General features: G+C 50.1%; 3 protein-coding genes across 5 annotated transcripts in view; 2 read left to right on the top strand and 1 right to left on the bottom strand.

Annotated features, from left to right (window-relative positions):
- Positions 1–12489, top strand: part of LOC140427150 (DAP3-binding cell death enhancer 1-like) — a 48868-nt gene extending 36379 nt beyond the window's left edge. Inside the window, exons 5-13 of the mRNA XM_072512699.1 lie at positions 152–310; positions 2097–2176; positions 2402–2498; positions 3600–3742; positions 6536–6694; positions 7826–7918; positions 8145–8304; positions 9765–9878; positions 11984–12489. Coding sequence (XP_072368800.1) covers positions 152–310; positions 2097–2176; positions 2402–2498; positions 3600–3742; positions 6536–6694; positions 7826–7918; positions 8145–8304; positions 9765–9878; positions 11984–12318 — 1340 coding nt within the window. The 3' untranslated portion in view covers positions 12319–12489. The remainder of the gene's footprint in view (positions 1–151; positions 311–2096; positions 2177–2401; positions 2499–3599; positions 3743–6535; positions 6695–7825; positions 7919–8144; positions 8305–9764; positions 9879–11983) is intronic.
- Positions 12490–22855: 10366 nt separating this feature from the next.
- LOC140427149 (transmembrane O-methyltransferase homolog) lies at positions 22856–45675 on the top strand. Of its 3 annotated transcripts, XM_072512696.1 has the most exons (5): positions 22873–22935; positions 31316–31473; positions 35069–35336; positions 42527–42723; positions 43750–45675. In XM_072512696.1, the coding sequence occupies exons 2-5, from the start codon at positions 31330–31332 to the stop codon at positions 44062–44064; spliced, it is 924 nt and encodes a 307-aa protein (XP_072368797.1). In that variant the 5' UTR covers positions 22873–22935; positions 31316–31329; the 3' UTR covers positions 44065–45675. The 3 variants fall into 3 exon arrangements, with proteins under 3 accessions (XP_072368799.1, XP_072368797.1, XP_072368798.1); XM_072512698.1 differs by lacking the exon at positions 31316–31473 and having other exon boundaries at positions 22856–22935; XM_072512697.1 differs by lacking the exon at positions 22873–22935 and having other exon boundaries at positions 31317–31511.
- A 582-nt stretch (positions 45676–46257) lies between these two features.
- On the bottom strand, positions 46258–89787 carry LOC140427148 (protocadherin-18-like). Its single transcript, XM_072512695.1, has 6 exons — positions 89513–89787; positions 78641–80184; positions 64818–64906; positions 61153–61319; positions 55677–56163; positions 46258–46832 (listed from the first exon to the last, which is right to left on the bottom strand). Exons 1-5 carry the CDS (start codon positions 89721–89723, stop codon positions 55679–55681), a joined length of 2496 nt encoding a protein of 831 aa, XP_072368796.1. The 5' UTR covers positions 89724–89787; the 3' UTR covers positions 46258–46832; positions 55677–55678.
- Positions 89788–144179: the final 54392 nt, after the last annotated feature.

Here is a 144179-nt window from a genome sequence, read left to right as displayed (position 1 = left end):
ATTCATCATTTGTTGTTCATTTAAATTCAGGTTTTGTAGCTCAATTATCAACAATACTGCCACATCAATGTTTCTTCTGCAGTTTAAGAGGCCTTGTTCTTTCCCGAGTTAATCTCTCTCTAACCGTTGTTTTATTTGCTTTGCGTGCTAGAGTTCAGCCGGTGCATTTTGCCTCAGTGTGAGACTCCGCACTTGAGCAGTAACTCAACAGACCAGCCTTCCGTGTCAACCAGATCATCCAGTCTTGCAAATGTCAACATTGTATATTCAAGGACTGAACAGCAGGAACTAGATGAAAGCATTGAGCAAGGTACGAGTCACAAACAATTCTCTTCAGGATGCTGCAAGATTTTTTTTCATTTTAATCCATTCACAGGATGTGGACGTTGCTGACAAAGCCGGCATTTATTACTTGGATTATCCATGCCTTCCTTTTTAAACAATGGTATGACATTCGCAGTCCTCCAGCATCATTCCTGTAGCGACTCATATGGAACCATAGAATTTACAGTGCAGAAGGAGGCCATTCAGCCCATCGAGTCTGCACCGGCTCTTGGAAAGAGCACCCTATCCAAGCCCACACCTCCACCCTATCCCCATAACCCAGTAACCCCACCCAACACTAAGGGCAATTTTGGACACGAAGGGCAATTTATCATGGCCAATCCACCTAACCTGAACATCTTTGGACTGTGGGAGGAAACCAGAGCACCCGGAGGAAACCCACGCACACACGGGGAGAACGTGCAGACTCCGCACAGACAGTGACTCAAGCCGGGAATCGAACCTGGTACCCTGGAGCTGTGAAGCAATTGTGCTAACCACTGTGCTGCCGTGCTGCCCCGATTGGGAAATGATGGCCAGCACCTCCGCGGAATCTTCCCTTGCTTCTCTTAGCAGCCCAAGATACATTTCATCCGGATCTGTGCTTAAAAAAAAATTAAATTTCCCCACTATGTTTCTCATCTGATATTTCACACTCATTCTTAACTACAAAGTCTGATTTAGCCCTCTCTATGAAAACAGGCGCAAAAGATGAAGACCGATGCTCATGTCTTTTACCTCCACATATATATACAATATAGAATATAGAACATTACAGCACAGTACAGGCCCTTCGGCCCTCGATGTTGCGGCGACATTGCTCACTGGTCTGTGAAACCAATCTAAAGCCCATCTACACGATTCCCTTATCATCCATATGTTTATCCAATGACCATTTAAATGCCCTTAATGTTGGCGAGTCCACTACTGTTGCAGGCAGGGCACTCCACGCCCTTATTACTCTGAGTAAAGAACCTACCTCTGACATCTGTCCTATATCTATCTCCCCTCAATTTAAAGCTATGTCCCCACGTGCTTGCCATCACCATCAAGGAAAACGGCTCTCACTGTCCACCCTATCCAATCCTCTGATCATCTTGTATGCCTCAATTAAGTCACCTCTTAACCTTCTTCTCTCTAATGAAAACAGCCTCAAGTCCCTCAGCCTTTCCTTATAAGATCTTCCCTCCATACCAGGCAACATTCTGGTAAATCTCCTCTGCACCCTTTCCAATGCTTCCACATCCTTCCTATAATGCGGCGACCAGAATTGCACGCAATACTCCAAATGCGGCCGATATGATACTATTTGCAAAGAACATCAAGGGCCAGCACGGTGGTGAAGTGGTTAGCACTGCTGCCTACAGCGCTGAGGTCCCGGGTTCGATCCCTGGTCACTGTCCGCGTGCAGTTTGCACATTCACCCCATGTTTGCGTGGGTCTCACTCCCCACAACCCAAAGATCGGCAGGGTATGTGGATTGGCCACACTAAATTGCCCCTTAATTGGAAAAAAAATGATTGGGTACTCTAAATTTTAAAGAAAAGAAAAACATAGAAAATCGAAGCAAGAGTAGGCCATTCGGCCCTTCGAGCCTGCTCTGCCATTTGGTCTCTAATTGGTCTTACCCTTTCCTTAATTATCCTCCTCTTTTAAGTATTTACGAAACCTTTTAGGAAGCTGATTGTAGCTGTGGCAACATTTTCTATTTAATTCCACAGTACCTTGTATGGCAGTACATTTCTAGTGTGTGTGTTCATTGTGTCTTGCAGATGAGCTACTGTTTGTAAAAGGAATACACTGCTCAGAATGTGGTCTGCCAGATGGAAATGGCCGGCAAGGAGCCCTCCAGGTAACCAGGCTCTCCCCCCCACCCCACCCCCCCCACCACCACCACCACCACCACCCCCCCCCCACTACCAGAACTTAAGCGGGGAAATCCAGTGGTTTCACGAGCAATTTTGTTCCATATGTATGCCATGTGTTCCTGGGAGTGCATTGAGCCGTACTTTAAGAAGAATCGCTGCGATTGTTCTGTGTTGATTATTAAATACTGTTATCCTGTCTGTTGATATAGAGAGAAGAAATCAGTCCAGAAGAAATTTTAAACCGAGCCACCTCCAATTTGAGGGGAGCTGCAGAGTCCAGCATTTCTTCCATTTTAAATGTTATTGGTAAGAGATGTTACTGATGAGAATCCTCTCTTTCTCCGAATTTGCTCATCGGGCATATATTGAACTGGATTGCTCATCCAAAGGACCATACGTAATAATAATGATCTTTATTAGTGTCACAAGTAGGCTTACAGTAACACTGCAGTGAACTTACTGTGAAAATCCCCTTGTCGCCACACTCTGACGTCTGTTCGGGTGGGTCCAACAACACTGTGGGTGTACCTTCGTCTCACAGCCTGTGGAGGTTCAAGAAAGCGGCCCACCACCACCTCGAGGCAGCTGGAGGGTGAGCGACACCCTCATCCCACTGAGAGTGTCCAAACCTCTGTCTAAGTAATGAGGGTTGACTGGCCACCCAGCCAATGGAGGTAATTACAGGCAAACCAGATCCTCTTCTCACCTAATGACCACATCACTGTGTCTCCTGTAAGTGCAGGATGGCCACCGATACCTATCTGCACATGTCTGTGCAATGAGCTTCCTCATGGCGGTTCCACCAGCGATAAAAACATAAAGTTGGGGCATTTCACACTAAGCATTTTTGCAGGTTTTTTTTTATTAGTCTGTGTCAGCGCTCTGGTTGATATCCAAAAATTAGTGTGGCATTTGAGTCTCCAGTTGATTTCTCAGGTCTACGTTACTTGAAATTAGCAGAACACTAATAAAAATTAAAACTGAGCACAATGCAAATGAAACAAGCAAAAGGAAAAAGCATAAAATACAGAAAGAATAACCTACATGATCGCGAATGAACCCTGTTGCACTTTGCACCCATAACAATGGTGGTATGTATGTAACCGGCTGCATGCTGCTCCCTACAAAGATGGCGGTACATATGCAGCTGTCTGCATATTGCCCCCTATAAAGATGGCAGCTGCTAAGCTGGGCCTACCATCAGGATGTAAATATGTTTGCACAGATTTGGCAGTAAATGCAGCCGAACCATATATAGACCAAGTCAAAATCACTAATTACTGTTAGAATGGGGACTTTAATTAAAATGTTCACCTTGATATACTTACTTTGCCTTTCCAAAGCTTCTATATCTCTTGCAATCTGTGCTCCATTGATCTTCCTGTCTGTTAAATCTCTCCTGTGCAGGGCTGGAAAACATAAAAGCCAAAGACTATGACATGGCCTTCTCCTGTTTAATGATAGCAGCCAGCCAAGGCTACAGCAAGGCTCAGTACAATGTTGGTGTTTGCTATGAACTGGGGAGAGGTACTATCAAAGACATAGAGAAGGTAGGAATCTGAGAAAAAGAAAAGAAAGACTTGCATTTATATACTTGCCGTGTGTTCACTTCCTTCCCTGCCAGGACAGCATGCCCTAGGCCAGGAGGTTAGAGATTTGAGTCTCACTGCGAGACCCGAGCACATGATCGAGATGGAGATTCCTGCTCCGTACTGAGGGAGTAATGCATGCTAGTAGGCGTTTATCTTTCAGATAGACACTGTCTAAATCAGGACGTCAGTAGTTGAGGTGGATGTTAAAGATCCCATGGCATTGCTTGAAGAATACACAGGGAGTTTCCCCCACTGTCCTGGCCAACATTCCTCACTCAAACGGCTACAGTTTAGCGGTTATTTTGGACTGAGGTCCAATCTCACCACATCAACAGAGAAGAAACCCTGCTCCCACCCAGTTTGGTCTACGTGTTTTATTTACATATTTGTTCATGGGATGTGGGTGTCACTGACCTTAGCAGCATTTATTGCCCAACCACATTGCAGTCGGTCTGGGGTCACATAGGGGCAGACTGGTTCAGAGCAGTTTCCTTTCCTAAAGGATATTAGTGAATTAAATGAGTTTCTAACGACCATTGGTAGTTTAATTTACAGATACAGGTCGAGCCGCTGAGGGCCGGTTTAGCTCACTTGGCTGGAAGGCTGGTTTGTGGTGCAGAGCGAGGCCAGCAGCGAGGGTTCAATTCCCATACCGGCTGAGGTTATTCACGAAGGCCCCGCCTTCTCCACCTTGCCCCTCTCCGTCATTCAGCTCTCCTCCTCAAAGGGAAAAGCTGCCAATGGCCATCTGGGACTGTGGCCACTTTACCTTTACAGGTAGAGTACCTCAGATCCTGAAAACCTGCGGTATCTGAATTCCCGTGCTCCAGCAACCGCACCCAGCCCAGCTCGGAAAGTTCAGGGAGTGCTATCAGCTTCGCGTGCCTGACATTTCCTGTGCTCAAGTGAACCTTTACCCCACCTGACCCAAGTGCCGATGTGGCAGGGACGGTTGAACTCATCCAGGCGAACAAAGGACTCTTACAGAATTATTTTTTTATTCAGTCGTGGGACGTGGGTGTCGCTGGCTGGGCCAGCATTTATTGCCCATCCCTAATTGCCCTCAACGAGCCAACCACATTGCTGTGGGTCACATGTAGGCCAGACCAGGTAAGGATGGCAGATTTCCTTCCCTAAAGGACATTAGTGAACCAGATGGGTTTTTATGCCAATTGGCAATGGCTTCATGGTCACCATGAAGACTTTTCATCCCAGATTTTTATTGAATTCAAATTTTGCCATCTGCAGTGGTTGGATTTGAACCCGGGTTCCCAGAGTATTACCCTGGGTTTCTGGTTTACTAGTCCAGTGACAATACCACGATGCCACCGCCTCCCCAATCCAATGAGGCAGAATATTTAGCTATTTTTTAAAAATAAATTGAGAGTACCAATTATTTTTTTCAATTAAGGGCCAATTTAGCGTGGCAAATCCACCTAAACTGCACATCTTTGGGTTTTGGGGGCGAAACCCACACAGATACGGGGAGAATGTGCAAACTCCACATGGACAGTGACCCGGGGCCGGGATCGAACCTGGGTCCTCAGCACCATAGGCACCAGTGCTAACCACTGCGCCACCGTGCTGCACCTAAAATATTTAGCAATGTATTATCCTTGGGATCAGGATATTTGTCGATTCTTGCTACAGTACCAAGTACCTGTATTGAGTTTTGATGCCACTAAGGCTTCCCAAATACAAGTTTCAATTCACCAACATTTCCCAGAAGTCTGAAGATCCATGGGCACTGGTTGCTTTCTTGACCCAAGCCAGTTCAAAGAGAGTTATTAAACAGCACCGTACAATCTCGCATGAATAAAATCCAAATTGTGTTCTGTCAGAGCTGCGGGATATTTCTAACATCATTTCAGTTTGATTGATCTTTCCTTGTTTTAAACTCCCCACTGACGTGGGAGAGGAACACAAGTGTTATTGAACCCATGTGTGAGAAGCGAATTAACACCAGAATTGACATGACCGTTAACCCAAAGTGCTTTGCAATCACATCAGTTGGTTTTCCTGCAATCCCTACTGACCCAATTAAGACATTCCAATTTGAATTGAGGCGTTTAGATTTTTTTCCGAAATCCAACAGAGACTCAAGGCCAGAGGTTTCCAGATTGGAGATGCGCTACTTGTACTATTTCAGATTTATGTAATTACCTGATTTTAAATTGTCCGGCTGCCCGAGTGGGGGGTGGGTGGGGGGGGCTCCTACTCGCGTCTTTAGATTATTAGTCCAGCAACTTGGGCACAGTGCCAATGTTCCTATAACGACAGCAATATAATTGACTCTTGAACAACTTCCTGAAATGGTCCAGCAGCCACTCCATTATTGCCACCAGTTTCTCAAGGGTAATTAAGGATGAGCAATATGTGCTTACGCCCATATCTCATGAATGAATAATTTTTTTTTAAATCTTCAATCTCGTCACTGTGGAATATGCAGGTACTTAAAGTGCCGCACGTTTGCCTACACAAGTGAGTGTAACAGCACCACCTTTTCAAAGGATGTTGGGGATGAGCAACAAATGCTGGCCTTGCCGGCGACACTCGCATCCCATGAAATAATTTAAATTAATACAAGCAGTAACCCCATTCCCACAAACCATGTTCACGTAGGGTACAAAATGCTGAAGTCACCCGTGTATTGTTTTCGTGTCTTTTGTGTTTTAAGAGTAAGGCAATGTCTCAGATGTTGTTACGATATTGTAACCCAGTCCAATCCCATTCACTTTCCTCCCCTCCCAGGCTGCTTTGTATTACAGTCGCGCTGCTGCCCAAGGACACAACATGGCCCAGTTCCATTGGGCCAAGTACCTCTTGCACGTAAAGCCAGGAAGGACGATCGGAGATACCCAGGAAGCCATACAGCAGTTGGAAAAGGCAGCCAAATCCGGAATTAAAGAGGCAAGAGATCGTATTTCTTTTTTTTTAACGTTGCACGTGTACAAAATAGTTCCGGTAAGATGCTAACTCCCTTCAAGAGAGCTGCATAAATTTTTTTTAAAAAAATAAATTTAGAGTACCCAATTATTTTTCTTGTTTTTCCAATTATGGGGCAATTTAGCGTGGCCAACCCACCTAACCTACACATCTTTGGGTTGTGGGGGTGAAACCCACACAGACACGGGGAGAATGTGCAGACTCCACACGGACAGTGACCCAGGGCCGGGATTCGAACCCGGGTCCTCCGTGCCGTAGGCTGCAGTGCTAGCCACTACGCCACCGTGCTGCCCCGAGCTGCATGAATTTGAAAAGTCATGTCTTCTGTTTTCTGAGGAAGCTCTTGTGGAGCATAAACACTGGCATAGACCTATAGGGCCAAATAGTCTATGGCTGCGCTGTTAAACGCCCATGTAATTGTATTCTCTTGTCCCTATTCTCCTTTCGCAAAGGGACTGAGGCTGTATTGAACTGCAAAGCAGTTTCACTCATTCTTCCCTCTGGATTACTGCCGGCAAGATATCTGACTACTACAGTCCAGCCTAATCTATCCTCATGTGACATTCCTAGTTCGAGACACTGGTAAACAATCGTTCAACCTCCTTGCCTGTTGCCTTCCTCAGAGAGATCCCTCACCCACAGCACCCCAGACACAAAACAATGTCTAGGCTGGCACTCCTAGGACAGCATTGAGAGAGAAGCTACCTTCCCATCCGAAAGATGTGAAACCAGGGCCTTCTCTGCCCCCACACATGTACATAAACGACCCCATTTTAAAATGAACATGAGAGATATCCCAGTGTTCAGACCTAATGCAACATCGCCTGTAACAGATGACCTGGTCATTATCGCATTGCTGTTTGTGTGCTTGCTCTGAACACCTGCCAGCTTCCTACAACAGTGACTGCATTTCAAAAGTACTTCCTCGGCTATAACATGCTTTGGAATGTCCTGAGGTTGTGAAAGGTGCTATAGAAATGCAAGTTCCCTCTCCTGACGTGCCAGAGAAAACAAAGCACAAAGTGGAAGGAGGGAGGTGGGGAAGGAATGATCTCTGTGAAAGCACTGTTCCAATATGTCCTCTCGCTGTTCCAGGCCCAAGCGTACCTCGGTGTGTTCTTTACAAAAGAACCTCACCAAGATCTGGAGCGAGCTGCCAGGTACCTGACAATGGCATCGGCAAGTGGGGTAAGTTGTTCTGTGCTTCTAATGACTTTTAAAAGCCCGTAACCCTGGACATTCTTCATTTTCTGACACGGTGCAAAGAACTTTGTTTGATTGAAATGTTTACGTAGATTAACAAAATGTCTGCTAAGTTTTCCATGCTAACTAAGCTCCATGGCAAACGTGGTGTTTGATGGGATGGGCTGCAGCTGAGATGTGCAGTGTGAAAGTTGTTAATTGTCTGTTGCAGGATCCTGCGAGTCAGTACTACCTGGGGATTTGTTACCAGAAGGGTTGGGGAGTGCAGAAGGACTTTCAGAGAGCCGTCGAGCTGTACCAGAAGGCTGCAAGCTGTGAACACGCTGATGCACAGTGTGCTCTGGGAGTGTTCCACCAGCAAGGACTGGGAGGTACTGGACTATCAGAGGCGGGTGTTCAAATCTTCATTGAGGTAGGGAGACATTGTGGGTAGCACAGTGGTTAGCACTGTTGCTTCACAGCTCCAGGGTCCCGAGTTTGATTCCCGCTTGGGTCACTGTCTGTGCGGAGTCTGCACCTTCTCCCCGTGTCTGAGTGAGTTTCCTCCGGGTGCTCCGGTTTCCTCCCACAAGTCCCGAAAGACGTGCTGTTAGGTAATTTGGACACTCTGAATTCTCCCTCTGTGTACCCAAACACGTGCCGGAATGTGGCAACTAGGGGATTTTCACAGTAACTTCATTGCAGTCTTAATGTAAGCCTACTTGCGACAATAATAAAGATTATTATTAAATTAGGGGAGCCAGGATCCCAGCAAATCAGAAATCCTGAGAGAAAACGAGACTTGAGTCTACATATTTCAAATCCTCCACCACAAACATCCTTGACTTGAGCACAGTAATATTTTAACATTATTTACTATAAATTGTCAACCTGTTATTTCTGCTTTCACCCATCTTGAGTTATAATACTGCGAATATGTCACTGAGTGAATCTCCTGCTAAAACTGCCAATCACCGTAACTCGATATTCTCTGGTTACTGATCCTGCTGCCACTGCAAACAGCTACTCGTCATTTAATCTGTTGAAACCCTCATTGTTTTCAACATCTCCATTAAATGTCCCCTTAACCTTGTCTGCTTGGAGGTTAGTGCCGGATTTGCCTACATACCGGCAGCTCCGGTGGGATATCAAGGAATAAATCAACTTCCCTGTCCTTTTGACCCAGCCTTTCTCCCTCAGCATCAGCCATTGGAGACAGTGGGCTGATTTAGCACAGGGCTAAATCGCTGGCTTTGAAAGCAGACCAAGGCAGGCCAGCAGTCCGGTTTAATTCCCGTACCAGCCTCCCCGAACAGGCACCGGAATGTGGCGACTAGGGGCTTTTCACAGTAACTTAATTTGAAGCCTACTTGTGACAATAAGTGATTTTCATTTTCATTTCATTTCAGTGGTGTAGTAGTAATGTGACAGGACTAGTAATCCAGAGGCCCAGGCTAATGCTCGGGGTACCGGGCTCAAATCCCACCACAGCAGCTAGTGGAATTTAAATTCAATCAATTTGTTTAAAGTCTGGAATTGGCCATGGTGGCCATGAAGCTATCATCGATTGTGGTTAAAAACCCATCTAGTTTTGTTCCCTAATGCCCTTTAGGGCAGAAAATCTGCCATCCTTACCCGGTCTAGCCACAGCAATGTGGTTGACTGCCCTCCGAAATAGCCTCGCAAATCTTGGGCAATTAGGGATGGGCAACAAATGCTGCCTTTGCCAGCGACACCCACAAACCAGCAAAGGATTTTTTTAAAACGCGTGGCTTTAGTGTAGGATTTCTGTAGCAGTTCCCCTTACACCAGAACAAGCTAATGCAGCAATCTCTTGTCACCCTCTCCTCAGGCCTCCCAGTGAGCTTTTCGAAAGCTATCGAGTTGTATCGGAGTGCAGCCCTCGCGGGTAGTGCCCAGGCTGTGCATAACATGCAGCTCTTGATGAAAGGTCTCCAAATCAAAGGTAAATGATGGCCATTAGATTCCAGCCCAAGATCTGGAGGTGGTGTAGATGCGAGCCGTGGCTTCTGCCGAGCCAGGCTATTTAACTCTGGGAAGCTTAAAGTGGAGGAAGAATGGGGAAAAGCAGCAGTAAATTAAGTAGGAAGTAAAAGGATCGGTGTGCTGGGTGGTAATACCTTCAGGATTTCTGTAATGATTGCAGCCCACCCGTTTTCCACACCATTGGGATTGTTTCCGGGAATGTTGGAGCAGTAGCGGTTACTGGTGAGAGTGTCAGGGCAAGGGAACCGAGCCTTGGTGCTCCTATGGTTGAATTTAGAGGGTAAATGATCCAGTGTCAATTCACAGATTGAGGGAGTGGTTATTTTAGCTGTGATGTTTATGCTTCTCAGCGCACCGTCTTCCTGTAAACGCAGCAGAGACTGCCCTGCAAGAGTGGGGCTCCCGAGTCTCACCGAGCGATGCTTCACACCGAGTTGTCCACCGTGGCGCAAACTGTCATCTTAAAGACGAACGGTGCCAATGCCAGTGAATGATTTATGCAGTGCAACTGGCCTTCAACGTTACTCGTGAGCGCAAACCAGAATTGCACAGCATCGAAAAGGGTGAAATCTTTAATCAGGGCCCAGATTATTAGACTGGTACTTCCCATACCAGATGCAGACTGGTTTTCTGGTTCAGATTTCCAGCTATTCACCATTTTTTCCTTTTCGTTTCCCCTCTCTTTGCTCTCCATCCTAGAATCCTTCGGGATCTCTGTGTTCCTCCAATTCTCGCCTTTTGCATTATTCTCCGTTTTAATCACTGCACCATTGGCGACCATCCCTTCAGCTGCTTAGGCCCGAAGCTCTGGAATTCCCTTCCTAGGTGCCTCCATCTTTCTGCCACTCTCCTTCCTCAGTCAAGACACTCCGTGAAATCCACCTCTTTCACCAGGCTTTTGGTCATCTGGCTGAATACCCCCTGATGTAGCTCTGTCAGATTGCTTGGTTACACTCCTGTGGCAGTCCCTTCAGACATTTTGCTACATTAAAAGGTGCTTTATAAATACAAGTTGCTGTTGTATTAAACTTTAATTTTTTTTTAAAAGCACAAATGTGAAACACTGCAGACCAGAAATTGCTAGAAATAGTCCATAGAAGCCATAGAATTCATACATTGCAAAGGAGGCCGTTCGGCCAGTCGAGTCTACGAAGATCACCCTACCGAGACCCACACTCCCGCCCTATCCCCATAACCCCACCTAACCTGCACAACTTTAGGACTCTTAAGGGGCAGTTTAGCAGGTCAGACAGCATCTGTAGAGAGAGAAACAGTGTTAACATTTCAGTCTGATAAAGGGTCATCATTAACTCTGTTTCTCTCCACAGCTGCTGCCTGACCTGAATATTTCCAGAATTTTCTGTTTTTATGATATAAAGAAACATAGTCTTCATTTGCACTTTTTACGTAAAGTTTACTGTTAATGCTCAGTGGCGCAGTAGTTAGCACTTCTGCTTCGCGGTGCCAAGGACCAAGGTTCGACCTCGGCCCAGGGTCACTGTCCGTGTGGCATTTGCACATTCTCCCCGTGTCTGTGTGGGTCTCACCCTCACAACCCAAAAGATGTGCAGAGTAGGTAGAGTGACCATGCTAAATTGCCCCTTAATTGGAAAAAATATATAATTGGGTACTCTAAATCTTAAAAAGAAAGTTTGGTCCGTGCTCCACAGGAGCCTCCTGCACCCCTCTTTATCTAACTGTATCAGCACAACCTTCTATCCCTCTCTCTCATGTGTTTATCTACCTACTTTTAAATGCATCTTTGCTGTTCCCTCAACTGCTCCCTGTGGGACCAAGTTCCACATTCTAACTGGTGTCCCATTAAGGAAATCTGTCTAGAAACACGCAGAGACATCCCCAAGCACGTTACAGTGGAATTTCAGGGGTGTCAGGGGTGGGAGCAGATCATGTGAGGGAGGTTAGCTGAGGTAACAAGATGTGGTGATAAACGGGAGGATTTTGAAGTAGGACGGACAAGTCGAGGGGCCGGGGATTTTGAGAGTTCCAGCAAGTGCGGCTGAGGTTACTGAATTGGTTGTTAACTGTAATTGTTTTTTTACTCAGGACATTTCAGCTTCTCCGGTGAACATACCTTCCTGAGGTCTGTGATGTCCTCCCCTTGTCTCCACTCCCTGGGCAGACCCAGGCTGCCAATCCCTCACCAGGACCCGAGTGAAGTCGACAAAGACTGGGGAGGTCGCCACCTGCCAATGGGACTGGCTTCATCTTTACCGCACTCACGGAGCACGGGCAACCTCTGGGCCTCACCCCTTAGCAATGAGAACCTCGTGGCCAGGGCCGAGCTACTGGGATCGGTGAGCGTCACCTGTCTGGATCACCGCTCAGAACCCACGCCCAAGCGTCTCACCTTCCGCAGCAGCATCCCGGGAGTCGGCTGATTTGCGTGGAGAGAGGCCTCAAACCGAAGCCGAGACATCCCCCTGCTCAATACTCTGTGACTGGATGGCTGCCATGCCGTGAGGATTCTAACGTACCTCGCTCACGCCGAATGGATACTCCGCTTGCCACCAGAGACTGCACTGACTATCATTAAAGTAAATCATAGCCAACTGAGTTGGAGGGATTTCTGGAACAAACCTTGTTCATTCTGCCGCGCACTGTGCCAATGACTGCTGCTATAAAACACTGGCCCACCGCAGACTGGCACACACTGACAGACAAAGTGGCTCTCTCCACAGACATTTACAGCACATACGGAGATCGTTTAGTCCATTGTACGGCTGCCTGCTCTTTGAGAGTGCAATCAAAAATCTAACTCCACCTTGAATAAATTCAGAGTTCCGGCCCCTTCTGCTATCCGGGGAAGAGAATTCCGCACACTAATGGCCCAGTGAGTGAAAAGATTCCCCCTCCTCTCCATCTCGAATGGGAGCTCCCTTATTTTGAAACGTGGCCCCCGGTTCTAGATTGCACCCCCCCCCCCCCCCCCCCCCAGGGGAAAACAGCATCTCGGTGTCAGCCCTGTCAGATCCCCTTCGAATCTTAGCTTAAGATGACGAAGGGTGGAAGCACAAACTCCAGCATTGGCCTGTTGGGCTGAATGACCTGTTCCTTGTACACACAATGTAATCTTTAATGACTTTAGGTTGCAGGTTGAATGGGTGATGGCAATAATGAACCTTTCTCCCTGCTCGCTGGGAGCACCATTAATTTTGGAAGATGTCGTAGAATCTCCAGTGCAGATGGAGGCCATTCAGCCCATCGAGTCTTCACCAACCCTCTGAAAGAGCACCCCTTCTCCTTCCCCATTCTTGTAATCCCATCTGGACTTTGGACACTAAGGGTAATTTAACATGGCCAAGCCACCTAACCTGCACACCTTTGGACTGTGGGAGGAAACCATAGCACTCGGTGGAAACCCACGCAGACACGGGGAGAACGTACAAACTCCACACAGACAGTGACCGATGGCTAAATGCGAACCCGGGTCCCTGGCTCTGTGAGGCAGCAGTGCTAATCACTGTGCCACCCACCGTCATCTGAACTTACTTTATATCTCCTGCCCCATCCCACACACTCGCGCAGTTTAACATGCCGTCCAGTTTAATTTTTATCCTGGTCATTGTGTTGGGTCCATGCTGTACACTCCCAACTTTCTGTCAGGCAAAAGACACTGGTATACATTCAATCAATGATCTGTACAGCACGTTTATTTATTTTTAACTCCTACTTTTTTGACTGGTTAGAAACCCACAATGAACCACCGGACCCTGTCTGTGTGCAATTAAACACCGACTGACAAAATAGCTGCTGTGGCTCCCTGTGCATTGCAACACTCCCAACCAGACTTCAAACCACATTAAATGCATCACAACACCATCGTCCCCTCCCCCAGTCTTACAGCTTTTAATATGTTCCTCTTGCCCATCAAATTGACAGGGGTGGCTCAGTGGCTAGCACTGGTGCCTCACCACACCAGAGACCCAGGTTCAATTCCAGCCTTGGGTGACAGAGTTGAGTTTGCATTTTCTCCCTGTGTCTGCGTGGGTTTCCTCTGGGTGCTCCGGTTTCCTCCCACAGTCCAAAGATGTGCGGGTGAGGTGGATTGGCCACGATAAATTGTCCCTTGGTGTCCAAAAATGTGTAGGTCAGGTGGGATTACAGAGATAGGGGAGTGGGCCTAGGTAGAGTGCTTTTTCAGAGGGTCGGTGCAGACCCGATGGGCCGAATGGCCTCCTGCACAGTAGGGATATAGAACATTACAGCGCAGTACCGGCCCTTTGGCCCATGATGTTGCGCCGACCTGTGAAACCACTCAAGCTCATCTACACTATTCCCTTATCATTCATATGTTTATCCAATGACCATTTAAATGCCCTTCATGTTGGCAAGTCCACTACTGTTGCAGGCAGGGCATTCCACGCCCTTCTCTGAGTAAACAACCTACCTCTGACATCTGTCCTATATCTAGCTCCCCTCAATTTAAAGCTATGTCTCCTCGTGCTAGACATCACCATCCGAGGAAAAAGGCTCTCACTGTCCGCCCTATCTAATCCTCTGATCACCTTGTATGCCTCTATTAAGTCACCTCTTAACTTCTCTAACGAAAACAGCCCCAAGTCCCTCAGCCTTTCCTCATAAGATCTTCCCTCCATACCAGGCAACATTCTGGTAAATCTCCTCTGCACCCTTTCCAATGCTTCCACGTCCTTCCTATAATGCGGCGACCAGAACTGCACGCAATACTCCAAATGCGGCCGCACCAGAGTTTTGTACAGCTGCAACATGACCTCATGGCTCCAAAACTCAATTCATCTACCAATAAAAGCTAACACCGTACGCCTTCTTAACAACCCTATCAACCTGGGTGGCAACTTTCCAGGGATCTATGTACATGGACACCGAGATCTCTCTGCTCATCCACACTGCCAAGAGTCTTACCATTAGCCCAGTACTCTGTATTCCTGTTACTCCTTCCAAAATTAATCACCTCACACTTTTCTGCATTAAACTCCATTTGCCACTTCTCAGCCCAGCTCTGCAGCTTATCTATGTCCCTCTGTAACCTGCAACATCCTTCCGCACTGTCCACAACTCCACCGACTTTGGTGTCATCCGCAAATTTACTCACCCATCCTTCTACGCCCTCCAGGTCATTTATAAAAATAACAAACAGCAGTGGCCCCAAAACAGATCCTTGTGGTACACCACTAGTAACTGAACTCCAGGCTGAACATTTCCCATCAACCACCACCCTCTGTCTTCTTACAGCTAGCCAATTTCTGATCCAAACCGTTAAATCACCCTCAATCCCATACCTCCGTATTTTCTGCAATATCCTACCGTGGGGAACCTTATCAAACGCTTTACTGAAATCCATATACACCACATCAACTGCTTTACCCTCATCCACCTGTTTGGTCACCTTCTCAAAGAACTCAATAAAGTTTGTGAGGCACGACCTACCCTTCACAAAACCGTGTTGACTATCCCTAATCAGATTATTCCTTTCTAGATGATTATAAATCCTATCTCTTATAATCCTTTCCAAGACTGCCCACAACAGAAGTAAGGCTCACTGGCCTATAGTTATTGGGGTTGTCTCTACTCCCCTTCTTGAACAAGGGGACAACATTTGCTGTCCTCCATTCTTCTGGCACTATTCCTGTAGACAATAACGACATAAAGATCAAAGCCAAAGGCACTGCAATCTCCTCCCTAGCTTTCCTGAGAATCCTAGGATAAATCCCATCCGGCCCAGGGGACTTATCTATTTTCACACTTTCCAGAATTGCAGGGGGAATGGGATATAAAAGTAGATATAAAAGTTTTACTGCCGCTGTTCCGGGCCTTGGTGAAACCATATGTGGAATACTTAGCACAGTTATGGTCTCCTTATTTGGAAAGGGTATAATTGCATTAGATGCTGTTCAGAGAAGGTTCACTCAACTCATTCCTGGGATGAAGAGCTTATTAAGAATGCTCCAGCTGGCTGGGCCTGTACCAATTGGAGTTCAGAAGAATGAGAGGTGAAACATAGATGATCCGGAGGGGACTTGGCAGGGTGGATACCAGGAGGATATTTCCACTGGTTGTGGAGACTAGATTCGGGGACACAGTTTGAGAATAAGAGGTCTCCTTTTTAAGATGGAGATGAGAAATAAGAGTATTTGTCTGTGGAATTCTCTTCCCCAGAGAGCAATGGAGGCTGGGTCACAGAGTTAGAAGGATTTTTGATGGATGAGGGAGTCTAGGGTTATGGGGAGCCGCTGGAAGGTGGAATTGACACCACAACCAGATCAGCCTATCCTATCAAATAGCAGAGCAGGCTCAAAGAACACTCCTGTGTTCTTCTGTTAACACTGAAGAGATAATGTTCTGTGAAGGCCTCCCATTGTGTCCCTCTATTCCCCAGCAGCAGATGGATTGGGTGTGGCAGTGCACTCATTGGGGATCCCATGCTGCCAGTAAGAAGCCCGGGCAGTTCTGGTGTCCCGGCCAGAACTCCTACTGGAACCGGACGAAAGGCTCCTCTGCCCCAACCACATCGGTGGGCTCTTGCCGTGCCACATTTGTCTGCATAACTTCTTGCGGTGATAGTAATTGTGGGTGAAACATTTTGCACCTTAAATGCAGCTCATTCAAGAGACGTTATTGAAAATCCATCTGCTAATTGCCACTCTTGGGCATTTTGTTTGTATGGGGCTAGTTTAAGATAGGCTGAGCTGGCTCATTCTCCCTGGAATGGAATAGCTCAGGGACACCTAAACACTTTCAAGATTACAAAGGGCACTGACGAGGTTGGAGCTGAATTATTTACTGTGGTTTCCTCTGGTGTCGTGAACTATTGCCACCCATCTTTCACCTAGATTTGCCCTGGTCCTGATTGACTGATGGAAGCCAAAGATTGTGCACTTTAATATAAACCTTAAACCTCAGCCTCCCATGTGTGTGTCACCGCTGATCCAACAAGAGCTGAAACTAGGTGAAGAGGGTTTATTTTTTTCTGCTCAACCCAGAATATCCTTATTTTAAGCTGTTGGAAATCGGTTGGAAAAACAGCAGACTGGAATTAAACACAAACGCTTAAGTTAGTGGGTTAAAACTAGAGGAAGGGAAATTTGGGTGTTGTGCAGACTAACATCATACCATTCATCGTAACAGAGAATGTTCTTATAATTAAGGTTCCATTTAATCTTGTCACTTTTCTGCTAAAGTCGTACAAAGTACTTCCTATTAAAATTACAGTCAGCTACAAGCTTCTCCGAAATGCGCACAAAACACAGTCACAAAATAGACTGTTGTAGAGGAGTTAAACTAGCTGCACTTTGCTCAATGTGCAAAGTTCTAGACTTTGCAGGGTTTTAGACACCTGCGGATTACTTTAAACTGATTACCTCCGTGCACCCATTAGGATTGGTCTGTAACTTTATATTCCAATCCGTTTTAATCAACAGTTTCAAAAAGGCCTGTTCTGGATATTGCAATGATTAAAGAGTACATAGGGTGAGTCAGATTTGGAAAGTGTGAATAAATGCATTAGTAAAGAGGTAACCTCCAGTGAGAAAGATGTGGCTGCAATGGGCTGCCATTATTTCTCCAGCTCAGGAAATATGTCTTTATCTTCGTGGTGACCCAATTTTTCAGTTCCAATATTCCTCCTAAGCTGCCCTATAAATCCCCATTAAGATCACAGCATTTCTCTCTCTCTCTCTCTCCCCTCCCTAATGACACATAGCCTTTCCTTCTGGGACAATGCAGAGCATATCCCCTACCAATTGCACCAGTGCAGGGCACAGCCCTTACCAGCTGCAGTGATGCAGGGCACGGTCCTTACCAGCTGCAGTGATGCAGGGCACTGTCCTTACCAGCTGCAGTGATGCAGGGCACGGTCCTTACCAGCTGCAGTGATGCAGGGCATGGTCCTTACCAGCTGCAGTGATGCAGGGCACAGCCCTTACCAGCTGCAGTGATGCAGGGCACAGCCCTTACCAGCTGCAGTGATGCAGGGCACGGTCCTTACCAGCTGCAGTGATGCAGGGCACAGCCCTTACCAGCGGCAGTGATGCAGGGCACGGTCCTTACCAGCTGCAGTGATGCAGGGCACGGTCCTTACCAGCTGCAGTGATGCAGGGCACGGTCCTTACCAGCTGTAGTGATGCAGGGCACGGTCCTTACCAGCTGTTCAGGAACAAATTTTCACTTTATTAGTTGGTTATGAGGCAAATTGTAATGGTGTGAATTTCATACAAGGTTAAAATAAAAGGCACGCACCAAGAGAGTGCACCAGTGCTGTAATAATAATCTTTATTGTCACAAGTAGGCTTACATTAAGACTGCAATGAAGTTACTGTGAAAATCCCCTCGTCGCCACATTCCGGCGCCTGTTCGGATACACAAAGGGAGAATTCAGAATGTCCAAATTACTTAACAGCATGTCTTTCAGGACTTGAGAGGAAACCGGAGCACCCGTTGGAAACCCACGCAGACACAGGGAGAACGTGCAGACTCCGCACAGACAGTGACCCAAGCCGGAAATCGAACCTGGGACCCTGCTGCTGTGAAGCAACGGTGCTAACCACTGTGCTACCGTACCTGCAGGAGGTGCTGCAATGCCAGAACCACAGGACTTCAGCTAAGACAAACCAAGGTTTCCACTCCCTGGCTGGCTGGCATGAGGCAAAAGGTGAATTACCTATTCCGAAATAAAGCAATCAATGATTGCACCATTTGGACCGACATAACATCTTTATAGTCAGGAAATACAGATTTTCAGATTTCTTCCTTTTCCCCACAAACAAGCATCGGAATTGGAAGTTGCAGTGTGGCATAATGAAGTCCTTTTTAAAAAGTCTGTGCAATGTTGGTAACTTCCATTGGAATTATGTGTTGGAATATAAATAATGTTTCTATTTTGTTTATTGTTAAACTATTAAGCACAACATTGAATCATGGAATTAAATGCTAATAGTGCGGCTACTCAATTTTGTAAATTCTGATTGTAACTAAAAGCTGCCTGTGAATTTCTGTTGCACACTATTGTGACTTTGCACTGGGCTGAGGGAGATCCAAAATGAATTTATTGCCCATCTTCCATTGCCTGGTCCTAGTTTCATAAAATCTTCATCTTTTCACCACTTAGCCTAATACCTCTTTAGGTGGCTCTCGATCAAGGTTTGTTTGCAATAGCTCCTGTGAAACTTTACATTAAAGGCTATAAAAAATGCAAGTTGTATTGCAATATTTATTGAGGTGAGTTACTCGACGCAGAGCTCCCAGCCTCTGACCATCGTGTAATAATAGTATCTGTATGGCTGGTCCAGTCATGTTTCTGGTCAATGGTTCCCCCTCAACACGAGGATATTGATGGTGAGGAATTCAATGAAAATAGTGGCGTTGAATGTTATGGGAGATGATCATGGCCTGGCACATGTGTGACGTGAATGTTACTTGTCCAGGTCTTGCTGCATATGGGCAGTATATGAGGACTTTCAAAAGGTACTAAACTATTCATCAAAGGATCAGCAAACATCCTCACTTCTCACCTTATTTTGGTAGGAAGGTCATTGCTGAAGCAGTTGCAGATAATTGGCACATGGGCCTGAGAAACGCTTAACACAGTATCCTGGAGCTCAGGTACTTGGCCTAAAAAGCCATAACCATCTTTTTTGTTCTTGGTATGATTCTAACCAGTGGAGAGTTTCCTTCCAAATCCCATTGACTCCAGGTTTGCCAGGGCTCCTTGATGCCGTACTGGATCAAGTGCTGCCTTGATGTCAGGGTTGTAGCTGTATTGGAACGGCTTGGATCGGGATATGGCAAGTTCTGGAGCACAAATCCTCAGCTGATGTCAGGGGGCCATAGCCTTTGCATTATCCAATGCTTTCAGCTGTTAACCCCATGTGGAGTGAATCAAATTATCTGAAGATTGGTATCTGTGATGATGGGGTGTCATGGATCACCCACTCAGCACTTCTGTTGAAGATGGTTGCAAATGCTTCAGCTTGTGTCTTTTGCACTGGCACGCTGAGCTGTCCCCATCATTGAGGATGTTTTTGCCGCACCTCCCTCTTAATTATGGCAGAGCTTAGATCTGATCAATTAGTTGTGTGATCACTTGGCTCTTGTCTATGGGGGCTGGTTTAGCACAGTGGGCTAAACAGCTGGCCTGTAATGCAGAACAAGGCAGCAGCGCGGGTTCAATTCCCGTACCGGCCTCCCCGAATAGGCACTGGAATGTGGCGACTAGGAGCTTTTCACAGTAACTTCATTGAAGCCTACTTGTGACAATAAGCGACGATTATTATTGCCTGCTGTTTATGCTGTTTGGCATCACTGTAGTTCTGTGTTGTAGCTTCATCAAGTTGGCATCTCACTTTTAGATCTGCCTGATGCTGTTCCTGACATGTTCTCCAACACTCTGCATTGAACCAGGGTTTGTCCCCTCGCTTGATGGTAGAGTGAGGGATATGCCGGGCCATAAGATTACGACATGGCTTGTTATGATTCTAGGCCAGACCCAACCCCCATCCCTCCCCTCCAAGGTTTTTTGTAAGATTTGGTTAGAGAGGCAGCAGTGCTAACCAGTGTGCCACTCCTATCTTTACTCTACATGGGAATATAGACAAATTGTGGTCAAACATACCCTGCACACTAAATAACAAATGCGACCCAGTCTACAATTTCTCAACAACCCACCCAGACTGAGTAAACACTGAGTCAACCATCCACATAGAACATACAGTGCAGAAGGCCATTCGGCCCATCGAGTCTGCATCGACCCACTGTAATCCTCGCTTCCATCCTATCTCACTGAAACTCTGTCCCTCCAACGAGGGATTCTCTCCAAAATTCACTGCAACTCATGCGGCCTCAACAGCAGCCCACCTGGCAGGGTTTCAATCTTGTCTTCTGAGACTCCTTTCCCCTGGATTTCCGAATCTGCACTCAACACAAACACACAAGCACAACTTCAGTTTGCTGGCCACGCCAAGCAGAGCACTACTGCAAACGGGTACCTTTGCCCCTAACAGCCCTCAGCAGGTAGAACAAACCTTCTCTGATTGTCTGAGCTCCTCCTGACCCCTCTGTGATTGTCAAGACTTCTCCTGACCCCTCTGTACTTAAAATCTGCTAACTGCAGCCCCTTTCCTACTTTTAACTTAGTGAGGAATTGTGTTCCTATCCCATGTCTGGGACTCTTCTTTCTTTTGGGACCGCTCCCTGTCCCCTGCCTGGAACACTTGTCTTGAATGGTGCTCCATTCCCATTTACCTGACCTAGGTTTTTGCACCATTTTTCCTTCATTCTTAAGCATGCCTGGCCCAAAGATTGCAAAAATTCTGAAATGCACCGGTGCAGCCTGCACCCAGTCTGCGTGTGCACAGAAACTTCAAGCTCTGTCAAAACGTGGCAGTAAATTGACTTTCATTACAGGTAAAGTAGGTTTCACTGCTCCTGATGGCCTACGGCACCGAATCTTCGCCCTGTTTTGCTGTACTGGATTTGAGCCTTTCCCACTGAGCATGGTGGTAGTGTCATACAACATGTTACAGCCTCAGGACAAAGACGGGGCTTCCAATTCTCCCCAAAATTGAAAAGATATCCTAATTTTTAAAACCTCTTATCAAGTGGGCTCATACTCTTTTCTCCGTCAGGAAAAACTCCCAACCTGTTCAATCTTTCCTGATGGTTGTCAATTCCGGCACTATTCATGTAAATGTTTTCTGCAGATGGGGCTGGAGAATGGGACTACCTGGGTAGCTCTTTTGGGAGCCGGTGCGGACAGTACGGGCTGAATGGCCTCCTTCTGTGCTGTAAATAACAAAACAAAACTTTCTCCAGTACTTGACAGCATGAACAATATCCATTTTATTAACATGGAGACCAGAGCTGGGCACACTACTCCTAATGAAATGAAATGAAAATCGCTTATTGTCATAAGTAGGCTTCAATGAAGTTACTGTGAAAAGCCCCTAGTTGCCACATTCCGGCGCCTGTTCGGGGAAGCTGGTACGGGAATTGAACCGTGCTGCTGGCCTGCTTGGTCTGCTTTAAAAGCCAGCGATTTAGTCCAGTGTGCTAAACCAGCCCCATGTCCTAAGTATGGTCCAGTAAAGATTTTAGATACATTTAACACTCCCCCATTTTTGTATTCTATTTGCCTAGAAATGAACCTCATGCCTGCATTATTTATGGCCTTATCGACTTGTTGCTACTTTCAGCGATTTATTTGTATTCCAAAATCTAGTTACTGATCAATTCCATTTATTTACTTTCCAATGAAGAATGGGAGGGACGGTTAGGAATCATAGAATTGCTACAGTGCAGGAGGCCATTCGGCCCATCGAGCATGTGCAAACTCTACACAGGCTTGAATTGAACCCGAGTCCCTTGCCCTGTGAGTCCGCAGTGCTAACCACTGCGCCACCCCAAGGAATGGTGTGAATGTGTGGAATTCCAGCAAGTGGAATCAAGGGGGCATGGTCGATAAGCATTATACCATGTTTCCTAACTGGCGCCAACTCGGATTTACTTATCATTCAATTTTAAAATGCTCATCCTGCTTTTCACATCCCTGCCCATCCCCATTATAACCAGTAACCGCTCATAAAATCATTACACTTGGCAACTTCATCCCAACACCTTCAACTCAGGGTGTTAGAACATACAGTGCAGAAGGAGGCCATTCAGCCCATCGAGTCTGCACCTCCCCCCCCCATCCCCATAACCCCTCCTAATCTTTTTGGACACTAAGGGCAATTTAGCATGGCTAAACCGAACCTGCATATCTTTGGACTGTGGGAGGAAACCGGAGCAAACTCACGCAGACACGGGGAGAATGTGCAGACTCCGCACAGTGACCCAACGCTGTGAAGCAACAGTGCTAACCACGTGTCCTACCGTGCTGCCCAGAGATGTTGCAGAAAGGTTTGAACATGACGATACTTCCGGATGGAATTCAGTCACGTGGCTCGGTCCTTCCGTCGGATGTTTGCACCAAGTGCCTTTTACCTCATTAGCCGGTCCGAATAGTTACTGGAGCCCATGGTTTGGTAAGAAGGGATTTTTTTTCCTCCACCTGCTTGCTCACAGTGTTACAGAAATGGGCAGCCTCTCCAAGCCGGGTCCAGCCGCACCGACATTTCCCCACCCAACAAAGGGTTCCGAAATATTGGAATTACCTTGGGGCCCAGGTGGCTTCGTTCCCGGAAGCAAAACGAACTTTATATCATTAGCGTAGGAAATATCAAACGTTTCAGTAGAGACTGCGGCTGTATCAGTGTTTATTGTAGGGGGAGGGCGGCGCTTGGTCCAGAAGCTGCGCCGGGCAGAAGCTGGGCCTGGAGTGAGCGGCGGAAAGCCGCAGAAAGGCTGCGTTAGGGCCTCACTGGCCGCGGGAATGGCGGACTCCACATCCCAGAGTGCACCGCGGGCGTGAATCCGGTCTATACACAGCGCTGCGGATTCGCCCGCCTCCCATTGACCAGCCGGTCCCACCCCGCCCCCTGTGGCAGCAGCAGGTAACAGCCAGAGCCACCCTGCTCCTGCCTCCAGCCTGCTCCAGCCTCACAGTCTGGGTGGCACAGTGGTCAGCACTGCTGCCTCACCGCGCCCCAGGAACCCCGGTTCGATTCCGACCACTGGTCACTGTGCGGAGTCTGCACGTTCTCCCCATGTCTGCCTGGGTTTCCTCTGGGTGCTCCGGTTTCCTCCCACAGTCTGAAGATGGACAGGTTAGGTGGCTTGGCCATGATCAATTGCTCCTCAGTGTTAGGTGGGGTTACGGGTATAGGGTGTGGGCCTAGGGTGCTCTTTCAGAGGGTCGGTGCAGACTCGATGGGCCGAATGGCCTCCTGCACTGTAGGATTCTGTGGTTCTTCTGAATCAATAGCATCCCAGTTGGATACTGGAAATCCCAGGGAGTACAATGACTCCTGACCCTCCATGTTCTCAGGCCTCCAAATCTTTATCACCCCCTCCTGTCCTACAGCCATCTGAGATCTCAACACTCTGCCACTTGTGGCCCCTCGTCCGTCCCCCGATTTTAATCGCTGCATCATTGGCGGCTGTACGTTTGTGATTAATGTAGGAAGTTCAGATTATTATATTTATCTGGTGCAGTAAGGGTTAAACACCTGGGTTTGTGTGTATGACCGCTGCATTCGTGTTTTTTTTTTAATAAACAATTTTAATGATATATTTTTTGTCGTTATAAACAGTCGAATTACAGAACGAGAAAACAAAAGGACTGTACAATAAACAAAGTACATACTGCAATTGCCGTCGCCCGTCCCACCCAGATCTGCCTAATTGACCCCCTATACTACATCCCCTAACCCCCCCCCCCCATCCCCCACCTGCTGACGAATAATTCTCCGCAAATAAGTCAATGGATGGTTGCCACCTCCGGGAGATCCCTAACCACGACTCTCTCAAGGCGAACTTGATTTTTTCCAAGCCCAGGAAACTCGCCATGTCTGACAGCCAGGCTTCCGACTTCGGGGGCTTTGAGTCCCTCCAAGCTAGAAGTATCCGTCTCCGGGCTACCAGGGAAGCAAAGGCCAAAACGTCGGCCTCTTTCTCCCCCCTGGACTTCCGGGGCCCCTGAAACCCCAAAAAGTGCCACCTCTGGACCCATTGCCACCCTTATGTTCAATACTCTAGACATGACGTTCCCAAACCCCTGCCAGTATCTCCCAAGTTTCGGACATGCCCAAAACATGTGGATATGGTCTGCCGGTCCTCTCAGACACTTTACACACCTGTCCTCCACTCCGAAGAATCTGCTCATCTGGGACACTGTCATGTGGGCCCGGTGGACGACCATAAATTGAATCAGGCTGAGCCTGGCACATGTTGCAGTCCCATTGACCCTGCTCAGCGCATCCGCCCACAGGCCTTCCTCAATCTCCCCTCCCAACTCCTCCTCCCATTTATGCCTCAGCTCCTCGATAAGCATCTCCTCCACCCCATGAGCTCCTTGTAAATATCCGAGACACTTCCCTCCCCCACTCATCCTCTGGACCCTATCTTGGATCCCCCTCAGTGGCAAGAGTGGAAAAGATGGCACCTGCCTGCGCAAAAAGTCCCGCACCTGAATATACCGGAATTCATTCCCCTCGTCAATCCAAACTTGGCCTCCAGTGCCCTCAAGCTAGGGAAGCTCCCTTCCAAAAACAAAATCTCCCATCCGCTCAATCCCCACCCTCCGCCATACCCGAAACCCCCCATCCAACCTCCCCGGGACAAACCGATGGTTGTCACATATCGGGGACCAGACCGATGCTCCCGTTGCTCCCACGTGCCTCCTCCACTGTCCCCAGATCCGAAGGACCACCACCACTACAGAACTGGTGGAGAGGTGGCGTCACCAACGCCTCCAGACCGGTACCCCTACATGAGGCTGCCTCAACCCGTTCCCAAGCCAACCCTCCCCCCTTCACCCACTTCTTTATCATGGCTATGTTGGCTGCCCAATAATAGTTGCTGAAATTTGGCAGTGCAAGCCCCCCTTCCCCCCAGGTTCTGCTCAAGCATCACCCTCTTCACTCGCGGGGACTTGCCCGCCCATACAAAGCCCAAAATGATCTTGCTCACCCTCCACCCTCTTAAAAAAGGAACGTGGAATGAAAATGGGGAGACACTGAAACACGAATAAGAATCTCTGGAGGACCGTCATTTTAACTGTCTGTACTCTCCCAGCTAACGACAGCGGGACGCATCCCACCTCCGGAACTCCCCTCGCATCTGATCCACCAGCCGGCAGTTTCAGCTTGTGTAGTCGACCTCAATCCCGTGCCACTTGTATTCCCAGGTACCTGAAACTGTCCCCCAGTAACCGGAGCAGCAGCTCCCTCAGCCGGTCCCCTTGGCCCCTCTCCTGAACTACAATCATTTCACTTTTCGTCATATTCAATTTGTACCCCGAAAACCGGCCGAATTCCCCCAGGGTCGCCATGATTTCGTCCATCCCCGCCATCGCTTCCGAAACGTACAAGAGCAGGTCATCTGCATACAATGAAACTCTTATGCTCCACCCCCCCGAACCAGCCCCTTCCAACCCTCTGAAGCCCTCAGAGCGATTGCCAGTGGCTCTATAGCTAGCGCAAACAGCAGTGGGGCGAGGGGGCACCCCTGTCTCGTCCCACGGTGCAGTCTAAAATAGTCGGAAGTCGTCCTGTTTGTCCTCACACTCGCCTCCGGGGCCTGATCTAGCAGCCTGACCCAGTCGACGAAACCCACCCCAAATCCAAACCGTCCCAGCATCTCCCATAAGTAGTCCCACTCTACCCGGTCAAACGCCTTCTCCGCGTCCATTGCCACCACTACCTCCACCTCCTTTCCCTCTGAGGGCATCATGATCACATTGAGCAATCTTCTTATATTCGCCACCAGTTGCCTACCTTTGACGAACCCTGTTTGATCCTCCCTAATAACACTCGGCACACAATCCTCAATCCTAGTGGCCAAAAGCTGTGGCAGCAGTTTGGCATCCACGTTAAGAAGGGAGATCGGCCTGTAAGACCCACACGACTCCGGGTTCTTGTCACGTTTTAAAATCAAGGCGATGGTGGCCTGCGACATCGTCTGGGGCAACGCCCCTCTGTCCCTTGCCTCATTAAAAATCTTGACCAACAGCGGCCCCAATATCCCGGAGAACTTTTTATAGAATTCTACCGGGCACCCATCCAGTCCCAGGGCTTTACCTGACTGCATGGCCTTTAAGCCCTCAAATATCTCCTCAGCTCTGATCGGGGCACCCGCCCTTCTACAAGCTCCCTACCCACTTTTTGGAATATCAGGCCGTCTAAGAATCGTCTCATCCCCTCCGGCCCCGCTGGGGGCTCCGAGCTATAGAATTTGCTGTAAAAGTCCTTGAAAGCTCTGTTCACACCCGCCGCATCCCCTACCAAGTTACCGCATCCATCCACCACTTTACCTATTGCCCTAGCCGCCTTCCTCTTTCTGAGCTGCTGAGCCAGCATCCTGCTGGCTTTCTCTCCATGTTCGTATACCGCACCCCTCGCCTTTCTGAGCTGCTCAACTGCCTTGCCCGTGGACACCACCCCAAACTCCGCCTGCAGCCTCCTCCGTTCCCTCAAGAGTTCCGCCCTCGGGGCCCCCGCATACCTCCTGTCAATCTGCAGGATCTCTGCTAACAGTCGGTCCGTTTCTGCCCTATCCGTCTTGTCCCTGTGAGCCCGGATTGAAATCAGCTTTCCTCTCACCACTGACTTGAGCGCCTCCCACACCACCGCTGCTGAGACTTCCCCCGTATCGTTGACCTGCAGGTAGTTTTGTATACACTTCCTCACCCTCTCGCACACCCCTTCATCCGCCAGCAGTCCCACATCCAGCCTCCACTGCAGGCGCTGGAAGCTCTCTTCACTGACCTGTAGCTCGACCCAATGCGGGGCATGGTCGGAAATGGTGATTGCCGAATACTGCGCGTCCACCACCCCCGTTAGTAGATCCCTACTCTCTCAGCTATTTTCCCATTGCTGACACTCTGCCCGTTTTTGAGCACGACCGGTCCAGGCATGGATCCATAACTGTATTGAACTCCTTTCCCATAACCAGCTTCTGGGAATCCAGGTCAGGTATCTTCCCCAGCACCCTCTTTAGGCAATCCGCATCATCCCAGTTTGGCGCATATATATTGACCAGGACCACCTTCCCCCCTTCCAGCTTACCACTAACCATAACGTAGCGACCTCCCCCGTCCAAAACAATACTCCCCACCTCAAACTGCACCCGCTTGTTCACCAGAATCGCGACCCCCCCTGGTCTAGCCCTGAGTGGAATACCTGACTAACCAAGCTCTTCCTCAACCTAATCTGGTCCACTAGCTTCAGGTAGTAATCGAATAATTCTTTAACTACTTTCCCCTTCTTAAACAAAACACAATTATCGAAGAGAAAAGCCAGGAACGAAAATGAACAAACGAGTAAATCAGTGCAAACAGCATTTAAAACGAACAGGAGAAACAGTTTCTCAAACTTAGAGCAGAATGTTCTCAAGTTGGCACCAGTCCTTCCCTCCTGGCGAACTCCATAGCGTCCTCGGGCGACTCAAAGTAATGATGTTGGTCCTTGTGCGTAACCCAAAGTCGCGCCAGATACAACAGTCCGAACTTAACCTGCTTCTTGAACAGGATCGACTTGACTTGATTAAAGCCTACCCTCCTCTTGGCCACCTCCACCCTTAGATCTTGGTCCACCCGCAAAATGCTGTTGTCCCACTTACAGCTCCGCGTGCCCGTGGCCCATTGGAGAATGCGCTCCTTTTCCAGGTACCTGTGGAACCTGACCACCATCACCGGAGGGGGTCTCCCTGCCGCGGCTTCCTCGCCAGCGCTCTGTACGTCCGATCCACCTCCAACGGTCGGGGGAAAGCCCCATCTCCCAGCAGCTTCTGGAACATGTTCGCCACAAACTCCCCGGAATCGACCGCCTCCGCCCCCGCCAGGAGGCCAACAATCCTTAGGTTCTGCCTACGGGACCTGTTCTCCAAATCCTCTACCTGTTCCAGCAGCCTTTTTTGCCGGTCCCCCAGCATCCCCACCTCCATCTCCACTGCCGTCTGGTGTTCCTCCTGTTCAGCTAGCACCTTCTCCAGTTTCTGGATCGTCCGGTCCTGGGCATCCAGCCTCCGCTCCATCCTCTCCAGCGTTTCCTTAATCGGGTCCAGACATTCCCGTTTCTGTCTGGCGAAGCCTTCCCGGCTGACCTGCATCAGCTCCTCCATTGATGGTTGGGCCGAAGCCCCAGGGGTCTGGACACCGGCCATCGTGTCCGCTGCTGCAGCCAACGCCCAGCTCGAGCCTGTCTTTTTGTTTCTTCCCTTTCGATCCCTTCGGGCTCTCTGTTCCATAAACCAACATATACACCAGACACTTGTTCACTGTTTCTTCAAGTCCAGCGCTTAAAAACGCAAAAAAAGTCGGGGGGAAAGGTCCGAATGTCTAGCCAGAGCGGGAGCCACCAAATGTGCGACCTACTCCCTCATAGTCGCCACCAGAAGTATTAGTGTTTTTTTTTAATCCTGGTTTGAAAGGCAGCTAGGCTTGAAATGGATGTGCAATTAAAGCATCATAAAAGTAAGATCATAGAATCTCTACAGTGCAGAAGGAAGCCATTTGGCCCATCAAATCTGCAGCGACCCTTCTTCAAAAGCGCATTGACCCCTCCCTATCCCCGTAACCCCATAATCTAACCTGCACATCCCTGGACACAAAGGGGCAATTTAGCATGGCCAATCCACCTAACCCACACAGCATTCCAGCCATGGACACAGTTTGCTGAAGTTGGGCTGATGGAATTTTGTTTATATCAAGAGGGCTCCCTGGAGAGTAGGCAGTTAGTGACTTTGTGTTCAGTTTAGTGAGCTGATGTCGTTAATGAGAGGAGCAAGAGTCTGAAGCGGTTTCTGGAATTTGAGTTCTGTTTAGATCTGTCCGTTGACAGACTAGCAGTTTCTGGGAAAAACAGTTGTTTAAGATTTGACTGCGGCCAGACCAGACAAGCAGCTGTTTCCAAGACAGTGAGTTAAAACCTTGCCTGTGAACAGGAGAGGAACAGTGTCTCAGGCTGGAGACAGGCAAGAATGTGCAGCTAGTTCTTAATGGATCTCTCATTCTCAAATTTGTTTATCCAAGACATCTGTTTACAGCAGGTATTACTGAGTCTGCTAACTGTATTTAAAAGTGGATTTCAACCTGAGATGGGTTTTGTTTGAGTGGAGATAAAGATAGCAGTTCAGTGTTCTCAGATCAAATTGTTAAGCATTGTTTAACTGGGATGGCATGCTAGCACAATGGTTAGCACTGTTGCTTCACAGCGCCAAGGACCCAGGTTCGATTCCCGGCTTGGGTCACTGTCTGTGCGGAGTCTGCATGTTCTCCCCGTGTCTGCGTGGGTTTCCACCGGGTGCTCCGGGTTCCTCCCACAGTCCAAAGACGTGCAGGTTAGGTGGATTGGCCGTGATAAATTGCCCTTGGTGTCCAAAAAAGGTTAGGTAGGGTTACTGATTGACGGGGAATGGGTGAAGGTCTGGGCTTAGGTAGGAGGCTCTTTCCAAGTGCAGCTGCAGACTCAATGGGCCGAATGGGGCTGGTTTAGCACTAGGGGCTGGTTTAGCACAGTGGGCTAAATAGCTGGCTTGGAAAGCAGACCAAGGCCAGCAGCGCGGGTTCAATTCCCGTACCAGCCTCCTCGAACAGGCACCGGAATGTGGCGACTAGGGGCTTTTCACAGTAACTTCATTTGAAGCCTACTTGTGACAATAAGCGATTTTCATTTCATTTTATTTTCATGGCCTCCTTCTGCACTGTAAATTCTATGATTAATCGAAAGCTATTTGCCTTTATCATAAAGTTAGTAATACTGTGTAAGTAATGAAGTTTGTTGTATATACCATACCTCCATTTGTGCATAAATTCATTCCCAGAGCGAATTATCCTTTCCTCATAGACTTCTGGGGCGGGATTCTCTGACCCCCCACCGGGTCGGGGAATCGCCGGGGGGGGGGGGGGGGGCGTGAATACCGCATCCGCTGGCTGCCGAATTCTCCGGCGCCGGGGATTTGGCAGGGGCGGGAATTGCGTGGCGCCGGTCGGCGGCCCCCCAGGCGATTCTCTGGCCCGCGATGGGCCAAGCGGCCGCCCGTTTTAGGCCAGTCCCACCGGCGTAAATTACAACAGGTATTTACCGGCGGGACCTGGCTGCGTAGGCGGCCTACGGGGTCCTCGGGGGGGATCTGGCCCGGTAGGTGCCTCCACGGTGGCGTGGACGGCGATCGGGCCCACCGATCCGCGGGCGGGCCTGTGCCGCGGGGGCACTCTATCCCTCCGCGTCGGCTGCTGTGGATCTCCGCGACGGCCGACGCGGAGATGAACCCCCCTGCGCATGCGCTGGGATGACGCCAGCACACGCTGGTGCTCCCACGCATGCGGCAACTCGCGCCGGCCAGCGGAGGCCCTTTGCCGCCGGTTGGCAGGTGTCAAGCCCCTTCCGCGTCGGCCAGCACGACGCAAACCACTCCTGCGCCGGCCTAGCCCCTGAAGGTGCGGCGGATTCCGCCACGCCACTCCTTTGCGCCGGACTTGCCCGCCCCGCCGATTCCCGCAGAATCCCGCCCCTGGTGTTAGAGTAGGGAACTAGTGGAAATAACCTCAATGAGAGCCAGACCAGTCAGCAGTAAAATCACACAAAAGCATTGTGGAAATCTGGAACTTTCTCACCCACAAAGGTTGGGAATGCTAAGAATCAGTTTGAACATTCAAGGCTGAAGTTAATTGATTTTAATTGGGTTAATATATCGAGAAATATGGGTCACAGGTGGGTAATGAATTTGACTTACAGATCTGTCAGAATCCAATTGTAAGACTGAATGTGCTGAAAGGGTCTTTTTCCATTCTCCGGCTCTTGTTAGTGACTGAGTGGGTTATGGGGGTGGATGGGAACGACACATTATCTGACTGTGACTGGCTGCCAGCTGCACCTGACACTGCTTTGAGGAGAATTCTCGGTGGTGACGAGCCCGAGCATCCCAGATCACAAACTGAGCTCCTGGCCAGTTTGAGAGCAAAGGTGAGAAGATTCCTGTTAACACGCAGTCATCATCCATGGTAAGGACCTGATGTAACTCTTTATTTTGTACCATTTGCATTTATCTAGGTTCTCCTGTATTTCAGGAATGTTTCTTGTGGCCTCTATACTACAGTGAATTCAGTGACAAAGTATTTATTTCTTTTTTAAATGTATTTTATTACGAACATGTATCAAAACAGGTTACTGCGAATAAAGACCCCGGGAAACATACTTCCCAACAATCAACTATACAGTTTGTACAGATTTCTCTCCCTCCCCCCCCCCCACCCCCCCGCCCGCCCCCCACCGTGACGAACAGCCCCTCAAACACGGTCACAAACATCCCCCACCTTTCCTTAAACCCCCCTGAAGAGCCCCTTAACTCATACTTTATCTTCTCTAACCGCAGGAAGTCATACAGGTCACCCAACCAAGCCGCTACCCCCAGTGGCGATGCCGACCGCCACTCCAGCAAAATTCACCGCCGTGCAATCAGAGAGGCGTAGGCCATGACATCGACCTTCCTCCTCCCCGTGAGCTCCGGCTTCTCTGAAACCCCAAATATCATAGAATCATAGAATTTACAGTGTAGAAGGAGGCCATTCAGCCCATCAAGTCTGCACCGGCTCTTGGAAAGAGCACCCCACTCAAGCACACACCTCCTCCACCCCATCCCCTTAACCCAGCAACGGCAATTAACCTTTTTGGACACTAAGAACAATTTAGCATGGCCAATCCACCTAACCCGCACATCTTTGGACTGTGGGAGGAAACCGGAGCACCCGGAGGAAACCCACGCACACACGGGGAGAACGTGCAGACTCCGCATAGACAGTGACCCAAGCTAGGAATCGAACCTGGGACCCTGGAGCTGTGAAGCAACTGTGCTAACCACTATGCTACCGTGCTATCACCACCAAAGGCTCCAGGTCCACCTCCTCCTCCACTACCCTGGCTAAGACCGCGAACATTCCCGCCAGAATCTTCCCAATTTTTCACAACCCCAAAACATGTGCACGTGATTCGCTGGCTCCCGCCCACACCTCTCACACATTCCCGCCCGAGTCATATGCGCCCTGTGCACCACCTTAAACTGTATCAGGCTCATCCTTGCACAAGAGGAGGTCCCATTTACCCTACGCAGTGTCTCACTCCATACTCCCCAATTGATCTCCTCTCCTAGCTCCGCTTCCCATTTCACCTTGATCTTCACCAACCGCTCATCTCCCTCCTGCCCCAACCACTTGTGTGTATATCCCCAATTTTTCCCTCCCCTTCCACATCCGGAAGCAGCAGTCGCTCCAGCAGGATGTATCCTAGGGAACCCCCTCCTGACCTTTCGGGCAAAGTTCCTAACCTGTAGATGACAAAGTATTTCTTTAACAGGTTGTCTGTGAGTCTGTTACAGAACGATTACATTGCATGCATCATGTTGGCATGAGTTGAGTTTTCATATTTCACCAATGCACAATGAACAGTATAACTGCTGAAGTTGGATCAGGTCAGTCTTTTAATGCTTTAGGAGCGACACACCACTCCAGGTTCGGATACACTGCAGTAGAATTGCAAATCGTATGACACCCCAGCTTCTGGTCAAGATAAGTCGCAGAGGAATCTTTCACAATCTTTTCAGAGATCTCACCCAAAAGACAGCAGCTCAAACTGCAGCTCCCTCGGTACTGTTCCTCTGACAGTGCAGCACTCCCTCAGTTTGACCCTCTGACAGTGCAGCTCTCCCTCGGTACTGTTCCTCTGACAGTGCAGCGTTCCCTCGGTACTGACCCTCTGACAGTGCAGCACTCCCTCAGCACTGACCCTCTGACAGTGCAGCACTCCTTCAGTATTGACCCTCTGACAGTGCAGCTCTCCCTCGGTACTGTCCCTCTGACAGTGCAGCTCTCCCTCGGTACTGTTCCTCTGACAGTGCAGCTCCCGCACTCAGTACTGTCCCTCTGACAGTGCAACGCTCCCTCGGTACTGTTCCACTGACAGTGCGGCACTCCCTCTGACAAATATATGAATAAGGTGAGAATGGAAGGATACGGACTCTGTAAATGCAGACGGTTTTAGTTTAGGCAGGTACCATGGTCGGCGCAGGCTTGGGGGGCGGAGGGGGGGGGGTGCGAAGGGCCTGTTCCTGTGCTGTATTGTTCTTTATTCTGTCATGTGAGAGTACCTTTAAGAAATGGGTGTTTGTCAAATGGCTGCAGTGATGTCAGAGAGTGGGTGGAGCTGGGCTGTCTGTCTTTTTACTTTTGTTTTTTGAGCAGACAGCTACAGGGTGTGTTTAGTTTAGTTTTGCAGATTGGAAGCTGCATCCAGAGAAACCAGGTGTAATTCTGGTCTGTCTCTGTATGAACGGAATGTCTTCAGGTCAGTTGCTAATTTAACAGTGATAACTGCTCTCAATAGAGAATTTAAACCTGATTTCTGTGTTTAAAAGGGCCTTTTGTCTTCTGGATGTTGCAAGAAAAGATTACGGGTTACTTATAGAATATTGTATCTGTGGGGATGATTGGTGTTGATAGTTGTTAAAATATTTACTGTGGGTTTACAAAGTGTTAACTGGTTTCATAAATAAACATTGTTTTTTATTTAAAAGTACCTTATCTCTCTGTTGCACCACACCTGTAAAGTAGGCCCGTATGTTCCCCATAATAATAATAATGACTTATTGTCACAAGTAGGCTTCAATGAAGTTACTGTGAAAAGCCCCTAGTCGCCACATTCCGGCGCCTGTTCGGGGAGGTCGGTACGAGAATTGAACCCGCGCTGCTGCCTTGTTCTGCATCACAAGCCAGCTGTTTAGCCTACTGTGCTAAACCAGCCCCTGTGATAACCACAATCTATTAAAAGTTGTGGGTCAGGTGAACTCCATGATACACTTTGGGGCTCTCTAAACCCAGGCCCAGAACAGTTCTTTGACTGTGCAGCTCTCTCAGCATCTACCCTCTGACAATGCAGCATTCCTCGGTATCATACAATCTGAGAATTTACAGGGCAGGAGGAGGCCATTCGGCCCATCGAGTCTGCACCGGATCTTGGAAAGAGCACCCTACTTAAGCCCACCTCCACCCTATCCCCAGAACCCAGTAACCCCACCAAACCTTTTTCGGCATTGAGGGTAATTTATCTTGGCCAATCCACCTCCACCCTATCCCTGTAACCCAGCAACCCCATCTAACCTAAGGGCAATTTAGCATGGCCAATCCACCTAACCTGCACATCTTTGGACTGTGGGAGGAAACCGGAGCACCCGGAGGGCACCCGGAGGATCCCACGCAGCCACGGGGAGAAGGTGCGGACTCCCCACAGGCAGTGACCCAGATCTGGAATCGAACCCGGGTCCCTGGTGTGTGAAGCAACAGTGCTAACCACTGCCACTGTGCGGTACATGCATCAGGAATGAATGTCAGGCAGGAGTTTGTGCTTAAATCCCTGGAGTTGGTCTTAAACTTTATGACCCAGGTGCTAGAGCGATCTACTCTCCGAGCAACAACTGTTCCTTTGGTAGAAAATTATTTGAGTAGCAATTACCGCAGGATGTTGAGTTTCCTCTGAGATCAATAACGCTTTTACATTGTGTTACTATCAGCTGAAGATGTGGCTTCCCTTTCTGGCTGCAGTCTTACTGCCGGTCTGCACAGCCCTGGTGAGTCGCTATCACCGCCGCCTTATCCGCTTCTACCATCAGCGTTTCCTGAGCTGGTTGAGGACTCGGCTGACCGGAATTTCACGGGAAGAACGAGCGTTCCGTTATGTTCTGATGAACTCGACACACGGGAAGGCCGAGAGTGTACTGAGCACGTTGGATGAGTGGTGCTGCAAATTCGAGTGTGTGACCAACACTGGTCCTGAGAAAGGTAGGCCGAGCCTCAACAAACTATCCTGGGAGGGGGCTTAATCCGGCACCTCCGAATCCCTCCAACTGAGAAATGTTCAGCCTGTTATCATGTCTGTGCTAGCTCTTTACCAGACCGTTCCAAAACAAACCCAACTGTCCCACTCTTTCCCCCATAACCCTGCATCAATCCCAAAACAAATCCCACTGTCCCACTCTCCCCCATAGCTTTCCATCAATCCCAAAATCAGCCCCACTCTCCCCCATGACCCTGTATCAATCCTCCAACTAATCCCACAGCCCCACTCTATCCCCATATCCCTGTATCAATCATTCAACTAATTCCATAGCCTTGATCCCAAATGAATCCCACAGGCTAGTTCTCGTCCGCACACCTTCAAAACTCTTGACATCTACCATCTTGAAGGCCAAAGGCAGCAGATACCTGGGAACACCACCACTTGAAGGTCCTCCTCCAAGTCATGCATAATCCAGCACTGGAAATATATCGCCGTTCCTTCACTGTCGCTGGGTCGAAATCTTGGTACTCCCTAACAGCACTGTGGGTGTACCCACACCTCCGGGACAGCAGCGGTTCAAGAAGGCTCTCCCCAAGGGCAATTAGGGCTGGGCAATGAACATCGTCCCAGCCAGCGAGAATCACATCCTGTGAATGAATTTTTTAAATCTTGCTCTGTCTCTCAGATTTAATATATTTTCACACACTGCCCTTGGAGGCCGGTTCAGCTCAGTTGGATAGAGAGCTGGTTTGTGACGCCGAGCGATACCAATAGCGTGGGTTCAAATCCCGTATCGGCTGAGGTTATTCATGAAGGTTCCGCCTTCGCCACCTTGCCCCTCACCTGAGGTGTGGTGACCCTCAGATTAAATCGCCACTGGTCAGCTCACCTCCCCTCAAATGCAAAAGCAGTTTATGGTCATCTGGGACTATGGGGACTTTATTTTAGTCGCAGTTATAAGGTCGGTAGCAGAGCAATCAATTTGTCCACAGCAATCTCTCACAAACAGCGATGTAATAATAATTGAGGGATAAATATTGACTCAGGACTTCTTCATGTAATAGTCATGTGATTTCTACAATCCATGCAGGAAGGCAGATGTGGTTTTAGATAATTGTCTCATATGAAGGTCAGCACCTCCTACAGTGCAGCACTCCCTCAGGACCGACCCTCTGACAGTGCAGCACTCCCTCAGCACTGACCCTCTGACAGTGCAGCACTGCCCCTCTGACAGTGCAGCACTCCCTCAGTACTGTCCCTGTGACAGTGCAGCACTGCCCCTGTGACAGTGCAGCACTCCCTCGGTACCGACCCTCTGACAGTGCAGCACTCCCTCGGCACTGCCCCTCTGACAGTGCAGCACTCCCTCAGTACTGACCCTCTGACAGTGCGGCACTCCCTCAGTACTGACCCTCTGACAGTGCGGCAATCCCTCAGTACTGACCCTGTGACAGTGCAGCACTCCCTCAGTACTGACCCTCTGACAGTGCAGCACTCCCTCAGTACTGACCCTGTGACAGTGCAGCACTCCCTCAGTACTGACCCTCTGACAGTGCAGCACTCCCTCAGTACTGACCCTCTGACAGTGCAGCACTCCCTCAGTACTGACCCTCTGACAGTGCAGCACTCCCTCAGTACTGCCCCTCTGACAGTGCGGCACTCCCTCAGTACTGACCCTCTGACAGTGCAGCACTCCCTCAGTACTGACCCTCTGACAGTGCAGCACTCCCTGAGTACTGACCCTCTGACAGTGCAGCACTCCCTCAGTACTGACCCTCTGACAGTGCAGCACTCCCTCAGTACTGACCCCCTGACAGTGCAGCGCTCCCTCAGTACTGCCCCTCTGACAGTGCAGCACTCCCTCAGTACTGCCCCTCTGACAGTGCAGCACTCCCTCAGTACTGTCCCTGTGACAGTGCAGCACTGCCCCTGTGACAGTGCAGCACTCCCTCGGTACCGACCCTCTGACAGTGCAGCACTCCCTCGGCACTGCCCCTCTGACAGTGCAGCACTCCCTCAGTACTGACCCCCTGACAGGGCAGCATTCCATCAGTACTGCCCCTCTGACAGTGCGGCTCGCACAGTGCAGCGCTCCCTCAGTACTGCCCCTCTGACAGTGCAGCACTCCCTCGTAACTGACCCTCTGACTGTGCAGCACTCCCTCAGTACTGACCCTCTGACAGTGCGGCACTCCCTCAGTACTGACCCTCTGACAGTGCAGCACTCCCTCAGTACTGACCCTCTGACAGCCCTCTGACAGTGCAGCACTCCCTCAGTACTGAGCCTCTGACAGTGCAGCACTCCCTCAGTACTGACCCTCTGACAGTGCAGCACTCCCTCACTACTGACCCTCTGACAGTGCAGCACTCCCTCAGTACTGACCCTCTGACAGTGCAGCACTTCCTCAGCACTGACCCCCTGACAGGGCAGCACTCCCTCAGTACTGACCCCCTGACAGGGCAGCACTCCCTCAGTACTGGCCCCCTGACAGTGCGGCTCGGACAGTGCAGCGCTCCCTCAGTACTGCCCGTCTGACAGTGCAGCACTCCCTCAGTCCTGACCCTCTGACAGTGCAGCGCTCCCTCAGTACTGCCCGTCTGACAGTGCAGCACTCCCTCAGTACTGACCCTCTGACAGTGCAGCACTCCCTCAGTACTGAGCCTCTGACAGTGTAGCACTCCCTCAGTACTGTCCCACTGACGGTGCAGCACTCCCTCAGTACTGACCCTCTGACAGTGCAGCACTCACTCAGTACTGACCCTCTGACAGTGCAGTACTCCCTCAGTACTGACCCTCGTACTATGCAGCACTCCCTCAGTACTGACCCTCTGACGACGGTGCAGTGCTCCCTCAGTACTGCCCCTCTGACAGTGCAGCACTCCCTCAGTACTGACACTCTGACAGGGCAGCACTCCCTCACTACTGACCCTCTGACAGTGCAGCACTTCCTCAGCACTGACCCTCTGACAGGGCAGCACTCCCTCAGCACTGACCCTCTGACAGTGCAGCACTCCCTCAGTACTGAGCCTCTGACAGGGCAGCACTCCCTCAGTACTGACCCTCTGACAGTGCGGCACTCTCTCAGTACTGACCCTCTGACTGTGCAGCACTCCCTCAGTACTGACCCTCGTACTATGCAGCACTCCCTCAGTACTGACCCTCTGACGACGGTGCAGCGCTCCCTCAGTACTGCCCCTCTGACAGTACAGCACTCCCTCAGTACTGCCCCCCTGACAGTGCAGCATTGCCTCAGTACTGACCCCTTGACAGTGCAGCGCTCCCTCAGTACTGACCCTCTGATTGGTGCAGCCCTCCCTCAGTACTGACCCTCTGACAGTGCAGCATTCCCTCAGTACTGACCCTCTGACGACGGTGCAGTGCTCCCTCAGTACTGACCCCCTGACAGTGCAGCATTCCCTCAGTACTGACACTCTGACAGGGCAGCACTCCCTCACTACTGACCCTCTGACAGTGCAGCACTTCCTCAGCACTGACCCTCTGACAGGGCAGCACTCCCTCAGCACTGACCCTCTGACAGTGCAGCACTCCCTCAGTACTGAGCCTCTGACAGTGCAGCACTCCCTCAGTACTGACCCTCTTTCAGTTCAGCACTCCCTCAGTACTGACCCTCTGACAGTGCGGCTTGGACAGTGCAGCGCTCCCTCAGTACTGCCCCTCTGACTGTGCAGCACTCCCTCAGTACTGACCCTCTGACAGGGCACCACTCCCTCAGTACTGACCCTCGTACTATGTAGCACTCCCTCAGTACTGACCCTCTGACGACGGTGCAGCGCTCCCTCAGTACTGCCCCCCTGACAGTGCAGCATTGCCTCAGTACTGACCCCTTGACAGTGCAGCACTCCCTCAGTACTGACCCTCTGACAGTGCAGCACTCACCCTCTGACAGTGCAGCACTCCCTCAGTACTGCCCCCCTGACAGTGCAGCATTGCCTCAGTACTGACCCCTTGACAGTGCAGCACTCCCTCAGTACTGACCCTCTGACAGTGCAGCACTCACCCTCTGACAGTGCAGCACTCCCTCAGTTCCGACCCGCGTACTGTGCAGCACCCCCTGAGTCCTGCCCCTCTGACAGTCCAGCACTCCCTCAGTACTGACCCTCTGACGACGGTGCAGCGCTCCCTCAGTACTGACCCCCTGACAGGGCAGCACTCCCTCAGTACTGACCCTCTGACAGTGCAGCACTCCCTCAGTACTGCCCCTCTGACAGTGCAGCACTCCCGCAGTACTGACCCTCTGACAGTGCGGCACTCCCTCAGTACTGCCCCTCTGACAGTGCAGCACTCCCGCAGTACTGACCCTCTGACTGTGCAGCAATCCCTCAGTACTGACCCTCTGACAGTGCAGCACTCCCTCAGTACTGACCCTCGTACTATGCAGCACTCCCTCAGTACTGACCCTCTGACAGCCCTCTTGACAGTGTAGCACTCCCTCAGTACTGACCCTCTGATTGGTGCAGCACTCCCTCAGTACTGACCCTCGTACTATGCAGCACTCCCTCAGTACTGACCCTCTGACGACGGTGCAGCGCTCCCTCAGCACTGACCCTCTGACAGTGCAGCACTCCCTCAGCACTGACCCTCTGACAGGGCAGCACTCCCTCAGTACTGACCCTCTGACAGTGCAGCGCTCCCTCAGCACTGACCCTCTGACAGGGCAGCACTCCCTCAGTACTGACCCTCTGACAGTGCAGCGCTCCCTCAGTACTGCCCCTCTGACAGTCCAGCACTCCCTCAGTACTGACCCTCTGACTGTGCAGCAATCCCTCAGTACTGCCCCTCTGACAGTGCAGCACTCCCTCAGTACTGACCCTCTGACTGTGCAGCAATCCCACAGTACTGACCCTCTGACAGTGCACGACTCCCTCAGTACTGACCCTCGTACTATGCAGCACTCCCTCAGTACTGACCCTCTGACGACGGTGCAGCGCTCCCTCAGTACTGCCCCTCTGACAGTGCAGCACTCCCTCAGTACTGACCCTCTGACGACGGTGCAGCGCTCCCTCAGTACTGCCCCTCTGACAGTGCAGCACTCCCTCAGTACTGCCCCCCTGACAGTGCAGCATTGCCTCAGTACTGACACCTTGACAGTGCAGCACTCCCTCAGTCTGACCCTCTGACAGTGTAGCACTCCCTCTGTACTGACCCTCTGACAGTGCAGCACTCCCTCAGTTCCTACCCGCGTACTGTGCAGCACCCCCTCAGTCATGCCCCCCTTACAGTGCAGCATTCCCTCAGTACTGACCCTCTGACAGTGCAGCACTCCCTCAGTCCTGACCCTCTGACAGTGCAGCACTCCCTCAGTACTGACCCTCTGACAGGGCAGCACTCCCTCAGTACTGACCCTCTGACGACGGTGCAGCGCTCCCTTAGTACTGACCCCCTGACAGGGCAGCACTCCCTCAGTACTGACCCTCTGACAGTGCGGCACTCTCTCAGTACTGCCCCTCTGACAGTGCAGCACTCCCTCAGTACTGACCCTCGTACTATGCAGCACTCCCTCAGTACTGACCCTCTGACGACGGTGCAGCACTCCCTCAGTACTGCCCCTCTGACAGTGCAGCACTCCCTCAGTACTGACCCTCTGACAGTGCAGCACTCCCTCAGTACTGCCCCTCTGACAGTGCACGACTCCCACAGTACTGCCCCTCTGACAGTCCAGCACTCCCCCAGTACTGACCCTCTGACGACGGTGCAGCACTCCCTTAGTACTGACCCCCTGACAGGGCAGCACTCCCTCAGTACTGACCCTCTGACAGTGCGGCACTCTCTCAGTACTGCCCCTCTGACAGTGCAGCACTCCCTCAGTACTGACCCTCGTACTATGCAGCACTCCCTCAGTATTGACCCTCGTACTATGCAGCACTCCCTCAGTACTGACCCTCTGACGACGGTGCAGCGCTCCCTCAGTACTGCCCCTCTGACAGTGCAGCGCTCCCTCAGTACTGCCCCTCTGACAGTGCAGCACTCCCACAGTCCTGCCCCCCTGACAGTGCAGCATTCCCCCAGTACTGCCCCTCTGACAGTGCAGCACTCCCTCAGTACTGACCCTCTGACATTGCAGCACTCCCTCAGTACTGACCCTCTGACAGTGCAGCGCTCCCTCAGTACTGACCCTCTGACAGTGCAGTGCTCCCTCAGTACTGACCCCCTGACAGTGCAGCATTCCCCCAGTACTGCCCCTCTGACAGTGCAGCACTCCCTCAGTACTGCCCCTCTGACTGTGCAGCACTCCCTCAGTACTGACCCTCTGACAGGGCACCACTCCCTCAGTACTGACCCTCGTACTATGCAGCACTCCCTCAGTACTGACCCTCTGACGACGGTACAGCGCTCCCTCAGTACTGACCCCCTGACAGGGCAGCACTCCCTCAGTACTGACCTTCTGACAGTGCGGCACTCCCTCAGTACTGCCCCTCTGACAGTGCAGCACTCCCGCAGTACTGACCCTCTGACTGTGCAGCAATCCCTCAGTACTGACCCTCTGACAGTGCAGCACTCCCGCAGTACTGACCCTCTGACTGTGCAGCAATCCCTCAGTACTGACCCTCGTACTATGCAGCACTCCCTCAGTACTGACCCTCTGACGACGGTGCAGCGCTCCCTCAGTACTGACCCTCTGACAGCCCTCTTGACAGTGCAGCACTCCCTCAGTCTGACCCTCTGACTGTGCAGCAATCCCTCAGTACTGACCCTCTGACAGTACACCACTCCCTCAGTACTGACCCTCGTACTATGCAGCACTCCCTCAGTACTGACCCTCTGACGACGGTGCAGCGCTCCCTCAGTACTGACCCTCTGACAGCCCTCTTGACAGTGCAGCACTCCCTCAGTACTGACCCTCTGATTGGTGCAGCACTCCCTCAGTTCTGACCCGCGTACTGTGCAGCACTCCCTCAGTACGGACTCTCTGACAGAGCAGCATTCCCTCAGTACTGACCCTCTGACAGGGCAGCACTCCCTCAGTACTGACGCCGAGAGTGTCAGACCGGATATTCTGCTTAAATTCTCCGGGTACGGACCGGACCGCACAACCGTTTGGCTCTGGAAAGACTGTCACTCACTGAAAAAACGAGGGGAGTAGGTTGGATGATGGGCCAAATGGCCTCCTTCTCGCTGTCTGTTTCTGTAAAAACCTATCACAGACTTGTGTGTATCTGTGGATATCTTCCAGGTCAGATCCTCAGCTCGGTGGTACAGCGCCTCACCCCTGTCAGCGTTCTCCAGCTCGGAACATGCTGTGGTTACTCAGCGATTTGCATCACTCGGCTGCTCATCCCCGGAGCAAAGCTGTACACCTTGGAACAAGATCCCCAAACTGCTGACGTGGCCGAGGAAATGATGCTGGTGGCTGGACTAAAACACACACAGGTAACCAGGGTCATCGCTGTGACCTCTGCTCCATCGCTGTGCGGGGAGCCCTGCCTAATCCCATTGTTTTCCTGAAGAGGCACATCACACAAGGCCATTCTGCCCCTTACTGCTGTTAAGACAGGAACAGGAGGAGGCCATTCAGCCCCCTTGGCTCATTACATATGGAATCTCATTTTAACTTGTCGTTGAAAGATGCCAGGCTATGTCCCCACGCCGCTGTAAAAACAACAACCCAATTCACTTACCTGCAGGGGACCAGAGTAATTCAGGCAGCTTTGCCACCGGATACGGGCCCTCGCATTTCCGGTTCCAATCCGCGGATACGCACGGCGAAGTGCCATGGCGGACCGCGGATCCACACAAACAAACTGGGGCTGGTTTAGCACACTGGGCTAAATCGCTGGCTGTTAAAGCAGACCAGGGCAGGCCAGCAGCACGGTTCAATTCCCGTACCAGCCGCCCCGAACAGGCGCCGGAATGTGGCGACTAGGGGCTTTTCACGGTAACTTCATTTGAAGCCTACTTGTGACAATAAGCGATTTTCATTTTCAAACAAGGCTCCCCGCCCGATCAGCCGCACACCCCTGCATCGGAGCCCACGGCCGCACAAAAGGCCGCGCGGCATAATTCGCGGACATGCGCTTATTCGGGGCCGGGAGAATCGCCGGAGCGGCAATTGGTGAGAACTTTGATTCTCCGCCCCCGCTCCAAACGCGATTTTGGTGCGGGGCTGTGAAGAACCCAGCATGTCTGGCATTGAAGCACTCTCTCAGCACTGCATTAGAACGTCAGATTGGATTTTGTGCTTTGGTCAGTGGAGTGGGCCTCGAAGCCCATGATCTTTTGACAGAGAGTGTTACCCGAGCCCAGGAAACCAACTACTTTGACCGTGTATGTGTTTCTCATCAACTGAAACATTATCCTACCTCCTGTCCACTGCGCCCCTCTGGTGAAGCCCCCTGTAATCTTAAACAAACGGGACACCTTGTGCATTCAGTTCTGACTTGTCTCTCATCTCCCCAGTTCCAGGTGATCACTGGCTCTGCTCCAGAGGCCATCCCTCGATTCAAGCCGCTGCTCGGAGTGGAGACGTTTGACTTTGTGTTCCTGAGCCGCGGGCAGGGTGCAGACCACCTGAGGGATCTCCGACTGCTGGAGAACGAAAGGCTGCTGTGCAAAGGCTCAGTGATCCTGGCCAACAGTGTCACCCACCCGGGGGCTGCTGCCTTCCTCCACTCGGTGCGCAGTGACCCCCGCTATCTCACCTCATTCTACCCCTGCTCAGCTCCTTATGAAAAGGACATCCCGGATGGAATGGAAGAGCTAGCGATACTATAGGAAGGCGGAGGGTGAAACTGGGCCATACCTCATGTCTCTTTCTGGTGTAGGGAGTACAGGTGTTTTTAAGTAGGTTTCTTCCCAGGAACAGCCATCATTGGTTAGACGGAAATCACAGAGACCCCCAGCCCATCACCGTTTGGGGAATTGCACAGGCCCGTGTCCCATCATCGGGTGCGCATTGCCGACAAACACGTCCCTGGGGGAGATGTTGTTAGGGATTCCCTACTTAACAGCCAATAACCAAATTGCGGTTTCCCTTGGACAAGACAAATTCTGTACTGATCAAGTTTATACCCACAGTGCCAGCTTGAAATGACCCAATCGCCTAAATCTCCAAATAATATTGCTCAAACAGTTTAAATTAGTGTTGTATCTGTTCAGATGGAGATCCACCTCAGTTGTAATGCATAATGGAGAACCAATATTGGGTCGGCGTGGTAGCACAGTGGTTAGCACTGTTGCTTCACAGCTCCAGGGTCCCAGGTTTGATTCCCAGTTTGGGTCACTGTTTGTACGGAGTCTGCACTTTCGCCCAGTGTCTGCATGGGTTTCCTCACAAAGAAGGTTAGGTGGATTGGCCACGCTAAATTGTCCCTTAAGTGTCCAAACGATTAGGCAGGGTTACAGGGATAGGGTGGAGGCGTTGTCTTTTTTTTTTAATTATAAATTTAGAGTACAATTAATTTTTTCCAATTAAGGGGCAATTTAGCGTGGCCAATCCACCTAACCTGCACATCTTTGGGTTGTGGGGGCAAAACCCACACAAACACGGGGAGAACGTGCAAACTCCACATGGACAGTGACCCAGAGCCGGGATCGAACCTGGGACTTCAGCGCCGTAAGGCAGCAATACTAACCACTGCGCCACCGTGCTGCCCTGGAGGGTGCTCTTTCCATGGGCCGGTGCAGACTCGATGGGCCGAATGGCCTCCTTCTGCACTGCAAATTTGATAATTAACACATTAGCCACTCTGAATCTAACCTACCTGGGAGAGAGCTCCTCCCATTCCTCCCTACCCCCCCTCACCCCCATTTCCTTGGCAACATGACCAAAAGATCCAAGGCCCATTCTCCCAAACACCCCCAAGTTTCCCCCAAATTCACTGTTGGATTTACTAGTGATAATATTATTGGTATGGCCCCTGGATTTGGATTTTCCACAGGGGTAAAACTTTACTCGTGTCTAAAATGATGGAAGTGTGTGATGGGGCAAAGAGCTCCATCAGGTCCCTCCTCCACAGCCACCTCTTCACTGGAGACACCAGGCCACACAGTCTGTTCAATGTTTGCCTGATACTTGTATCATCCTGGTGAATCTGTCATTTCTTTAGTGCCTTTATATCCTCTCTATTATAATAGAGATCAGACTTGTGCAGAGTATTCCAAATGTGGTCTAACCAAGGTTCTGTGTATCAACGTCGATACTTTTCAATGCCCTCCCATTGATTCATCTTTGGCCCTCTGAACCACATTGCTAGTTAATGATTTATGTACCTGTAGCTCTGGATCACTTTGTTCCTCTAACCCCACTTGGATTCTGATTTGCCAGCGAGTATTTGACCTTATTGTTCCCACCCATATTGAAATTAAATTTGCTAATTCAAAGTCCTTCTACAAGTTTACCAACGTCTTGTATTTTGTCAGTCCCCCTTTGTACTGATTTAATTTGGCATCATCTGCAAATGTATGATCGTCCTTTTAATTGACCTACAGCGGTGGTCCTAGCGTTGATTCCAGTGGGACACGACCGTTTTGCCAGTTTGTGTAGCTACTCTTAATCCTTACTCGGTTTTAACTTTTGTAGCCACTTTGCTGTCCATTCGGGCGCCTGTCCTGACTCCATATGCCTGACCTCAGTCACAAATCTAGCCTTAGCTTCAAAGGCCAAAGTTCATGTCTGACCCTATCTACCCTTTCTGATATTACTTCGAAGAGCTCAATAAACCTGGTCCAGCAGCATCCCTTTTGAAATCAGTGCCGACTATTATATTTCCCGTCTCCAGCTGGTTTTCTACTGGATCCCATTACCTTTCCTCCCAGTATTTCCCTACACTTGTCCCATCTCCCTTGACTGGAGTAGTCTGCCAATACTGACATGAAAAGATTGGTCACGTGGACAAAGGTACTGGCGGGGGGGGGGGAGCAAGTGACAGCTGCAGTTTAAATATCCCTCAAAAAACCACGTCACTGTTTTAACTACTCCAATTTTCCTCACATTTTATTGTAAAAGGCAAAATATACATTAGGCAGTTTGAGTAATAAAGGAAGATGACAGAAAATATACAAATATATAAATCCCGTGCACTGAGTCAGGAATAAATCATTAAATAGAATAGAAAAATATAACAGGTATAGGGCAAGGTCAAAACATTCACCACAGAACTTCCTTTCAGTAAGATATCTGTAAAAGATGGGGAAATATTTACAAAATAATCCTTTCAATGAACGCACATAAAAATATTGACCCCCCCCCCCCACAGGGTCCAGTCCTGGGCCGATGAGGCACACGGGGCAGGGCTTCTGCTGGAAGTCTTTGCTGTTGTGATCCATTGGTTCAGGGAGGACTGTAACACGCACACGCACATGCACACACACACACAGAGGCACTTCAAGCAGCAAGGTCATGAACTCAAATGTCTAGACCCATTGGGTCTCTTCAGCTTTGCATCCAACTTCCTTAAGAAACCAAGCAGGAATGGGCGTGACATTTGATACCAACCTCCTCCAGATTCACCCAACTCTTCACAATGGACAGCTGAAGAGACCTACAAGAAAAAGTAAATATGTCAATAATATACAAACTGGAGAGGCCAGGTTAATGAACTCTTCACCCCACAATCTACAAATCCAACAATAAGGATGGACTTAGGATTTACAGCACAACTCACATCAGTGAACCTCCTCCCTCCACACTTTATATCATCAACATATCCTTTTATTCTCCCTCGTGTAGTTGCCCAGCTTCCCTCTCAAAAGCATGAGGCCTTTCTAAAACCTCCTTCATGACCTCAGGATGTGCCAAAATACTTTACAGCCAATCGCATGCAGCCACTGTTGTAACATTTGAAATTCTGCAGCCAATAGGGACTCAGCAAGCTCCCACCAGCAGCAAGAGGGATAAGCATTTGTATTTATATCGCACCTTTCATGGCCGTGGTGTTTAAAAATGCTTTACAGCCAATGAGTATTTTAAAGTATTACTGCTGTAAAGTGAAAAGCACAGCCGTCAATTTACGCAGCAATGTGATAACGCCCAGTTTTAAGATGTTGAGTAGCAGGTCAGGTAGAACTAATTGACCAGGGAGAACACCCCCGGCCTTCGAAAAAGATGCCACAGTCACCATTATATTCACCCAAGAGAGCTGACCCAAATGAACTTGGCTGAATAATGGCACTTCCAAAAGTGCAGCACTCGCACTGCACTGGGAATATCGGCCCGGATCACAGGATCCAGGCCTCTGGAGTGGGAGCAGAAATGCTGTAGAGGCCATTGGACAGGAGGTAAAATGCAAAACAGAAGATAGTTGACAGTCTCTGGCCTTGTGCCACGTTTGAAAATGTTTTCAACAGGCCCGAGAGTAAATCTGATCATTTTTTGTGGAAAAGAATCTCTTTGGAAAGTTCCAGGAGGCTGAAAGTGTGTCACTCTAGTTTGTCCATGAGAATACCTCAGTCAAACACACATCCGTTCTGAGAACAGAGCGATAAAGCAGCCACACCCTGAATGAGCCAGAGGAAACACCTGGAATGGGTGCCAGTAACAAGCTATTCTGTACAAACAGACCGACTCAGCAATCATTAAAAAGTCTATGGCACGGGGGAGGGGCAGAGCTGGAGGGGCCACCGTTTAAAACGGCCCAGGACAGATTCCGTTACCTGGGGGTCCAGATAGCCAGAGACTGGCCACAGATCCACAAGTGGAACCTGACCAGCCTGGTGGAGGAAGTAAGAAAGGACCTTGGCAGGGAGAGTGCAGACGATCAAGATGAACGTACTGCCAAGGTTCCGCTTCCTGTTTAGATCAATACTGATCTTCATCACCAAGGCTTTCCCCCCCAAAATGTAGACAGTCTAATCATGGCGTTTGTGTGTGGGGGGGGGGGGGGGGGACAAGAACCCGAGAATTCCCAAACCGACACTGGAAAGGAGGAAAATCAGAGGGGGCTAGGCTTTACCAAACCTACAATACTACCACTGGGCAGCAACCGCAGAAAGAGTGAGGGGATGGGTACAAGAGCCTGACACAGACTGGGTACAAATGGACTGGGTACAAATGGAGGCCTCCTGCAAAGGAACGACCCTCCGGGCCCTGGCCACAGCAGCACTCTCATCCTCCTCAACAAGATACACAACGAGCCCAGTGGTAGCGGCCATGCTGAGAACATGGGCGCAGCTCAGACAACACTTCGGGATAACCAAAATGGCCCCCATCTCCAGCAATCACAGATTCCTCCCAGCCATGCTAGATACCACCTTCAAAAGATGGAGCCGGGACAGGAGCACACTGACGGGCGGGGACTTCTATGTAGGGCACAGACTGGCGACACTGGACGAACTGACCAGGAAGTGGAAACTAAGAAAAGGACAGGAAATGAGACACCTCCAAATAAAACACTTCCTCCGCAAAGAGACAGTAGTGGCGTGCCCTGGGCCCCAGAAAACACTAGTAGAGGACCTGATAGGCACAAGCAGCAAGAAGGGGGGGGGGGGCGCGATGTGGGAAAATATACGGACAGTTATTGGACAGAGCTTGAACACCACTGGACGAGACCAGACAAAACTGGGAGGACAAACTGGGGAATCTTCGGGGTATCGGAGCAGCCAGAGCTACACATGGGGGAAGGGGGCCGACGCCCTTGCTTTCGATTCCCTAATCGCACGCCGGAGAATCCTGCCCGGCTGGCGATCGGCAGCACCACCCACAGCTGCAGACTGGCTCGCTGACCTCTCGGAATTTCTCCACCTGGAGAAGATTAATACGCCATCCGAGGGTCAGAGGGAGGCTTCCTGGATACTTGGGGGCAGTTTGTTGGCCTGTTCCAAAACCTGTTCGAGGCCAGCAACGAGGAGAAAGTTAAGAAAAAACCAAGATAGAGGAGGAAGCAAAGGACTGCGCAATCCGGGGGGGGGGGGGGGGAGGAATGGGGAAACCCACAAAGGAGGGAGGGGAGAGTAACACCCCCTCTCCCGGATGATAAAAGCAAAACACAGCTGAAGCCAAAGGGGGGAAAAGGGAGGAGGGGGGAGGGAGGAGGGGGGAGGGGGAGGAGGGGGGGAGGGAAAGGGAGGAGGAGGAGGAGGAGAGGGAGGAGGAGGAGGAGGAGGAGAGGGAGAGGGAGGGGGAGGGGGAGGGGGAGGGGGAGGGGGAGGGGGAGGGGGAGGGAGGGGAGGGGGAGGGAAAGGGAAAGGTGGGAGGGAGGGGGAGGGAAAGGTGGGAGGGAGGGGGAGGGAAAGGTGGGAGGGAGGGGGAGGGAAAGGTGGGAGGGAGGGGGAGGGAAAGGTGGGAGGGAGGGGGAGGGAAAGGTGGGTGGGAGGGGGAGGGAAAGGTGGGTGGGAGGGAGGGGGAGGGAAAGGGAGGAGGGGGGGAGGGAAAGGGAGGAGGGGGGGAGGGAAAGGGAGGAGGGGGGGGAGGGAAAGGGAGGAGGGGGGGAGGGAAAGGGAGGGGGGGGAGGGAAAGGGAGGGGGGGGAGGGAAAGGGAGGGGGGGGAGGGAAAGGGAGGGGGGGGGAGGGAAAGGGAGGGGGGGGGAGGGAAAGGGGGGGAGGGAAAGGGGGGAGGGAGGAGGGGGGAAGGAGGAGGGGGGGAGGGAAAGGGGGGAGGGAAAGGGGGGAGGGAAAGGGGGGAGGGGAGGAGGGGGGGAGGGAAAGGGGGGAGGGGAGGAGGGAAAGGGGGGAGGGGAGGAGGGAAAGGGGGAGAGGGGGAAGAGGGAAGGGAAGGGGGGTGGGAGACTTTAGACCGATCCAGAGGACTGCGAATGTACATAGGGTCAATTAAATGAAAGACAAAAACCTCTCTGTACAATAAAATAAATTAACGCGGGTAAGAAAAATGCGATGTATATATTATACAATTGTTTATAAATATGAGAAATGCCAATAAAAAGGTGTGTTTTTAAAAGTCTACGGCAAGAGCAGGGTGGACGGAGAGGCAGTGGGTCTAATTCGAGAGCTCCAGTGGAGCTAAGCTGGGCCAAACAGCTGTAGTCTGTACTGTACCCATGTTTCAAAGGGTTATTTCCTATCAATTGTACTTCAAGGGGGAACTCAATGACACATTGTAATGGGACAGATCAACTGCCTTTTTCCCCTATCAGTGGGTAAGAGATTTTGGAACACAGTCCAAAGTCCCCGAATTTCAAGTGAACTTTTCTCGATATTTAACATATTTTTCTTGCCTTTCCAGGCTCCCATTTGTCTCCTAGCCCCCAATCTGCCAGGATTTGCTCAGAAATTGGAAGTGTCCAACAGTGAGTATAGTACTGTAGTGCTCATGCTACTAACCAAGAGAGGACACAAATTCAAATGTCACTGACGGGGTTTAAAGAAAATCTGGACATAAAAAAGATCGTCTCAGTAAAAACCACTATGAAAGGTTGCCGGATGGTCATCAAAAACCCAACCAGTTGACTAATGTTCCTTGGGAAAAGGAAATCTGCCATTAGCAGGCAACAAGGGATGGACAATAAATGTCAGCCTTGCCAGTGATGTGGAGATGCCGGTGTTGGACTGGGGTGAGCACAGTAAGAAGTCTTACAACACCAGGTTAAAGTCCAGCAGGTTTGTTTCAAATCACTAGCTTTCAGAGCACTGCTCCTTCCTCAGGTGAATGAAGAGGTAGGTTCCAGAAATATATATAAGACCATAAGACACAGGAGCGGAAGTAAGGCCATTCGGCCCATCGAGTCCACTCCACCATTCAATCATGGCTGATTTCAACTCCATTTATCCGCTCTCTCTCTATAGCCCTTAATTCCTCGAGAAATCAGGAATTTATCAACTTCTGTCTCAAAGACACTCAACGTCCCGGCCTCCACCGCCCTCTGTGGCAATGAATTCCACAGACCCACCACTCTGGCTGAAGAAATTTCTCCTCATCTCTGTTCTAAAGTGACTCCCTTTTATTCGAAGGCTGTGCCCCCGGGTCCTAGTCTCCCCTGCTAATGAAAACAACTTCCCTACGTCCACCTGATCTAAGCCATTCATTATCTTGTAAGTTTCTATTAGATCTCCCCTCAACCTCCTAAACTCCAATGAATATAATCCCAGGATCCTCAGACGTTCATCGTATGTTAGGCCTACCATTCCTGGGATCATCCGTGTGAATCTCCGCTGGACCCGCTCGTGTACCAGTATGTCCTTCCTGAGGTGTGGGGCCCAAAATTGCTCACAGTGTTCTAAATGGGGCCTAACTAATGCTTCATAAAACTTCAGAAGTACATCCCTGCTTTTATATTCCAAGCCTCTTGAGATAAATGACAACATTGCATTTGCTTTCTTAATTACGGACTCAACCTGCAAGTTTACCTTTAGAGAATCCTGGACTAGGACTCCCAAGTCCCTTTGCACTTCAGCATTATGAATTTTGTCATCGTTTAGAAAATAGACCATGCCTCTCTTCTTTTCTCCAAAGTGCAAGACCTCGCACTTGCCCACGTTGAATTTCATCAGCCATTTCTTGGACCACTCTCCTAAACTGTCTAAATCTTTCTGCAGCCTCCCCACCTCCTCCATACTACCTGCCCCTCCACCTATCTTTGTATCATCGGCAAACTTAGCCAGAATGCCCCCAGTCCCGTCATCTAGATCGTTAATATATAAAGAGAACAGCTGTGGCCCCAACACTGAACCCTGCGGGACACCACTCGTCACCGGTTGCCATTCCGAAAAAGAACCTTTTATCCCAACTCTCTGCCTTCTACCTGACAGCCAATCGTCAATCCATGTTAGTACCTTGCCTTGAATACCATGTTAGTACCTTGCCTCGAATACCATGGGCCCTTATTTTACTCAGCAGTCTCCCGTGAGGCACCTTATCAAAGGCCTTTTGGAAGTCAAGATAAATAACATCCATTGGCTCTCCTTGGTCTAACCTATTTGTTATCTCTTCAAAGAACTCTAACAGGTTTGTCAGGCACGACCTCCCCTTACTAAATCCATGCTGACTTGTCCTAATCCGACCCTGCACTTCCAAGAATTTAGAAATCTCATCCTTAACAATGGATTCTAGAATCTTGCCAACAACCGAGGTTAGGCTAATTGGCCTATAATTTTCCATCTTTTTCCTTGTTCCCTTCTTGAACAGGGGGGTTACAACAGCGATTTTCCAATCCTCTGGGACTTTCATTGACTCCAGTGACTTTTGAAAGATCATAATTAACGCCTCCACTATTTCTTCAGCTATCTCCTTTAGAACTCTAGGATGTAGCCCATCTGGGCCCGGAGATTTATCAATTTTTAGACCTCTTAGTTTCTCTAGCACTTTCTCCTTGGTGATGGCTACCATATTCAACTCTGCCCCCTGACTCTCCTGAATTGTTGGGATATTACTCATGTCTTCCACTGTGAAGACTGACGCAAAGTACTTATTTAGTTCCTCAGCTATTTCCTGGTCTCCCATCACTAGATTACCAGCGTCATTTTGGAGCGGCCCAATGTCTACTTTTGCCTCCAGTTTGTTTTTAATGTATTTAAAGAAACTTTTACTATCATTCCTAATGTTACTGGCTAGCCTACCTTCAGATTTGATCCTCTCTTTCCTTATTTCTCTCTTTGTTATCCTCGTTTTGTTTTTGTAGCCTTCCCAATCTTTTGACTTCCCCCTACTCTTTGCCACATTATAGGCTTTCTCTTTTGCTTTGATGCATTCCCTGACTTCCTTTGTTAGCCATGGCTGCCTAATCCCCCCTCTGATAACCTTTCTTTTCTTTGGGATGAACCTCTGTACTGAGTCCTCAATTACTCCCAGAAACTCCTGCCATTGCTGTTCTACTGTCTTTCCCACTAGGCTCTGCTCCCAGTCGATTTCCGTCAGTTCCTCCCTCATGCCCCTGTAGTTACCTTTATTTAACTGTAACACCTTTACATCTGATTCTATCTTCTTTATTTCAAATTGGAGATTGAATTCTACTATATTATGATCACTGCCTCCTAAGTGTTCCCTTACTTTAAGATCTTTAATCAAGTCTGGCTCATTACATAACACTAAGTCCAGAATGGCCTGTTCCATCACAAGCTGTTCCAAAAAGCCCTCCTGTAAACATTCAATGAATTCCCTTTCCTTGGGTCCACTGGCAGCATTATTTACCCAGTCCACCTGCATATTGAAGTCCCCCATGATCACTGTGACCTTGCCTTTCTGACATGCACTTTCTATTGTGTGGTGCATTCTGTGCCCCTGGTCCTGACCACTGTTGGGAGGCCTGTACATAACTCCCAGTATGTTTTTTTTGCCTTTGTGGTTCCTCAACTCTACCCACACAGACTCCACATCATCTGACCCTATGTCGTTTAGTGCTATTGATTTAATTTCATTCCTAATTAACAAGGCAACCCCACCCCCTCTGCCCACCTCTCTGTCTTTTCGATAGGTTGTGAATCCCTGGATGTTTAAATGCCAGTCCTGAACCCCCTGCAACCACGTCTCTGTGATGCCTACCACATCATACCTGCCAGTCACAATCTGGGCCACAAGCTCATCTACCTTGTTCCGTACACTGCGCACATTTAAATATAGCACCTTTAATTCTCTATTGACCGTCCCTTTTTGTTTTCTTAGTGTGGTGGACCTTGGTTTACTGAGCCTTTCCATACACTGTCATATTTTGTGGGATGGGGACTATCGTAACCTCTCCTGAGTTCTGTCTTTTCGTGCTTTTTTGTATTCCTAAGCAGCTACGCTTCCCACTGATTACTTCACCTCTTGGTTCCCTGACTTTCCCTTCCCCCCCAATCTCTAGTCTAAAGTCCTATTGACCACCCTATTTACTCTTTTCGCCAGAACACTGGTCCCAGCTCGGTTCAGGTGGAGACCATCCCAATGGTATAGGTCCCCCCTGTCCCAAAACTGATGCCTGTGTCCCATGAAAAGGAATCACTCTTTCTCATACCACTCTTTCAGCCACGTGTTAACTTCCCTTATTCTTGCCTCCCTATGCCAAATTGCACGTGGCTCGGGCAGTAATCCGGAGATTATGACCCTTGAGGACCTGTTTTTTTTTTTTTTTTTTTTTTTTTAATTTGAATCCTAGCTCTTTATAATCTCTAAACAGGTCCTCTTTTCTAGACTTGCCTATGTTATTGGTACCGACATGGACAACAACAACTGGATCCTCCCCCTCCCTCTCCAGTATCCTTTCAAGCCGGTCAGAGATGTCCCGCGCCCTAGCACCGAGCAGGCAACATACCATGCGGGACTCTTTATCCTGCTCACAAAGGATACTATCTATCCCCCTGATAATAGAATCCCCTACAACTACAACTTGCCTATTTACTCCCTCCCCTTGAATGGCCTGCTGAACCATGGTGCCTTGGTCAGCTGACTCATCCTTCCTGCAGCCCTGTTCGCCATCCACACAGGGAGCAAGTGCCTCATACCTGTTGGACAGGATCATGGGCTGAGGCTCCTGAGTTCCTGACTGCTGGTTCCCTTTACCTGCCTGCCAATATATAAACAAAGTATGCAAGACAATGCTTTGAATGTGAGCATTTGCAGGTAATTAAGTCTTTACAGAGCCAGAGATAGGGGTAACCCCAGGTTAAAGAGGTGTGAATTGTCTCAAGCCAGGACAGTTGGTAGGATTTTGCAAGCCCAGGCCAGATGGTGGGGGATGAATGTAATGTGACATGAATGCAAGGTCCTGGTTGAGGCCATACTCATGTGTGCGGAACTTGGCTACAAGTTTCTGCTCGGCACTTTTGCTGCGACAATGGATGAACGGACATCCCGTGGCAATCGCCAGGCAGGAATGTTCCCTTCCAGTCAGCCGTCAAGGGCATTCAGCCTCTGATCTCCGGGTAAGCGTTCTCCAAGGCGGCCTTCAGGACGCGCGACAACGCAAAATCGCCGAACAGAAACTTATAGCCAAGTTCCGCACACACGAGTGCGGCCTCAACCGGGACCTGGGATTCGTGTTGCATTACATTCATCCCCCACCATCTGGCCTGGGCTAGTAAAGTCCTACCAACTGTCCTGGCCTGAGACAATTCACACCTCTTTAACCTGGGGTTACCCCATCTCTGGACCTGTAAAGACTTAATTACCTGCAAATGCTCGCATTCTAAGCATTGTCTTGCATCTTTGACTTTGTCTATATACATGTTTCTGGAACCTACCTCTTCCTTCACCCGAGGAAGGAGCAGCGCTCCGAAAGCTAGTGATTTGGAACAAACCTGTTGGACTTTAACCTGGTGTTGTAAGACTTCTTACTGAGCTTTGCCAGTGACACCCATGTCTCAAGAATTGCTTTTTAATTTTAAAATGAAGGTAAGCAAATAATCAAGTGCATAATTAACCCGGGGGGGCCTGCATTGAAATGAAATGAAATGAAAATGTACATTGCCAGCGATTTTGGATACTGAAAGTGCTCATTTGTCTTAACAATCACTCACTCACCATTAGACCAGTTGATGGAAGTCCAGCTCTGTCTCCTCTCTCTGCTCCGTGGTTTCATGCACCACAGGGAGATGTCTGGCTCCATTGTTAGGACCACTGCACCCAGGAAATCTGCCTCCAGCAGACGCACCACCCACATCTTCCTCACCGTCGCTGGAGATGCTCCTCCGTCCCGAGAGTTTGAAGAGCAGCTCAGGGCTCGACTCTGCATAGGCATCAGCTTTCTGTGACAGCAGGAGCTGGAAAAGGGCGCTCATCTCCGTCAAGAGAGACCCTTTGACAGCCGGCTCCTCCGTCCTCTGATAAAACTCCAGCGAATCTTTGCCAAAGGTCGAGAACGTATTCTTCTCGCCGTCACAGACGGGTGGAGAATTCTCGGTCACCTCGGGCTTGAAGACGTTCTCCTGGTAATCAGACTGCAATGGCGATGGCAACATCCAACAGAGCTCCTCCAGGCTCAGCTCCTCGCCCGTGCTGGCCCTCAGTCCTATCATTAAAACACAGCAACATAAAACAAAAAAGAGTGAGGAACAATCCTGTTCCAACTGCATGATATATATCGGAATATACTCTACTCGAGATGAAAGAGGTGGAGAATGCAATGCTGCACATTGGTCAACTAACGAGAGGGTTGTTTACAGCACATGGTTAGATACAGAGAAAAGCTCCCTCTACACTGTCCCCATCAAACACTCCCAGGGCAGGTACAGCATGGGGTTAGATGCAGAGAAAAGCTCCCTCTACACTGTCCCAATCAAACACTCCCAGGATAGGTACAGCACGGGGTTAGATACAGAGTAAAGCTCCCTCGACACTGTCCCCATCAAACACTCCCAGGACATATGCAGCACGGGGTAGATACTGAGCAAAGCTCCCTCTACACTGTCCCCATCAAACACTCCCAGGACAGGTACAGCACGGGGTTAGATACAGAGTAAAGCTCCCTCTACACTGTCCCCATCAAACACTCCCAGGACAGGTACAGCACGGGGTTAGATACAGAGTAAAGCTCCCTCTACACTGTCCCCATCAAACACTCCCAGGATAGGTACAGCACGGGGTTAGATACAGAGTAAAGCTCCCTCTACACTGTCCCCATCAAACACTCCCAGGGCAGGTACAGCACGGGGTTAGATACAGAGTAAAGCTCCCTCTACACTGTCCCCATCAAACACTCCCAGGGCAGGTACAGCACGGGGTTAGATACAGAGTAAAACTCCCTCTACACTGTCCCCATCAAACACTCCCAGGACATATGCAGCACGGGGTAGATACTGAGCAAAGCTCCCTCTACACTGTCCCCATCAAACACTCCCAGGACAGGTACAGCATGGGGTTAGATACAGAGTAAAGCTCCCTCTACACTGTCCCCATCAAACACTCCCAGGACAGGTACAGCACGGGGTTAGATAGCGAGTAAAGCTCCCTCTACACGGTCCCCATCAAACACTCCCAGGACAGGTACAGCACGGGGTTAGATACCGAGTAAAGCTCGCTACAGAGTCTAAAACCAACGTCCCTCAGAGAATCGACTGCTACTACATCACTAATATTTTCCCCCATTTTCGACATGATCCATCCAGTTTCCCATTTGAGTGATATTGATCATTTCCTGGCAGTCAGTGACAATTGTTCACAATGAGCTTGGGACTCTGGTTGTGAATCATCAATCTGGATGTCCAGAGTTCAAATTCAACCTGGAGATGTGTGCAACTAAATTCAATGAGACTGCCGGGGCTAAATTTATCAATACAGATTTTCTGTTTCCATTGTTCTTTCATGGGTCTGGCTGTCGTTGGCAAGGTCAGCATTTGTTATCCATCCTAATTGTCCTTGAACTGGGAGACTGGTTCTGTCATTTCAGAGCACAGTTAAGAGTCAATCACATTACTGTGGGTCAGGAGTCACATGTAGGCCAGACTAAGACAAGATTCCATTCCCTAAAGTACATTAGTGATCCAGATTAGTCTTTATGATTAATCGACAATAGAAAATGGTCACTATTGCTACTGCCACACACCGTATAGGACAGGGTGCTCTCGGGGGGGGTGGGTGGGAGTGGGGAAGATCTCGGAAACTTACCAGGTGATGCAGGAGGAGGAGGAGGCCTCGGTGGTGGAGTTGAAAGGTAACTGGGAGGTGGAGTTGGGAGAGGAGATCGAAGATGGGACGTGGGCAGATGCCCTAGGGAGGGTGAATTCTTCCTCTTCATGCGCGAGGCTCAGCCTCATACAGTTTAAGGTGCTGCACAGGGCACACATGACCGGGACAAGGATGAGCCGGTTCTTTGGGGGTGAGGACAGGTGTGTTAGGTGCTCAGGGAGCCCAGCAAATCACACCCATATGTTCTGGGCATGCCCAGCGCTGGAGGAATTTTGGAAGGGCGTAGCAAGGACGATGTCGAGGGTGGTAGGATCCAGGGTCAGACCGGGCTGGGGGCTCGCAATATCTGGGGTGGCAGATGAGCCGGGAGTGCAGGAGGCGAAAGAGGCCGGAATTCTGGCCTTTGCGTCCCTGGTAGCCCGGCGAAGGATTCTCCTTCAGTGGAAAGATGCAAGGCCCCCAAGCGTGGAATCCTGGATCAGCGATATGGCAGGGTTCATTAAATTGGAGAGGGTGAAATTCGCCTTGAGGGTCGGTACAAGGGTTCTTTAGGCGGTGGCAACCGTTCTTAGACTTTCTGGCAGAACGATAGACATTGGTCAATGGCAGCAGCAGCTCGCGGGGGGGGGGGGTTACTTTATTTTTGTTTATGTTATTTAAATTGGAGGGTCTGAGGGGGGTGTATACACCTGTTGTGTTAAGTCAGGGTGTTAATGTTAATTTATTATTTATGTACAGGGGGGGGGGGGGGGGGGGGAGGGGGAGGGATTTGGGGGTTGCTTTTTTAGATTGTGTTTTGTACTTAACCCTGTTGGGTTCTTTTTTCTTTCTCATTTTGTTATTGATATTTTATGAAAACCTTTAATAAAAATTATTTTAAAAAATAAATTAAAATGGTCACTATTGTAGAGACCTGACTTTTTAAAATTCCAGATTTTTATTAATTGATTTAATGGCAGGTACCGTGGTGGGATTTCAACCACGTCTCTGGAGTCTTAGCTTGGATCTCTGGATTATTAGTCCAGTGACATTACCATTACACCACAGTCTCCCCTGAACAGACTCAGCTGGTCTTCTCTTAACTATAGAAGATGAAGGGGGTGATCTAATGGGGATGTTAAAGCAGATGACAGGAGTTAATCAGCTACATAGTGAGGAACTATTTTCGCTTGTGTGGGGGGGCGGGTAAGTGACTTGAATAAGGGGGATCAACCCTTAAAATTAAAGCCAGACCGTTCAGGGGTGGTGCCAGGTATCATTCCCCTCACATAAAAGGTAGTGGGAATCTGGAACCCCCTCCTCCAAAAAAAAAACAACATTCAGTCCGAGGAACAATAGAAAATTTCAATACAGTGCTTGATAGATTTTTGTCGGACAAGGGTACTAAAGATTACAGAAGCAAGGTGGGTAGATGGAATCAGTACACAGATCAGTCAGGATCTCATGGAATGGTGGAACTGTATCAAGGAACTGCATGGCCTCATCAGTTCTCAAGAACGTTGTCAAGTGCCATTAAGGGTGTCATAAAAATTCAACCGACTCCCAACTGTTTTGAGGACAATTCAACATCTACCAGCCCCAGGCAACGGGATTCCAAGGACATGGAGGCCGACTGGTCCCTCGTCCATCTCTGGATACCATTCAAGTCTCATGGCAGCTTAATGCATGATATGTTTTTTGGGAGACCTATTTGTGATAACCAGTGTGCCCCTTGGGTGGCATGTACATAGCTTGAAGGCTCTTCCCGTGTCAAATCCTAAACCAGATAATCCAAATGTGCACTAAAATAAGGAAAATACTGCGGATGATGGAATCTGAAACAAGAACAGAGGACGCTGGAAAAAAACTCAGCAGGTCTGGCAGCATCTGTGAGGAGAGGAAGGGCGTTAACGTTTCGAGTCCTTTTGGCTCTTCATCAGAACTGAAGGGGGAGAGAATGCGCAGATGCAAGAGATTGCAACAAAAAGCAGCAACTTTTGTCAGCAGAGTTCCAAAATGCTGAGCTTTTCTGTGCTTCCCAATTGCACCCCCAAAATGTCTGGTTCTAATTTTTAAGCCTTTTGTCGCCAAGTTCTAGATTTCCGAAAACAAAATAATAAAAACAAGAAATGTTGAAGATATTTCCCCCAAGTCCAAACAAAGTTGTAAAATCGATCAAATTCCAACAGCACGCCCACACGCAAGGCATCCCAATGCACTGTTTACAATGGTGATGGCTGAAGAATAATGAACAATATTCAGGATCCTGAAAATTGTTCGCTCTCGTAGAACACAAAATAAAAACTCAACCAATCTAAACCTCAACAATAAAAACAATAGACTGAAACCAGAAACATATTTTGCAAAGCATATGTTTGCTGTCGTGCACATCAGGCTTAATGAGCGAACACACGCACGCACGCACACACGCACACACGGGCAGAAAGGGAGAGCGCGCACCAGGACAGGAGAGAGAGTCGGAGAGGAAAGGGAGAGCGCGCACCAGGACAGGAGAGAGAGTCGGAGCAGAAAGTGAGAGCGCGCACTGGGACAGGAGAGAGAATCGGAGCAGAAAGGGAGAGCGCGCACCAGGACAGGAGAGAGAGCCGGGGCAGAAAGGGAGAGCGCGCACCAGGACAGGAGAGAGAGCTGCGGCAGAAAGGGGGAGCGCGCACCAGGACAAGAGGGGGAATCGGGGCAGAAAGAGAGAGCGCGCACCAGGACAGGAGAGAGAGTCGGAGAGGAAAGGGAGAGCGCGCACCAGGACAGGAGAGAGAGTCGGAGCAGAAAGTGAGAGCGCGCACTGGGACAGGAGAGAGAATCGGAGCAGAAAGGGAGAGCGCGCACCAGGACAGGAGAGAGAGCCGGGGCAGAAAGGGAGAGCGCGCACCAGGACAGGAGAGAGAGCTGCGGCAGAAAGGGGGAGCGCGCACCAGGACAAGAGGGGGAATCGGGGCAGAAAGAGAGAGCGCGCACCGGGACAGGAGAAAGAATCGGAGCAGAAAGGGAGAGCGCGCACCAGGACAGGAGAGAGAATCGGAGCAGAAAGTGAGAGCGCGCACCAGGACAGGAGAGCCGGGGCAGAAAGTGAGAGCGGCACCAGGACAGGAGAGGGAGCCGGGGCAGAAAGGGAGAGCGCGCACCAGGACAGGAGAGCCGGGGCAGAAAGGGAGAGCGCGCACCAGGACAGGAGAGCCGGGGCAGAAAGTGAGAGCGGCACCAGGACAGGAGAGGGAGCCAGGGCAGAAAGGGAGAGCACGCACCAGGACAGGAGAGCCGGGGCAGAAAGGGAGAGCGCGCACCAGGACAGGAGAGAGAGTCGGGGCAGAAAGAGAGAGCGCGCACCAGGACAGGAGAGAGAGCTGCAGCAGGCTAACACAAAGACTCCTCTCACCGGTTGGTGCTGTCCAGCCGCCCCTGAACAGCAGGTCACTCAGCCCCTCCTCGAGCAGGTGGTCGATGGGCGTGTTTGTGCCAGTGTCCGAGTCGCTGTCTCCCTCCTCACTCTCTCCCTGCCCACTGTCCTTCAGGCTCGTCCTGTCAGCCTCCTGCATTGCAGCTCTGTGACAACAGGGCAAAAATAAACTACCACCCTTCCATTTGATGGAGAGAAAAGCTAAATATGTGCATCACAAGAATGGGGGGGGGGGGCAGAAGAGAGAGAGAGAGCAGTGTAAAAAAAGACAACATGGGCAGAATAAATTATTACATTGTACATATAAAACTAATGAGAAACTATTCCCTGTGGTTAGAGGACACAGATTTAAGATAACTAACAGAAGCAGTGTGGTGACTAGTGAGGAGCAAGGCCTTAGCTTACAGAATGATAGAGGCGTGCTGGTTAAATGGAATTTAACCCTGAAACGTGTGAGGTAATGTAGTTTGGGAGGACTAACAAGGCAAGGGAATATACAATGAACAGTCGGACCCTCGGAAGTGCTACCCTCGGTAGGTCAGAGGGGCCTTTACTTTTAGGCGTGCAGGTTCACACATCTCTGAAGACTGCAGGACAGGTAGATAAGGTGGTTCAGAAGGCTGGTGGGATTCTTGCCTTTATTAACGGAGGCATTCATATCAGAGCGGAGGTTATGCTGGAGCTGTACAAAATGCTGGTTAGGCACCAGCTGGAGAACAGTGTAGAGTTCTGCTCACCACACTATCGGAAGGAAGTGATTGCACTGGAGAGGGTGCAGAGGAGATTCACCAGGCTGGAGCACCTCAGCTATCAAGAGAGACTGGATAGGCTGGGGTTGTTTTCGCTGGAGTGAAGGCTGAGGGGGTGTCAGGAAGGTACTTTTCCCCTTAGTGGAAGGGTCGATAATCATGGGACATAGATTTATGCTAATGGGCAGGAGATTTGCAGGAGCTGGGAGGAAAAGCATTTTGACCCAGAGGGTGGCAAACTGGAGCTCATTGCCTGAAAGGGCAGTAGAGGCAGGAACACTCAACTTTTAAGAAGTATTTCGATGAATACTTGAAATGTCATGGCATGCAAGGCTTCGGACCCAAGGCTGGAAAATGGAATTAAAATAGTTAGGTGCCTGGGGGTCAGCACAGACTCAATGGGCCGAAAGGCCTCTTTCGGTGCTGTAAAACTCTGACTGTATAAAATGCGTACAGGATCGGTTCCCTCTGCTAATTGTGTGCAGCCTCAGTGAAATGTCAAGCGGTACTGATGGAGTGCTGCACTATCGGAGGTGACTTTCAGATGTGACCCGATACCCACAGCCACTATTTCAAAGAGCTGGGAGCCCTCCCCAGTGTCCCCGAGCTTATCCGGTCACTCATCTCATTGCTGCCCTGTGGGGTCTGGCTATGCTCATCTTGGCAGTCATGCTTTCCGACACTGCAACAGCAACTACACTTCAAAACTACTCCATTGGCTATGAAGTGTTCGGGGGCATCCTGCGGTGCTATAGAAAAGCAAGTCCCTCGTTCCATTGGTGGACCAGTGATATCACTGCCCGGGAGCCAGGAATATGGGCCGGAACTCAGTTTGGATGTTTGCGGAGGGGCGATGGAGGGGGAACGATCTTCTGCTCCGTCCCTGCATCCATGGAAAGCGGCTATCTGGGGAGGATGGGAAAGTGGGGTGCCCAGGAATTCTGCTGAGTACCTCCACAGCAGGTACTGGAGGGAACTCTCCCTGTCTGAGCCCTACCTGGGCGCTACCGATCCCCCAGAAATATCCCCCAAAGCTTATTTTAAAGTTTAAGAACATTAAACCCGAGCAGCTTAGCATTATTTAAGAAAGAAAAGCTTGCATTCCTATAACGTCTGTCACATCACCACCTGGAGGTTCCCCTCCAAGCCAATCACCATCCTGACTTGGAAATATCTCATCATTCCTTCATTGTCGCTGGGTCAAAATCCTGGAACTCCCTCCCTAACAGCACTGTGGATGTACCTACGCCACATGGACTGCAGCGGCTCAAGAAGGCTGCTCACCACCACCTTCTCAAGGGGCAATTAGGGATGGGCAACTAATGCTGGCCTAGCCAGTGGCAACATCCCACAAATTGATTTTAAAAAATCAATTTCAGGACAGCTCGAGTGCTTCACAGTCAATGAGGTACTTTTTCGAGGGTCGTCACTGTTGTAATGTGGGGAATCATAGCAGCCAATTTGTATGCAACAAGATTCCACAGACACCAATATGATAATGGCAGGATTTGTTTTGGCAAGGTGGATTGAGGGATAATTATCAGGCCGGGAAACTGGGCAGAACACTCCACTAATGTGCTGCCCACTCCCCATGGGCAGCACGGTAGCATTGTGGATAGCACAATTGCTTCACAGCTCCAGGGACCCAGGTTCGATTCCCGCCTTGGGTCACTGTCTGTGTGGAATCTGCACGTTCTCCCAGTGTGCGCGTGGGTTTCCTCCGGGTGCTCCGGTTTTCTCTCACAGATGTGCAGGTTAGGTGGATTGGCCATGATAAATTGTCCTTAGTGTCCAAAATTGCCCTTAGGGTTGGGTGGGGTTACTGGGTTACGAGAATAGGGTGGAGGTTGGGCTTTGGTAGGGTGCTCTTTCCAAGAGCTGGTGCAGACTCGATGGGCCGAAAGGCCTCCTTCTGCACTGTAAATTCTATAATTCTATGAATGATATTCAAAGTAGGGGCTGTGGGATCAAACCCCTCCAAAGGGGCAAACAGGTCCTCCTCAGTCTAACGTCTCGCCCAAAAACACAGCAGCACTCCCTCAGCATTGCACTCAAAGTACGAGATTGGATCATGGGCAGCACAGTAGTTAACACTGCTGCCTCACAGCGCCAGGGACCCGGGTTCAATTCCGGCCTTGGGTGACTGTGTGGAGTTTGCACGCTCTCCCCGTGTCTGCGTGGGTTTCCTACGGTGCTCCGATTTCCTCCTACAGTCCAAAAGAAATGCAGGTTAGATGGGTTGGACATGCTAAATTGCCACTTAAGTGTTCAACGGTTAGGTGGAGTTATGATGATAGGGAGAGGGCCTAGGTAGTGTGCTCTTTCTTGGGGGGGGTGCTAGTGCAGACACGCTGGGCCAAAAGGCCTCCTTCTGCACGGATTCTAGAATTCTTCTATCATTCTATGGCCTTGAGAGTGTCAGGAGTGGGACCTGAACCCACAACCTTCTGACTTGGGAGGCGCGAGTGCGCCCCACTGACCAACGATTAACACAATCGCTTGCAAGTGCCTTTAGTTCTGACTGTAAAGGAATCTTCCAGCTCCGCACCACCGTTCATAGAATCACAGAAGGATGCAGCCATTAATCCCATTGAGTCTGCACTTTCAGAGGGCAAACCAGTTACTCCCACTACCTCACTCTTTCCCCATATCCCTGCAATCTTCCAACTCCTCTTTGAAGGCTACTTCTGAGTCAATAACCACCAGCCTGTAAGGAGCACATTGAACAGGAGTAGTCAAGGAGAGATTTGTTCACCTCCTCTGGTTCTCTTGTCAATCGCTTTAAATTATCGACTCTTTGTGCATTGGAAACTGTTTGTTTCATTTACTGTAGCTAAAGCTTTAAGTGTCTCTCATCAAATCTCCTCGGCCTTCTGTGCTGTGTGAAAAACGTACCTGTAGTTCCTCAAATATTTATTTCCTCGGAAGTTTGGCTTGGCTTGGAATTGTCCTTGGTGCAGCAAGGAGAGCAGCTGGGAGATTTGCTGTAAAACAGGAAAGGGAATTATCCATCAGAAGTCACTGCGCCTCTCCCTACACATGCCCTATTCACCCCTGGGAAGAAAACACCCTCCCTTGATTTTACCTTTTAAGAGCACAATCAAAACTTGGAGAGCTTTAGTGAGCAGGAGTTCGACCTTGTGCGATGTTATGTGGTCCTGTTACTGGACTAAAGGACACAAACTCAAATCCTACCATGTTAGCTTGACAATGACATTTTTTTTTTAAATCTGGAAAATAAAAATCCAGCAGTGAAAATTATCAGGAAGCTGCTGGATTGTGATAATGTACAAAATTGTCATATTTTATATATTTTTTTGCAGCAATGTTATCAAAACCTGGCTGAAGATGCAGTCAGACAGTGTGACTGCTAAAGTGGTGATTAAGGTGTTGTAAAAGTAAGGTATCATTGATTTGCAGGTGAAGTGTTCCGCTAAGAGATCTTCAGAACCAGTCACTTGTTTACAGATAGTTAGGGCTGTAGACAATTTGAGAGTGGTATTGTGTTTGGTCCTGGCTAAACAAGTCAAGGGGCATCTTGTAAAAAGAGGCAAAATAACGCTTTACGCTTTGGGTACAGATTATGTAGTTAATGGGACGAGCCAGGTCTGTCTGAAGACTCAGTTGGACCTCAAACTCTCATCCGAAAAGTGGAGTTTTGTTTGACCCTGAAAGGTTCTCTCTCCAAAGATTCTGCACAGAGAAAATCAAGTAAAACCCTGGGTGATAACTTTATTCATGAGTGGTATTTAATTTATATTGATTTGATTAATTGAAATATAGTGGCAGGTTTAGGAAGTAAGTTAAGGTATCTCCTGTTGTCACTGTTAACAGTAAAGCTATCCCACTAGAGGGGATGGAAGAAATTATGAGGATTCGGGGGAATTTGGACGGTTTTCGGGATAAAAACTAAATATGGGGAAAAGTGAGATGTTTGCGGTCCAGGCGAAGGGACAGGAGGGGCGATTGGGAGAGCTGCCGTTTAGGGTGGTCGGGGGAAGCTTTCATACCTAGGCATCCAGGTGGCACGGGAATGGGAACGGCTACACAAGTTAAATTTGGCCCGGTTAGTAGACCAAACGAAGGACGATTTTCGAAGGTGGGACGCGCTTTCGTTGTCACTGGCTGGGAGGGTGCAGACAGTGAAAATGACGGTTCTCCCGAGATTCCGGTTTGTGTTTCAGTGTCGCCCCATCTTTATTCCACGGTCCTTCTTTAAACGGGTCAATAAGGTGATCACTGGCTTTGTATGGGCGGGTAAGACCCCGAGAGTAAAAAAGGGGATGCTTGAGCGGAGCAGGGGAGAGGGCAGGCTGGCGCTGCCAAACTTCAGTAATTATTATTGGGCGGCGAATATAGCCATGATCAGGAAGTGGGTGGTGGGGGGAGAGTCGGTATGGGAACGTGTGGAGGCGGCTTCATGCAAGGGCACCAGTTTGGGGGAGTTGGTAACAGCGCCTCTGCCGTTCCCACCGGCATGGTACTCCACCAGCCCCGTGCTGTTGGCGGCCCTGAGGGTTAGGGGGCAATGGAGGAGGCATGTGGGAGCAGAGGGAGCTTCGGTGTGGTCTCCAATCTGTAATAATCACCGGTTTGACCCGGGAAGGCTGGATGGAGGGTTCCGGAGATGGCAGAAAGCAGGGATTGAGAGAATGGGGGATATGTTTATGGAGGGGAGCTTTTCTGGCCTGAGGGAGCTGGAGGAGAAATTTGGATTGGCGAGGGGAAATGAGTTTAGGTATCTGCAGGTGCGGGACTTCCTACGCTGGCAGGTCTCAACCTTCCCGCTCCTACCACCAAGGGGGATACAGGACAGGGTAGTTTCCAGAGTGTGGGTGGGAGAAGGGAGGGTTTCTGACATTTACAAGGAACTCATGGGGTTCGAGAATACGCAGACCGAGGAGTTGAAACGCAAGTGGGAAGAGGAGTTAGGAGGAGAGATAGAAGATGGTCTCTTGGCGGACACATTGAGTAGAGTCAATGCGTTCACAACATGTGCCAGGCTCAGCCTGATACAATTTAATATCGTTCACCGGGCCCACATGACAGTGGCCCAGATGAGCAGGTTCTTTGGGGTAGAAGATAGGTGCGCAAGGTGTGTGGGTGGGCCAGCGAACCATGTCCATCTGTTCTGGGCATGCCCAAAGCCTAGGGGATTCTGGCAGGGGTTTGCAGATGTCATGTCCTAGGTGTTAAAAACAAGGGTGGCCCCGAGTCCAGAGGTGGCGATTTTCAGGGTGTCGGAAGACCCAGGAATCCAGTAGGAGAAAGAGGCAGACGTTCTGGCCTTTGTCTCCCTGGTAGCCCGGAGACGGGTATTATTAGCTTGGAGGGACTCAAAGCCCCCGAAGTCGGAGACCTGGCTAACTGACATGGCTAGCTTTCTCTGTCTGGAGAAAATCAAGTTAGCCCTGAGAGGGTCAATGGTTGGGTTCGTCCGGAGATGGCAACCGTTCGTCGACTTCTAACCGTCAGCAGAAAGGGGGGGGGGGGGGGTTTGGGGGTTAGCTTAGTTTAGAGTAGGGGGTTAGCTTAGTTTAGAGTAGGGGGTTAGTAAAGGTGGGACCTGTAAGGGAGGAAGATGGCTTTTGCACCATGTATATAATTTCATGTACATTGTTCATTTTCTTGTTAATGTAAAACCATAAATACCTCAATAAAATGTTTATATTTAAAAAAAAACAGTAAAGCTATTTCTGCGATTAAATGAAGTTTGTTTTAACATAGAAGATGCCTAATGGTCAGTGGTATTACTCCTGTTGCGTAGTAACATTTCCTCACAGTTTTACAAATTGCTAATAGTTGGGTTCATGTCCGGGACCCTAACATCATGAAAAGCCCAACTGGTTCACTGATGCCTCTTAATGAAGGAAATCTGCTGTCCTTACCCAGTCTAAGCCTGCATGTGACTCCAGTCTAACCCCAACATGGTTGACTCTTAACTGACCTCTGAAGAGGCCCAGCAAGAGAGTTTGCATCAAACCGGTTGCCAATGGCTGAAAAAGATAGCCCACCATTGACCATGTTCTCGTCTCTGGGCAACTAGAGATGGGCAGTAAATAGAGGCTTTGCCAGCGACAGTGAGAATGAATTTAAAACAAAAGCACACAGGTTGGGTTTGAGTTAGTCTCATCCATTCGGGGGAGGCCAAGAGATAGGGTCAGCTCTGAAATCCCTCTCCGACCATCCCCAATTACCCTCGAGCCTGGTGACTTGCTAGGCCATTTCAGAGGGCAGTTAAGAATCAGCCAAGTTGACATGGGTCTGGAGTCACATGTGGGCCAGGTCAAGGTACGGCTGGCTTTCATGGTCACCATTACAGAGGCCGGTTTTATATCCCAGATTGGTTATGGGCGGAATTCAAATTCCACCACTGCCCACGGTGGGATTTGAACCCATGACCCCAGATAATTAGCCTGGGTTTTACCCAGGCTATGCCTGCGGCATGTGGCGCAGTGGTTAGCACTGGGACTGCGGCGCTGAGGACCCGGGTTCGAATCCCGGCCCTGGGTCACTGTCCGTATGGAGTTTGCACATTCTCCCCGTGTCTGTGTGGGTTTCACCCCCAAAGATGTGCAGGTTAGGTGGATTGGCCACGCTAAATTGCCCCTTAATTGGAAAAGAAAAATAATTGGCTACTCTAAATTTATTTTTTAAAAACCATCACCTCCTGCGCCACCGTCTCCACTCACAACCTCAGGGTGTCTCAAAGAACAATTTTCTTAATTCTAAAGAAACCAAAATGCCCTTATTTAACACCGCAATGTGCTCAACAGTACTTTACAGTGTAGCCACCATTATAATACTGGAAAGCCTTTACAGCTAACTTGTGCACAGCAGGATCCCACAAAAAGCAAAGTTATAATGACCAGATTCAACTGTTTATTCTGTCATTTTGACCATTATGCTTCCCAGGACACTGGAGAAACATACAAACATCTACAAGATGCATTGCAGGAACTCACCAGGTTCCTCGGGCAGCACCTTCCAAACCCACGGCCACTACCACCGAGAAGGACAAGAGCAAGTGGCACTTGGGAACACCACCACCTAGCAGCTCCCCTCCAAGTCATTCACCATCCTGACTTGGAAATATAATCGGCCGTTCCTTCACTGTCGCCGGGTCAAAATCCTCCCTAACAGCATGGAGGGTGGACTTACGCCACATGGGCTGCAGTGGTTCAAGAAGGCAAACTCCCCACTACCGTCAAAGGCAATTAGGGATGGGCAATAAATGCTGGGTAGCCGCCAACGACCACATCTCGTAAATGATTTTTTTAAAAACATACAAATTAGGGTAAGTGGGCCATTCAGCCCCTCGAGCCAGCACCACAATTCCCCCAAAGCCACCCCAATAGCCTTGGATTCCCTTGTTAGACAAGAATCTATCTACCTCTGTCTAAAAATATTCAGTGACCGTGCCTCCACCTCATTCATATCCTTTCTTAATTAACAGTAAGTAGTCTTGCAACACCAGGTTAAAGTCCAACAGGTTTGTTTCGAATCACTAGCTTTCAGAGCACTGCTCCTTCCTCAGGTGAAAGGAGGCAGGAGCAGTGCTCCGAAAGCTAGTGATTCGAAACAAACCTGTTGGGCTTTAACCTGGTGTTGTAAGACTTCTTACTGTGCCCACCCCAGTCCAACGCCGGCATCTCCACATCATTTCTTAAATAAGGTGATCAATACCGTACACAGATGTTGTCTCTTGTTCAACTGTAGTAAACATCCCTACTTTCATATTCCATTCGGCAGGGGGATGGGAACCAGAGCTATGGATCAGAGGATAGGGTAGCTGTTGAACAGGCAGCAAGTCTGTGAGGAAGGTTAAGACAGTTGATAGGGCAAAGTTGCACTCAGTGGAATGGGTTAAAGTGTGTCAATGCAAGGAGTGTCAGGAATAAGGGAGATGAACTTAGAGCATGGATCGGTACTTGGAACTACGATGTTGTGGCCATTACGGAGACATGGATTTCACAGGCGCAGGAATGGTTGTTAGATGTTCCGGGATTTACAAATTTTCAGAAGAATAGGGAGGGAGGTAAAAGAGGAGGGAGAGTGGCACTGTTAATTAGGGAGTGCACCACAGCTGCAGAAAAGGAGGTCGTTGAGGAGGGTTTGTCTACTGAGTCAGTATGGGTGGAAGTCAGAAACAAGAAAGGAGCAGTCACTTTATTGGGAGTTTTCTATAGACCCCCAATAGCAGGAGAGATAGAGGAACAGATTGGGCGGCAGATCTTGGAAAAGTGCAGAAGTAGCAGAGTTGTTGTCATGGGTGACTTCAACTTCCCTAATATTGACTGGAACCTCCTCAGTGCAAATGGTTTGGATGGAGCAGATTTTATCAGGTGTGTACAGGAAGGATTCCTACTCAATATGTAGATAGTCCGACTAGGAGGGAGGCCATATTGGACTTGGTGCTCGGCAACTAACCAGGCCAGGTGTCAGATGTCTCGGTGGGAGAGCATTTCGGTGACAGTGACCCCAACTCCTTGACCTCTACCATAGTCATGGAGAGGGATAGGAACAGACAGTACGGGAAGGTATTTAATTGGGTGAGGGGAAATTATACTGCTATTAGACAGGAGCTGAGGAGCATAAAGTGGGAACAATTGTTCTTGGGGAATTGTTTAAGGAGCACATGCTGCAAGTGCTGAATTGTTTTGTCCCACTGAGACGAGGAAGGAATGGTGAGGTGGAGGAGCCTTGGATGACAAGAGAAGTGGAGCTTCTAGTCAAGAGGAAGAAGGAAGCTTACGTAAGGTTGAGGAAGCAAGGATCTGACTCGGCTCTAGAGGGTTGCAAGGTAGCCAGGAAGGAACTCAAAAATGGACTGAGGAGAGCTAGAAGGGGGCATGAAAAAGCCCTGGCGGGAAGGATCAGGGAAAACCCCAAGGCATTCTACACTTGTGAGAAATAAGAGGATGATCAGAGTGAGAGTAGGGCCGATCAGGGATAGTGGAGGGAACTTGTGCCTAGAGTCTGAAGAGATGGGGAGGCCCTAAATGAATACTTTGCTTCAGTATTCACTAGAGAGGGACCTTGTTGCCCATGAGAACAGTGTGAACCAGGTTAATAGACTCGAACAGGTTGATATTAAGAAGGAGGATGTGCTGGACATTTTTTGAAAAGCATCAGGATAGATAAGTCCCCTGGGCCTGACGGGATATACCCGAGGTTACTGCAGGAAGCAAGGGAGGAGATTGCTGTGCTGTTGGCGATGATCTTTGTGTCCTCACTCTCCACTGGAGTAGTACCGGATGATTGGAGGGAGGCGAATGTTGTTCCCCTGTTCAAGAAAGGGAATAGGGAAATCCCTGGGAATTACAGACCCATCAGTCTTATGTCTGTGGTGAGCAAAATATTGGAAAGGATTCTGAGAGGTAGGATTTTTGATTATTTAGAAAAACATAGTTTGATTAAAGATAGTCAGCATGGCTTTGTGAGGGGCAGGTCATGCCTCACAAGCCTCATTGAATTCTTTGAGGATGTGACGAGGCACATTGATGAAGGTCGGGCAGTGGATGTGGTGTATATGGATTTCAGTAAGGCATTTGATAAGGTTCCCCATGGTAGGCTCATTCAGAAAGTTAGGGGCGTGGGATACATGGAAATCTGGCTGTCTGGATACAGAATTGGCTGGCCGAAAGAAGACAGCGAGTGGTAGTGGGAAGTATTCCGCCTCGAGGTCGGTGACCAGTGGTGTCCCGCAAGGATCTGTTCTGGACCTCTGCTCATTGTGGTTTTTATAAATGACTTGGATGAGGAAGTGGAAGGGTGGGTTAGTAAGTTTGCCGATGACACGAAGGTTGGGGGAGTTGTAGATAGTGTTGAGGGTTGTTGCAGGTTGCAACAGGACATTGACAGGATGCAGAGCTGGGCTGAGAAGTGGCAGATAGAGTTCAACCTTGATCAATGTGAAGTGATTCATTTTGGAAGGTCGAATTTGAATGCTGAATACAGGGTTAAAGACAGGATTCTTGGAAGTGTGGAGGAACAGAGGGATCATGGGGTCCACGTACATAGATCCCTCAAAGTTGCCACCCAGGTTGATAGGGTTGTTAAGAAGGCGTATGGTGTGTTGGCTTTCATTAACAGGGGGATTGAGTTTAAGAGCCATGAGGTTTTGCTGCAGCTTTATAAAATTCTAGTAGACCACACTTGGAATATTGTGTCCAGTTCTGGTCGCCTCATTTTCGGAAGGATGTGGATGCTTTGGAGAGGGTGCAGAGGAGATTTACCAGGATGCTGCCTGGACTGGAGGGCATGTCTTATGAAGAAAGGTTGAGGGAGCTCGGGCTTTTCTCACTGGAGCGAAGAAGGCAGAGAGGTGACTTGATAGAGGTGTACAAGGTGGTGAGAGGCATGGATAGAGTGGATAGCCAGAGACTATTCCCCAGGGTGGAAATGGCTGTCACGAGGGGACATACTTTTAAGGTGATTGGAGGAAGGTATAGGGGAGATGTCGGAGGTAGGTTCTTTACACAGAGAGTGGTGGGTGTGTGGAACGCACTGCCAGCAGAGGTGGTGGAGTCAGAGTCATTAGGGACATTTAAGCGACTCTTGGACAGGCACGCGGACAGCAGTAAATTGAAGGGAGGTAGGTTAGGTTGATCTTAGATTAAGATAAATGGTCTGCACAACATCGTGGGCTGAAGGGCCTGTACTATGCTGTACTGTTCTATGTTCCATTCCTCTTGCAATGATACCTGAATATTAACCTTTCCAGGATCATGTACAACGACAGCCAGATCCTTCTGTAACTCAGTTCTGCAATCTCGCTCTATTTAAATAAATAACTCCCCTGCTCTTCGAATAGCGCTGTGGGATCTTTTAAGCCCACCTGTGGCCTTCCACTTCCTATCCAGTGTCCCAGCTGAAAGACAGGGCCTCTAACAGCACTCCCTCAGTACTGGATTCTGATTTTTAAGTTTTTATTACAGTTCATAACTAATGTAAAGAGCATGAATTCATCTCTCCACCCCTCTCAACCTTTGGGTGGACCGAGTGGCAGAACACCCATCCAAATATTTAATACATTCATTCCAAGATACCCTCAGATGGAAGAGGAGGGAGTGTGGAAGATTGCATCACATGTTGTATGGGGAAAACACTCACCGAAAATGCATGGTTTACCCCCTCTTTATCTCCACCTATCAATCCGGGAGTAGCCATTGGCAAGGCGCAGGAGTTCGTCTTAAAAACTCATTACGATCTCACTTCAAATATCATAACCCAGGAAAAGCAGCGAGACCCACTGAGTATCACTACACGTGGTCACCGGGGAGATACCCTCCTCTGGCGAGGGGCTGGCCCTGTCTGTTTAGGTCTCTATCTGGTGGGTTTGGTGAGATTTCCCAGTTCAGAAACATTCTTGACCCGATAACCGTTAATGTGCTCACTTGCCAGTTCAAAGGAGGCATCATCCACTTTACATTAAGCAGAATCACCTGGTGATTTTTACGTCTCGGGGCCCCCGTGTATTGGAAGCATTAAGCACCAGCAGACATGGCAGCACAGTGGGTAGCACTGTTGCTTCACAGCGCCAGGGTTCGATTCCCGGCTTGCGTCACTGTCTGTGCGGAGTCTGCACGTTCTCCCTGTTTGGGTTTCCTCCGGTTTCCTCCCTCAAGTCCCGAAAAGACGTGCTGTTAGGTGAATTGAACATTCTGAATTCTCCCTCAGTGCACCCGAACAGGCGCCGGAGTGTGGCGACTAGGGGCTTTTCACAGTAACTTCCTTGCAGTGTTAATGTGAGCCTACTTGTGACACTAACAGGGATAATAATAACAAAAATTATTACAAAGGGAAAAAATAATTTAAAACGCGACTGGCACACTGTTTATCTTAAAGGGGGCTGGAATACAAAGGGTGAATGTTACGTCACAATTGTAGAGCACTCTGATCGCCCCCATCTTGAATACTGCATCCGGCTCTGGGCAATGCACCTCAGGAAGGATACCCTGGCCTGGAAAAAACACAGTACATCAGAACGATACCAGTGCTAAAAGGGTTAAATGACCGGCCAGGTTGCCAAGACTAGGCTTGTATTGCTTTGAGGGAGTTCCAGAGTCTCATTACTCTTTGTGTGAAGACGTGCTTTCTGACATCACCCCTGAAAGGCCCATCTCTAAAGGTTATAACCCTTGTTCTGCGCCACCTACACCAGAGGAAACAGTTTATCTTTATCGACCTACACTCCAGGGCAGCCAGTACGATGTCGTCATTGAAACATTTAATCCAGGAGCTGCAGGAAATTCAATTCGCCTCCCCAGCCCTTGGCAGAACTTTGTACACATCTGGAGCAGAAGTGCACAGCTGGGAGAACAACGCAGTGAGTCTTGTCCCACTTTGTATTTGCGCCGGGATGAATCCCTAACTAGGGCGGCACGGTAGCAGAGTGGTTAGCACTGTTGCTTCACAGCTCCAGGGTCCCAGGTTCGATTCCCGGCTTGGGTCACTGTCTGTGCGGAGTCTGCACGTTCTCCCCGTGTGCGCGTGGGTTTCCTCCGGGTGCTCCGGTTTCCTCCCACAGTCCAAAGATGTGCAGGTTAGGTGGATTGGCCATGCTAAATTTCCCTCAAGTGTCAAAAAAATGTTTGGGTGGGGTGGACATGTGGGCTTGAATAGGGTGCTCTTTCCAAGGGCCTGTGCAGACTCGATGGGCCGAATGGCTTCCTTCTGCACTGTAAATTCTATGATCTACATATTAATAAATCACATTTGAGCTGAACAGCTTTTAGGAGTTAACAGGTTGGGATTTTCCTAATTTTGACATCAGGTACAAATGGTCAATGAGTGATTGCAGCATTTTTTATCCGCCAGAGGAACAGGGAAGTCTCGTGGCACTGGGTTCAAATCCCAGCTCAAGACTAGATAGCCAACGAAGATACATTCATAACACAACCAAAAACGTTGATTATCAATCCCAACACACACCGACGACCAACGCTAAGATTTGGAGAGACTCCTGGTCAGTCATCTAATAGAAATAATGTTGGAGCATCTACCATCACCATCCATAGCTCCATGTTACAATATGCCTGTAGCCACAGCAATTCTTGACTGGAGTGATCTGTAACACACCACCACATAGGAACAGGAGGCCCTTTAGACCCTAAATTAATGGGATCATGGTTGATCTTTACCTTACCTCTAATTTATCCACCCGAGCTCCACATCCCTCAGTATCCGTGCCCAACAAAAATCTACGCATCTCAATCCAGAAAACTCCAAATTAACCCAAATACCAGATTTAGACGAGCATTTATGTGAAGGCGTGCTTCCTGACATCGAGACTCAAAGGGATAGCTCTAATTTTACAGTCTGCGCCTCATTGTTCTGGACTCTCCCCAAAGGAAATAGTTTCCCTTTAACACTAAATACTTCAAGTAGATCACCTCTTTCTGTACTCAAGCAAACAAAATCTTTGCCTACTACACAACCTGGTTTATAATCTAATCCTTTTAACCCCTGTACAATTCTGGTGAATGTGCGCTACGGTCTGTCTAAGGTCAGTATATCCTTCCTAAGGTGTGTTGCAGGTAAACAAGTGTAGAATGCCATATGGGGTCCAGTCAAGATTCTGTACAAATGAAGCATCATTTCTTTACATTCCATTTTATACCCATGCACCATCTTTCAGTACAATAACAGCGAATGCTGGAAATGTTCATCTGATGAGGCAGCACATAGAAGAATCATAGAACCTCTACAGTGCAAAAGTAGGCCATTCGGCCCATCGAGTCTGCATTGACCCTTGGAAAGAGCACCCTCCATAGGCTCATGCCTTGACCCTATCCCCGTAACCCCGCTTAACCTTTTGGACACCAAGGGGCAATTTAGCATGAACATTCCACCTAACCTGCATATCTTTGGACTATGGGAGGTAACCCACACAGACACGGGGAGAACGTGCAGACTCCACACAGAGATCGTAATTGAACCCGGGTCCCGGGCGCTGTGAGGCAGCCGTGCTAACCACTGTGCCACCCATGTGGAGCAAGAAACAGTCTCTCTTGACACTCAATGGCATTACCACTGCTCAATCCCCCACTAACACCCTGGGGGTTACCATTGGTCAGAAAGTGAACTGCGCCAGCCATATAAATACTGTGGCTGCAAGAGCAGGTCAGAGACTGGGAATTCGGAGGGGAATAATTCACCTCCTGACTCCTCAAGGTCTACATTGCACGACCTGCCTGGAGGAGTGTGGCTCCAACAACACAAGAAGGTCGACATCATCCAGGACAAAGCAGCCCCCTCTTGAACGACAGCCCATCCACTCCCTCCACCACCAGCGCACTGCACCAGCCGTGTGCACCATCTACAAAATGCAGTGCAGCAACTCACCAAGTCTCCTCCAACATCACCTGCCAAACCCGCAACCTCTACCACCTAGACAAACAAGAGCAGCGGGCATGTACAAACACCGCCACCTTCAAGTTCCCCTCGAAGCCACTCACCATCCTGGCTTGGAAGTATATCGGCCGTTCCTTCGCTGTCACTGCGTAGAAATCCTGGAACTCCCTCCCTAACAGCACTGTGGGTGCACCTACACCACACGGACTGCAGCGGTTCAAGAAGGCAGCTCACCACCGCCTTCGCAAGGGCAATTGGGGATGGGAAATAAATGCTGCCCTATCCAACAACACCCACATCTATGAAAGTATAATAATAAGTTCATGTTTCTGGTCAATGCCCATCAGAACAGCCAACCATCCGAATCTCTAACTCGGGTTTTCTTCCCCTCTCCGAGATGCTGCCAGACCTGCTGAGTATTTTCTGCATTTTTTTTTATTTCAAATTTCCTGCAAACACGGTAATTGGCTTTGGCACAAATTAAGACCAGCGATCTGTGCGGATACACAAACTCCTTTGCACTGCCACATAGCGGCACGGTGACAGTGGTTGGCACTGCTGCCTCGCAGCCCCAGGTTCAATCCCTGCCTCGGGTGACTGTCTATATAGAGTTTGCACATCCTCCCCGTGTGTGCGCGGGTTTCCTCCCACAGTCCAAAGATATGCAATCTTGTAATTCCGGGAGGTTAAATCAGGTTGATCTTTATCTAGAATTCATTCATTTTTAAAAATGTGTTCTGGTGCATGGGCATCGCTGACAGGGCCAATATGTGTCGCCCAGACCTAATTGCCCCATGAACGGAGTGTCTCACTTGAACAGTCAACCACATTGCTGAGGGGTTAGGACCAAGAATAGGCCAGACCAGGTAAGGGCGGCAGATTTCCTTCTCTAAAAGGGTATTCCTGAGCCAGGTGGGTGTTTACAACAACAAATAGACAACATTAAAACCTTCAATTCGAGATTTTTGTTAAATTCAAATTCAAAAGTGGCAGGATTCGAACTTGGGTCCCCGAAGTATTACTCTGGGTCTCTGCGGATTACTAGTCCAGTGACAATGCCACAGGTCACCATGGTAACAGAGTAATAAATAACAGAGGTGAAGCCCGTAATGACCCAGCCCAGAGACTGCATGGACTGAAGGCATTGGGCGCGATTCTCCATTCCCGCGCCGGTTGGGAGAATCGCCTGGGCCGCCAAATTTTCCCCCGACGCCGGTCCGACGCCCTCCCGCGATTCTCCCAAGCGGCGGGAACGGCCCTGTCGAGTTCCGCGTGGCACAGGCCGGAGAATCGCCCGAGACACCCAAAATGGCGATTGTCCGGCACCCCTGCTATTCTCAGGCTCGGATGGGCCGAGCGGCCAGGCCAAAACGGCGGGTTCCCCCCCCCCCCCCCGGCGCCATCCACACCTGGTCGCTGCTGTCGGGAACAGCGCGGGAACCCTTGGGGGGGGGGGGGGGGGGGGGAGATCCTGTACCGGGGGGGTACCTCAAATGGGGTCTGGCCCGCGATCGGTGCCCACCGATCGTCGGGCCATCCTCTCTGAAGGAGGACCTCCTTTCTTCCGCAGCCCCGCAAGATCCGTCTGCCATCTTCTTGCGGGGCGGACTCGGAGAGGACGGCAACCACGCATGCGCGGGTGACGCCAGTTATGCGGCGCCGGCTGCGTCATGTATGCGGCGGCGCCTTTACCCGGCGCCAAGGCCTGGCGCGTGTAAATGACACGGCGCCGCTCCTAGCCCATTGTCGGGGCCTGAATCGGTCGGGATAGGGGCCGTTTCGCGCCGTCGTGAACCTCGACGGCGTGGGCACTTCGGCGCGGGAGTGGAGAATCCCGCCCATTGTTCTTGAATTTCAAAACCGGTTTCTATTGCGAGAAGCACAGCCTCGGGATTCATAAAATTCACAACCGCGGAAAAAAATCTTCTTTATTCTTTCATGAGGTGTGGGCTTCGCTAGCAAGGCCAACATTTGATGCCCATCTCTATCTGATTGCTCTTGAACGGAGTGTCTTGCTCGGCCATTTCAGAGCGGCTGTTAGGAGTGAACCACATTGCTGTGGGTCTGAAGTCACATGTAGGCCAGACCGGGTAAGGGTGGCAGAATTCTTTCCCTGAAGGACATTACTGAACCAGTTGTTTTTTTTTTTACAACAATTGATGATAATTATCAAGGTCGCTATTACACACACTAGCTTTATAGTCCAGATTTTACCACCGGGATTTAAAGCCATGTCCCCAGAACATGGGCCTGGGCCTCTGGATTATTAAACTAGGGGCATTATCGCCACAAAAGTGCTTCCCCCAAGATCAGCAGGTCACCGCTCAGTTTGCGATTGGTTTGGGAGGAGCCCCTCTTACCTGGACGTGTGGCGAGATGGACGTCAGCTCCAGGGTGCAGTCGGAGAAGCCAGCCATGGACAATCTAACCAGCTCCCTCAGCAGCTGGTGGTGATGGGAGTCTCGGTCCCTCCGGAGGGTAGGGTAGGGTTTCTCCACCTCCCCGCACTCCTGCTGAATCTGCTGGGGTCCCTCGGGAGTCCCAGGGTGGTCCGGGGGGACAGGGGGCACCACAGCCTTCGGCCCTGGCCTACTCCGGCCGCCCGGGTGGAGGAGGGTGATGTCAGTCTTCTGGATCTGCTTCAGGGGCCTTTTTGGGTGGAGCTGGTAGGCGGTCTCCGCTTGGCGGCAGTTGTATGCGCGGGCATCCCGCTTCTCGGCTTTGCATCGGCCCCGGAGTGCAATGAGGATCGGAAGCAGGGCGAGGCACAGCGCTCCGAGAGAGATCACCGTGACAACCGAAGTGCTGAGCCTCTCACTTGCGCGGGTCGGCTCCGAGGCGGGGACAAAAGTCAGAGTGAAGTTGATACTGGAAGCAAGGGGTGGGCTCCCGCGGTCCCACACACGCACCAAGATAGTCCAGTCTTTCACCAACAGCTCACTGAGGTTGCAGACGGCGGCTCTGATTTCCCCAGTGCTGCCATTGATGTCAAAGAGCCCCCATTCGTTACCGCCCACCAGCTCGTAGAGCAGCTCACCTTTTGCACCGGAATCAGCGTCCTCCGCTTTCACAGTGGTAACCGCGTAGATGCTTTGGCGACGATGCAATGGAGACCCACTAGCCACGGGTAAACCAGCCTGCCCAGGCGCACATTCACCAGAACCAGCTGCCAACGCCGCACCAAGGGGCACGGTGATTCTTGCCGATGTCGGGGATGTGAAGACAGGGTAATTATCATTTAGGTCTTGAATGTCCAGCCTAACAGGCACCGTGGTCCTAGTTGGAGGGTGGCCACTGTCTCTGGCCTCAACCACAAAGTCCACAGTTCTCAGTTGCTCATAATCAAATGAGACCAGGGTGTAAACAATGCCCAAGTTGGGATGGATGCCAAGTAACGATGATACAGGGGTCCCCGCCATAGAAAGGTCCAGAATAGAGTAGGTGACATGGCCATTGGCGCCAAGGTCACTATCGGAGGCTGTCACTTTCAGGACGGTGGTGTTTGGAGGATAATTTTCCACTATGGACGTTCGATAGGAACTTTCACCAAAGACTGGGGCGTTATCATTTATATCGGTGACCTTCACCATGAATTGGACATTTGCCTTGAAGGCTCGGGTCCCTTCGACTAAGGTTACCAGTGTTAGACTGTACTCGGCCCTCTTCTCCCGATCGAGGCTGGCGTTGGTCATGACTAAGTAATTCCTCTGGTAGATTTTCACAAGCTGAAAATACCCCTCGCCCTCGAGCTTACACTCGATCTGGATTCCAGCCTCTGGATCAGAATCAGGCACCTCAACCCGAGCAATGGTAGCATTCACTGCAACTCCCTCAGGCACCAGGACAACATCAGGACCAGCAGCAGCCCAAGGTGTGGCTTCAGCACCCCCAACATTATCCGGAACTGGAAATATAAATGAAACGTGATTTGAGTTAACAAGCTTGACACCAAGCCGCATAAGGCAATGAGGGAAAGTCAAAGCGGTAGGTTCGAAGGAGCATCTGAAAGGAGGAGGGTGATGGAGAGGTTTAGGGAGGGAATTCCGGAGCCTAGGCAGCTGGAAGCACCATAACCAATGGTAAAGCGATGAAAATCAGAAATGATCGTGAGGATAGAGTGGAGGAGCGGAGAGATCTGAAGGACGGGAGGATATTAACTGGAGTGGGCCAAGGAAATGGAGGGATTTAGAACAAAAGATAGGATCTAATTATCTTCAAGTTTACTCTGATTTCATATAAACAAGTATCATTTAATACAACAGCTATTACACACACACCATTGTATTACACTGGGGCAGAGGACAGGTCTGTCACTTTATAACACTGGGCCAGAGGACCGGTGGGGACGGTTCTGTCACTGTGTAACACTGGGGCAGTGGACTGGTGCGGACAGGTCTGTCACTGTAACACTGGGCCAGAGGACTGGTGGGGACAGGTCTGTCACTGTAACACTGGGCCAGTGGACTGGTGGGGACAGGTCTGTCACTGTAACACTGGGGTACAGTACTGGTGCAGACAGGTCTGTAACTGTAACACTGGGCCAGAGGACTGGTGTGGACAGGTCTGTCACTGTATAACACTGGGCCAGAGGATGGTGGGGACAGGTCTGTCACTGTATAACACTGGGCCAGAGGATGGTGGGGACAGGTCTGTCACTGTATGACACTGGGCCAGAGGACAGGAGCGGACAGGTCTGTCACTGTATAACACTGGGCCAGAGGACTGGTGGGGACAGGTCTGTCACGTAAAACTGGGGCATAGGACTGGTGGGGACAGGTCTGTCACTGTAACACTGGGCCAGTGGACTGGTGGGGACAGGTCTGTCACTGTAACACTGGGGTACAGTACTGGTGGGGACAGGTCTGTCACTGTGTAACACTGGGGCAGAGGACTGGTGGGGACGGGTCTGTTACTATGAAACACTGGGGCATAGGACTGGTGGGGACAGGTCTGTCACTGTGTAACACTGGGCCAGAGGACTGGTGGGAACGGGTCTGTGACTGTATAACACTGGGGCAGAGGACTGGTGGGGACAGGTCTGTCACTGTAACACTGGGCCAGAGGACTGGTGGGGACAGATCTGTCACTGTATAACACTGGGCCAGGGGACTGGTGGGGACAGGTCTGTGACTGTATAACACTGGGCCAGAGGACTGGTGGGGACAGATCTGTGACTGTATAACACTGGGGCAGAGGACTGGTGGGGACAGGTCTGTCACTGTAACCTGGACCAGAGAACTGGTGGGGACAGGTCAGTCACTGTATAACACTGGGCCAGAGGACTGGTGGGGACAGGTCTGTGACTGTATAACACTGGGCCAGAGGACTGGTGGGGACAGGTCTGTCACTGTGTAACACTGGGCCAGAGGACTGGTGGGGACAGGTCTGTCACTGTGTAACACTGGGGCAGAGGCCTGGTGGGGACAGGTCTGTCACTGTGTAACACTGGGTCAGAGGACTGGTGGGGACGGGTCTGTCACTGTATAACACTGGGCCAGTGAACTGGTGGGTACGGGTCTGTCACTGTATAACACTGGGGCAGATGACTGGTGGGGACGGGTCTGTCACTGTATAACACTGGGCCAGAGGACTGGTGGGGACAGGTCTGTCATTGTAACACTGGGCCTGAGGACTGGTGGGGACAGGTCTGTCACTGTATAACACTGGGCCAGGGGACTGGTGGGGACAGGTCTGTCACTGTAACACTGGGCCAGAGGACTGGTGGGGACAGGTCTGTCACTGTGTAACACTGGGGCAGAGGACTGGTGGGGACAGGTCTGTCACTGTGTAACACTGGGTCAGAGGACTGGTGGGGACGGGTCTGTCACTGTATTACACTGGGCCAGTGAACTGGTGGGTACGGGTCTGTCACTGTATAACACTGGGGCAGATGACTGGTGGGGACGGGTCTGTCACTGTATAACACTGGGCCAGAGGACTGGTGGGGACAGGTCTGTCATTGTAACACTGGGCCTGAGGACTGGTGGGGACAGGTCTGTCACTGTATAACACTGGGCCAGGGGACTGGTGGGGACAGATCTGTCACTGTGTAACACTGGGGTACAGTACAGGTGGGGACAGGACTGTGACTGTATAACACTGGGGTACAGTACTGGTGGGGATGGGACTGTCACTATCACACTGAGGTACAGTACTGGTGGGGACGGGTCTGTCACTGTAACACTGGGGTACAGTACTGGTGGGGATGGCTGTCACTGTATAACACTGGGGTACAGTACTGGTGGGGACGGGTCTGTCACTGTAACACTGGGGTACAGTACTGGTGGAGACGGGTCTTTCACTGTAACACTGGGGTACAGTACTGATGGGGACAGGTCTGTAACTGTGTAACACTGGGGTACAGTACTGGTGGGGACGGGTCTGTCACTGTATAACACTGAGGTACAGTACTGGTGGGGACAGGTCTGTCACTGTATAACACTGGGCCAGAGGACTGGTGGGGACAGGTCTGTCACTGTGTAACACTGGACCAGAGGACTGGAGGGGACTGGTCTGTCACTATAACACTGGGCCAGAGTTCTGGAGGGGACAGTTCTGTCACTGTAACACTGGGCCAGAGGACTGGTGCGGACAGGTCTGTCACTGTAACACTGGGCTAGAGGACTGGTGCGGACAGGTCTGTCACTGTATAACACTGGGCCAGAGGACTGGTGGGGACGGGTCTGTCACTGTAACACTGGGCCAGAGGACTGGAGGGGACAGGTCTGTCACTGTAACACTGGGTCAGAGGACTGGTGGGGACAGGTCTGTCACTGTGTAACACTAGGCCAGAGGACTGATGGGGTCGGGTCTGTCACTGTAACACTGGGGCAGAGGACAGGAGGCGACACGTCTGTCACTGTGTAACACTGGGCCAGAGGACTGGTGGGGACAGGTCTGTCACTGTGTAACACAGGGCCAGAGGACTGGAGGGGAGACGTCTGTCACTGTAACACAAGGCCAGAGGACTGGTGGGGACAGGTCTGTCACTGTAACACTGGGCCAGAGGACTGGTGGGGTTGGGTCTGTCATTGTGTAACACTGGGCCAGAGGACTGGTGGGGACAGGTCTGTCACTGTAACACTGGGCCAGAGGACTGGTGGGGACAGGTCTGTCACTGTAACACTGGGCCAGAGGACTGGTGGGGACAGGTCTGTCACTGTAACACTGGGCCAGAGGACTGGTGGGGACAGGTCTGTCACTGTAACACTGGGCCAGAGGACTGGTGGGGACAGGTCTGTCACTGTAATACTGGGCCAGAGGACTGGTGGGGACAGGTCTGTCACTGTAACACTGGGCCAGAGGACTGGTGGGGACAGGTCTGTCACTGTAACACTGGGCCAGAGGACTGGTGGGGACAGGTCTGTCACTGTAACACTGGGCCAGTGGACTGGTGGGGACAGGTCTGTCACTGTAACACTGGGCCAGAGGACTGGTGGGGACAGGTCTGTCACTGTAACACTGGGCCAGTGGACTGGTGGGGACAGGTCTGTCACTGTAACACTGGGCCAGTGGACTGGTGGGGACAGGTCTGTCACTGTAACACTGGGCCAGAGGACTGGTGGGGACAGGTCTGTCACTGTATTACACTGGGGCCGAATGCTACCTCTCCAAATTCTCATGACCCTGCCCTATCTCCTATTTCTGTTCAATTCCCATCATGCTCTGTATCCAAACATACATCGATGCAGAACGACATTCAGTCCATCGCATGTGCGTCGCCTCCAATTAATGCCACACCCCTGCTCTCTCCCCATGGTCCTGATAATTTCTCCTTAGTCCTTACCCAATTTCCTTTAGGAAGTTATTCTGGAATATGCTTGTGCCACGTTTTCAGTCGGTGTATTCCAGATCATTACACCTCACTGTAATAAAAAATGTTTCCTCACAATTCCACCCATCCTTTCTTTTTGGTCAACTGCGCCCCTTAACTGCGCCCTCCGGTTACCAGCCCATCTGTGACAAGAGACAACTTCCCCTCAATTAATCTATCAAAACAATTAACGTCTTCGATCACCCACTTTCAAACCTCCACTTAACCTTTTCGGCTCTGAGGAGAACCTTTTATTCTTTCATGGGACGTGCGTGTCGCCGGGAAGTCCAGCATTGTTGCCCGTCTCCAAGTCAACCCCATTGCAGTGGGTCTGGAGTCACGTGTGGGCCAGATTGGGGAAAGGACGGCAGATTTACTTCCCTAAAGAATATTAGTGAGCCAGGTGGGTTTTTACAACAGCCGACGATAGTTCCACGGTCACCATTACTGAGGCTAGTTTTCAATTCCAGAGTTATTGACTGAATTTAAATTCCTTGTCGGGATTTAAAGGAGCATTAGCCTTGGCCTCCGGATTACTACTCCAGTGACATTATCACCAGGCTACCATCTCCCCCAAGATGCGTTATTTATATAAAAATTACATTTTTTTAAAAGCCTTGTGTTTCCAGAACATCTTACTCCCACCATCTCCGGGAATTCCCAAGTGCCTTACAACCAACTAAGTACTTTGTTAAGTCACTTGTACGAAACGTGACAACTGATTTGCGCGCAGCAAGATCTCAAACAAATTGCAGCCACGCAGAGGAGGGTCAGAAACCGCGAATAGTGACACCGACCAGAAAGTCGATTTTTGCGATAAATACTGGCCAGATACGTGGAAGAACTCACGACGATATGGGGAAATGTGAGAGGCTGTTTCCAAAATACCCAAGCACAGGACAAGGGCTGCACGGTGGCTCATCGCTGCTGCCTCACAGCGCCAGGGATCGGAGTTCAATCCCAACCTTGGGCAATTGTTCTCCTGGTATCTGCGTGGGTTTCCTCCGGGTGCTCAGGTTTCCTCCCACAGTCCAAAAACATGCAGGCTAGATGGACTGGCCGTGCTAAATTGCCCCTAGTTCACAATGGTTAAGCGGGGTTACGGGGATAGGGCAGGAGAGGTGGGGCGCTCTTTCAGAGGGTCGGAGCAGATGCGATGGGCCAAATGGCCTCCTTCTGCACTTTAGGGATTCTATGAAGAGGCCGATCATGTAGGACTGCGAGGAGGAGAAATTACCTCACTTGAAAGGCTTTACATCTTTGGAATTCCCCACCACAGAAGGCTGTTGGTGCTCCTTTGTTTGAGGCATTTAAGCCGGGGATAGGCAGATTTTGGGAGACAAGGGACATGGGGAGCGGGCAGAAAAGTGAATTTGAAACCCAAGATCAGGCATGATCGTATTGAATGGTGGAGCCGGCTCGATGGGCCTTGTGGTCTATTCCTGCTCCTATTGCACAATAACACCACCTGCAATCTCCCCCTCCAATGCACAGACCGTTCTGCTTTGAAACTAGATCGCCGTTCCTTCACGGTCGCTGGGACAAAATCCTGGAACTCCCTTCCCAGTAGCACGTGGGCCGCAGCGGTTCAAGAAGGGGTCAGCTCACCACCACCCACTCGACGGCAATTAGCCACTCCCTCATCCACCAAAACGCCCAAGGAGACATTGGGATTGGTTAAGAGCGAGAGGTTTGATGGAGCACCTTGAAGGAGCGGGGGAAGACATAGTGAGGTTTACAAAGGGAATTCTAAGGCAACCGAAGGCGCAGCTGCCAATGGTGGATCAATTTTGTTTTAAAAATCAGTGCGCACGAGAGGCCAGAGGTTGACATCATTTTTCTTGGCAGTTGGAACCTGCAAATAAAGAGCAGGAAATCATAGAGCACGTCAGCATCAGGTACGTCACTTACCTTCAGGATGTAGAGTTAGGAATCTAAATATAGAGGCAAACAGGATTTCTGAACCTTCACATTTAGATCCCAACTCAAGTAGTTGAAATCTCTCCAATGGAATATTCCTACCAGGTGTGGATCAGGAATCATACAAAACAGGAGGCGGACACTCTGCCCATCATGTCTGAAGCCAGTTCTTTTGAAAAAGTGTTATCCAATTAGTCCCACTCGCCTGCCCTTGCCCCATGGCCCGGAAAATCTCTCCCCTTCAAGTATTTATCCAATTTTCCTTTGAAAGTTACTCTTAAATCATCTTCCGCCACTCTTTCAAATCACAACTTGCTGTGGAGAAAGATGTTTCCTTATGTTCCCTATAATTATTTTGTCTAAATCAGTGTCCTATGGGTTGCCAACCCTCCTGCCACTGTAAATAGTGTCTCCTTATTTATCTTATCAAAACTCTGCATGATTCTGAATGTAACTATTGAGCCCCCCCCCCTTTCACCTTCTCCGGAATCTCAGAGTGATTTAAGTCCCTCAAATCCTGGTCAATCCCCTCTGCACCCTCTCTGAAGCCTCGGGTGAGGACAGGTTTGTGGTAGGGGGATCAGATTTCTTACTCAACTAGGCAAGGGCGGAAACCCAAACAGGATTTGAGCCAAGCTCGTCCGAGGCACAGGAGCCCTTTTCCCACACCATAATTTTGAAATTATTTCCAGATGTTCTCAATTAGCTGTGACAAAGCAAGTTGCTGACAACTTCCGCACAGAAGCAATGTTTCCATTTATTCCTGAGCTGCTGTTAATTCCAATTCAACTGCAGGAAGGTGCAACGTTTCAGTTGGAAATAACCAGAGGTTATCTCAAAACACCCAATGTTTGGTGCATATTGACGAAACAGTTTATAATTTGGCCTCTGGGAATAACCTTTGACCGTACACAATCAAATATGGAATAAATCTGCTGTATGATTTCAGTACAATGTAAAAAATGTTTCATAAAAGTGATTGTTAGGAATCTCTCGATGTCCACCTTCAAAAAACACTAACAGTAATATTAGTGATCATACACATTAGTCTTGATGTACACCACATTTTTGCTGGATATCCTGCCTCAACAGTAACTGCATTTATTCTCATATACAAACTGATTAGTTCAAAAAGGCAGCCACAGACAAGATAGAGCAAACAGCCTCCTTCTGTGCTGTAAGATTCAATGAATTCCTACATCCGTGTGACAGGATAATAAATGGAAAGTTAAATTGGGGGGGGGGGGGTGAAGAAGAGGGCAGGGGGCTCGCATAATGGACAGGACAAGTATCTCTCTATCCAGTGTTCAAACTCTGCCCCGACATGCCTTGGTTGTGACAATAAGTTAGATGATGCCATCTGCATGCAAAGCCACAAGATCCGAGTGCTGCAGAAAAGCACAGGCTGAGGGCAGCAGAATGGTATTTCCTGTTGTGAGGGCAGCACGGAGGGGGGACACCAGGAGGAAACACCCGGCTGATGGTGGGGGGAGGATTTGGGGGTGGGTGGGGAGATGATGTTGGGGTGGTGATGGGTGGGGGGATGTTGGGGTGGTGATGGGTGGGGGGGATGTTGGGGTGATGGGTGGGGGGGGATGTTGGGGTGATGGGTGGGGGGGGATGTTGGGGTGATGGGTGGGGGGGGATGTTGGGGTGATGGGTGGGGGGGGATGTTGGGGTGATGGGTGGGGGGGGATGTTGGGGTGATGGGTGGGGGGGGATGTTGGGGTGATGGGTGGGGGGGGATGTTGGGGTGATGGGTGGGGGGGGATGTTGGGGTGATGGGTGGGGGGGGATGTTGGGGTGATGGGTGGGGGGGATGTTGGGGTGATGGGTGGGGGGGGATGTTGGGGTGATGGGTGGGGGGGGATGTTGGGGTGAGGGATGTTGGGGTGATGGGTGGGGGGAGATGTTGGGGTGATGGGTGGGGGGGATGTTGGGGTGATGGGTGGGGGGGATGTTGGGGTGATGGGTGGGGGGGATGTTGGGGTGATGGGTGGGGGGGATGTTGGGGTGATGGGTGGGGGGGATGTTGGGGTGATGGGTGGGGGGGATGTTGGGGTGGGGGGGGATGTTGGGGTGGGGGGGGATGTTGGGGTGATGGGTGGAGGGGATGTTGGGGTGATGGGTGGGGGGGATGTTGGGGTGATGGATGGGGGGGGATGTTGGGGTGATGGGTGGATGTTGGGGTGATGGGTGGGGGGGATGTTGGGGTGATGGGTGGGGGGGGATGTTGGGGTGATGGGTGGGGGGGATGTTGGGGTGAGGGATGTTGGGGTGATGGGTGGGGGGAGATGTTGGGGTGATGGGTGGGGGGGATGTTGGGGTGATGGGTGGGGGGGATGTTGGGGTGATGGGTGGGGGGGATGTTGGGGTGATGGGTGGGGGGGATGTTGGGGTGATGGGTGGGGGGGGGATGTTGGGGTGGGGGGGGGATGTTGGGGTGATGGGTGGAGGGGATGTTGGGGTGATGGGTGGGGGGGATGTTGGGGTGATGGATGGGGGGGGATGTTGGGGTGATGGGTGGATGTTGGGGTGATGGGTGGGGGGGGGATGTTGGGGTGATGGGTGGGGGGGATGTTGGGTGGGGGGGATGTTGGGGTGATGGGTGGGGGATGTTGGGGTGATGGGTGGGGGGGTGTTGGAGTGATGGGTAGGGGGGATGTTGGGGTGGTGATGGGGGGGGTGGGGATGTTGGGGTGATGGGTGGGGGGATGTTGGGGTGGTGATGGGGGGGTGGGGATGTTGGGTGGGGGGAGGGGATGTTGGGGTGATTGGGGGGGATGTTGGGGTGATTGGGGGGGAAAGAGGGGATGTTGGGGTGATTGGGGGGGGGGATGTTGGGGTGATTGGGTGGGGGGGGATGTTGGGGTGATTGGGTGGGGGGGGATGTTGGGGTGATTGGGTGGGGGGGGGATGTTGGGGTGATAGGGGGGGGAGATGTTGGGGTGATTGGGTGGGGAGGGATGTTGGGGTGATTGGGAGGGGGAGGGATGTTGGGGTGATTGGGGGGGGAGGGATGTTGGGGTGATTGGGTGGGGGGGGGGATGTTGGGGTGATTGGGTGGGGGGGGGGATGTTGGGGTGATTGGGTGGGGAGGGATGTTGGGGTGATTGGGGGGGGAGGGATGTTGGGGTGATTGGGGGGGGTGTTGGGGTGATTGGGTGGGTGGGGGGGATGTTGGGGTGATTGGGGGGGGATGTTGGGGTGATTGGGTGGGGGCGGGGGTGATTGGGTGGGGGGGGGATGTTGGGGTGATTGGGTGGGGGGGGGATGTTGGGGTGATTGGGTGGGGGGGGGGATGTTGGGGTGATTGGGTGGGGGGGGGGATGTTGGGGTGATTGGGTGGGGGGGGGGATGTTGGGGTGATTGGGGGGGGGGATGTTGGGGTGATTGGGGGGGGGGGTCTCACTAACTGCCCCCGATGGTAAAGGGACTCTCAGTGTCGCCCCGGCCGGACCCCCCTCCCAATTGGCCTCAGGACCGCCCGGACCGTTACCTGTGTGCCGGAGGCGGCAGTGAGCGCGGTCGCCATCGCCCCAAAGCTGCCGGGCTGCGGGCTGCTGTTCTCGGCGTCTCCGCCCCGCGGGCTCGCGGGCTCCGGTCGGGGGCTCCTCGGGCAGAGCTCGGTGGCCGAGCCCCGGGGCCGGCACACCCTGAGGACAAGCGGCGGTGAGGAGGCAGCAGAGCAGCAGCAGCGCCTGTGCCATGGCCGAGGTCCCGGGCTCCGACTGGGACAGGAGCCCCTCCGCCGCAGGGGGATGCCCCGGCCCCCTCCGCCGGCCCATCAAACTCCCCCGGCCCCGCCTCCGCTGCCAAACTTTCCTCCAAACTTTTCCTTTGTCCCATTCCCAGCGCCCTGGCCAATCAGCGCCCTCCGGGGCGAGACAACGGAAGCTTTTAGCCAATCAATAAGCAGGCGGATGGGAGAGGCGGGGCCTCCAGGACAAGGGGCGGGGCCCACATGACGAGGGGCGGGGCTGTGATGAGCTGATGCTTCCAATGAACACTCGAGGTGCTGGGAATCTGAAACAAGAAAATAATTGGAATGGTGGGTGTGTGAATTGGGGGGGTGAGGGTGAATTGGAGGGGGTGAGGGTGAATGAGGGGTTAAGGTGTATTGGGGGTTAAGGTGGATTGGGGGGTGAGGGTGAATTGAGGGGTGAGGGTGAATTGGGGGGGTGAGGGTGAATTGGGGGGTTAGGGTGAATTGAGGTGTTAGGGTGAATTGGAGGGTGAGGGTGAATTGGAGGGGGTAAGGGGAGAGGGGGTGAGGGTGAATTGAGGGGTTAGGGTGAATTGGGGGTGAGGGTGAATTGAGGGGTTAGGGTGAATTGGGGGGTGAGGGTGAATTGGAGGGGGAGAGGGGGTGAGTGTAAATTAGGGGTTAAGGTGAATTGGGGGAGTGAGGGTGAATTGGAGGGGGAGGGGGTGACGGGGAGGGGTTAGTGTGAATTGGGGGTTAGGTGAATTGAGGGGTTAGGATGAATTGGGGGGCTGAGGGTGAATTGAGATGGTGAGGGTGAGGGTGAATTGGGGGGTGAGGGTGAATTGGGGGGGTGAGGGGGAGGGAGGGTGAATTGGAGGGGGAGGGAGGGTGAATTGGAGGGGGAGGGAGGGTGAATTGGGGTGTTCGGTTGAATTTGGGGCTTGGGTGAACTGGGGATTAGGGTGAATTTGAGGGCTTAGGCAAAATTGGGGGGCTTAGGATAAATTGGGTGGTTAGGGTGAATTGGGGTGAGGGTGAATTGGGGGGTGAGGGTGAATTGAGGGGTGAGGGTGAATTGGGGGTTAGGGTGAATTGAGGTGTTAGGGTGAATTGGGGGGTGAGGGTGAATTGGAGGGGGTGAGGGCAGAGGGGGTGAGGGTGAATTGAGGGGTGAGGGTGAATTGAGGGGTTAGGGTGAATTGGGGGGTGAGGGTGAATTGGGGTGTTCGGTTGAATTTGGGGCTTGGGTGAACTGGGGATTAGGGTGAATTTGAGGGCTTAGGCAAAATTGGGGGGCTTAGGATAAATTGGGTGGTTAGGGTGAATTGGGGTGAGGGTGAATTGGGGGGTGAGGGTGAATTGAGGGGTGAGGGTGAATTGGGGGTTAGGGTGAATTGAGGTGTTAGGGTGAATTGGGGGGTGAGGGTGAATTGGAGGGGGTGAGGGCAGAGGGGGTGAGGGTGAATTGAGGGGTGAGGGTGAATTGAGGGGTTAGGGTGAATTGGGGGGTGAGGGTGAATTGGAGGGGGTGAGGGTGATTTAGGGGTTACGGTGAATTGGGGGGGTGAGGATGAATTGGACGGGGAGGGGTTAGAGTGAATTGGGGGTTAGGTGAATTGAGGGGTTAGGATGAATTGGGGGTGAGGGTGAATTGAGAGGGTGAGGGTGAATTGGGGGGATAAGGGTGAATTGGGGGGATGAGGGTGAATTGGAGGGGGAGGGAGGGTGAATAGAAGGGGGAGGGAGGGTGAATTGGAGGGGGAGGGAGGGTGAATTGGGGTGTTCGGTTGAATTTGAGGCTTGGGTGAACTGGGGATTAGGGTGAATTTGAGGGCTTAGGCAAAATTGGGGTGCCTTAGGATAAATTGGGTGGTGAGGGTGAACTAGGTGGTTAGGGTGAATTGGGGATTAGGGTGAATTGGGGGTGAGGGTGAATTGGGGGTAAGGGTGAATTGGGGGTGAGGGTGAATTGGGGGATTAGGATTAATTAGGAGATTAGGGTGCATTGGGGGGTTAGGGTGAATTGGGGGGTTAGGATGAATTGAGGGGATTAGGGTGAATGGGGGGTTAGGGTGAATGGGGGGTTAGGGTGAATTGGGGGGTTAGGGTGAATTGAGGGTGTTAGGGTGAATTGGGGGTTAGGGCGAATTGGGGGGTTAAGGTGAATTGGGGGTTAGGGCGAATCGGGGGGGTTAGGGTGAATTGGGGGTTAGGGTGAATTGGGGGATTAGGATGAATTCGGGGTTAGGGTGAATTGGGGGTTAGGGCGAATCGGGGGGTTAGGGTGAATTGGGGGTTAGGGTGAATTGGGGGTTAAGGTGAATTGGGGGATTAGGATGAATTGGGGGGTTAGGGTGAATTGGGCGGTTAGGGTGAATTGGGGGATTAGGATGAATTGGGGGTTAGGGTGAATTGAGGGCGTTAGTGTGAATTGGGGGTTAGTGTGAATTGGGGGTTAGGGCGAATTGGGGGGGTTAGGGTGAATTGGGGGATTTGGGTGAATTGGGGATTAGGGTGAATTGGGGATTAGGGTGAATTGGGGGTTAGGGTGAATTGAGGGGTTAGGGCGAATTGGGGGTTTAGGGCAAATTGGGGGTTTAGGGTGATTTGGGGGGTTAGTGTGAATTGGGGGATTAGGATGAATTGGGGATTAGGATGAATTGGGGATTAGGGTGAATTGGGGTTAGGGTGAATTGGGGGGTTAGGGTGAATTGGGGGTTAGGGTGAATTGGGGGATTAGGATGAATTAGGGGATTAGGATGAATTGGGTTAGGATGAATTGAGGGGATTAGGATGAATTGGAGGGTTAGGGTGAATTGAGGGGGTTAGGGTGAATGGGGGGTTAGGGTGAATGGGGGTTAGGGTGAATTGGGGGGTTAGGGTGAATTGGGGGGTTAGGGTGAATTGGGGGGTTAGGGTGAATTGGGGGGTTAGGGTGAATTGGGGGTTAGGGTGAATTGGGGGGGTTAGGGTGAATTGGATAAGGGTGAATTTGGGATTAGGATGACTTGGGGGATTCGTGTGAATTGGGGGTTAGGGTGAATTGGGGGATTAGGGTGAATTGGGGGTTTAGGGTGAATTGAGGAGATTAGGATGAATTGAGGAGATTAGGATGAATTGGGGGGTTAGGATGAATTGGGGGGGTTCGGGTGAATTGGGGGTTAGGGTGAATTGGGGTTTAGGGTGAATTTGGTGGTTAGGGTGAATTGAGGGGGTTCGGGTGAATTGGGGGGTTAGAGCGAATTGAGGGGTTAGGTTGAATTGGGAGATTAGGATGAATTGGGGTTTAGGGTGAATTGGGGGTTAGGGTGAACATAGAACATAGAAAATACAGCACAGAACAGGCCCTTCGGCCCACGATGTTGTGCCGAACCTTTGTCCTAGATTACGGGCAGCACGGTAGCCTTGTGGATAGCACAATTGCTTCACAGCTCCAGGGTCCCAGGTTCAATTCCGCCTTGGGTCACTGTCTGTGCGGAGTCTGCACATCCTCCTCGTGTCTGCGTGGGTTTCCTCCGGGTGCTCCGGTTTCCTCCCACAGTCCAAAGATGTGCGGGTTAGGTCGATTGGCCATGATAAATTGCCCTTAGTGTCCAAAATTTCCCTTAGTGTTGGGTGGGGTTACTGGGTTATGGGGATGGGGTGGCGGTGTTGGCCTTGTGTAGGGTGCTCTTTCCAAGAGCCGGTGCAGACTCGATGGGCTGAATGGCCTCCTTCTGCACTGTAAATTCTATGATAATTAATCATAGATTATCATTGAATTTACAGTGCAGAAGGAGGCCATTCGGCCCTTTGATTCTGCACCGGCTCTTGGAAAGAGCACCCTACCCAAACTCAACATCTCCACCCAACACCAAGGGCAATTTTGGACACTAAGGGCAATTTATCATGGCCAATCCACCTAACCTGCACATGTTTGGACTGTGGGAGGAAACCGGAGCACCCGGAGGAAACCCACGCAGACACGGGGAAGACGTGCAGACTCCGCACAGACAGTGACCCAAGCCGGAATCGAACCTGGGACCCTGGAGCTGTGAAGCAATTGTGCTATCCACAATGCCACCGTGCTGCCCTTAAGAACAAAAAAATCTACACTATATCATTTTACCGTAATCCATGTACCTATCCAATAGCTGCTTAAAGGTCCCTAATGTTTCCGACTCAACTACTTCCAAAGGCAGTGCATTCCATGCCCCCACTACTCTCTGGGTAAAGGACCTACCTCTGATATCCCTCCTATATCTTCCACCTATCACCTTAAATTTATGTCCCCTTGTAATGGTTTGTTCCACCCGGGGGAAAAGTCTCTGACTGTCTACTCTATCTATTGAATTGGGGGTTAGGGTGAATTGGGTGTTAGGGTGAATTGGGGATTAGGGTGAATTGGGGGTTAGAGTGAATTGGGGGTTAGGGTGAATTGGGGGATTAGGATAATTAGGGGATTAGGGTGAATTCGGGCGTTAGGGTGAATTGGAGGTTAGGATGAATTGTTGGTTAGGGTGAACTGGGGGGGGGTTAGTATGAATTGGGGGTGGTTAGGATGAATTTGGTGGGGGATTAGGATGAATTGGGTGGAGGATTAGGATGAATTGGGTGGGGGATTAGGATGAATTGGGTGGGGGATTAGGATGAATTGGGTGGGGGATTAGGATGAATTGCAGGGGGGGGTTATGGTGAACAGGGCCCTGTCTTGGAATGAGTCCATATCGGATGGGTCAGTGTTTCGGGTGGTGGACCCCTCCAGTCAGATGTTTCCTCCTGACGTTCTTTTGGAGGGTTCTGAAGCACGGTCTGGCGATCTCGTGGTGCAGTGGGCAGCGACCCCGTCTCTGAACCAGAAGCTCTTGAGGGTTCAAGCCCCACAACCTGATTGCCAAAGAAGGTGCATTCATAACATGGCCAAACTGATTGATGGTCAATCTCCTTCCAACGGCCAATAAAACAGAATTGTAAAAGGCATTACCGAGGGAAGGTTTCAGGGGGAGAAAGAGGAAGAGAAAAGAAGAGGATTTCAATGACGGATGATGTGAATATTGAAGAAAGTTTTTGGCAAATGAAAGGCCAGGCACAGGATTGCGAGATATGGGGCGGGATTCTCCGTCCCACCCCGCCGCGCAACATTAGCTCCCTCAGCTAATCTGCTGCTGAAACCCTCATCCAGGCCTTTGTTACCACTCGTCTTGACTAGTCCAACCCTCTCCAAGTTGGTTCGCTATCTTGCACCCTCCATAAACATGAGCTCATCTAAATCTCTGCCTGCATCCTACCTCACACAAAGTCCCATTCGCCCATCACCTCGTTGGCTCCCAGTCCAGCAGCACCTCGATAATGAAAGTTTTTCTGGCTGTTAAAACCTCTCGACAGTCTCATCCCTTCCTATCTCCTTATTGGCATACAGACTGACAACGCTCTGAGATCACTGCACCCCTCCAATTCTGGCCTCCCCAGGTTTTACCACTTACCTTCATTAAATGTTTTTAAGATAAAGATAGATAGTTTTTTGAAGAATAAAGGGGTTAAGGGTTATGATGTTCAGGCGGGAAAGTGGAGCTGAGTCCACAAAAGATCAGCCATGATCTCATTGAATGGCGAAGCAGGCTCGAGGGGCCAGGTGGCCTACTCCTGCTCCTAGTTCTTATGTTCTTATGAGACTGTGCCGTCAGCTGTCTGGGTTCAGAGTTCTGCAAATTCCCTCCCTAAATCTCCTCTCTCTCCTCCTTTCTGACACTGCTTAAAGCTTACATTCATTGTCATCTGTCCTGATATCTCCTGGTGTGACTCAATGTCATAATCTGTTTGATAATCCTGCTGTCGAGACCTGGCGATGTTTGACTATGTGAAAAACCCTATATAAATGCAGGTTGATGGAGAATCCAGCTAAGAAGATCGTGCAGTGCTGGTCCGAGGAAACAGAAGAGCTCTTACGTGACTGCTTAGAGACAGTGGACTGGTCCATATTTAAGAACTCAGCGACCAACTTAAATGAGTATGCCACCACTGTCACAGACTTCATCAGCAAATGTGTGGACGACTGCGTGCCAAAGAAAGCAGTACGTACGTTCCCCAACCGGAAACCATGGTTCAATCACGAGATTGATTCTCTACTGAAATGAAAAATGAATGAAATGAAATGAAAATCGCTTATTGTCACAAGTAGGCTTCAAATGAAGTTACTGTGAAAAGCCCCCAGTCGCCACATTCCGGCGCCTATTCAGGGAGGCTGGTACAGGAATTGAACTGTGCTACTAGCCTGCCTTGGTCTGCTTTCAAAGCCAGCGATTTAGCCCTGTGCTAAACAGCCCCAGTACTGAAGGACAGATCTGAAGTGTTCAAGTCAGACGACCCTGACCTATACAAGAAATCCAGGTACGACATCTGCAAAGCCATCCGAGATGCCAAGAGAGAATATCAAACCAAGCTAGAGTCACAGACAGACTCTCGGAGATTGTGGCAAGAACTAAATAACATAACGGGCTATAAAGCGAAGCCGAGCAGTATCTCCGGCAGCAGCGCACCCCTCCCCGATGAACTCAATGCATTCTATGCTCGGTTCGAGCAGGTAACCAACAATCCGCTGTTGAGTGCCCCAGCAGCCCATAATTCACCCATTCCACAATCACAGCTTCCGAAGTCAGAGCGGCCTTCCTGAAAGTGAACCCTCAGAAGGCGATGGGCCCGGACGGGATCCCTAGTCGTGCACTCCGAGCCTGCGCGGACCAGCTGGCAGAGGTGTTCGCGGACATCTTTAACCTGTCGCTACTCCACTCCGAGGTCCCCACCTGCTTCAAGAAGACCACCATTATACTGGTGCCAATGAAGAACAAGGCAACGTGCCTCAATGACTACTGACCAGTGGCCCTGACTTCAGTCATAATGAAGTGCTTCGAGAGGTTGATCAAGAAGCGCATCACCTCCATACTCCCAGAACATCTTGATCCACTGCAATTCACATACCGTCACACCCGGTCCAGACGCCATTTCCCTGGTCCTATACTCATCCCTAGAGCATCTCGACAACAAGGACTCCTACATCAGGCTCCTATTTATTGACTACAGCTCCGCCTTCAACACCATAATCCCAGCCAAACTCATATCAAAGCTCCTAAACCTAGGACTTGGCTCCCCACTCTGCAACTGGATCTTCGATTTTCTGACCAACAGACCACAATCAGTAAGAATGAACAACAACACCTCCTCCACAATAGTCCTCAATACTGGGGCCCCGCAAGGCTGCGTACTTAGCCCCATACTCTACTCCCTGTACACACACGACAACGTGGCAAAATTTGGTTCCAATTCCATCTACAAGTTTGCTGACGATACGACCATAGTGGGCCGGATCCCGAATAACGACGAGTCAGAATACAGGAGGGAGATAGAGAACCTAGTGGAGTGGTGCAGCGACAACAATCTATCCCTTAATGCCAGCAAAACTAAAGAGCTGGTCATTGACTTCAGGAAGCAAAGTACTGTACACATCCCTGTCAGCATCAACGGGGCTGAGGTGGAGATGGTTAGCAGTTTCAAATTCCTAGGGGTGCACATCTCCAAAAATCAGTCCTGGTCCACCCACGTCGACGCTACCGCCAAGAAAGCACAACAGCGCCTATACTTCCTCAGGAAACTAAGGAAATTCAGCATGTCCACATTAACCCTTACCAACTTTTACAGATGCACCATAGAAAGCATCCTATCTGGCTGCATCACAGCCTGGTATGGCAACTGCTCAGCCCAGGACCGCAAGAAACTTCAGAGAGTCGTGAACACCGCCCAGTCCATCACACAAACCTGCCTCCCATCCATTGACTCCATTTACACCTCCCGCTGCCTGGGGAAAGCGGGCAGCATAATCAAAGACCCCTCCCACCTGGCTTACTCACTCTTCCAACTTCTTCCATCGGGCAGGAGATAAGAACACGCACGAACAGACTCAAAAACAGCTTCTTCCCCACTGTTACCAGACTCCTAAATGTCCCTCTTATGGACTGACCTCATTAGCACTACACCCTGTATGCTTCATCCGATGCCAGTGCTTATGTAGCTACATTGTATATGTTGTGTTGCCCTATTATATATTTTCTTTTCTTCCCTTTTCTTCCCGTGTACTTAATGATCTGTTGAGCTGCTCGCAGAACAATACTTTTCACTGTACCTCGGTACACGTGACAATAAACAAATCCAATCCAATCCCATCCAGGGCTCTGGAATATCGTGAGGATTTGAAAGGCACTACATAAATGCAAGGCTTTCTTTAAATGACAAACACCTTTTCCTAATTTAAAAAATAATCCCACCTTGAAATCTACAAATTGTTGCAGTTCCCCTTTCATTGTAATATGTTGTAATCTAATCCCTCTAATTGCAGAATCAATGATCAGTTTATTACTAACTGACAGATAATTTGTTTTCAGAGCTGGAAGCTATTTGCAATACACAATGTGTTGGATTGTTATATTTCCTCCAGAACTGTTAGAACGAGTTAATGACTCAAAGTCACAGACATAACAAGGCTTCTTGGTCAGATTTTCTATGATGGCATTCTGCCAATTAAATGGTTTTGTGGGACTAAGCGTGGATTGTCAATTTGCACCGGTGTGAAGCAGTGCGTGCTTGAATGGAACTATTGTAGAAAGATTGAACCCTCGGTGACTAATTACTTTTAATGATACTGATCAGGTGTCAGTCCTTTCTCATGAGTTAGAAGTGTGTGGGTTCAAGTCCACCCTCGAAACCGGAGCACCTAATCCAAGCTGACACTCTTGAGTGCAGTACTGAGGGAGTGCTACATTGTTGGAGATGTCACCTCTTGGGTGAGACGTTGAACTGCCTGCTGCCTCAGTTGGATGTCAAAGGCCCCCATGTTCATTGTTTCAAAGAACAGGGGTGTTCTCCCAGTGTCCAATATTGATCACTAAAGCATATTATCTGGCCATGTGTTGTTTGTGGGAGTTTGCTACATGCAAATTGCCGGCAATGTTTCCCACATTGCAAAAGTAACAGCCTCTCTTTGGCTATAAAGTGATTTTGGGGCCCCCAGATCTTGTAAGATGCTGTAGAATTGCAGGTCTTTTTTAACAGAGACCTAAATTCTGGTAAGCTGATGTGGCCAGAACAGAAGGTTGAAAACTGCATCATGACAGCCTTGGTTCAAACATGGAGAAAATAGCTGAATGTCAGAGGTGAGGTGAGAGTGACTGCCCTTGACATCAAAGAGTACAAAGAAAATTACAGGAACAGGCCCTTCGGCCCTCCCAGCCTGCGCCGATCCAGATCCTTTATCTAAACCTGTCGCCTATTTTCCAATATCTGTCTAGATGCATCTTGAATGATGCTATCGTGCCCGCCTCTACGACCTCCGCTGGCAAAGCGTTCCAGGCACCCACCAACTACTACGTAAAAATTTTCCACGCACATCTCCCTTAAACTTTCCCCCTCTCACCTTGAAATCGTGACCCCTTGTAATTGACACCCCCACTCTTGGAAAAAGCTTGTTGCTATCCACCCTGTCCTTGCCTTTCATAATTTTGTAGACCTCAATCAGGTCCCCCCTCAACCTACGTCTTGCCAATCCTAATCTACTCAACCTTTCTTCATAGCTAGCACCCTCCATACCAGGCAACATCCTGGTGAAACTCCTCTGCACCCTCTCTAAAGCAGCCACATCCTTCTGGTAATGTGGCGACCAGAACTGCACGCAGTATTCCAAATGTGGCCTAACCAAAGTCCTATACAACTGTAACATGACCTGCCGACTCTTGTACTCAATACCCCGTCCGATGAAGGCAAGCATGCTGTATGCCTCCTTGACCACTCTATCGACCTGCGTTGCCACCTTCAGGGTACAATGGACCTGCACTCCCAGATCTCTCTGTACATCAATTTTCCCAGGACTCTTCCATTGACCGTATAGTCCGCTCTTGAATTAGATCTTCCAAAATGCATCACCTCGCATTTGCTTGGATTGAACTCCATCTGCCATTCCTCTGCCCAACTCTCCAATCTATCTATATTTTGCTGTATTCTCTGACCATCCTCCTCGCTATCTGCAACTCCACCATCTTAGTATCATCTGCAAACTTGCTAATCAGACCACCTATACCTTCGTGCAGATCATTTATGTATATCACAAACAACAGTGGCCCGAGCACGGATCCCTGTGGAACACCACTAGTCACATTTCTCCATTTTGAGACACTCGCTTCCACCACTACTCTCTGTCTCCTGTTGCCCAGCCAGTTCTTTATCCATCTAGCTAGTACACCCTGAACCCCATACGACTTCACTTTTTCCATCAACCTGCCATGGGAAACTTTCATGGAAAATCCCCTCCACCCCATCTGCTTCAATGGCTCCGAAGTGGAGATGGTCGATAGCTATAAGTTCCTGGGGGTCACCATTACCACCAGTCTGTCCTGGTCCACTCACATTGATGCAACAGTCTAGAAAGCCCAACAACGTCTCTGCTTCCTATGAAGCTAAAGAAATTCAGCATGTCTGCATCGACTCTCACAAACTTCTACAGATCTGCCATAGAGAGCATCCTATCTGGCTGCATCACAGCCTGGTATGGCAACTGCTCGGCCCAAGATCGCCAAAATTGCAGAATGTGGTGAACTCAGCTCAACGCATCACACCCTCCACCCCCACATTGATTCTGTCTACACCTCCCGCTGCCTCAGGAGGGTGACAGCATTGTCAGAGACCCCTCCCACCCAGGTCTTTCCTTCTTCCAGACCCTTCCATCTGGCAGAAGATACAGAAGTCTGAAGACCCGCACATCCAAACATAAGAACAGCTTCTTCCCCACAGCTATAAGACTCCTCAACGACTCTCCCTCGGACTGATCTGTTCCCTGTAAGAACACTATTCACGACGCCCTATGCTGCTCTTGCTCATGTATTTGCTTTGTTTGGCCCCTTGTTCTGCACTGTAACCAATCACTGTTTGTCGATGTGCCATTTGTCAATGTTCTCTGTCGATTATTCTTTTTTTGTCTAGTATGTACGTACTGTGTACATCATTTATGTATATCACAAACAACAGTGGCCCGAGCACGGATCCCTGTGGAACACCCTTGGCCGCAGAAAAATACTTTTCACTGTACTCCGGTACATGTGACAATAAATCAAATCAATCAAATCAAATCATGGACTGCTAGCAAAACTGGAGTCAATGGGAATCGGGGAAAACCCTCCGCTGGTTGGAGTCAAACCTGGCACAATGGAAGATGGTTGTGGTCATTAGAGGTCATCTCAGTTCCCAGAATATCACTGCAGGGGTTCCTCAAGATAGTGTCCTAGGCCCAACCATCTTCAGCTGCTTCCTCCCATAATAAAGTCCAAAGTGGGGATGTTCGCTGATGACTGCACAATGTTCAGCACCATCTGTGACTCCGCAGATACTGAAGCAGTTCATGTCCAAGGGCAGCAAAGACCTGGACAATATTGTAGGCTTCAATGAAGTTACTGTGAGAAGCCCATAGTCGCCACATTCCGGCACCTGTTTGGGGAGGCTGGTACGGGAAGGCTTGAGATTACAAGTAATGAGTAACATTCGCTGCCCTCTTGAACCGCTGCAGCGTGCTAGGCCACATCAGAGGGCAGTCAGTGGAATCAGTCCCAAATAGACCCAGGGAGGGCAGGCAATTACCATCTCCGACAAGAGAGGATCTAACCTTCGCCTCTTGACATTCAATGACATTTCCATTGCTGAATCCCTATGATCAACATCCTGGGGGTTATCATTGACCAGACACTGAACTGGACTAGCCATATAAATACTGTGGCTACAAGAGCAGGCCGGAAGCGAGGAATCCTGCGGAAGCAATCATCTGACTTCCCAAAGCCTGTCCACCATATACAAGGCACAAGTCAGGAGTGTGCTGGAATACGCCCCACTTGCCTGGATGAGCGCAGCTCCAACAACACTCAAGAAGCTCAACACCATCTAGGACAAAGCAGCCCCGCTTGATTGCTCCTCCTTCCACAAACATTCAATCCTTCCACCACTGACGAAAAGTGAGTGGCAGCCGTGTGTACCACCTACAAGATGCACTGCAGGAACTCACCCAAGGTTCATAAGGCAGTAGCTTCCAGACCCACGACCACTGCCATCTAGAAGGACAAGGGCAGTAGATGCCTGGGAACCCCACCACCTGGAGGTCCCCTCCAATCACTCACTGTCCTGACTTGGAAATGTATCGCCACTCCTTCGCTGTCGGTGGGTCAAAATCTTGGAATTCCCTCCCTAACAGCACTGTGGGTGTACCTACATCTCAGGGACTGCAGCGGTTCAAGAAGGCAGCTCACCACCGCCTTCTGAAGAGCAACTTGGGTTGGGCAATAAATGCTGGTCTTGCCAGGGGCACACGCATCCCATAAACAAATTGAATTAAAAGATTTCCGGCTCATAGAACCATGGAACCATTCATTCCATCCATCACTCTGGTGTTGGCTCTCTCTCCTGGAGTCATTCAGGAAGAAACAACAGGCACACAACATAGTGATTTTCTAAACTGCACTCCCTACAGGGGTCATGCCCTCTGGAGCACCTGTCTGCACAATCCCCTTGTCAACTGTTCCTCTCACATTTAACAATATACATTTTTATATTAAGTTGACAGCTCCTCATCTTCAAATAGCTAATCTAACTGCGTGAGCCAAGACAGTGAGTGTCAGCAGGCTGCACATGAATGGGCAGCACGGTAGCATTGTGGATAGCACAATTGCTTCACAGCTCCAAGGTCCCAGGTTCGATTCCGGCTTGGGTCACTGTCTGTGCGGAGTCTGCACACCCCGTGTGTGCGTGGGTTTCCTCCGGGTGCTCCGGTTTCCTCCCACAGTCCAAAGATGTGCAGGTTAGGTGGATTGGCCATGATAAATTGCCCTTAGTGTCCAAAATTGCTCTTAGTGTTGGGTGGGGTTACTGGGTTATGGGGATAGGGTGGAGGTGTTGACCTTGGGTAGGGTGCTCTTTCCAAGAGCCGGTGCAGACTCGATGGGCTGAATGGCCTCCTTCTGCACTGTAAATTCTATGAAAAAGTTCTATGAATGCACACACATCAGGATGGCAATTGTTGCTCATTCCTAGGGCAAGTGATAGTGAGTTGCCCTCTTGAACCACTGCAGTGTGTCACATCAGAGGCCCGTCAGTGGAATCAGGAGTCCCAAATAGACCCAGGGAGGGCAAGGAATGGCAGCTTTCCTTCCTCAAAGGCACCCAAGAGAACTGGCCGGGTTTTATTTCATAGGGCAGCACGGTAGCACAAGTGGATAGCACTGTGGCTTCACAGCGCCAAGATCCCAGTTTCGATTCCCTGCTGGATCACTGTCTGTGCGGAGTCTGCACGTTCTCCCCGTGTCTGCGTGGGTTTCCTCCGGGTGCTCCGGTTTCCTCCCACAGTCCAAAGACGTGCAGGTTAGGTGGATGGGCCATGCTAAATTGCCCTTAGTGTCCAAAAAAGGTTAGGAGGGGTTATTGGGTTACGGGGATAGTGCTTAAGTGGGTCGGTGCAGACTCGATGGGCCGAATGGCCTCCTTCTGCACTGTATGTTCTATGTTCTATACTTATTTACAACAATCCGACATCTTCATGGTCATTTTGACTAAAATTCTCAAACTGCCATGGTGGCATCTTGAACTCATCTCCTCTGAATTACTGGTCTAGTAATATAACTACTGCGAATCTGTACCCTCACAAAGTGCTCAGGCATGTAAATAAACTCAAGCATGCTCTCGGAATCTGTCTCACATTCCATGCAGCGGAATACCAGTGCTGAAGGCAGGAGACACGCTCGTATCTAAACGGAGGAGATTGTTTTCTCTCTCAGAGGGTCGTTAGTCTGTGGAATTCTCGACCGCAGAGAGCAGTGGCGGCTGAGTCACTGAATATATTCCAAAACTGAGACAGAAAAATCTTAGACGGACAAGTGAGTCAAGGGCCAGTGGAGACAGGAAACTGGGGTTGAGATCACAACCACATCAACCATGACCTTAGACCACAGAGCATAAGATGTAGGAGCAGAAGTAGGCCATTCGGCCCATCGAGTCTGCTCCCCCATTCAATGAGATCATGACTGATCTGATGTGATAATTCTCGAAGCCACTTTCTTGCCTTATCCCCTTGACCCTTGACTCCCTCACTGATTAAAAATCTGTCTATCTCAGCCTTGAACATACTGAACAATCCAGCGTCGACTGCTCTCTGTGGTAAAGAATTCCACAGATTCACCACTCTCTGAGAGAAGAAATCCCTCCTCATCTCGGTCTTAAATAGATGACCCCTTACTCTTTGATTCTGTCCTCTGCTCCGAGATTCTACCATATTCCGTTCCCTTTGAAATAAAGGCCAACATTCCACTTGCCTCCCCAATTGCCTGCTGAACCTGGCTGGATTTCTGTGATTTATGCACAAGGCTCCCAAATCCCTCTGTGCTGCAGCTTACTTCATTTAATAATAATAATCGCTTATTGTCACGAGTAGTCTTCAATGAAGTGACTGTGAAAAGCCCCTCGTCGCCACATTCCGGCGCCTGATCGGGGAAGCCGGTACGGGAATTGAACCCGCGCTGCCGGTCTTGTTCTGCATTACAAGCCAGCTGTTTAGCCCACTGTGCTATACTCAGCTCTTTTATTCTTCCTACCAAAGTGAATAACTTCACGTTTTCCTACATTGTATTCTATCCGCCAAGTTTCTGCACACTGACTTAACCTGTCTGTCTATATCCCTCTGTAGACTCTGTGGGCGCGATCCAATGGCCCCGCCGCACCTGAAAAGCAGCTCGACGTGGCGTAGTGTGGCCGGTAAAAGCTAGGAGACCCCGCTCCCAGGATCTACCCGGCTCGCAACGCCTCTCGAGATCCAACACAATCTCACGAGATGCTGCGATGGCCGAGATCACTTTTTGGCAAATCTGCGTATTAGAGGGAGGTAGTTAGTCTCACTCTAATGTGCAGATTCCCGAGGTACCCGAGGCGTTGGGATTCATCTCCTCTGCATCGGAGATCTCGGACGAGCACAGTTCAGCACTGGTCCCCACAAGCGGGGCACTCATGGGGTCTGTCAAGGTTTCAGAGGCCCCCAGCTGCATGCCCATTGAGCAGGGTGGTGCCACCTAGGCACCCTGGCAGTACCAGCCCGGCATCCTGTCAGTGCCAACTGGGTGCCAACCTGGCACTACCAGGTTGACACTTTTGGGGCCTCGGGGATCGGGATGCCATTTTTAAATGGCGAGTCGAGTTGTATAGTCATATGTCTCGTGGCGCTATGAGAGCCAGGAAACACGCGGCTAAACGCGATCGCCATGGAGCTTCATTCCCAATCAGTTTGTGGCATCCTTAACACTTGCCTTTCCACCTATTTTTGTGGCATCCTCGGCAATAGTACATTCACTTCTCTCATCCAAGTCATTAACCTTATAGAATGATGGAGCAGGCGCGAAGGGGCAAATGGCCTATATCTACTCCGAAGTCTTAGCCCTATGTCCGATGTTCCTATATTAAAAAGACACTACGTACTGATGTACAATTATTATCAAGCTCTGGTGAGTCACCCTCTGGAATACTGACACCAATTCTGGGAACCTCACCTCAGAAAGGATATATTGACCTTAGGTGGAGGCAATACTGACTTAGCAGAACAATACTTGCGCTAAAAGGGTTAATGTACGATGACAGGTTGTGTAGACTGGGCTTGTTTCGCCTTGTGTATAGAAGATGAAATGATTTCTTCACAGGATGTCGGTGTTGCTTCTGACATGGTGGTCACGTGGCAGATTGAAATCTGTCTCGGATTCCCTGCTGACCAGATGGAACCTAAATCACAGAGATTTTCTATTGGCTAAAAAGCTGAAAGCAAAGGGTAATAGGTGAAGAGCCAAAGGTGACATGAGGAAGAATGTTTTTCCGGCAGCGAGTGGTTAGGATGTGGAATGCTCGGCCTGAGAGTGTGGTGGAGGCAGATTCAATCATGGGTTTCAAAAGAAATTGATTCATTGTTTGAAGAGAAAAAAGTTGCAGGGCGTCGGGAGAAGGGGAGTGGGATTAGCTGATAAAAGCAAATTGCTGCGGGTGCTGGGATCTGAAACAAAACCAGAAAATGCCGGACAATCTCAGCAGGTCTGACAGCCTCTGTGGAGAGAGAAGGGAGCTAACGTTTCGAGTCTGGAGACTCTTTGTCAAAGCTGGAGAGAACTGGAAATGGGGTCAGATTTATACTGTTGTGTGTGTGGGGGGGGGGGGGGGGGGGGGGGGGGCAGCGGCGGGAGTGGTGGGGCTGGGTAGGAGGCAAGTGATAGGTGGAGATTGACAAAGATGTTGAGGACAGAAGATAAAAGGGATGTAAATGGGGATGATTAAAAATAAATTGATAGAAATAAACATGGGGTGGAGGTGGAGGAGAGAGTTCACAGTCTGAAGTTGTTGAACTCAATGTTAAGTCCGAACGGCTGTAATGTGTCTAATCGGAAGATGAGATGCTGTCCCTCCAGTTTGCGCTGGGCTTCACTGGAACGTTGCAGCAGACCAAGGACGGACATGTGGACGTGAAAACAGGACGGGGAGTTGAAATGGCAGCGACAAGAAGGTCTGGGTCCGGCTTGCGGACGGACCGGAGGTGTTCTGCAAAACGGTCACCCAGTCTGCGTTTAATCCCTCCAATGTGGAGTAGATCGCACTGGGAGCAGCGAATGTAATAGACCTGATTGAAGGAGGTGCACATGAAGCTCTGCCTCACTTGAAAAGAGTGTTAAGGCCCTTGGATGTTGAGCAGAGAGCAGGTAAAGGGGCAGGTGTTACATCTCCTGCGATTGCATGGGAAGGTGCCGTGGGAAGAGGGTGAGGTGTTGGGGGTGATGGAGGAGTGGACCAGGGTATCGCGGAGGTAACAGTCCCTGTGAAATGCTGATGGGGGAGTGAGGGGAAGATGTGTTTGGTGGTGGCATCATACTGGAGTTGGGGGAACTGGTGGAAGATGAATGCGGTGGCTGGTGGACTGTACAGTGAGTACAAGGTGGACCCATCCTAGTACTGGAGGGGGTGAGAGCAGAGGCTCGGGAGATGGGTCGGACACGGCTGAGAGCCCTGTCCACCACAGTGGGTGGGAAACCACGATTTAGGAAGAATGAACACATGTCAGCAGCACCGTTTTGGAAAATGGCATCATCGGAACCGGAGCGACGGAGGCAAAGTGACTGGGAGAATGGGATGGAGTCCTTACAGGATGTGGGGTGTGAAGAGCTGTAGTCAAGGTAGCTGTGGGAGTCGGTGGGTTTGTAATGGATATTAGTGGACAGTCTATCCCCAGAAATTGAAATAGAAAGGTCAAGGAAGCGAAGGGAAGTGTCAGAGATGGACAATGTGAAGGTGATAGAGGGGTGGAAATTGGAAGCAAATGTGATCAATTTTTCCAGGTCCAGACGGGAACATGAAGCGGCACCAAAACAGTCGTCGATGTACCGATAAAGGAGTTGTGGGATGGGGCGAGAGTAGGACGGGAACAAGGAATGTTCCATATACCCCATAAAGAGACAGGCAAAACTGGGACCCATGCGGGACCCTCACCTTTGGTTTGGAGGAAATGAGGCATGTTGAAAGAACAATTGTTGAGTGAGAGGACAAGTTCAGTCAGACGGAGGAGAGCGGTGGTGGATGGGAATTGTTCAGGCCTTCCTGTTTGAGGAAGAAGCTGAGGGCTCACAGGCCATCCTGGTGGGGGATGGAGGTATAAAGGGATTGGACATCCATGGTCAAGAACGGATGTTAGGGCTGGGGAACTGGAAGTTGTTGATATGACAGAGGGCAGCGGAGGAATCGCGAATGTGGGTGGTAAGGCACTGGACAAGAGGAGAGAGCAAGGAGTCAACATAGGAAGAAATGAGTTTGGTGGGGCAGGAACAGGCCTACCGGGACAGTCCTGTTTGTAGATTTGGGGGAGGAGGTAGAAGCAGGATGTCCGGAGATGGGAGATTCTGAGGTTGGATGCTATGGAGGGAGAACTCCAGAGGAGATAGCCTCCTTCTGCATTTCAGGGATTCTCTGTTGTGCTATGTTAATAACACCTCAGACTAGGCTTTTAGCACATCGATGCAAATAATGGGGGCGATTCTCCGATATGGACGCCAAGTGTTCGCGCTGTCGTGAACACCGTCGCGTTTTACGACTGCACGAACAGGCTCGGGCACGGCCTATTCTGGCCCCCATAGGGGGCCAGCACAGCGCTGGAGTGGTTCACGCCGCTCCAGCGTGCTTACGCGACGCCAAATGGGCACCGCGCCAACCTGCGCATGCGCAGTCGGGGCAGCCCAATCCTGCGCATGCGCAGCTGGGCCGCGCCATCCTGCGTATGCATGGGGAACGTCTACGCACGCCGGCCCCTCACCAACATGGCGGCGGTGTTCTGGGGCCGCGCGGGTAAGGAGGTAGGCCCGGGGTGGGAGAGGCCGGCCCGCCGATCGGTGGGCGCCGATCGCGGGCCAGACCCCATCGGAGGCCACCCCAGTGAAGGAGCCCCCCTCCCTCCCCCACAGGCCGCCCCCCCCCCCACCCCCCAGCGTTCCCGCAGAGTTCCCACCGGCAGCGACCGGGGTGGACGGCGCCGGCGGGAACCTGTCGTGTCGTAGCGGCCGCTCGGCCCATCCGGGCCGGAGAATCGCCGCTCGCCGGTTCTCCCAGCGGCCCGGTGTGAATCGCGCGCCGCTGGTTTCCGGGGGGGGTGGGTGGGAGGATCGCGTGCGGGGATCGGGGCGGCATGGCACGATTCGCGTGGCGCCCCGGAGATTCTCCCACCCGGCGTGGGGGGGGGGGGGGGGGAGAATAGCGTCCTATATTCTTCACTCTCCATTTTGAACTCACCTCTTCTACAGTTCTGACACAATTTCTATATACCATTGTTTTCCTGCAGTCACTTCGGTGAACACGTGTTCACATACTGCTATCTTAATTTGCATATCAAAACACTCCTTCAGACAGATTTGTTCATCGTTTCCCCTTTTATCTAGAATCCCGCAGAATATGTCCCTGCCAATATTTACCCTTCAGCCAGCATTCCTAAATACTCTGATTATTGACCTCTCCCTCTTTGTGACTGTCTTTTGCAAATTGGCTGCTGGGTTTCCACACTACGAGCAGTGACCACACATCAAAAAGCAGTGTAACAGATGTCCATCACACAGCAGCGTTACACAAATGTAACTTCTTTCTTTCAAAGTAAGAAAATCACAATAGCAGGATTTTGCAGCGAACCCTGCTAACTACACAAGGGTTCACATTAAGTGTCACCTGATCACAATGCTGAGTAGAGAGCTGGGAATGGCCCCAGTCAGGAACTGGTTAAATCGGGGAAGAATCTTGCCAACTGAAATACGTTCAGTACCAAGCGAGCAACAAGGCTCACGCCCATTTCCTGCGCTAGAGCTGGAAAGGGAAGGCTGAATAGAAAATGCATTCACAGCCAGGAACAGCTGGTGCGGACAGGCTAACACGCCCTTCCCACTCCCTGTGCAGTGTCAGCAATGATTGTGCCAGAGATTCGCGAGGGTGGGATGGTGATGCTCACTGTCTGTGTGTGTGTGTGTGTGTGTGTCCAGTTCTGACCCCCTTTTTGACTGCCTTAGTACTCGGCTCTGTAAAGACCTGTTCCCGTGGCGGTGACACTGGCTGACAGGATCGCCAAACCTCATGGATTATCCCAGAGTCTCCTGAAATTAAAAATTAATGTCCTGTGAGCAATGCAGAAGAATCACAGGGACATTTCCTCCTCCTGTTTCACCCTGACCAGGCTTGTGAAGAGCAATAAGGGGCACAACCCGAAAAATGAAAAATGAAATGAAAATCGCTTATTGTCACAAGTAGGCTTCAAATGAAGTTACTGTGAAAAGCCCCTAGTCGCCACATTCCGGCGCCTGTTCGGGGAGGCTGGTACGGGAATTGAACCGAGCTGCTGGCCCACACGTGTCGTCTGGCAAACCCGTGTGTAGATAGAGCAGGCGCTGGAGCACATTGTGCCATCATTGTTAACATGCAAGTGGGAGTTGGCGGTGGGTTGGCACAGGGCAGTAGATCATGTGGTGAAACCTCGCAGAATACAGCCCACCTTGAAAGAAACCTCTACCACCAGGAAATAGAGGGACTTAAGAAACAAAGAGGACTTGACCATTCAACCCCTCAGGCCTGCTCTGCCATTCAGTACAATGGCTGATTTTCTGACTCTGCTCTACTTTTTCACCCACTCCCGTATCCCTTGCATCCCACAGCCAGTGGAATCAACCTCTCAATCTCCACCGTGTTGAGCTCTTTGAGAATCTTGAGTTTTTCAAAGACATCATCAGAAACTCCACCACCTGCAAGTTCCCCTCCAAGATACACGCCATCCTGACTTGGAAATATATCGACTGCTCCTTCACTGTTGCTGGGTCAAAACCCCGAAACTCGCTCCTCGCTGACAGCACTGTGGGTGTACCTACACCACATGGCCTGCTGCAGGACCACCATCTTCTCAAAGGCAATGAGGGATGGGCAATGCTTGCCAGGCTTGCCCACATCTCAAGAATTAACTTTTTAACAGGTAATCGCGTTCAGCTTTTCGGAACAGAGAAAGCTTCTTGTTATCTAATTTTCTCCCAGTCAACCGAGAAACCAGGTGCAGCTTCCAATCGGCCACTTGCTGATTGTGTAAGAAACAACATCCGCATCCCAGGAATGGATAATAAAACAATATGCAGCCACTTGATTCGTTTTCCGTGAGTCCCTTAAAAGCTTAAAATCCTGGATAAGGGCCAAATAATGTTCCAGCTGCTGCTCTTCTCGAAACCTCATGGCCAAAGCACGGGTCTCGAGGAAGCACTCTAGTGCCCCCTCAAGCTGCCCGCTTTGAACCTGGGTCAGTTGTCTCTTTGACAATTACCAGTTGCCACGTGTGAATTCTCAGCGTTAATTCAATAGAACATGACAGCGCAGTACAGGCCCTTCGGCCCTCAGTGTTGCGCCGACCTGTGAAACCACTCTAAAGCCCATCTACACTATTCCCTTATCATCCATATGTCTATCCAATGACCATTTGAATGCCCTTAGTGTTGGCGAGTCGACTACTGTTACAGGCAGGGCATTCCACACCCTTACTACTCTCTGAGTAAAGAACCTACCTCTGACATCTGTCTTATATCTATCTCCCCTCAATTTAAAGCTATGTCCCCTCGTACTAGCCATCACCATCCAAGGAAAAAGGCTTTCACTGTCCACGCTATCTAATCCTCTGATAATCTTGTGTGCCTCTATTAAATCACCTCTTAACCATCTTCTCTCTAACGAAAACAACCTCAAGTCCCTCAGCCTTTCCTCATAAGATCTTCATAATCATCTGCCATTTCTGCTGCTAATCTCGCAGTTTTAACCCTCTGCTGTGTCTGCTAACTCTATAAAGTTCTAAAATATTATTTTAAGTACATTTCCTGCACTTGTTTAAAAACAACTACCATCTATGTATTTACATTATGTATATATCGTATGTCGTATGTTTTCATGTATGAAATAATTTGCTTGGACTTTATGCAGAACAATACTCTTCAATGTACCTCGGTACCCGTGACAATAAATCTACATCTACCAGATTAATCACATTACCTGAGTGGTGGGAGAGCATTCAAACAAAAATCTGGGCCAAAATTAACCTGTCACGTGGACAATGGTGGATTAATTAAGGAAAGCCAGAATACTAACAGGGTTTCACCAGAGGAAAAATCTTCATAACGTATTCCTTAATGGGACATGGGTATGGATATCTATGGCCAGCCCAGTATTTGTTGCCCATCCCTAATTGCCCTTGAGCAGTGTGGCTTCCTCGGCCATTGCAAGGACTGTTAAGAATCACCGCATTGACGCAGATCTGGAGTCACATGCAAGGCAGAACAGGTAAGGAATAAACCAGATGGGTTTGTAACAGCAATCGGTGATAATTGCCATGGGCCCCCTTACTGGCACTAGTTTTATCATCGAATCACAGAATCCACAGTGCAGAAGGAGGACACCCAGCCCACCGAGTCCACACCGGCCCCCCGGAAAGAGCACCCCACCCAAGCCCACGCATCCTATCCGGCTGCATCACAGCCTGGTACGGCAACTGCTCGGCCCAAGATCGCAAGAAACTGCAGAGTGTGGTGAACTCAGCCCAACGCATCACACAAGCTTGCCACCCCCACATTGATTCTGTATACACCTCCCGCTGCCTCAGGAAGGCAGACAGCATTGTCAGAGACCCCTCCCACCCAGGCATTGCCTTCTTCCAGATTCTTCCATCAGGGAGAAGGTACAGAAGTCTGAAGACCCGCACATCCAGACATAGGAACAGCTTCTTCCCCACAGCTACAAGACTCCTCAACGACTCCCCTTCAGACTGATCTGTTCCCTGTAAGAACACTATTCACGACGCCCTATGCTGCTCTTGCTCATGTATTTGCTTTGTTTGGCCCCTTGTTCCGCACTGTAACCAATCACTATTTGTCGATGTACCATTTGTCAATGTTCTCTGTTGATTATTCTTTTCCCTACTATGTACGTACTGTGTACATTCCCTCGGCCGCAGAAAAATACTTTTCACTGTACTTTGGTACATGTGACAATAAATCAAATCAAATCAGCAACCCCACCCAACCTTTTTTGGACACTAAGGGCAATTTATCACGGCCAATCCACATAACCTGCATGTCTTTGGACTGTGGGAGGAAACCGGAGCACCCGGAGGAAACACACGCAGACATGGGGAAAATGTGCAGATTCCGCACAGACAGTGACCCAAGCGGGAATCGAACCTGGGACCCTGGAGCTGTGAAGCAATTGTGCTAACCACTGTGCTACCGTGTTCCAGATTTATTAATTGAATTTAAATATCACCAGCTGCCGTGGTAGGATTTGAACCTATGTCCCCCCCCCCAGAGTATTGGCTTTGGGCTCGGGATTATAGGTCCAGTGACAAGACCATTACACCACCGCTGTTCCCAATTTTGTCATATTAATTCTCAGGATGAAGGCATCACTGGCAAGGGTAGCAATAATTGCCCCTTCCCATTCTTGTTCTAAATGAGTACCTTGTCCAGCCATTTCAGAAGCCAATTAAGAGTTAATTGTGTTGGTGGGACTGGAGACACTTATAGGCCCAGGTTGGTAACGACAACAGATTTCCTCCCCGAATGGAGCATTAATGAACCAGATGAGTTTTTGCAACAATTTGACATAGGAACATAGAAAATAGGAGTAGGCGGAGGCCATTCGGCCCATTGAGCCATTCATTATGATCATGCCTGATCATGCAATTCGTTAACCAGTTCCTGCTTTCTCTCCATTTCCTTTGATCCCTTTAGCCCCAAGTGCTGTATCTAGCTCCTCGAAAACATACAGGGCAGGATTCTCCATTTTGGACACTGTGTTCCCCCACTGGAGGTGAATTGCAACCGGTTTACGATCCCCTGGGAGCGCAGACTGGTAAGCAATTCTGTATTTCTTGCCATGCATTCCAGGAAATCCCGCTATCGGGCCACCCGCTCAACATGGCAAAGTCCTGTGAGTGGCCACCCTCCCCCCGCACCGCACAGCAGCCCCCAGTCCCCAGATTGTCGGTGCCCCCCTACCCCCAAGTGCGAGGATGAGCCAACCCCCCCCTCCCAGGGACCCCTGTAATAGGGAGACCCCCCTCATAAGGACCCCTATAATATGGAGACCCCCATACCGACCTCTGGATTAGACAGTCCCCCCCCCACAAAGATCACTGTAATAGGGAGATGCCCCACAGGGACCCTTGTGATAGGAAGACCCACCACAAGGACCCCTGTAAGAGGGAGACCCCCCATAAGGACCCCTGTAAGAGGGACCCCCGTAATAGTGGGATCCCACATAGCAACCCCTGCGATAGGGAGACCACCCCCAGGGACCCCTGTGATAAAAGGACTCCCAAGGGACCCTTGTGATGGGGTAACCCTAACAGTGATCCCTGTAATAGGGGGACCCCCACAGGGACCCCCTCCCTAAAGGGACCTCCCACAGACAGCCCACCCCAAACAGAACCCCCCTCCCCAGAAATGAGACACCTGTCTGGAAGGGAGAGAGCAGCCCAGACAGGGGCAATGAGAAGCATTATAGCTGTAAATTTACCTTGCAGCACCAAGTGTCCATTCCTGGAAGGAGAGCAGCTGTGACCTGCTTCTGGTTCCCACAGATCCATTAGCTGCAAGCCATTCATAGCTTTCTAGTAGTGGTTTGCGATTGACAGCTTCTGCAAACCATCTGCAGCTTTGATTCATTCATCTCCCTTCAATGTCTGTAAACATTGGCCACATCAAAGAGAAGTAAGTGGATTCCAAGCACTAAGTGCATTCCAATCACTCAAGCGTGAGATTTCGCTGCACTTTCCCCTCTTTGGTTCTTTGGGAACCAGAAGCAGATCCCTGTTGGTGGGCCCCCCCGAAAACAGGGGTCCCTGTATGTGGTCCCCTATTACAGGTGTCCTTGTGGGGGGGTGAAGGGGTAGGGACGTGTGGGGTGTCTGGTAGAGGAGGCGTGGGCAGGCAGTTCATTGTTGCGGGGGGGGGGGGTGGCCCTCAGATGGGCTCTACCAGCGTGACTCTGGCGTGGTGGACCTTGCGGTGGGCCGAGGGGGAACCATCGGGGACATCCTTCTTGCATCTACCCTGTCTAGCCTGTCAGAATTTTATAGGTTTCTATGCGATCCCCCCCCCCCCCCCCCCACCCCCCTCATTCGTCTGAACTCCAGCAAATATAATTCTTTTTTTTTTTATTAAATATTTTATTCAAAATTTTTGGTCAACCAACACAGTACATTGTGCATCCTTTACACAATATTATAACAACACAAATAACAATGACCTATTTTATAAACAAAAAATGAATAAATAATAAATAACAAAAATGAAAACTAGCCCTAATTGGCAACTGCCTTGTCACAAGTAACACTCTCCAAAAATATAATTTAACAGTCCAATATATAATTATCTGTAGCAACGACCTATACATACTATACAGTATATATTAACAACCCTGAGAGTCCTTCTGGTTCCTCCTCCCCCCCCCCCCCACCCCACCCCTCCGCCGCCGCCCCCCCCCCCCCCCCCCCCCGATCCTGGGCTGCTGCTGCTGCCTTCTTTTTCCCATTCCGTCTATCTTTCTGCGAGGTATTCGACGAACGGTTGCCACCGCCTGGTGAACCCTTGAGCCGACCCCCTTAGGACGAACTTAATCCGCTCTAGCTTTATAAACCTCGCCATGTCATTTATCCAGGTCTCCACCCCCGGGGGCTTGGCTTCTTTCCACATTAGCAATATCCTGCGCCGGGCTACTAGGGACGCAAAGGCCAAAACATCGGCCTCTCTCGCCTCCTGCACTCCCGGCTCTTGTGCAACCCCAAATATAGCCAACCCCCAGCTTGGTTCGACCCGGACTCCTACTACTTTTGAAAGCACCTTTGTCACCCCCATCCAAAACCCCTGTAGTGCCGGGCATGACCAAAACATATGGGTATGATTCGCTGGGCTTCTCGAGCACCTCGCACACCTATCCTCCACCCCAAAAAATTTACTGAGCCGTGCTCCAGTCATATGTGCCCTGTGTAATACCTTAAACTGAATCAGGCTTAGCCTGGCACACGAGGACGACGAGTTTACCCTGCTTAGGGCATCTGCCCACAGCCCCTCCTCGATCTCCTCCCCCAGCTCTTCTTCCCATTTCCCTTTTAGTTCATCTACCATAGTCTCCCCTTCGTCCCTCATTTCCCTATATATATCTGACACCTTACCATCCCCCACCCATGTCTTTGAGATCACTCTGTCCTGCACCTCTTGTGTCGGGAGCTGCGGGAATTCCCTCACCTGTTGCCTCGCAAAAGCCCTCAGTTGCATATACCTGAATGCATTCCCTTGGGGCAACCCATATTTCTCGGTCAGCGCTCCCAGACTCGCGAACTTCCCATCCACAAACAGATCTTTCAGTTGCGTTATTCCTGCTCTTTGCCACATTCCATATCCCCCATCCATTCCCCCCGGGGCAAACCTATGGTTGTTTCTTATCGGGGACCCCCCCAAGGCTCCAGTCTTTCCCCTATGCCGTCTCCACTGTCCCCAAATCTTCAGTGTAGCCACCACCACCGGGCTTGTGGTGTAGTTCCTCGGTGAGAACGACAATGGGGCTGTCACCATAGCCTGTAGGCTAGTCCCCCTACAGGACGCCCTCTCTAATCTCTTCCACGCCGCTCCCTCCTCCTCTCCCATCCACTTACTCATCATTGAAATATTAGCGGCCCAATAATACTCACTTAGGCTCGGTAGTGCCAGCCCCCCCCTATCCCTGCTACGCTGTAAGAATCCCTTCCTCACTCTCGGGGTCTTCCCGGCCCACACAAAACCCATGATGCTCTTTTCAATCCTTTTAAAAAAAGCCTTCGTGATCACCATCGGGAGGCACTGAAACACAAAGAGGAATCTCGGGAGGACCACCATCTTAACCGCCTGCACCCTCCCTGCCATTGACAGGGATACCATATCCCATCTCTTGAAATCCTCCTCCATCTGTTCCACCAACCGCGTTAAATTTAACCTATCAATGTGCCCCAATTCTTAGCTATCTGGATCCCCAGGTAACGAAAGTCCCTTGTTACCTTCCTCAACGGTAGGTCCTCTATTTCTCTACTCTGCTCCCCTGGATGCACCACAAACAACTCACTTTTCTCCATGTTCAATTTATACCCTGAAAAATCCCCAAACTCCCCAAGTATCCGCATTATTTCTGGCATCCCCTCCGCCGGGTCCGCCACGTACAGTAGCAAATCGTCCGCATACAAAGATACCCGGTGCTCTTCTCCTCCCCTAAGTACTCCCCTCCACTTCTTGGAACCCCTCAACGCTATCGCCAGGGGCTCAATCGCCAGTGCAAACAATAATGGGGACAGAGGGCATCCCTGCCTTGTCCCTCTATGGAGCCGAAAATATGCAGATCCCCGTCCATTCGTGACCACGCTCGCCACTGGGGCCCTATACAACAGCTGCACCCATCTAACATACCCCTCTCCAAAACCAAATCTCCTCAACACCTCCCACAAATAATCCCACTCCACTCTATCAAATGCTTTCTCGGCATCCATCGCCACTACTATCTCCGTTTCTCCCTCTGGTGGGGCCATCATCATTACCCCTAACAACCTCCGTATATTCGTGTTCAGCTGTCTCCCCTTCACAAACCCAGTTTGGTCCTCGTGGACCACCCCCGGGACACATTCCTCTATTCTCATTGCCATTACCTTGGCCAGGACCTTGGCATCTACATTTAGGAGGGAAATAGGTCTATAGGACCCGCATTGTAGCGGGTCCTTTTCCTTCTTTAAGAGAAGCGATATCGTTGCTTCAGACATAGTCGGGGGCAGTTGTCCCCTTTCCTTTGCCTCATTAAAGGTCCTCGTCAGTACCGGGGCGAGCAAGTCCACATATTTTCTATAGAATTCGACTGGGAATCCATCCGGTCCCGGGGCCTTTCCCGCCTGCATGCTCCTAATTCCTTTCACCACTTCTTCTACCTCGATCTGTGCTCCCAGTCCCACCCTTTCCTGCTCTTCCACCTTGGGAAATTCCAGCCGATCCAAGAAGCCCATCATTCTCTCCCTCCCATCCGGGGGTTGAGCTTCATATAATTTTTTATAAAATGTCTTGAACACTCCATTCACTCTCTCCGCTCCCCGCTCCATCTCTCCTTCCTCATCCCTCACTCCCCCTATTTCCCTCGCTGCTCCCCTTTTCCTCAATTGGTGTGCCAGCAACCTGCTCGCCTTCTCCCCATATTCGTACTGTACACCCTGTGCCTTCCTCCATTGTGCCTCTGCAGTGCCTGTAGTCAGCAAGTCAAATTCTACATGTAGCCTTTGCCTTTCCCTGTACAGTCCCTCTTCCGGTGCTTCCGCATATTGTCTGTCCACCCTCAAAAGTTCTTGCAGCAACCGCTCCCGTTCCTTACTCTCCTGCTTCCCTTTATGTGCCCTTATTGATTTCAGCTCCCCTCTAACCACCGCCTTCAACGCCTCCCAGACCACTCCCACCTGGACCTCCCCATTATCATTGAGTTCCAAGTACTTTTCAATGCACCCCTCACCCTTAGACACACACCCTCATCTGCCATTAGTCCCATGTCCATTCTCCAGGGTGGGCGCCCTCCTGTTTCCTCCCCTATCTCCAAGTCCACCCAGTGTGGAGCGTGATCCGAAATGGCTATAGCCGTATACTCCGTTGCCCTCACCTTCGGGATCAATGCCCTACCCAGCACAAAAAAGTCTATTCGCGAGTAGACTTTATGGACATAGGAGAAAAACGAGAACTCCTTACTCCTAGGTCTGCTAAATCTCCACGGGTCTACACCTCCCATCTGCTCCATAAAATCTTTAAGTACCTTGGCTGCTGCCGGTCTCCTTCCAGTCCTGGACTTCGACCTATCCAGCCCTGGTTCCAACACCGTATTAAAATCTCCCCCCATTATCAGCTTTCCCATCTCTAGGTCCGGAATGCGTCCTAGCATCCGCCTCATAAAATTGGCATCATCCCAGTTCGGGGCATATACGTTTACCAAAACCACCGTCTCCCCCTGTAGTTTGCCACTCACCATCACGTATCTGCCCCCGTTATCCGCCACTATAGTCTTTGCCTCGAACATTACCCGCTTCCCCACTAATATAGCCACCCCCCTGTTTTTCGCATCTAGCCCCGAATGGAACACCTGCCCCACCCATCCTTTGCGTAGCCTAACCTGGTCTATCAGTTTCAGGTGCGTTTCCTGTAACATAACCACATCTGCCTTAAGTTTCTTAAGGTGTGCGAGTACCCGTGCCCTCTTTATCGGCCCGTTCAGCCCTCTCACGTTCCACGTGATCAGCCGAGTTGGGGGGCTTCCTACCCCCCCCCCTTGTCGATTAGCCATCACCTTTTTCCAGCTCCTCACCCGGTTCCCACGCAGCTGTATCTCCCCCAGGCGGTGCCCCCCCGCCCATCCTCTCCCATACCAGCTCCCCCCTCTCCCCAGCAGCAGCAACCCAGTAATTCCCCCCTCCCACCCCCCCCACTAGATCCCCCGCTAGCGTAATTACTCCCCCCATGTTGCTCCCAGAAGTCAGCAAACTCTGGCTGACCTCGGCTTCCCCCCGTGACCTCGGCTCGCACCGTGCGACGCCCCCTCCTTCCTGCTTCTCTATTCCCGCCATGATTATCATAGCGCAGGAACCAAGCCCGCGCTTCTCCCTTGGCCCCGCCCCCAATGGCCAACGCCCCACCTCCTCCACCTCCCCTCCTCCCCCCATCACCACCTGTGGGAGAGAGAAAAGTTACCACATCGCAGGATTAGTACATAAAACCCCTCTTTGCCCCCCACATTCGCCCCACCACTTTGTTCGAACGTTCTTTTTAATAACCCGCTCATTCCAGTTTTTCTTCCACAATAAAAGTCCACGCTTCATCCGCCGTCTCAAAGTAGTGGTGCCTCCCTCGATATGTGACCCACAGTCTTGCCGGTTGCAGCATTCCAAATTTTATCTTCTTTTTATGAAGCACCGCCTTGGCCCGATTAAAGCTCGCCCTCCTTCTCGCCACCTCCGCACTCCAGTCTTGATAAACGCGGATCACCACGTTCTCCCATTTACTGCTACGAGTTTTCTTCGCCCATCTAAGGACCATTTCTCTATCCTTAAAACGGAGGAATCTCACCACTATGGCTCTGGGAATTTCTCCTGCTCTCGGTCCTCGCGCCATCACTCGGTATGCTCCCTCCACCTCCAACGGACCCGCCGGGGCCTCCGCTCCCATTAACGAGTGCAGCATCGTGCTCACATATGCCCCGACGTCCGCTCCCTCCACACCTTCAGGAAGACCAAGAATCCTCAGGTTGTTCCTTCTTGCGTTGTTTTCCAGTGCCTCCAACCTTTCCACACATCGTTTCTGATGTGCCTCCTGCGTCTCCGTCTTCACCACCAGGCCCTGTATATCGTCCTCATTCTCGGCTGCCTTTGCCTTCACGACCCGAAGCTCCCGCTCTTGGGTCTTTTGTTCCTCCTTTAGCCCTTCGATCGCCTGTAGTATCGGGGCCAACAGCTCTTTCTTCATTTCCTTTTTGATCTCTTCCACACAGCATTTCAAGAACTCTTGTTGTTCAGGGCCCCATGTTAAACTGCCACCTTCCGACGCCATCTTGGTTTTTGCTTGCCTTCCTTGCCGCTGTTCTAAAGGATCCACTGCAATCTGGCCACTCTCTCCTCCTTTTTCCATCCGTATCCAGGGCGGATTCCCTTCTGGTTTACCGCACAGTGTTTTTAGCCATCAAAATTGCCGTTGGGGCTCCTATCAAGAGCCCAAAAGTCCGTTTCACAGGGAGCTGCCGAAACGTGCGACTCAGCTGGTCATCGCCGCACCCAGAAGTCCAGCAAATATAATTCTAACCGACTCAATCTCTCCTCATAGGTCATCCCAGGAATCAGTCTGGTAAACCTTCTCTGCACTCCTTCTACGGCAAGAACATCCTTCCTCACATAAGGAGAACAAAAATGGACTCAATATTCCAGGTGTGGTCTCACCAAGGCCCTGTATAATTGCAGCAGGGCATCCCTGTTCCTGTACTCAAATCCTTTCGCTATGAAGGCCAACATACCATTGATCTTCTTCACCGTCTGCTGCCCGTCGGGCCTGGTGCACGAGGAGGCCCAGCTCTCGTTGCACATTCCCCTCTCCTAATTTATAGTCATTCAGATAATAAAATCTACCTGCCCGTTTTGGCTACCAAAGTGGATAATCTCACATTTCTCAACATTACACTGCATCTGCCAGGCATTTGCCCACTCACTCAGCTTGTCCAAATCACACTCAAAGATCTCTGCATCCTCCTCACAGCTCACCCTCCCACCCAGCTTTGTGTCATCTGCAAATTTGGAGTTTAGTTCCCTCATCTAAATCATTAATATATATTGTGAATAGCTGGGGTCCCAGCACTGATCCCTGCAGTACCCCACTTGCCACTGCCCTGTCATTTGGTAAAAGATGCATTAATTCCATTATTTGTTTCCTGTCTGCCAACCAGTTTTCTATCCATCGCAATACACTACACAAATTCTATGCGCTTTAATTTTTCACATTAATATCTTATGCGGGACTTTGTCGAAAGTCTTCTGAAAGTCCAAATAAACCACATCCACTGATTCCCTCTCATTAACTCTATTAGTTACATCCTCAAAGAATTCCAATAGATTTGTCAAGCTTGATTTCCTCTTCATAAATCCATGCTGACTTTGTCTGATTCTGCCACAGTTTTCCAAGAGCTCTGCTATAAAATCTTTGACATTCTAATGTATGGCTAGTCAGGGTTTAATTCTGGGGGGAGTTGGGTATGTTATTGTGGGGGCTTTGCGTGTGTTCGATTTCTCTATTGTTTAAAATGTTAAAATGTTAAAATTATAAATGCCTCAATAAAATATTTCCCCCCCCAAAAAAAAAAATCTTTGATAATGGATTCTAGAGTTTTCCCCACTACCAACATCAGGCTGACTGGTCTATAATTCCCTGTTTTCTTTCAACCTCCCTTTTTAAATAGTGGGGTTACATTAGCCACCCTCCATTCTGCAGGAACTGTTCCAGAGTCCATAGAATCCTGGAAGATGATCACCAATGCATCCACTATTTCTAGAGCTACTTCCTTAAGTATTCTGGGATGTAGATTATCAGGTCCCGGGGATTTACGGCCTTCAGCCCCATAAATATCCCCAACATCATTTATCTACTAATACTGATTTCCTTCAGTTCCTCCCTTTCACTAAACCATGTGTTCCTCACCATTTCTGGTATCTTATTTGTGGCCTCCTTTGTGAAGACAAAGTATGTATTTAGTTGCTCAGCCATTTCTTTGTTCCCCATGATAAATTTCCCTGTATCTGACTATAAGGGACCTACATTTGTCTTCACCAACTTTTCTCTCAAACATATCTATAGAAACTTTGACAGTCAATTTTTATGTTCCCGCAAGCATACCCTTGTACTCAATTTTCCTCTTCTTAATCAATCCGTAGGTTCTCCCTTGCTGAATTCTAAACTGCTCCCAATCCTCCATCTGTTGTTTATCCTGGGCAATTTGTATGCCTCTACCTTGGATCTAATACTATCTCTAATTTCCCTTGTCAGCCACTTTTCCCATATTACTCTTGTGCCAGACAGGAATAAACAATTGTTGCAGTTCACCCATGCGCTCCTTGAATGTTTGCCATTGCCTATCTACCGTCATCCGTTTAAGTAATATTTCCCAATTCATCATAGCCAACTCACCCCCATACCATCATAGCTTCCTTTATTTAGATTTAGGACCGTAGTTTCAGAATCAACTACATCATTCTCCACCTTGATGAAAAATTCTATATTATAATCGCTCATCCCCAAGGGGTTTCATACAACTAAATTTCTCATTACACAATAGCCAGCCTAGGATGGCCTGTTCTCTAGCTAGTTCCTCAACGTATTGATCCAGCAAACCATCCCATCTACACTCCCTCTACGTTATTGTGACTAATTTGATTTGTCCAATCTATATGCAGATTAAAATCACCCATAATTACAAATGTTCCTTTATTGCATGTGTCTCTACTTTCCTGTTGAATGTCTTACTTAACATCACCACTACAGTTTGGGAGTCTATGTACAACCCTACTAATGTTTTTTGCCCCTTGGTGTTTCTCAGTTCTGGCCATACAGATTCCACACTGCCAGAGTTAATACCCTTACTCAGTATTGCACTAATTTCCTCTTTAACCAGCAATGCAACTCCACTGCCTTTTCCTTTTTGCCTGTCACTCCTGAATACTGAATAACCCTGGATGTTCAATTCCCATCCTTTGTCACCCTGCAGCCATGTCTCCGTAATCCCGACTCTATCGTACTTGTTTACAACTATTTTCACAATTAATTCATCCGCTTTATTGTGAACGTTCCACGTGTTAAGGCATAAAGCCTTAAGTCTTCTCTTTTTAACATTATTTGTCCTCTTCCCATTATTTTTCACTCTGGCCCTGTTTGATTCTAGCTCTTTATTTCTCTGCCTATCACTTTTCGTATTCCCCTTTCCATCTTTTGGTCTTGTCCTTGATTCCCCCTCCTCTGACTCCTGGCAACGGTTTCCCATCCCCCTGCCATTTTAGTTTCAACCCTCCCCAACCACATGGTGAGAAGGTGAGCTGAGGGACATGATGGGTAAGTGACTAGATTGGGTTGAAGGATATTGTTATAAGGTGGGTAGGTGGTATTGGGGGGTAGAAGCATAGAACATAGGAGCAGGAGGAGGCCATTCAGTCTTTTGAGCCTGCTTCACCATTCTTTATTATCATGGCTGATCATCCAACTCAGTAACCTGTTCCTGCTTTCCCTCATATCTTTTGATTCCTTTAGCCCCAAGAGCTATATCTCACTCATTCTTGAAACACCCAATGTTTTGGCCTCAACTACTTGCTGTGGTAATGAATTCCACATGCCGACCACTCTCTGGGTGAAGAAATTTCTCCTCATCTCTGTCCTAAATGGTCTACCCCATATCCTCAGACTGTGATCCCTGGTTGTGGACTTCCTGCTATCGGGAACATCCTTCCTGCATCTACCCTGTCTAGTCCTGTAAGAATGTTATAGGTTTCTATGAGATCCCCCCTCATTTGTCTAAACTCCAGCGAATATAATCCTAACTGTCTCAATCTCTCCTCATACATCAGTCCTGCCATCCCAGGAAACAGTCTGGTGGGCCGAGGTAGAGTGCTCTTTCAGAGGGTCGCTGCAGACGCAATGGGCTGAATGGCCTCCTTCTGCATCATAGGGGGTTCTATGATTCAGTAAAAAACAGATGATCTAGTCATTATGACACTGTTGTTTGCGGGAGTTGGCTGCCATGTTTCTTACTTTACAACCCTGACTCCATTTCAAGTGTACGTAACTTGCTGTAAAGTGCTTTGGGACATCCTGAGGTGGTGCCGGTCTTTCTTTGTTTTGGGTTGGGTGAGAGCTCGGTATGGTCGATCGAGAGTGCGTACATATGGAGGCATTGCACGCCGCTCTGGAGTCCCGCTGCACAATTGTTCATGAGTTTACTATAATCAGGATACTGTCAGTGGGGGCAGGGGCAACGTGGCAACATAACCAGGACCTTTGGCTGAATTCTCATACTCCAACGAAACATCAACTGAAGAACTTAACCCTTTAAGGAATCTCTCATTCTCCTCTAACAATCAGATGCTGCTATTGATTTTGACATTATTAGAGAATGAGGAATGGTGACATCACCCCAACAACCAGGATATCAACAAGATGTAGGACTGCAACTTACAGCACGTTGAGCAATGAGCCGGTTTATTGCAGCGTCGGTGGAAGTGTCACCTGATTTGCTACCAAAATCTTCAATGATCTAATAATTATGTACGGGTGATGTAACAGATCCTATAACCATGACTCAAAGATGAGCAGGGGAGTTCTATCATTAACCACGAGAGAAACAGATTCTCTAGCCATGAGGCAAAAGACTCAATGTGCTTTACAGCTCATGAAATGCTTTTTGACTGGAGGAAACGCAACAAGCAATTTGCATATAGCAAAATCCCACAAGCAGCCAGACTGCTGTTTCTTTTAAAACAGGTCATAGGATCCCTACAAGTGCAGAAGGAGGCCATTCATCCCATCGATTCTGCACTAACCCACTGAAAGAGCACCCTAATCCCTACCCCTGTAACCCCGCCTAACCTTTTAGACACTAAGGGGCAATTTATCATGGTCTAATCTGCTCATCTTTGGACAAACCGGAGCACCCAGAGGAAAGCCACACAGACACGGGGAGATCGTACAAACTCCACAGAGACAGTCATTCAAGGCCAGAAGCGAACCCAGAAGTTCTTTGAGGAGGTAACAAGCTAGTTAGATAAAGGAGAACCAGGGGACATGATTTATTTATATTTGCAGAAGGCCTTTGACAAGGTGCCACATCGGAGACTGTTAAATAAGTTAAGAGCTCATGGTGTTCAGGGTAAGATCCTGGCCTGGATAGAGGATTGGCTGACTGGCAGAAGGCAGAGAGTGGGGATAAAGGAGTCTTTTTCAGGATGGCAGCCGGTGACTAGTGATGTGCCTCAGGGGTCTGTGCTGGGACCACAACATTTTACAATATACATTAATGATCTGGAAGAAGGTACTGAAGGTACTGTTGCTAAGTTTGCAGATGATACAAAGATCTGTAGAGGGACAGGTAGTATTGAGGAAGCAAGGGGGCTGCAGAAGGATTTGGACAAGCTAGGAGATTGGGCAAAAAAGTGGCAGATGAAATCCAATGTGGAAAAGTGTGAGGTTATGCACTGTGGAAGGAGGAATTTAGGCATAGACTATTTTCTAAATGGGGAAAGGCACAAAGAGACTTGGGAGTCCTTGTTCATGATTCTATTAAGGTTTACGTGCAGGTTCAGTCGGCAGTTAAGAAGGCAAATGCAATGTTAGCATTCATGTCAAGAGGGCTAGAATACAAGACCAGAGATGCACTTCTGAGACTGTATAAGGTTCTGGTCAGACCCCAGTTTTGGGCCCCGTATCTAAGGAAGGATGTGCTGGCCTTGGAAAGGGCCCAGAGGAGGTTCACGAAAATGATCCCTGGAATGAAGAACTTGTCGTATGAGGAACATTTGAGGACTCTGGGTCTTTACTCGTTGGAGTTTAGAAGGATGAGAGGGAGCCTCTATCGCTGGCGGGCAGGGTGCAAGCAATTAAGATGATGGTCCTCCCGAGGTTCTTATTTGTATTTCAATGTCTCCCTATATTAATCACCAAGACCTTTTTTAACAAAATAGACAGGAGCATCACGAGCTTCGTGTGGGCAGGGAAAGTTCCGAGAGTAAGGAGGGGGTTCCTTCAGCGTAGTAGGGACAGAGGAGGATTGGCACTACTGAACTTGGGCGATTACTATTGGGCCGCCAATGTGGCAATGATACGTAAATGGATGATGGAGGGTGAGGGAGCGGCGTGGAAAAGACTGGAGAGAAAGTCCTGTAAAGGGACGAGTTTAGAGGCGCTGGTGACGGCGCCGCTACCGATCTCACCTAAAAAGTTTACCACGAACCCGGTGGTGGCGGCAACATTGAATATCTGGGGACAGTGGAGGCGACAGAGAGGGGTGCGGGGAGCCCTGGTGGGGTCCCCAATCAGGAACAACCATAGGTTCGCCCCAGGTAGAATGGATGGAGGATTTCAGAGCTGGTACCAGTTGGGAATTAGGAGGGTGGGAGATTTATTTATAGATGAGACTTTTGCGAGCTTGGGAGCATTGGAGGAAAAGTATAAGTTGCCCCGGGGAAATTTCTTGAGATATATGCAGGTGAAGGCATTTACTAGACAACAGGTGAGGGAATTTCCGTTGCTCCCGACACAGGGGATACAGGACAGGGTGCTTTCAGGGGTGTGGGTCGGAGAGGGCAAGGTGTCAGAGATTTACCGAGAGATGAGGGAAGAGGGGGAGGAGTCGGTGGGCGAACCAAAAGGAAAGTGGGAAGAAGAACTAGGGGAGGAGATAGAGGAGGGTATGTGGGCTGATGCCCTAAGCAGGGTAAATTCCTCTTCCTCATGCGCCAGGCTTAGCCTGATTCAATTTAAGGTGCTACATAGAGCACACATAACGGGAGCAAGATTGAGCAGGTTCTTTGGAGTGGAGGACAAATGTGGGAGGTGTGGCGGGAGCCCGGCAAACCACGCACATATGTTTTGGGCGTGCCCGGCACTGGAAGGGTATTGGAAGGGAGTGACGGGAGTGATTTCGAAGGTGGTGAAGGCCCGGGTCAAACCAGGCTGGGGGGTAGCTCTATTTGGAGTTGCGGAAGAGCCGGGAGTGCAGGAGGCGAAAGAGGCCGACGTTGTGGCCTTTGTGTCCCTAGTAGCCCGGCGCAGGATCCTACTCATGTGGAAGGAGGCGAAACCCCCCGGACTGGAGGCCTGGGTAAATGATATGGCGGGGTTCATTAAACTGGAGCAGATAAAGTTTGCCCTGAGAGGATCGGCTCAAGGGTTCACCAGGCGGTGGCAGCCATTTCTCGACTACCTAGGGGAACGTTAGAGGGAAGACAGATGACCAGCAGCAGCAACCCAGGGGGAAGGGGGGGGGGAGAGGGGGGGGTTAGTTTAGTTTAGGTCAAAGATAAAGGGGTTTTGTTACTTGTGTATTGTTAAAAATGTCTGTATTGTTATTGTTGCGTTTGCTTTGTAAGAGGGGAAAAATTGTTGTTTGGGAAAAAAATTTCAATAAAACATATTTTTTTAAAAAAAGAAGGATGAGAGGGGATCTTATTGAAACTTGCAAGATACTGCGAGGCCTGGATAGAGTGGACGTCCAGAGGATGTTTCCACTTGTAGGAAAAACTAGAACCAGAGGCACAATCTCAGACTAAAGGGACGATCCTTTAAAACAGAGATGAGGAGGAATTTCTTCAGCCAAAGGGTGATGAATCTGTGGAACTCTTTGCCGCAGAAGGCTGTGGGGGCCAATTCACTGAGTGTCTTTAAGACAGAGATAGATAGGTTCTTGATTAATAAGGGGATCAGGGGTTATGGGGACAAGGCAGGAGAATGAGGATGAGAAAATATCAGCCATGATTGAATGGCGGAGCAGACTCGATGGACCAAGAGGCCTAATTCTACTCCTATGTCTTATGGTCTCATGGAACCCGGGTCCCTGGCGCTGTGAGGCAGCAGTGCTAACCACTGTGCCGCCTCGAGCAGTCCTGGCAGTCTTAATACTCTTTTGAGTATACATGTAATTAATTTGGTGAATTAACAGATGAACTGATCAGATCAATCAAACATATTAAATCAAGTTAAAGTGATACTCCTTTAGAGGGGAACTATAGGAAAAGAGGGCATTGTTAAAGCCACCTTGGCTGGGATTCTGGAGATTTGAAGACCTGTGGCCAAGTGGCCGAGGGCCTGAAAACGTATTCACCGATTAGGCAATACTGTCAAGAACCGCCCTTCCCAAACCTCCAGGCTCACAAAGGATCAACCAGAAAACGTGACTGAGAAATATGAGCGCTAAATGAACAGACAGGCCTGAACTTTTTGCAGGAGAATGGATGGACTATATCCCTTGGCTTACTGGTTACAGTTTGAACATCACCATTTTGGGACAAGTCCTCTCATTGCCTTTCAAGTGGTTGGATTCATGAATGTCAAAAGGAAATTGGACCCAAACCTGCTTTTTGATCCTTACTTATTCCAAAGAAACTCCTGCAGAGACTGCAAAGGGAGAGAATGCAAATGCAATGCCGCAGAAATAAATGGCCATGAATACCACACAGTGGCTTCTGCCTTGTTGCATCCAGACTGGCCATTGCAATGTGACCTTTGCTGCATTGCTCCTGGTCCGACAGTGCCTCAGTGGTTAGCACTGTTGCTTCACAGCTCCCGGGTCCCAGGTTCGATTCCCGGCTTGGGTCACTGTCTGTGCGGAGTCTGCACGTCCTCCCCGTGCCTGCGTGGGTTCCCTCCGGGTGCTACGGTTTCCTCCCACAGGTCCCGAAAGACGTGCTGTACCCGACGAGGCGCCGGAGTGTGGCGACTAGGGGCTTTTCACAGTAACTTCACTGCAGTGTTAATGTAAGCCTACTTGCGACTTGTGACACTAATAAAGGTTAGTAAAGATTAATAAAGCTAGGCCAGGTACAGAATTGGACAATCTAAATCAGGCAGCAGCTTGACCAGCCAGGCCTGATGGGGAGTGTCTAACGTTATAGACAACAGACCAAATACTGTCCAGACAAGTGCTCACTCCAGCTCTTCATCCACCACCTGTGAGGGCAGATACAGAATTGGACACTCTAAATCAGGCAGCAGCTTGAGTAGTCAGGCACCTCTAACAGTTCAGCACTCCTTCAGCACGGAACCTGGGTTTTGTGGTCAAACCTCTGTTGAGGAATTTGAGTCCACGTCCTTCTGACCCAGGAGGGGAGAGAGTTCCAACCACTGAGCCATATCCCCGTCAAAGTCAATGTACCAGGAGAGGAGACTTCCTGTGATTCATGGTTTCAATCTCACTGATAGCTGAGATTCAAGTCACTGCACATATGTAATAAATAAGCCTTGTTCCATCCTAATATTCCCAGTGAGGCACTTAACCTCTGGGAAGGAAAGGTTGACAGAGGCTTCAATTCACACCACATCATACCTATCACAGACATCATCTCCCAAGTCAAACTGCAGAAGGATGGTGTATGATTCAACAACCACTGGTATTTATGCAGTGCCTTTATTGTAGCAAGACGTGGCACAGTAGTTAGCGCTGTTGCCTCACAGGGCCAGGGACTCGGGTTCGATTCTGGCCTTGGGTGACTGTCTGTGTGGAGATTGTATTTTCTCCCCGTGTCTGCGTGGGATTCCTCCTGCAGTTCAAAGATTTTTTAAAAATAAATTTACACTACCCAATTCTTTTTTTCCAATTAAGGGGCAATTTAGTGTGGCCAATTCACCTACCCCACACATTTTCTTGGGTTGTGGGGGTGAGGCCCACGCAGACGCGGGGAGAATGTGCAAATTCAACACGGATAGCGACCCAGCCTGGGATCGAACCGGGTCCTCGGTGCCATGAGGCAGCAGTGTTCGCCACAGTACCACAGTCCAAAGATGTGCAGGTCCAGTGGATTGGTCATGCTAAAATTGCACCTTAGTGTCCAGATTAGGTTAGGTTACGGGGATAGGGCAGAGTGGATGGGGGAGTGGACCTGGGTAGAGTGCTCCTTCGGCGAGTCGGTGCAGACTCGATGGGCCGAATGGCCTCCTTCTGCACTGTAGGGATTCTATGTCACAAACCACTTCACAGAAACGTTAATCAGAAATTGATACCAAGCCACACAAGGTGATCAAAAGCTTGGTCAAAAAGGTGGGTTCTAAAGATGTTCATAAAAGGGAAAGGAGGGAGTTAGAGAAGTTTAGGGAAGAGGGAGATAGAAAGGAACAGAATTCCAGAGCTTAGGGTCCAAGTGACTGAAGACACAGCTACCAATGATGCAGCAATTAAAATCAGAATCTTGGCAAGAGGTTTGATTGGAGGTAATAAAGGTCCCTCCTCTATTTATTCCCTTTTGTCCCCTTTCTCTCCTTTTTGCTATTACATTTTTTAATCCTGATGTGGAGATGCCGGCGTTGGACTGGGGTGAGCACAGTACGAAGTCTTACAACACCAGGTTAACACCATTTTTTAATCCATGGAGGATTAATGGACCTGTGACTTTAAGGCAAAGCAGCCTGTGGGTGGCATGTGCCTTTAATTCGAGCAGAGGATTGCAGCAGCAGGAGAGATGGGTGATGAGTCGGTTTGACTGAATGGGCCCAAAGGCTGTGCTCTGCCCGGCGACCAGTGGTGATTGGTTCTGATCTCACGGGCACGTTTCTCAGTGTCACAAAGCTGGAGTTAGTTTCGCTTTGATTTTGAAGCCTGCAGGGAGGAGTTCCAACTCTCTAAAAGATTGTAATGAAGTCTCTCTCGAAATCCAGGAGAGCTCTTCTCTCTCTCTCTCTCTAGCAAGTCTGGGCTAACACCCCCCCATGCATGTGCCAAAATACGATGGCCAGTCCCGTGCATGCATGAGTCACGCCGGCCCTTTGGCACATGCGCGAACTCGTGCAGTCCCTTCGGCGCCGGCTGGAGCGCCGCCAACCTCTCTGGCGTCCACCTAGCCCCCTAGACAGGTGAGAATTCCTCACCTTGGGGGCCCGTTGACGCCGGAGTCGTTGCCGCCGGTTTTCCTGCCGGAGTGGGGAGTCTGAAGAAAGAAATTGGCCTGAGTGTGACCCCCCCCCCCCCCCGTGTTTGTCTGTCTTGTGTGTGTGGGTAGAGGATGGGGCAATTAAAGGGAGAATCAGATATTCACTCGCCGTTAATTAGTTGTTTTACTGCATACTCTATATTTGTTCTGGTCATAAATAAACTGTAATTGGGCAGCGCGGCAGCATAGTGGTTAGCACTGTTGCTTCACAGCTCCAGGGTCCCAGGTCAATTCCCGGCTCGGGTCACTGTCTGTGCAGAGTCTGTACGTTCTCCCCGTGTCTGCGTGGGTTTCATCCGGGTGCTCCGGTTTCCTCCCACAAGTCCAAAGATGTGCAGGTTAGGTGGATTGGCCATGATAAATTGCCCTTAGTGTCCAAAAATCTTGGGTGGGGTTACTGGGTTACGGGGATAGAGTGATGGTGTGGGCTTGGGTAGGATGCTCTTTCCAAAGGCCGGTGCAGACTCAATGGGCCGAATGGCCTCCTTCTGCACTGTCAATTCTAAAATTCTATGTAATTGTGTTTAAACTTACAAACCTGGTGACTGTAATTATTGGATAGCCAAGGGCCAATGTGTATTTTCATACAAATTATTGGCTAATTCACTTGTGTTGTGACTCCAGGACGAATGGGGTTGGAATTGACTGCGTACTTGCCCAGGGTGTTGTAACAAAGAGTGTAGAGATCTTGGAGGATCTTTGGGCTGAAGGAGGTTTCAGAGATAAGGACTGGCGAGGGCATGTGCTCACCATGCTCCGCACGGCTCCGTTACACTTTGGCCAGTGCCTTAACCCATCGAGCCAGAGCGGGTGCTCCTTTTTTTCTTTGCCCATCTTTGTCCTTGTATTTTCATTGTGCCTTTGGGGGCTCTTCAGAGCAGGATATTTTAAACCAACAGGAGTGTGGTAATGTGTCCCACGCGGTGCACACCTGCTCTACCCCCTCTCTGTACCTCTCCCCAGGGCTTGACAGGTGAAGAATACAGGACAACATGGACCGGGATTTTTAGGACATATCCACCCACCAGTGATTTGTGCCAGGAAATATTCATCATAGCTTAAAAGGAGGGGAAAAAATGTGCCCTTTGTTTAAATTTTATCAATGCTGACATTGTTGACTCTTTGGCAAAGTCTTTGCTTCCTGCACAGCTGTGTGTAGTCATTATTTTGCCGGTCAGGTATAAAATACTGAATTCCCTCTTGCTCTGCACAGCCGACAGGTGTTCTTCTCAACACAGCGTTCCGTGTAGCAACGCACAGCATTCCAGTACAAAAAGAAAGACTTGCATTTAGATGGCGCCTTGCACACCTCAGGCCAACCCAAAGACTTGGTTAAAGTGTCAATAATGCAGGTGTTCGAAGTGAAGTTGCTGTTGTAATTTTGGAAACACACCAGTCAATATACACACAGCAAGCTTCCAGAAACAGCAATGGGTACTGGCCAAATAATAGTTTTCTTCAGTGATGTTGACTAAGGGATAGATGTTGGCCCAGGACTCCAGCAGCGGGGAGAACCACCCCTGCTCCTTTTCAAAATCGTGTCATGGGATCTTTTGAATTCACCTGAGAGGGTTGGTTTAACGTTTCATTTGGAAGTGAGCACCTTTGGCAGTGCAGCATAGGGTCCTGCAGGATTATCTGCTCAAGGGTGTGTTTTGTGAGGGCCACGAAGAATCCAGCACGAGTTGTAGAATAGAAAGAAATATTTATTTACAATAACACATATATACAACAGCAGCAGTAACTCCCTTGCTGCTCACTCCTCTCTAGCTGGTTCCATACTGGCCAGCTTTATTTATGCAGGGAATCTGCGAATGATTTCTCCGTCTGTTTGCCCTCATGACTGGCCACAGAGGAGTCCAAAACGAGAGGCGTAAATAAACTTATTTTATTGCAAAGCAAACTATTTATACAGTACCCTCCAGGTCCCAGCCGGGGCTACACATGCTCAGCTCCCATCGGGGCCAGCTTTTATGACAGAGTCCATTACTCCACTAATGGGCCCCCATTCCTCAGTGGGGAAGCTCGTGTTCTATGAGGCTCGTGGGGAGGCTGATTGGTCTGTCCCTGTGGGTCACATGCGGGTACTAACGCCCTCCCCCTTCAGAATGCCCTGTAGCCGTTCGGTGACATCCCTGACCCTGGCACCAGGGAGGCAACATACCATCCTAGAGTCTCTATTGCGGCCACAGAAATGCCTGTCCCTTTCCCTTACAATTGAATCCCCTACCTCTATAGCCCTGCCAGACTTCCTCCTTCCCTCTTGTGTAGCAGACCCACCCATGGTGCATTGAAGCTGCTTTCTCCTGCACAGTACATTACACTGGAGAAAGGTTTATAAGAATATTTTTTTTAAAAAGTGGACATTAAACAGGAGATTAGGAGAGCAAAAAGGGGAAATGAAAGGATACTGGCTTGTAAAATAAAGGAAAATCCTCAGTTGTTTTATGACTGGGGGCATGTGTCCAGTGGGATCCCATAGGGATCAGTGTTGGGGCCCTTGCTGTTTGTGGTTTCTATCAGCGATTTTCAAACTGCAGGTTGCGACCAGCAGGTGGGCCACGGGCAGGTGGCGGGAGGGTCGCGGAGCAATTGGTTGCGTGATTCCCGATCACAGAAGTGCCCAACAGCCGTGGTTGCCTTTACATTGAGAATGCCAGCCGCGACCAGCTTTTAAATGCGAATGATGCAGTCTTCCCACCAGAAGCGGCGGTAGAGACCACGGCACACGTCCACTGATGTACACTGATGTCACGCGCCATGAACGTCCGTGCTTTTGGTGCGGAATTGTGGAGGAGAGATTCCTCCATTTTCTAGCTGAGAGCAAGGAAGGCAACAGGCCTGTGAAGAACTGAAAATGGATCGTTTTGTTATAAGGAAGAGAGAGTCAGAGACGCAAACAGACCAGGATCTCACAACTGAATCTGCTGGAGAGAGCTGCGCAGGAGAGTCCATGACAGGACAAAGCAGTGCTACCAGTGTGAGCTGGAGACAGAGCTCCAGGTGAACAGCCTACTAAGAAGAAACTGAAATTGAGAAGAAAGCAGTTTAAGATGATTTCTTGAATCATAGAATCATAGAATTTACAGTGCAGAAGGAGGCCATTCAGCCCATTGAGTCCACACCGGCTCTTTGAAAGAGCACCCTACCCAAGCCCACACCTCCACCCCACCCCCATAACCCAGCAACCCCACCCAACACTAAGGGCAATTTTGGACACTAAGGGCAATTTAGCATGGCCAATCCACCTAACCTGCACATCTTTGGACTGAGGGAGGAAACTGGAGCACCCGGAGGAAACCGACGCACACACGGGGAGAACGTGCAGACTCCGCACAGACAGTGTCCCAAGCCAGGAATCGAACCTGGGACCCTGGAGCTGTGAAGCAAAGCATGGCTTTGTTAATTTAGCCAATGCAAATCAGGATGCTAAACCCATGTTATATGCAGGGAAGTACTGGCAAATAAGATTTGGATGCTAACTATGACCTAGCTTGCAGACATCTTTTAAATTCTAAACTAACTGAACCTCCAATTGCAAGGGAAGGATGATGAATGAAATGAAATGAAAATCGCTTATTGTCACGAGTAGGCTTCAATGAAGTTACTGTGAAAAGCCCCTAGTCGCCACATTCCGGCGCCTATTCGGGGAGGCTGGTACGGGAATTGAACCGTGCTGCTGGCCTGCTTTGGTCTGCTTTAAAAGCCAGCGATTTAGCCCAGTGAGCTAAACCAGACCCGATTGCTTTCGGCACTGTTAAGAAAAGATGCTTTTCAAGTCATTGAAAGTTTGGCAAGTGTGAGTACAAAGTCAAAACCTCTACATGTTCCCCAGACTGCTCTGACACATTGAAGAAAACAGTGTTAGGAAGTGTCAATAGACAGCCTTATTCAGTCGCATCTGGCTGCACTGATCAACAGTTTTTTTCACTACTTTCCAGAGGAGGAGTTTCAGATTTTGAGAGAAGAGAGGTGGGTGAGAAATCCTTTTGGGTTTGAGACCCCAGAATCAATTATCAACTTACAGCTGACTCCAAATGAAGAGACTGAACTTCTGCGCCTCACGTGGTGACAGCACTTTAAAAACACGCCACAAGCTCATGAGGCTGTCAGCATTCTGCAGAAGTATTTCCCAGGAGTATCCAGTGCTGAGTAAAACAAGCATTTTGTTGCTATTGCCCTTCACAATGGCCTATATGTGCGAGGTTGGATTTTCCGTCCTCACAAAGTTGAAGACGGCACAAGGGAAACGGCAGAACTCTGCACCTGATATGCGCGTTGCCCTCTCCTCCTGTGTACCTGATTGGAGTGAGATTGTGAGGACCAAGCCGACTCACCTGTCACATTAAAGGTAAGCAGAAATCGTGTGTTGCGAAAGTTGGCCAGGGTGGGTCGAGAAGGTCAGCCGCTTGGTAAAACTGGGCCCAGGGAAAAGTAGTTTGAGAAGCACTGGTTTAAACAAATGATTTAGACACGAAGGTAGGAAAGTTTTGGGGGTTTTTGTGAAGGTAGGAGGGGTGATCAGTAAGTTCGCAGATGATTCAAAAATTGGTGGGGTAGTAAATAATGAGAAGGATAGGCTTAGATTACAGGAGGACATAGACGAGCTGGTCAAATGGGCTCATCAGTGGTAAATGTAATTCAATCTGGAGAAGTGTGAGATGATGCACTTGGGCAGGACGAACAAAGCAAGGGAAAATGATAAACAGCAGGACCCTAGGTAGCACCGAGGATCAGAGGAATCTTGGTGGGCATGTACACCGGTCCCTTAAGGCGGCAGGGCAGGTGGATGCAGTGGTTAAGAAGGCATATCGTATACATATCTTTATCAGCCGAGGCATAGCGTTTAAAAGCAGGAAGGTTTTGCTGGAACTGTATAAAACGTTGGTTAGGCCACAGCTAGAGTATTGTACACATTATAGGAGGGATATGAAAGCACTGGAAAGGGTGCAGAGGAGATTTACCAGATTGTTTCCTTGGCTGGAGAGTTTTGGTTACGAAGAGAGATTAGATAGACTCGAAGAGTGGCCGGTGTGGGTCTCGAATGTCGGCCAACATGGGTCCCAAAGGTCAGCCGGTTGGTGAAAGTGGGTCCCATAGCATTTAAGAAGTATTTATATGTGCACTTGCGATGCCAAGGCATACAAGGTATGGGCCAAGTCCTGGAAAATGGGATTAGAATTAGAATTGGTGGTTGTTATTGTTAAACTCTTATTTATTTATATAAAGAAATTCCTTCTTTTAAACAATGCATTTGACTAGCTGCCTTGTGGTCTCAAGTTACCACACATTGGCCAATATTTATCCTTCAACCAAGAACATTGAAAAACACAGATTATCTGTAACATTGCTGTTCATGGGATATTGCTGTGTGCAAATCTGGCTGCCATGTTTCTCCATTACAACAGTGGCTACACTTCAAGAAGTATTTCATTCCCTGTAAATCTCTTTGGGACATATTAAGGTCACAAAAAATGTGTTAGAGATACAAGTCTCTCTGTTTTCTAATAATCCCGTGTGAAACATCGCCAGATGCTGATTAGAAATCTATAGAGACAATATCCATATGCACCCCTGTTACTACGTTAGTGTTCCCCAGAAAATTCCCATCACGTTACTCAGAGATGACTTAATCTTCACAAATCCAGGCTGACCTTTCTTGATTAGCTCATTCTTGTCCAAGTGTTGAGTAACTCAGTCTCTAACGAAAGATTCCAGTAACTTTGCCATTAATATTAAACCGATTATCCATTAATACCTGGTTTCTCCCTCCCTCCATTCATAAATAATCTCGATGAAGCTAGACTTTACAGTCATTCTGCAAAAGATCTTTTCTGGAGATAAACATCAAAAGGACAGTCCGTTTCCACTTTGTCTCCAAGAACAAAACCCTTTTGTACAACCGCCTGGACAATGCTCAATGGGTGACAGTTCACCTGTATCACTCAGCGGTTGATTCACATGCCTCTCAGGTAACATCCCAGCTCCGTTGTACCTGGGATTCGGTGGCTGGTGCCTCCCCTTCGCCTCTGCCAGATGGGACGTTAAACTGAGGCCTTGTTAGATGTAAAAAGATCCCATGGTTTGAAGAGCAGCCGGCGAAGTTGCCCAACGTCATCCCTCATCCAACATCACTAGAAACTGATTATCTGGTCGTTTATCAAAATTGCTGTTCGTGGGATCTTGCCGTGCCCAGAATGGCTGCAGCATTTCCTACAAGGTCACAGTGACTATCACTTCAGAAAGTATTTCATTGTGTGTGTCATGATATTCAGGTAAACATCATGGTACAAACATACATACATACTGATGGACAGATCAACGGACCAATCAACACACACACAACACCACAGCCAATCATAGGCAAGAGCATACACAGTACAAAACAGGGAACACGACACTTGCCGGGGATTCCAGCAGGAGACAGCTCTGGGCACAGAGCTCACAGCAAGCCACTCAGACATCCACCATGTGCTGAGTGCCTCTCCAAGATAGTATTAGGAATAGGTCCACAGATTCTAGGGTTATGATCGAACCTCAGTAACCAGTTTACCACTGTAAATATATGTTAGTAATAAAACTGAGTTGTACCATTCGCAACCGTGTTGATTCGTCTGTGCAGCAGAGTACCCAACACATCAGCGTGTAAACATCAGCGTGTAAGGTGTTTTGGGATGAACTGAGAATACGAGAGATGCTGTAGTAATGTACAACACAAATGTGCTTGGTGGGAGGGGGGCGGGGGGGGGGTCCCGCAAGCTTCCAATCACACAACTACCCCCCACTCCCCACACCGATATCATAATTTTAGTGAAAACCCCTCTTGTGATCGGTGCCTGGATAGTTGACCTTCTCAGTGGAGGTGGTTGAGGGGAAGCAGCATTGGCCGCCACAATGGTTCAACTTAGGAATAGCCACTTAAAGCTGGGGAAGAGAGTGAAGAAAGAGAAAGATCTGCAGCTGGAGGAGCGTCAGTAACCAGAATAAACAGAATCAGGGTCACTGGTGAATGAACTCAAAGGGAAGATGATTTCACGCAGTCAGTTGTAGCGATCTGGAATGCGCTGCCTGGAAGGTCATAATCGCGACTTTCAAAAGAGAATTGGATAAATTCTTGAAGGGGGAAAAGGTTTCAGGGCTCTGGTGAAAGAGTAATAGATGAGTGGGGTTAATCAGCTAACTCTTCCAAAGAGCTAGCATTGGAACTTCGGGCCGAATGGCGCTCCTCAACTATAAGATTCTACTACTGGCCATGATTTTGGCCTCAAAGATCGAGGACTGTGTGCCAGGTGTGATAGGGGAGGACCGGACGGGGTTTGTTAAGGGGAGGTATCTGTCAGCCAACATCAGGAGGTTACTGAATGCCATAAGGATGACCCCTAGGAGGGACAAAGTGTGGAGGTGGTGGTCACCATGGATGCGGAGAAGGCCTTTGATCGGATGGAGGGGGATTATTTGTGGGAGGTGTTGGGGTGGTTTGGGTTTGGGCAGGGTTTTGTGGACTGGGTGTGGTTACTGTACCAGGCGCCGGTACCGAGTGTGCGGACAAATCAGGTGAGCTTGGAATATTTCAGGCTGCACCGGGGGACGAAGCAGGGATGTCCATTCTCCCCTTTGTTCTTTGCCTTGGCTATAAAGCCACTGGCAATGGCGCTGAGAGCGTCAAAGGATTGGCAGGGGATAGTACGGCGGGGGAGGGGGGGTGGAGCATAGGGTCTTGCTGTATGCGGATGATTTGCTACTGTATATTTTGGACCCGTTGAAAGGTATTGGAGGGATTATGAGGATTTTGGAAGAATTTGGTCAGTTTTTGGGGTATAAATTGAATATGGGAAAGAGCGAGGTTTTCCCGATCCAGGTGAGGGGGCGGGAGAAGAGACTGGGGGAGTTGCTGTTTTGGCGTGGTGGGGGGAATTTCCGGTACTGGGGCATTCAGTTGGCATGGGGTTGGGAGCAGTTACACAAGCTGAATTCGGCTTGGCTGGTGGAACAGATGAAGGGGGACTTTAGGAGGTGGGATGTGCTCCCGCTGTCATTGGCGGGACGGGGGCAATCGGTGAAAATGACGGTCCTCCCGAGGTCCTTGTTTGTGTTCCAGAATCTCCCAATTTTTATTCCTAAGGCTTTCTTGCGGAGGGTGGATGCGATGATTTCAGGGTTTGTTTGGGCGGGTAAAGCCCCGCGGGTGAAGAAGGTGTTGCTGGAGCGGGGTCGAGGGAGGGTGTGGTTAGCTCTCCCGAATTCATGAATTATTACTGGGTGGCGAACATAGCTATGGTTCAGAAGTGGGTAGTGGGGGAGGGGTCGGTGTGAGAGTGGATGGAGGCAGCCTCTTGCAGGGATACGGTTTTGGGGGCATTATTGACAGCGCCTCTGCTGTTCTCGCCAGCCAGGTACTCCACAAGCCCAGTGGCGGCGGCAACCCTGAGGGTGTGGGGACAGTGGCGGCAGCACCTGGGGCTGGAGAGGGCCTCGGTTTGGGCACCGATTTGTGGAAATCACAGGCTTGTTCGCGGGGGGGGTGGGGGGGGGGGGGGGGGCTGGATGGGGGGGTGGCAGCGGGTGGGGGTTGAGCGGTTTGGGGATCTGTTCATTGATGGCGACTTCCCGAGTTTGGAGGAGTTGGAGGAGAGGCCTGAGCTGCCCGTCGGGAATGGGTATTTACAGGGGAGGGACTCTGTTCGGAGGCAGCTACCGTCCTCCCGCCCCAGGAGCTGCAGGACAAGGTGGTGTCAAGAACAGGGGTAGGGGAGGGGATGATGTTGGAAATTTACAAGGGGCTGATGGATTGGGAAGGAACCCCAATAGGGGCAGTGAAGCGCCAGTGGGAGGAAGAGTTGGGTAGGGAGTTGGAGGCTGGGCTGTGGGAGGAGGCCCTGAGGAGGGTGAATGCATCGTCGCCGTGCACTAAAGCCTTATTCAGTTTAAGGTGGTTCACAGGGCACAAATGACTGTGGCTGGAATGAGCAGGTTTTTTTGGAAGGGGTGGAAGGTAGGTGGGGGCGGTGTGCGGGTGGGCCTGCGAATTATGTCCACATGTTTTGGGGATGCCCGAAGCTTGGGGGTTTCTGGCAGGGGTTAGCCAACGTTATGTCTGAGGTCCAGAAGGTGAAGGTGGTCCCGAGTTCAGAAGTGGCGATCTTCGGAGTGTCAGAAGACCCAGGAGTCCAGGGGGCGAGAGAGGCCGATGTCTTGGCCTTTGCCTCCCTGGTAACCCGCAGACAGATATTGTTGGAATGGAGGGACTCGGGGGTGGGGGGGGGGGGGTGGGGGGGGTGGGGGGGCGGGGGCAAACCAGGGGTGTGGGTGAGCAACCTGGCAAAAGTTTGCCTTGAGGGGTTCTGTGGGCGGGGTGGGGGGGGGGGGGGGGGGGGGGGGGGTTGCCCGGAGATGGCAACCGTTTATCGACTTCTTCGAGAAAAGTTAAGATGTCAGCAGTGGGGGAGGGGGGTGTTTGCAATGAGGAGACAGGGGAGTTGGGAAGCGGAGGCGGGAAGGTGGGTATTTTGTTGAGTTTGTTAACTGCAGCCCTGTCGTTATTAAGTTTGTTGTTTGAAAATATAAATGCCTCAATAAAATATTTTTCCAAAAAAAACTAAGATTCTAAAGAGATGTCAACAATAGGCGCAAAGGGAAAAAACATTAGCTAAAAGCAGCGATAACGTGAGCGGAAAGTCATTCACAGATTTCTGAGCTTGCTTATTGATAAAAAAGATTGCAAACAATTTATGAATTGCTGATGGAGGTATTTTTAGTTACGGCCTTTAGCTTAATGTCCTGTTTATCAGAGCTGCTAAAAATAAAATCAGCGCAGTATCTCCCTCCACACTTCAGCCCTAGACTTCCTCTCCTAACATTGATCCAAACTGGCCAGATCTTGTGAATTGATTCCAGGTACACAATGGCCACTGCTTGTTAATCCGCCTCTCCTTGCTTTGCACTGGAATATCAGAGATGATTCCACACACTCTGTGCAGCCTCTGCTCCGTCTTGCTCACCTCTCCCCTCACACCCACTCTAGCTCTAGCTGGCCAGCTCTTGTCACTGTTCTCTTCCTCCAATTTGAAAGCAGACCAAGGCAGGCCAGCAGCACGGTTCAATTCCCGTAACAGCCTCCCCGAACAGGCGCCGGAATGTGGCGACTAGGGGCTTTTCACAGTAACTTCATTTGAAGCCTACTTGTGACAATAAGCAATTTTAATTTCATTTCAACTCTCTAGGCTTGCTTCCTGCTGCTGTACACTGACACCCATGCTCTCTGCAGCCTTGACTAATACCCTCTGAGCTGATAGCCCTTCCCCAGCCAGCAGGAACTGTCTCCATTCATTCCTGGCACTGCAGGCAAGACCACCATTTTGGGCCCTTCGCTAATTGCCTGAGAGAATCTAATGGCGGGTTTCATCCTGAATGGCTGCAGTTCCCGAGGTGGAGGTGATTCCCATAATTTAATACAACTGGGTGGTACGATCAGCTGTTTGGCGGGGAGTTAAGGATCAAACACATTGTGTGTCTCTGGGATCACATACATGCCCAGACTTGATAAGGGCAATAGAGTTCCTCCCCTAAAGGACATTTGCAAACCAGTTGGAATTCCATCTCAAATCTAACAACTTTGTGCTCACTTTTAGTGTTCCTTGTTGTGGGATCTTGCGGTGCGTAAATTGCCTCCTGCATTTCCGACATTACAACAGTAACTACACTTGGGAGTATTTCCCTGGATGCGAAGTGCTTGGGATGTCCTGAAGTTGTGAAAGGTACAAGATTTTCTTCAATTGCTGAACTCACTTTCCATTCCCATGTGTCCGGTTACAGCGGGATGTTTGGAGAATGTCCATTGGCAGTGAAGACAATACTTCTCCTGTTCCAATACAGTGGAGTCAGCGAAGACTCCAGTCATCACTCTGGTGAAGTACACCTGCAAAGTCCCAAATCAAATGCCTCTCTTACCTCCAGGCTGGACTATTCTAATGCTCCCCAGGCCAACCTCCCATCTCCCACACCATGGCCTAGATTCTCCAAAAATGGGGCTATGTCCCCACGCCGTCATAAAAACGCTGGCGTTTCACTCCAGACTTTCCCAAAAAAGTAAAGACCAATTCACTTACCTGCAGGGGGCTGGCAGGGACCCGTTGTGATTCACGCAGCTTTGGCTGCGGATACGAGCCCCCGCACTTCTAGTTCCGAGTCCATGCATGCGCATGGCGGCGGCCTCCAGTGGCCCCGCCGAACGCGATGGCGGACTCAGCCGGCCGACCTGGACCAACAAACAAGGCCCCACCGATCTCTCCCACGCCACTCCGTATGACTCGCTTGATCGCCGCCCCGGCCTCCCATAAGGCCCCCTCCCCTGGTGCTTGATCCCCCCCCTCCCCCCCCACCCCCGCCCCCACTAGGGCGGCCGCGGACTGAGTCCGCAGCTGCCGCGCAAGAGTCCCGAGCAGGCAGAAATGGTTAGAACCACGCCGTCGGGAATTCGGCCGGTCGGGACCGGAGTATCGCTGGGAGGGTTTCTGGCAATGGCGCCCCAGCCGTGCCGCGTAATTCACGCGCGAGCGATTCTCTGGGGACCGGAGAATCGCGGGAGCGGCACCGGGCCCGATTCGGGCGTAAACGTCGATTCTCTGCCCCCGCACCAAACGTGATAAATCTCCACTCACCCTAACTCACAGTCAGCCCCATGCGCCCATTGTACCTGTGCTCAGTGACCTACACTGCCTCGCACTCCAGACACGCCTTCATTTTAATATTCTCATTCTTTTCCAATCCCTCTATAGTGTCTCTGTAATCTCCACCAGCCTTACAACCCTCCAAGAACTCTTTACTCTTCCAATTCTGGCCTCTTGCCTATCCCTGATTCTAATCACGGGGTGGTTATGGGGTGTGTGGGTGGTGGGGGGGGGGGGGCAGTGGGATTAGTTTGGGATTGATTTGAAGGGCAGCACGGTAGCACAGTGGATAGCACTGTGGCTTCATAGCACCAGGGTCCCAGGTTCGATTCCCCGCTGGGTCACTGTCTGTGCGGAGTCTGCACGTTCTCCCCGTGCCTGTGTGGGTTTCCTCCGGGTGCTCCGGTTTCCTCCCACAGTCCAAAGATGTGCGGGTTAGGTGAATTGGCCATGCTAAATTGCCCTTGTGACCAAAAAGGTTAGGAGGGGCTGATGGGTTACGGGGATAGGGTGGAAGTGAGGGCTTAAGTGGGTCGGTGCAGACTCGATGGGCCAAATGGCCTCCTTCAGCACTGTATGTTCTATGTTTCTATATTTCTATGATACAGGGCTCTGGGGAGTGCGTGGGGCGGTGGGATTCCTTTCGAATTGATACAGGGCTATGAGGAGAGAGAGGAGCAGGGAAATTAATTTGGGATTGATGCAGGGCTATGAGGAGAGTGGGGGCACTGGGGTTAGTTGGGGTTGATACAGGGCTTGAGGTGATAGTGAGAGCAGTGGCATGAGTTGAGGATAGATGCAGGGCTATAAGGCTAGAATGGAGAAGTGGGATTAGTTTGAAATTGATACTAATGTCCATTTAGGGACCGAAATGTAACATCCTCAGGCATTCAGGGCATGTACGTGACTCCAGCCCCACAGGTAAAGCTGGTGTTCCTTAACTACCCCCTGAAGTGTATCAAACTCATTACCTCCACCCGTTCAGCTGAACCTGCCATCACCTTCTCAGGTAAACTAGGCGATTGGCAATAAACTGTCAGCAACACCCACAATCCAAGATTGAAAAGTATTGGAACACAGAAGGTCTGTGCTTGGAATTAATTTATGCAGAAGCCCAACTGAGCATTCTCCGGGGATGACTCCTGCCTGTGGATCAAGAAACAGGATCAGGAGTCAGAGGTTTTTTTGCCTGTGTTTTGAGCCCAGAGGAAGTCAGGCCTGGGCCTCAATGGCAGAGCGGGGACTCCACTGGCCAACGTTAACACAACAGGCCTGTTTCCTGTGTCAAGCCCCCCCAAAAACCTCAACTTCCTGCTCTGCTGTGTGTTCTTTTGAAAGGAGCATAGCGTGCGCAAAAATGATTTCTCTCAACTTCCAACTGTGCAGTTTAACCCTTCCAGCCACAAATTTCCTTTAAGCTCCTGGCGGATTGGGCTGCAGGGTAACTTTCCCAAATTGGAAGGACAGTCACAGCCCCCTTGCTTAACCCCTGACTGAAGACTCTGGAACCTGCTGGAAACAATCGGCGGTTACGGCTTCTACTGCGGTTGGTGGCACAGTCCAGGCTTTAGTATGTTTCCCACTTGTGGGGAAGTCCCCCCTGTATCCCCGGAGATTGGTGAGAATGTGGATCTCTACCACAGAGGGTGGTTTGAGTGAATAATGTGAATATATTTAAAGTTGCGTTGAAACTAGATGAACACACAAGGATGGAAAGGAATAGAAGGATATGCTGATGGGGTCAGGAGTATTGACTGGACAGCCGCAGACCTTGGGTGGCCTACACGTGTCTTTCCTGCAGTCCTTACTACATCTCCCTGGACCTTTGTACAGCATCTTGATTGGGGTTTGTGTTCCTCGCCCTTCAATGCAGCAGTGACAACCGTGAAGTGTAGATTCTGGCACGGCTGTCCTAGGATTGGCTCCAAGGTCCCGTGACACGCCCGCACACGTTTTATTTTCTTGGTTTGGA

Source organism: Scyliorhinus torazame, chromosome 7 (genome assembly GCF_047496885.1).
Source record: "Scyliorhinus torazame isolate Kashiwa2021f chromosome 7, sScyTor2.1, whole genome shotgun sequence".
Classification (NCBI taxonomy): Eukaryota; Metazoa; Chordata; class Chondrichthyes; order Carcharhiniformes; family Scyliorhinidae; genus Scyliorhinus; species Scyliorhinus torazame.
This window is presented reverse-complemented; position numbering and strand designations above follow the sequence as displayed.

Bases quoted from the DNA above. Each gene is read 5' to 3' on its own strand.
- LOC140427148 (XM_072512695.1), bottom strand. From the start codon at position 89,723: ATGGCACAGGCGCTGCTGCTGCTCTGCTGCCTCCTCACCGCCGCTTGT. The intron at 61,320-64,817 runs GTACGTTTTTCA...CTGTTGTCACAG, and splicing joins AAATATTTGAGGAACTACAG to AGCTGCAATGCAGGAGGCTG. The intron at 56,164-61,152 runs GTGAGAGGAGTC...TTTTAATGATAG, and splicing joins CGGCTGGACAGCACCAACCG to GACTGAGGGCCAGCACGGGC.
- LOC140427149 (XM_072512696.1), top strand. From the start codon at position 31,330: ATGGGGGTGGATGGGAACGACACATTATCTGACTGTGACTGGCTGCCA. The intron at 35,337-42,526 runs GTAGGCCGAGCC...GATATCTTCCAG, and splicing joins CAACACTGGTCCTGAGAAAG to GTCAGATCCTCAGCTCGGTG. The intron at 42,724-43,749 runs GTAACCAGGGTC...TCATCTCCCCAG, and splicing joins CTGGACTAAAACACACACAG to TTCCAGGTGATCACTGGCTC.